This window comes from Geotrypetes seraphini, chromosome 1 (genome assembly GCF_902459505.1).
Source record: "Geotrypetes seraphini chromosome 1, aGeoSer1.1, whole genome shotgun sequence".
NCBI lineage: Eukaryota > Metazoa > Chordata > Amphibia > Gymnophiona > Dermophiidae > Geotrypetes > Geotrypetes seraphini.
The window spans coordinates 545,334,167-545,478,345 of record NC_047084.1 but is presented as its reverse complement, the minus strand read 5'-3'; positions in this window follow the sequence as shown (position 1 = coordinate 545,478,345).

Here is a 144,179-nt window from a genome sequence, read left to right as displayed (position 1 = left end):
TCGGGATCTGAATTTTCACATACTGATAGCAAGAAACAGAACCTAATGTAACATCCTCATATTCTGAGAACATGTACCACCCTAAGTGTGTTTGAAGGAATCTACCGTTCTAGGTTTTAAAAGCAAACTAGATGCACATCTCCTTACGAGAGGCAGAGAGGGATATGGGTGACTAAAATTACACCAGGTGTACACCTGGCTGGGCCTCTGCGTGTGCGGATTGCCGGACTTGATGGACCGAAGGTCTGATCCGGAGATGGCAGTTCTTATGTTCTTATGAAGGTAATGAAGGCAAACAGTGTATGCATAAAAAGAGCTCCATAATGTGGCTATCTTTGAAATTCAGCTGTGGGGCTGACAGGTTGCCCAGACTATCCCGTTGATTAGCTCTGATTGCCAGACCATTGAAGGCTTCCCAGTCTCTGAGGGCAGGATGCAGTTTTCAATTCTTTTTGTGAAGCAAGTAAGTCACAGTAAGAAGAAAAGAAAGCCGCTTTGGTTCTCAAAAGTAGTAGCTGAGAAGGTAAGGAATAAGAGGTTAGCTTTTGTAAAAGATCGCAGAAAGAGAAAGATAGGCAAAAAATCTGGAAAAGTTAAGAGAGGATGGAAAGCAAAGATACAAATGGGAAAAAAAAAAGTTGACACAGTAAAACAGGGAGACAAGACATTTTTTAGATATATCAATGCTAGGAAGAAATGCAAAAGTGGCATTGTGAGACTCAAAAGTGAAGGGGAGGAATATGTAGAAGCTGATAAAGAAAAGGCTGAATTACTCCTGCCATGATGACCCCCCATCAAAAGAAAATTGGCAGGAGGAATGTCCACTTCCTCCTGAGGTGCCAAATCCCCCCCCCCCCAAATAGAGGGTCCTTAGGTGTCTGAGCCAATCAGGGCTTGGTCTCAATCCCGTGCATTACATGATGCACCGAGAAGGGAGGGACCTGCAGTTATGATCATTGGATCTTGAAGGAGGAGGGACCATGCTTCCCTCCTCCTTGCAATGCAAAAATGGTACCGTGGGGGTTGTGGGAACATCCATTGGCAAGAGGGAGTGGGCATCCCTCCTGCCTTTTTTTGGGGGGAAGGGGGAGGACCTCCACTGGCAGGAGGGAGTGGGCTTCCCTCCTGCCAATTTTCTTTCACCAGTGAAAGGGGGGGGGGGTGATTGGCACAGCAGGAGGAAGTGGACATTCCTCCTCCATTTTCACTGCTATTGGGGGGGGGGGGTTGTGTCATTTCATAGTGGCGATTCATTGGAAGGGCTGTCATCGACAGGGAGGGGGATGCCTTTTCTTTTTTTTTAAATGGGGCAGATATTGTGCGTGTGTAAGAACACAGCATCTGTGCCCATTAAAAAAAAAAAAAAAAAAAAAAAGGGTTCCTGCCCCAGACAGTTGAGTGATAGGAGACTGTTTTTAGAGCTTCCCCTGCCTCTCAGCTGTTTGGGCTTTCCTTACCGGCTCTGCACATGTGTGAGAGTCACTCTCACAGCTCTCAGTCAGGCCGTCGGGGATTATGACGAATATCTACATGAATCATTTGCATGCAAACTTTTTAGTGCATCAATAGTTCTTTTAAAATCAGCCAAAAAAATCAGATCAGAGATTCCCACACAGTTTTTCTGATCCTCTTTAGTGCATCTATGCCAGAGAGTGACAGCAAAAAGTGTCATGCCTTAATCCCTCCAATAGTCAGTTGTACATTTATGTAACCTGGATATTACTGAAATTGGTCTAACTTAGCATGCCCTTTTTCAATTTGGACATTTCTTCATATTTGTTTATCATTGTTGGACATCCTAATTTGGGCCCTCCCTATTTCCACACAAAACACGCCCATAACATGCCCCCTTTGCTATTTAGACATACTGCTGGTTGGATGACCTTCTTCTGCTTTTGCAAAACTAGAATTTGGACATTTCAAGCACATAGAAATCTATTTGGGCATTTTGAGACATCCATATGCTTTGAAAATAAGCACCATAGCACCAATGTGTTATATATATATATAAAAAGACTAAGAACATAAGAGTTCCCATACTGGGACAGACTGAAGGTCAATACAAGCCTAGTATCCTGTTTCTAACAGTGGCCAACATAGGTCACAAGTACCTGTCAAGATCCTAAGAAGTAAAACAGATTTTATGCTGCTTATGCTAGGAATAAGCAGTGGATTTCCCCAAGTCCATCTTAATAATGAATTATGGACTTTTGTTTTAGTAAATTACCCACACCTTTTTTAAACCCTGCTAACTGCTTTCACCACATTCCCCGGCAACAAATTCTAGAATTTAATTACACACACTGAATAAAGAAATGTGTTCTCCGGTTTGTTTTAAATCTACTGTACTACTTAATAGCTTCATTGCATGCCCAATAGTCCTAGTATTTTGGGAAATTAAAAAAAAAAAAGTGATTCACATCTTCCTCTTGTACTCCACTCGGTATTTTATAGACCTGATCTGTCTCTTCTCTAGGCTGAAGAGCCCTAGCTGCTGTATCCTTTCCTCCTAGGGAATTCGTTCCATCCCTTTTAACATTTTCATCGCCCTTCTCTGTACCAGAATCACACACAGTATTTGAGATACAACCATACTATGGAGTGATTCAAAGGCATTATAAAATTCTCATTTTTTTTTCCATTCCTTTCCTGATAATTTCTAACATTCTATTTGCTTTCTTAGCCTCCGCCGCACATTGAGCTGAGGGTTTCAATGTATCCTTAATGATAACACCTAGATCCTTTTCCTGGGTACATGGTCTGTGTGTCTGTATATGGCCGTTTGGGGGAGGATGGGCTGGAGAAGGCTTCAGTGGCTGGGAGGGTGTAGATGGGCTGGAATAGGTTTTGACGGAGATTTTGGCAGTTGGAACCCAAGCACAGTACCAGGTAGAGCTTTGAATTCTTGCCCAGAAATAGCTAAGAAGAAAAAATAAAAAATAATTTAAATTGAATCAGGTTGGGCAGACTGGATGGACAATTCGGTCTTTACCTGCCATCATCTACTATGTTACTATGTTACAATGAAGCATCATGTAGCTATAGTTTTGGTTCCTCCTTTCCGCATGCATCACTTTGCAATTGCTCACATTAAACGTCATCTGCCATTTTGATGCCGTCTCCCAGTCTTGCAAGGTCATCTTGCAATTTTTCACATTACCCTAATAGTATTGGACTGGTTAGAATTTTGGGCCCAATAATAGTGTTTTGGGCCCTTATAGTGTTTCAAAATGCAAAGATAGGGAAATGACATACTTACTAGTTGACAGTATACATAACTTCCTCTGAAAACTACCCCCTCCCATCCTATTACCAAGTATACCATTGAATTATAACAACCCTGAATCCTATTATTTTGTTGATCTGAATAAGATGGAAACTCTAATGTCTCACTGGGGCTCTGTTGTCTGATTCTTCATCATCACTAGTTCAAAGTGTACAATGAATCAGAAGCTAATCTTGGAAATCAAATTTACGTCTTATGCTTAACAGCATGCAGGATTGGTATTAAGCAATTTGGGTGCACCCCCCTCCACACCCCAGATACAATTACTTTGACTTTGATACAAATCAATAATTGTTTTACAATAAATTCTTCCACTTAAGGATCATCCGTCTTTCAGTTGCTAAACATCAGTCAAAACAAATGACAGGAACTAGACAGCCCGTCCACTATTTAGTACAATACACATAAGAAGCACTTGGAGTTTTTAGCAAGCTGCAAGCAAGATCTAATTATCTATCCAATCTTAGGAAAAGTTTCCTGAGAAACTCTAATAGAATGCAATCTAATTTACAGTTTTATGTAACTAACTATGTCTATGCATCGTATTCAATATTATAGTGCAATGATGTTCTCTTAGGCTTTCATGGTTGGCGTCATGATTGTTGCTGTTTTCCGGGTCTCGTCACATCTGGATAAGTAGAACCAACATTTCAGCTATTATGCTGTGGCTTTCTTCAGGGTATGCTGTGAGATCTGCTGTTTGTCTTCATATATAATGGGTTCATTGACAGGGCTGGTTTTAGACATGCTGGGGCCCAGGGCAGAAATTAAGGAGGGGACCCTTCTCCCAATTTCCACCTCCTGCAATTACTACCATATACGTATAAAGCAATTTTAAACATAGTAACATAGTAGATGACGGCAGATAAAGACCCGAATGGTCCATCCAGTCTGCCCAACCTGATTCAATTTAAATTTTTTTTAAAAAATTTATTTTAAATGACTTCTTCACACACAGATTGACCTTCACCAAATACAGAACAATGGATCACAAATTTAAAATAGAAATATGAATACCAAAACTAAATTGGAAACCCCAAAACAAACTTAGCAAGTACTTCATTTTGTACTAAACACAATTGGTGGAATAACCATGAGAGGGGGCTGGGCCTCCCACTAAATTTAGGCCTCCCTTCAAATGAACATCTCCCTTTCTGTAGCTGGTTGGAATTGTCAAGCCTCACCAGCTGATGACCAGCTTCTCAGGTTCAGAGACCAGAACTTTTCAAGTTCTGCAGCTTGCAACAGTATTTCAGAGCTGCTGCTGTCTCCCCACCTCCTTGGCTTTCATGCATGCATGAAAGTAGTGGCAGCTTGAGGATATGGCCACTAGCTGCAAAGCTTGGCGATTTCTGGTTGCCAGACTGGAGGAGGAGATATTTAGTTGGCAGGGCTTGTAGATCTCCACCAACTCAAGTATTTCTATTTTTTATTCAGGTGGGGAGAAAATTTGATTCCTATCTACCCATTTTGGGCTCCAGCCCCTCCCCCCAAAAAAAATAAAAATTGTGTGGCTATGACACTTAATATTATACAAGTATTTCTGTGATGCACATGTCCCAAAGCCAACATATTCCAGTTAATAAATTCAAAATAAAACACTTTTTCTACCTTGTCTGGAAATTCTGTTTTTCCATCATCTTGGTCCCAGGTTCCCTTTATGTTTTTGTCTATCTTCTACTAATTCTCTTTCCGGTGTCTGTTGTCCATTTTTTTTTCCTCTCCCCTCTTGCTCCATTCCCTCACTATGCCTGTCTCCAACGGTGACGGGTCAAAAGCATGCTAGGACAAAGGCACGCCGACAACCGAGCGTGGACAACTGAGCGCAGGGCTTAATTGCGCTGAAAAAAACCCGTATTTTAAAGGGCTCTGATGGGGGGTGTGAGGGGGAACCCCCCCACTCTACTTAATAGGGATCGCGCTGCCTCACGCTGCCATGTTGGGGGGATGTAACCCCCCACATTATACTGAAAACTTAACTTTTTCCCTGTTTTTTAGGGGAAAAGTTAAGTTTCTAGTATAATGAGGGGGTTACAAACCCTCCACAATGCCAGCGCAATCACTATTAAGTAAAGTGTGTGTGTGGGGGGGTGTTTCCCCACCAATACTCCCGTCAGAGCCCTTTAAAATACGTTTTTTCTTCGGCGCGATGAAGTCCTGCGCTCAGTTGTCCACGCTCGGTTGTTGGCGCGCCTTTGTCCTCGCTACTGTCTCCAACATATTGATTTTGCCCTTTTAGCTTTCCTCCCTTTTTTCTTTACTGCCTCTGTCCACTCAAATCTCGCCTTCTTTCTCACCCTTCTTTTAAAATTTTCAGCTACTTATCTATTTTCAACCTCTTCACATTCTGTAGCTCTTCCATTTCCCATCTCACTCCTTTCCCAGCCTCCTATTTCCTTCTGTCTACTCCCAATTACCACATTTCTACCACTGTACTCAGTGTTCTCTTTCATCTTATCATCCACTTTTTGAACTCTTCCATGTTCCTAACCAATTGTCCTCCCTCTCTCATCAGGCTATATCTCCCTGTCCCTTTCTCTCCTTCCCCTAGTATCTTCCTATCCCACCTATTTTCCCTTCCTTCCTGGTTCATCTTTCATCCTCTATCCCCATGGTCCAACATCTCTCCCTCTCTTTTCTATTCTTGTCTCCCTCCTTGATGCTGAATGATAGGTGGGAGGGAGGGAGGGAGGGAATAAAGATGCTGCATTTCTTTCCTTTCCACCTCTAGACCTAACATTTCTCCATCTCTCTCTCCTAACCCTCCTTCCATCCCCAGGTCCATTTCTCTCCCTTTCTCTTTCCATCTGCCCTCCCATGCCATATATCTCCCTTTCCAACTATCCTATCCTCCTATTCTATATATCTCCCTCCCTCTACTCCACCCTCAGCTCCACCATCTCTGCCTTTCTCTTTCCAACTGTCATCCCTTCAAGTTTCCTTCACAGCACCCCATGTCTACCTACTCTCCTTTTCTCTCCCTCTAGACCATTGTCCACCATCTATCTCTCTAGTACCCTCTTTTTCTGGCTCTCTTCCTCTTCACTTCCTAACACCAGTCTGGCACGTCTTTGAACCCATCCCACTTGAAAAAAAAAAAAAACAAAACAGTTCAGGGAACTTTCTGGCTTGGCATGTCCTCCACCTTCAATTCCACTCGCATCCATTTTTGTTGCAGGGGAATGCCGGCTGTGGCAGTGATTCTGAAACACAGCCTGCAGCTTCCTTCCCCACTTTCTTTGTGCCGCGGTCCGCTCCCAATGATGCAACTTCCTTTATGAGCCTGGACGGACCACAGCACACGGAAAGCATGGAAAGAGGCCATATTTCAGAGTTGCTGGCATGCTTCTGCTTAGAAAGGGGAAGATAAGCCAGCCCACAGGGACCCCCCAGAGCCTTGGGGCCCAGGTCAGCTACCTTGTTTGCACCCCCTAACGCCGGCCCTGATCACTGGCCAGATTGATGGCTGAAACGTCAGTTCTACCTACCCAGATGCAGTGAGACCCGGAAAACAGCAACAATCATAGTACAATGATATTGTGGCCTCCAGTACAGCCCAGGATAGGGTTTGGAAGAAATCCTGAAGACCACAACAAACAGTACCCTACGTGTGACCCGGCCTGGAGTCACCCTGCAGGATTGGGTTTCCAGCAGTCCTGAAACTTATATAAAAAAAAACTCACAATAAAGTCCCAACAATTGGATATGTTAACTAAATAGTTTTCTTTACTTAAGTCTTCAAAACAGGTAAGTAATGCCTTCCACAACTTAGGCACAACAGTCAGGATTCCATACAGCATTCAAGTAACAAAAACCAAAAAACTGCCAAAAAGGCAAAGAAAATAAAGCAGTCACAATTAACTCCTAACTTTCTCTTTATGCTGCTTCCTAAGTCTCACAAATTTCTGAGACCTTAGTTCACTGCAGCGCTTACTCTGCCTGCTGCAAAGCAGATATTTCACTTGATCCAAACAAAACAGTTCAGCATTCAGTTTTACCTTAATTTTCAGTTCATTGAAGAGAAAAAAAAAGGTAAGAAAGCCTCTGGCAATCAGTGCATGGTAGCCAGGAACAAGAGAGAGTATCAGGTTTTGCAAAAATACAGGCCTTCAGGTAGGCTTCAAATTCCCTCCCGGATGGAAGCAAAACCTCTCCCCACTCTCTCAAAGCTTTCTCACAAAAAAAACAGCATTCAAAAGAAAACACAGCACACAAACAGTTCCCAAAACACACTCACTGTTTGTGGCTCACAGTCAAGTTCACCTGCATTGGTTCAGGCAAATTATCCTCAAAGCCAGCACAACTCTCCTGGAAGTCCATAGATTCCTCATCCAGGTGAGACGAATCCTCTGTCTGTTCAACCTTCGACAACTCCATAGGTTGGGGCCAGTCGCCCCTGTTTGACTCAGTAGGATCCCTAGGGAGACAAAGCTTAAGCTTTCTCCCTAACCGGCTTGCTGGTCTGAATGCCACTGCTGGCTTATCTACCTTAGGGGCGTGCCCTGTTCTAGGTGAGTCAGCAGAAGCCCAGGGACCTCTAGAGCTCCCCCGGTGGTGACTTACACACAATTCACCCATTTCATCTCCAGCTAAGTCTGGCTCCTCCTGGTGGACAGTGACATTATCCCTTAACATACCCTCTTGGGAGATCCTGGAATCTTTCTTCCGGGGTTTTATTTTTACCCTAGCTGGGACCTTGACAGGGAGACTACCTGTCTGGTCACAATATCTAAGTAGTAAATACGAGTTGAGTACTGTTTTCATGTATGTATTTCTTTAAATCAAATTATGCATTAAAGTTCTACTGAGTTTCCATGCTACTATGCAATTTCAAAGATACGTCCACTATGTAGTGCACAATACAGTTAAGTACTTACAAAATAGATTTTCTTATAATGAGATAAAGAACATTTTACTGTATATGAACAATTCAAGGCAGGTATAAAAGTCACATTACCCTGGCAATATTTACAGATTTGTAATTCTATTTAAACATGAATCATAATTGTTCTTTAGTTTTCTTAATGTCTTCTTTTTCTTCATTATTAACTCATTACATTTAGTGCAAGCCAATTGAAGATTCCGTTAGCAAGAGCTGGTGACCCTCTCTTCCCTTTGACCTTCAAGTTAATGAGAAGTCCCTGAGTATAATTGCCGGAGTGTAAGATAGAACTATGCTATGCAATTTTTATTGCTGCAAAATGACATTTAAAGTTTGTTTTATATAAGCTTGTAGAACAACATTATTTTAACAGTGAGTAATAATTATCTGCATTCTAGCTGAAAATACATGCTGGGTTTAAATTGTGTTCATCTGGTAGCCTTTGTTTGTGAGACAAGTTAATTAAAGAAGAATGTTGAGAAATATTTCTGCCCACCGTGCACTGATGTAGTAGTATTATTGCTTCAGACACCCATTATCTTGCTCAAAACAATATTGTAAATAGAAAGTTATATTGTAGCTGACCAAGTATGATCTGAATATAAAATAAATGATATAAAAACAGATTAAGCAAATGCATGAATTGAAACTAAATGTTAGCATCTGCTACTAGATTTATGAGCACCACTGAGTTGATTCACCCATTTTGATGCTGCAAAGGAAACTGGGGCATATAGGGGTCCTTTTACTAAGGCATTCTAACCAATTTAGCGCATGCTAATAGATTAGCATGCGCTAAATGCTAAGGTGCCCATAGAATATAATGGGCACCTTAGAATTTAGCATGCGCTAAATCGGTTAGGGCGCCTTAGTAAAAGGACCCCACAGTTATTTGGGCAGACCTGTGAATAAATATATTTTCTATTCAAAGATATTGGGCTCCATTTACGAAGGTGCGCTAAGCGTTTTAGTGCATGCACTGGATTAGCGCGCGCTAGCTGAAAATCTACCGCCTGCTCAAAAGGAGGCGGTAGCGGCTAGCGCACATGGCAACTTAGCGCGCGCTATTCCACGCGTTAAGGCCCTAGCGCGGCTTTGTAAAAGGAGCCCATTATGTTATATTTTTTAGTCTTCTCCAACAAAGAAACCCAAAGTAAATTATATTACATAAAATAAAATTGTGTATGACAGCATAAAACACACATAATAGCATATGATATGTTAAAACATTATGACTAGACTATTGTAATGCCCTGTACATTGAACAAATCAAGAAGAGTCTGCACAAGCTCCAACTAATTCAGAGTACTGCAGCATGACTGGTAGCAGGTTGTAAGCAGTGTGACCACATTACACCCTTTCTGCAAAAAACTACATATTACCAGTACTTAGAGGGATAAATTTAAAATGTTATGTCTGATTTTCAAGGACCTCAGACAAAATAGGCCAGTGTATTTAAAGAATAAGTTAGCTCTTTACATACCTTTGAGACTTCTATGGTCCTCTCAAGGAACATCACTAGCTGTACCATCATCAAAAAAAATTGCATGCTGCGATACCCACCAGCAAATCTTCTCAAGAGTAGCCCACACATTCTAGAACTTACTCTCAGAGGCAGTGGCTTACCTAGAGGGACGGGAACCCAGGGCGGAGCACCCACTCCTCTAGGCAGCTTGGGCGTGCTGGAGTTGTAATAGGTTTGTGGTCCACCTGCACTCATCTGTCAGCTCTACTGATCTCACCCCCCCCCCCAGAACAGGAAGTTCACATCAGAGAGGGTGGAGCTGACAGATCCAATGGCCACATATAGGCAAACTGCAGACCCATGACCTCTCCAGCACCCCTGAGTTCCCTACACCCATGGCAGACCGCCCCTGCCCCACCCTTTGTATGCCACTCCTCAGAAGGGAGTCTGTCTGGCTCAAGACTACCTCTACTTTGGAAAGTGAAAGCCTGGCTTTTCGCCCAAGCCTTTAATACATGTGGTGACTGTTAATCTATTCACTCGGCACCTGGACTATCTTGCTGCATACATATAACTTATACCAGATCCTCTTATTTACCTACATATATATGTAATTTGCTTTCAGTTTAGGCATCCCACTTGACTTGTACTAACCATCTTCTCTGCATCTATATATCTGAACTTGACCCTTAGCTTCATAATAAGATACTTCATTGTATTGTAGGAACAGTCTTATCTATGTTATTTGAATCTTATAATGTGGGCTTATCAGTGTTTGATGGTATTATGCTATCATATTACATCTATGTTTTTTGAATGTTCTTCCATACTGTCTGTTATGGTATTATTTGTATGTGGGGCTGCTGAAAAGTTCTCAGCCCAACCAGGAAGAGAATGATGTGGAGTTATGAAAGTTATAACTTATTTCATACTTTTCTGGATACTTTTTGCTTTATTTCATGACATTGAAGGCAAAAAGTATCAAGAAAAGTGTGGAATAACTTCTAAGTTTAATGGCTCCACATCATTCTCTTCTTGGTTGTGCTGAGAATGTTTCAGCGGTCCCTTGGATTTCACTGACATTTTTCATTTTTCCTTTATATGATTGTTCTTCGGTGTTATAAAAACTATATGATCCCAATACTTTCATGTTAATCCTATTCCTAGGATTCGGTTTGCTATTTCCAAGTTTACTTTATTTAGGCTTCTATCTGGTCATTTTTCCTATTATGTTTACAAATTCCTGCAAAAGCATAGAAAGATAATTATATAGCATACATTTAACTTATTTATTAAGTAATGCTATTCCTAATAACAATACATTATAATATTATCCAAAAATCACATTCACACTATCTCACACACACATACACTATACCAAAATAATTAATTTTCAAGATATATAACAAGGTTTCTCTTTGCCAATATAAGTAATCAGCAAAATTATTTCAAACATCAAAGATGGACGTTCTGAAACTGTTTTCTCAAGAATAACACTCAAAAAGATGAATTGTTAGAAGGCATTTTCTAGTGCATAGAATTTTATCTTAAAACAAGAATGTAAATATAGCACTATAATCTCCGATTGCAATAAAATTCAAAAGAGATGTCATACAGTTTTGCAATCGTATTTAGCTTAAACTCTTTAGTTAATCATTTTGCTTTTCTCAGGATCTTCAGTCGAGTGCAACAATCTTTCATGGTTTCTTAAGATTTACATGCACGTGTTAGCGTTTAGCGCACGCTAATCGGTTAGCTTACCTTAGTAAAAGAGGTGGTTAGTAAAGATATAAATATACTTTTATTTGTTATTCTTTAAATATTCTTTAAGTTTTCCTTTGAATATTGTTTTAAACACCCAGACTAAGGCACTTATCTTTTATGTTAAAGTTCTGTTGGCTCAGGACCTGCCGACGTGTTTCGCCTCCTCGGCTGAGTCAAGGCTGTCCCCTTATGAAGTTATGCTCCACCATCAAGCCCGCAATGTTTTAAGGACAAGAATTTTATATTCTCACATAAGGTCCAGACTTCTTCATCCACCATGATTTAAAAAACAAGTTTATAACATGATGGAACCCTCAGTCACCAGAGATGAAAAGTCGTATTACATATATGGTGGCATGTGGTGATAAAACCCACAGTCAACAAAGATAAACAGATGCTTTCAACTTTCGCTCAAGAATTGAAACACGTGGTTTCCTCTGTGCTAGATGCTGCTATACTCTTCACATTTATGTGCAGGTTATAGATTATAATAACAGAAAAAAAATTATTTGCAGGTTATAGATTATAATAACAGAAAAATATCAAACACCACACATACCCTTCCATTCCAATATATTTTTATAATTTTTTTTTCCATATCTTATCAATCAGCCATTTCTGAAATAACTTTCCTAGCCAGAAAATTCTGGACAGGAATATTCAGCAGACCTCATTCGCTACAACCAACTAAACAGGCAAACCATTAAATGACCCTCTAAGTAATTACATCACCAGCCATGTGGCTTATCAGCAGACTTTCAAAAATTTATTGAGATATCCATTCTACCTTCCTGTTTAATCCTCCTGGGGTCACCGTTCTCCAATTAAATATAAATCTCTGCTCTTTTCACAATCAAAGGATACACTCAAAAAAGATTCATCAACAGACTCCTATCCTACAAAACTGTCTCCAAAGACCCTGAATGGAACCAACTGGTCAAAGCATGAACCTTCTACATACACTTTAGAAAGTGCCTAAAAACACACCTCTTTTCCAAATTCAGCAATCCACCCTAGGACTTCTGGGCCAAATCTTCTGTCGCAATCGCTCCCTCAATTCTAGGTTGCAGCTCACGGACAATGATCATCCTTACCTCTTTGTAAGCCTTCCTCTTTGTAAAAATTCTGTTTTCTTCCCACATTGTGGCTCATCATTCCAAATTCTGGTACAATCCCTTATACTGAGTCAACTAGATTATTGTAACATCGCCTACTTGGCACTCCCCCAGAAATATATGCGGCGATTGCAACTACTTCAAAATGCAGCGATCAGACTACTCTATGGACTGAAAAATTTTGATCACGTGACACCTTCCTATCGACTTTTACACTGGCTGCCGATGGAGGCACGTGTGAAATTCAAGTTTGGTTGTTTCTGTTTCAAGGTACTTTACGGCCTAGCCCCTAAATACATAACAGACCTTTTCTCTTTCACAACCAACAGACACAAACGAAGCTCACATCTGAACTTTGTCTCTCCACCGGTCAGAGGTTGTAAATTTAAAAGTCATCACCAACATCTTCTTGCACATCAAGCAGCACTATGGGGTAAAGACCTTGAACAATTGGTTGTGCCCACTACCTATGTGGAATTCAGGAAACGCCTAAAAACACATCTGTTCCTGAAATACTTAGGAAACCAACCTATACAATCTCAATCCTCAACAAATGATCGCTTGAACTATCAATAATTAAGTCTGTACTTTGTTTATTCCATTTAATCTGTAACATTTCTAATCTGTAACATTTCTAATAATTGTAAACCACATAGAACTTCATGGTCCTGCGGTATATAAACTGTTATTATTATTGTGTACTCTCCAGCTATTGGTCTGCATACTTATGTTGTAGTTCGATGACTCTACTCAGCCTAGAACCGAAAGGCTTTTGCGGTATATAAATAAAGATTTATGTAATGTTATGTTAAAATCTTAGAAATGTCACTTCCTCTCTTCATTTCTACATGCTGTGAAACCACAAACTGCAATTCGCTTGCTTTATGGTCATGTGCCTTCCAGTGTTGCACTAAAGGAGCTCTTCCCCTCTGTAATCATATATTACTCAAATGTTCAGCAATGTGTTGTTTAACTGGTAATTGGGTCCTTTTACTAAGGCGCGCTAGCCGATTTAGCGTGTGTCAAAAATTAGCACAAGCTCAATGCTAACATGTGCTAAAGCAGTGTTTTTCAACCTTTTTGTACCTATGGACTGGCAGAAATGGAGGAATTGTTTTGCGGACCGGAGGTTGAGGAGTGCTGGTGTGGACTCGGGTGCCGCTACTGGACTGCCAAGGGAGACCCGGGGGGGGGGGAAGGAATGACTTTTCCTATTAGGAGGCTTCTCCTCAGCCTACCTGGGGGCTCGGGAGGTCATGTCTCGCGCCCTGTCTTGCTGCTCCGGTTCCATGCTGCGTGTTGTAGCAGCAGGACCTTCATTCCTTTTGGCTGGGTCTGGGAGTGGGGGGACCTTCCGCTCCTTCCAGGGAGGGCCGAGAGGAGAGCACAGGCCGGGGAGGCGGTGGCTTTCTGTGCATGCACAGCGGATGCCTTCGGGTAACATGGTCGGCAGACTCGCCGCATGGTGCCCACTTCGTACGCCTCTAGCTCTCCAGTGGCCTTTGACCCAAAGTTGCCCATCGGCCACTGCACCAGGTTCATGCGAGCTCCCCGTTGGTGGCCCTGGCGCTGCCTGGAGGTGTTGGAGGACAGCTGCACTTCTGGAATTTTCCTTCAATTTGAAAAAGACTCAGCTCTTGAACATTAATGCCACTAATATATTTAAATATGTATGATATCCTCTCCCCCACCCCCCTTCTTTCCTCTAGAGCACAGGTGTCAAAGTCGGTCCTCGAGGGCCAGAATCCAGTCGGGTTTTCAGGATTTCCCCAATGAATATGCATGAGATCTATGTGCATGCACTGCTTTCAATGCATATTCATTGGGGAAATCCTGAAAACCCGACTGGATTACGGCCCTCGAGGAGGGACTTTGACACCCCTGCTCTAGAGTATACATATTTAGTTCTCTAAGTCTGGCCCCATACAATTTATGTTAAAGGCCACTAACCAACTTTATAGCAGCCCTCTGGATCGACTCCATTGTATTCATATCTTTTTGAAGGTTAGGTCTCCAAAATTGCACACAGTATTCCAAATGGGGCCTCACCAAAGACTTGTACAATGGCATTATCACCTCCTTTTTCCTATTGGCCATTTTTCTCTGAATGCACCCAAGTTGCTGCAGTGACAGTCGCTAGCGCGGCTTTGTATAAGGGGGAGTAAATGAGCAATAATTAAAAATCATAAAAAAGAGGGGACTGATGATGATTTAAGCCAGGGGTGTCCAACATGCGGCCCCGTGAAGTATTTTGTGCGGCCCCGGTCGAGGGCGATGCGGTGTTTTCCTCTGCTGCTCCTGGGTGTTGACCGTCTTGCCGGCTCCCTCCTCTATCTTGCTGCAGCGTTTGCGTGTTTGTGTGGCTCTAGAAACATTTTTTTTCAGTCAATGCAGCCCAGGGAAGCCAAAAGGTTGGACACCCCTGATTTAAGCTCTCATGATAAACTGTTGTGAGATGCTAGCTTCTGATGGTTCATGTCACAGAGGATAAGTATAAGTATTGTGGTATTGAGATGAGTATGAATATGCAACTAATATTATTAACACATGGTTATTAATACAAAAAATACAAAAAAGGCCATTTTTATGGCAGCAAGATCTAGGCTCCCTTTTATTAAGCCATGTTAAGTTTTGTTTTTTTTTATCACCAGGTACTATGGTAAAAGCTCAGATACTCATAGGAATACTATGAGCGTTAGAGCTTTTACAGCAGTGGCCGGTGATTACAAAAACCCCTAACATGGCTTGATAAAAGGGGTCCTAATTATCTATCCAATTTTGAGAAAGGTTTCCTGAGAAACTATAATGGAATGTAATCTAACTTACAGTTTTATGCAACTAAGGCCTCCCTTTTAAAAGCCATGCTAGCAGTTTTAACGCAAGCGACGGATTAGCGCGCGCTAGCTGGAAATCTACCGCCTGCTCAAAAGGAGGCAGTAGCGGCTAGCTCGTGCAGCAATTTGGCGTGCATTATTCCGCGTGTTAAGGCCCTATCGCAGCTTTATAAAAGGAGCCCGCAGTAAAAATAACCTTGTTGTGCAAGAAAAGCCCTTGTAAAGGAGTGCTAAGCCCACTTTTTCATCACAGCCTAGTAAAAGTGACCAACACAACCTATCCTTGCTCTTCCCCCCTCCCCTCACTTGGCCAAATATGTTTACCTCAGACCCAAATAGCCCTGAATAGTCTTCAATAAACCTTTGTATGTGAATGAATAGTAACATTTAAATATCTGATGATAATTATGAGTGAAAGGCTATAATTTCAGGAGGTTATTGAGCCCTTTGTGTGAAAAACAAGTGTCATGTGTTTCTCTATATTTTGTTTTGTCTAGATGCAAAAATATAATTTGTAACTGATGCTCTATTATTAATCATTGCTTCTAAAGAAAAAGGATAGGCTGGAACTGTAAAAGGGTATACATCTGTTGCATTGTATTAAAGTCCTTTCTAGACATCCAGACCCAGATTCTCTTACTTTTAAGCCAAGAGCTACCAAAGCAGTGATTATTAAAAAAAAATTATCAAAGAACAAAAAATAATAATATTGAAAGAGTATTATCTTGTTCATATTTAAGTATTCTTAATTAGGCTGAGAAAGAATGTGCTATCATTATTGAATAACATCATATAGTTACCCTTTTAATCTTCTTGAATACATAGGAAAAAAAAGGTTAACAAATTAAAAACATAAGAACATAAGAAGTTGCCTCTGCTGGGTCAAACCAGAGGTCCTTTGCGCCCAGCAGTCCGCACCCACGGAGGCCCATCAGGCCTGTGACCTGTACGGTGATCTTTGTCTGAACCCTTAAATCCCCCTTGGTCTCTATCTATACTCTCTCTATATCCCATCTCTACCTCTATCTGTATCCCTCAATCCCCCTATCTTTCAGGAATTTATCCAATTTTTCTTTAAAACCCCGTAGTGTACTCTGTCCTATCACAACCTCCGGCAGCGCGTTCCAGGTGTCCACCAACCTCTGAGTGAAAAAGAATTTCCTAGCATTGGTTCTAAACCTGTCCCCTTTCAGCTTCTCCGAGTGCCCCCTTGTACTTGTGGTCCCAGATTACCAGAAGGTGAATCATTTGCAGGGGAAAGGTATAGGGTAGGGGAGTTGGTAGGTAGTCAGATATTGTCACCACCTATGATCTGGCCGAGCGGTTTGGTAGCTAGGCAGTGACACACAACTGACACTCTGGCGTGAGCCCCTTTGAAGTAGGGACACCTTTCAAGCAGGATACCCCTAGGTTACTCCCAAGAACAGTTGGTATGTGTTTCATACAGATAAGCCAGTAGTCAGAATGGCTTTCATTGAAAATTGTAAACTTTATTAGGCTACTGGCTTCAGCAACACAAAATAATCCCGGTTTCCCCGGTGGCATAAAGTTTGCACAAAACCAAGAATTCTTCAAAATCAAAACATAATCCACACTGCATCGCAGTCCAAGCATTTCTCTTCACCAGAGTTCATTCATTAAGTAGGCTAACTGCCCTCAAAGTCCAAGGTTCTTTCAGCTTAAACAGTCCTGCTAAAAATAGCTGGGAGGGGTTTTGGGGGTCTTGGGTTGGGGTGGGTGGGTGGGTTGCTTTTGGGATTGGATCTGGAGGGATCCAGGCTATCAGAACACAGGCCTGGACTCTCACTGTTTTCTAGGGTCTCTTGTTGGGTGTTTGACTTTTGTTTTGTATTGGAAAAATGTGATTCCTATGTCATGCGTGTCTTTTTCTGCTCTTGTGAATAAACAGTTTATACAAAAAAAAAAAAAATAGCTATCTGGAAATCTGTTTCCTTAAGTTTGCCCTGCAGGTAACCAGCTGACTAAACAGAGCAGTCTTTAAGTTAGCTTTCCCCAGCTTCTAAGGCACACAGGGTTAATTGTACTTCACAGTTTGCTTATGGTAATTAGCTAACAGCTACAAGCAGGCACGGAGGTTTAGAAATATGAAACCAAGGACTACAGGCTGTCGTCCTGCACAGCGTTTGACTAAGCTATGTGCAAGTTTGTATATTTCCCACATATAAGCTCTGATGCCTTATTCAGCCCTATGCCCAAGAATAACACTGGCAGTTTCTGTAATCATCTCTTCAGACATAACTTCCCTTTGTGAGCAGGGGAACAGCAGAGTAACATTAAGGAATAGAAACTTTCCCTCTTTAAACTCCCAACCCTTATGCAATCACCATGGTTTCAGCAGGAGCTAAACACGGAGCACAGCCTTCCTCAACTATCATCGGCTCAGGCATACAGTATTGTAAAGGCAAGTTTCCAACCTGTTCCTCCTTCATGTCCCAGTCCTCTTCAGCAAGAAGCTCTGGCTGCTTCCAGGTCAGTTCAGCCTCATGCTGGGATCCTGGTTCCTGCTCTGCCCCTGTCCTAAGGGCTCTGCTTGTTCCTTTCTGGTCCATCCCTGCTGTTCCCCTAAGCTCATTACAGAGCCTCTGTTTAAGCTGCGGAGAAGAAACCACTCCCTTTTAGCTGCAGGGGGGGGGGGAGTTTCCTTCCATCTGCTTGAATCATTTCTCTCCAGGCCCCCTGCTGTGCTGCTTTCTGCTTCCCAGTGCCTGGTAAAACTTTACTGCCTGGCTTCAGGACAGCATCAGGGAAGTCACAGCTTATCTATTCCACTTCCATTTCTTCACTGTCCATAGAATAGTCAGCTGATCTACACCCCCATGACCGGACTTGGTCAGCCCTTCTGCATCGGGGCTTGTAATTCTTTCCATATTCTTTTGTGACAAGACTCTGGGATGCAGGATTGTCACAATATGTTAAGCAGTATAATCCTATGGCTACTAGGGGATAATTACCATATATACTAGAATATAAGACGAACAGTAGAATTTATCATCTGTTGCGTATATGAAAGCACCTTGTGGTATATTCTCTGAGGGAATGGAAGCTAGTACATTTTTTTTTAAACTGGCGTAATATGTTCAAACCTGGAAGTATCAGTTATTAGTCTGGCTGCAGAATTCATCAGCAGTTGAAGCAACCTTAGTTTAATCTTAGGAAGCCCAAGATACAGCACATAACAATAAAAGCAAATGCATGTTGGGTTAATATCAATGCTTGCACTACAGAATGAAAATCAAATCGTTAAAGCATTAGTTTCAATCTATGCAAGATGTGTAATTGAGCATACCCTGATTGTATCACCTTGATAATCTGCTTCCCCATTGAGAGGGTAGAGTTTAGGCAGATATCCAAAACTGTCAGCTCTTTCTTAACCTCTAGGTGAGAGTCTAGCTCTCTAAATGAAACAGGTAGCATGTCATCACATTCATTGCTCACCATCATAACCTCTGTTATCCTTGTATTCAACTGCAATCCATTCTCTTCCATCCAGTTGTTAATCATAGTCATAAATACATTCAAATCTTTTTCAGATTCACTACTATCTCATTTCATGGGGAAGAAGAATTAAATACTCTCTGCATAAACCCTATACTCAACACACATTAAGCAAAACCTTTTCTCTAGTGTTACCAAGTAGATGTTTAATAGCAAAGCAGCCAAGGCAGACCCCTGAGGCATACCTCTCTTAACTGCCCTCTTATTAGAAACTGACAACTCCCCCTGAACGCAAAATGAGTGCCCAAAAGATAGAAAGTAAACCAAGACAACTTCAGTAATAGAAACTCAAGATTAATGGTGTTGAATGCACCAGAAACATCTAGTGAAATGACACAGTATGATTCTTGGTGGTCCAATCCTTCCCTTAATGTCAGTGACAGAAATCAATAGGAATTCCACATTATGTGCTTTCCTAAAACTGAATTGTTGAGGATCTAGACAACCTAAAAAAAGTGACATACTCTTCCAATTGTATCAAGACCAACTTCTCTAGCACCTTTCTGAGGAATGGTACAACAGAAATTGGATGATAACTTGTCATTAAAGCAGGATCTAATCCCTTTTTTTAAAGAATCAGATTCATAGTAGATTGTTTACAATCCTCAAGTACATAGCCCAATGAGTGTGATTTCTTAACAATACTTGTGACAAATGGAGCAATTTAATCTGCCAACAATCGTAAGATGCTCATATTACAAGGATCTAAAAACGACCTTGTAGCTTTCAAAATTACTTTTTTTTTTTTTTTACTTCATCCATGCCAATTTCTCTAAAGGTATCCCAAGAAAGACTTGACCCTGATCACTCAAACTCACAATCAGCCCAAGAAATATCTGTAACACTACCTCATTCCATTCTATGGGACAAGTAATCAACATGTTTATCAACCTTCAAATTTACCAAGACTGTCTTTCTGTCTTTGCTTATAAATAGAGATGGACAAAAATTCCTATAGCCCACATCCTAGCCCCTCCTCCTAATGCCCCTCTTTGTGAAAGGAAGTCAAGCCATCTCTTTCCCTTCCTCCCTTCCTTTGGGCAAAAGCATTTCACCATGAAAAACACATGAGGGTCAATATTTAAAGGCACTTATTCTGTTTGCAAGTGCTGTAAAACTGGACAAGTTCCAGTGAGTGGGATATTTCAGAGGCAGTAACCAAATAATGACATTGAATATTTCCTTCAATTACTTTGGCACAATCTGGACAATGCTGGTCTGTAGACAGCACTTGAATGGAGCAAGATATACTGTAATCTGGTTAGCAGATATACAGTATTTAGATCACAAACGATAACTAGCCAGATAAATTTAATATAGTGAAATTGCAGGCAGTGGTGTAGTAAGGGGGGGAGGGGTACAGGGGGCAGGCCATATCAGGCGCCATATTGGTGAGGGTACAGGCACCCATCCTCATTTCCACTCCCACTCTTACCATGCCCCCCACCCCACTGATGCTTATGCACGATGGTTCCCTTCCCCGTACCTCTGTAACTCTCCTGGTGCGAGCAGCAACCCCCAAGCTGCTGTCATGCCAGTGTTGGCTCTTCCTCTGACATCATTTCCTGGATATTCACCTATGAAGTGACATCAGAAGAAGAGCCTACACTGGTGCGACAGTAACTTGGGGGGGGTTGATGCTCACGCCAGGAACATTACAGAGATATGGGGGAAGGGAAACGGCATACACACAGCAGGAGGGGGCGGGAAAGGAGTGTGTGGAGGTGGGGAGGCAGAGAAGAGGGTGGGAGAGGGATGACACCATCCTGGATGCCTCTCACCCTTGCTACGCCACTGGTTGCAGGCATCTTTGATTTTAGATTGTCCTGAACTGCCTACATTTTATCAGGATTAAAAGCAGTAGCAGTTACATACCTCTTGTACACATTTGTGTGTGAAGTTGTTAACCGAATATCAGTTATATGTTATAGAAGCATGTCCTTGCACATATACAGTTGTACCTTCCAAAAATCAGCTGCAGTTGCTCCTAAAAGTACCCAGTAGGTTGCCCTTGAGAAAAAAAATTGGGATAAATGTTGACCTTAACAGCTGAAGAGATAGCCACTATGTGTGTAGTAATGATAACCTGGAGGGATTTATCTCTAGGACAAATATGGAAGGAATACGGGTGTAAGAGGTATGTTTATCAGTATATGTCTAGGATAATATCTGCCTGTGTTACCTTATATTCTGCACATGCTTTTCAGCAATTCCACTAAAGTATAACTAAGGAGAGGAGCACAACAGAGTAAAAAAGACCTGGGGGATGGGGCGGGGCGGGGGGGTGTGAATCTATAAAGACAACACATAGCAGAGATGGCAAAGAATGGAGGAATAATGGCAAGTTGAAAATTCAAGATATTTATTAGGTGACCTGATAGACCTGTGTTTTGGCACAATGCTGTCTGAGCAAATAACAACACTCCCACTCCAGTTAGGTGCCATTGACTCATGTTTGAGTCCTAGCAACTTGATGAATTACAGATTTATAAAGGAATTGGTTTTGTGCTAAGGTCCTCCAGCGTCATCCCCACGGTTGCTTTCAGAGTGATTCAGCCATCTGATTACTGGTTGCCCTTTTTGCCTGGTTCCTTCGATCTTCCCAAACATGTCCTTCTCCAATGATCTTTCTCTTCTGATGGTGTGACCAAAATAAGACAGTCATAACTTCATCATTTGGGCTACGAGTGGACAGTTTGATATCTTCCAGAATAGATTTGTTAGTTCTTCTGGCGGTCTACAGCACGCATAAAATCCTTCTCCAGCACCAAAGCTAAAATAAGTCAATTCTCTTTCTGGGAAGGGGTAAAACACAGACCTCAGGGATCTAAAACCACACGTCCTTAAAAATCTGAGGTCCGTGTCCATGCCGCTCGTAGTTTCTGTCTCTTACAGACCTCTATGAGATTTTAGCGCTGACGGATCCGTCTCAGCATAGGGAGAGAAAAGTATTAGGATCCGTCAGCGCTAAAATCTCATCGAGGTCTGTCAGAGCCAGAGACTAGAGCTGGAGCGGCAGAGCAGAAGCCTTCTTATGTATAGGTTTAAGTCTGCCGGATCTTATTATAGTTTAAAGTAAGGGTACACTATAGTGAATAAGGCTTCCTGGATCGCAAATTGGAGGTCTCTTTCAGGAGATCCAGAAAACCCGGCGCTTAACAGGGCTGTATAACTGTTTTGCACTCTGCTTAGCCTTTAAGCCCGACGTAGAATTTGGCTCCGACAGACCTCTATGAGATTTTAGCGCTGACAGATCCTAATACTTTTCCCTTCCTATGCTGAGACGGATCTGTCAGAGCTAAAATCTCAGAGGTCTGTAAGAGACAGAAACTACGAGTGGCACAGACACGGACCTCAGATATTTAAGGACGTGCGGTTTTTGATCCACGAGGTCCGTCAGGTCCGTGAGGACCGCGCTTTACCCCTTCCCTCTCTTTCTTCCTTGTTTCCATAGTGTTTATTGATTAGCTTTCTAATCAAATTCCAATACAACTCCCACAAGGAAACAACTATTTGACTACTCTAAGGTGCCCAATATAAACAACTGGGTATAATTCAAAAAGGAATGTTCCTAAAGGTCCTTGACAACAAAGTAACACATAAAGGAACAATGTATACTTCAAACGTCTTTTATCATACAATGGTGCTCAGATTCCACGATGGAAAGATAAAGAACTCAATAAAGGCAAAAGCCCTAAAGAGACTTAAATGGTATCGATCATTGCACCGGGTTGTAAAAGATGTTGTGAAGTGCTACTAAATTGGTTTATAAAGTTCATAAGTCCAAAAACGGTAAATCCAATTTGTAAGTGACTTTAAATAGTTAAAGCTTCAAAAAAGTAAGCAACTTAGCTGAAATATAGAGCGTGCATAGGTGTAACTGGGTCCTGACGCGTTTCGCCTCACCGGCTTCTTCAGAGAACCCGCTCGCAAACTGTATATTCACTGCTAGTAAATTGTATATAAGTCCTGCAACATCAAAGAAACAAAGTGCATGGAAGTATCAGAATTCAGTAATAAGTATCAAAGCCTTAGCCAAAAAACTTTACCAAACTCTCGACGCTGACGGCGGGACACCTACTGTTGATTCTGTAATCTTTCAGTTTCCTGTGACGTAAGTGCTCAGCTGAGCACCCGGCATTTATACATAGAAGAAGATGTCAATCATCTAGTGGAGGAACGCTCAGCTGAGCACTTACGTCACAGGAAACTGAAAGATTACAGAATCAACAGTAGGTGTCCCGCCGTCAGCGTCGAGAGTTTGGTAAAGTTTTTTGGCTAAGGCTTTGATACTTATTACTGAATTCTGATACTTCCATGCACTTTGTTTCTTTGATGTTGCAGGACTTATATACAATTTACTAGCAGTGAATATACAGTTTGCGAGCGGGTTCTCTGAAGAAGCCGGTGAGGCGAAACGCGTCAGGACCCAGTTACACCTATGCACGCTCTATATTTCAGCTAAGTTGCTTACTTTTTTGAAGCTTTAACTATTTAAAGTCACTTACAAATTGGATTTACCGTTTTTGGACTTATGAACTTTATAAACCAATTTAGTAGCACTTCACAACATCTTTTACAACCCGGTGCAATGATCGATACCATTTAAGTCTCTTTAGGGCTTTTGCCTTTATTGAGTTCTTTATCTTTCCATCGTGGAATCTGAGCACCATTGTATGATAAAAGACGTTTGAAGTATACATTGTTCCTTTATGTGTTACTTTGTTGTACTCTAAGGTGCCAACAGAACTGCTTTCAGAAATAAAGTGAAAGTAAACTCATTTTCAGAAAGGCTTATGTAGGATGATGGTTAGTGGAGTCTACTTCCCTTTGGAACTCTCCCTTTGCACTTAGCTCTATGTTACTTACATATTCTATTAAAACCTTGATTGAAAGCTGATAGGGTCTTGCCTCTGCACCCAGAAGTAGTGAGATCAAATCCTAGTGCTGCCCTTTGTGACCCTGGGCAAGTCCTTAATCCTCCAGTGGCCACTGTTTTGAATGTCAGCTTTGAAATGCCAAAGCCACAAAAAGGTGATATACATGTTCCCTATTCCCAATATTTTACATGGAAAAAAAACACACAGTATAACATGGATAAATAGATTTCAAAATACTTATTTTTAAAAAGTGGAGGATGGGGTGAAAAAGTGAAGTACAAGTAAATATATGAAGGACAAGCTCAATAAGAAGAGATTTGGGGGGTTATTTTAGAAGCCTTATTCAGAGTTTGTGCACAGAATTCTGACATGTACACATGGAGAAGGTTCCTCATGTAAATGGTGATTTTAGAAAGATCTCACTATGCATGTGATGTCCATAATACATAGAAATTGCAAGAGAGTGTGCTGAGGCAGGGCTTAGGCATGGGTCATATATCTATGCATGTATTCCTCAGCTCATAAAGGGATGCACATATAGGTTCTAATACATCAATAATATCAGATGTGAAGACACTATATACAATAGTAAACCAGTAACAGATTGTGTCCACAATGACTATACCGGATTATATACAAATTTACGAAATGGGCCTCAAAATCCAAAAAGGTTATAAACTCTTAAGAAGGAAGTGCTCTCTCCCTCCGGAGTTATAGCTGTTCTCATTGGCCCATAACTGCAAAAAGAAGAAAACTTAAAAAAAACCCTCCAGAAATGGGAGAAAAAGTTTTCAGGCCAAAAAATCCAGTATTTTATAACATAACTAGTCTTTAAGCCAGTTACATTAACAGGTGCTAGAATAGATGTGTCTGTCTGTCTTTCTTTCTGTCTCTCTGTCTCCTTAGCCGCTGTCTGTTTGTCTTTCTTTCTTTCTTTCTCGCTCTTTGGCTGCTGTCTGTCTCTCTGGCCCCTTGTCTGTCTGTCTTTCTTTCTGTCTGTCTCTCTGTCTCTCTCCCTGGTCCCATGCCTATCTCTCTCTGGCTCCCCAAGCAAACCAAGATTGCTGCCTGCCCCCCAGCACACCCCTCCCCCCAAAGCAGCCCCTTTTCCCTCTCCCCCTCCACTTCCCTGTGCAGCAGTAGCAGCTGGACACCTCGCAGCACCTCGAAGGACACCTTCCTGCCGTTGCTCTCACCGCCATACGCGCCGCAAGTGCCGCAAGCCGATGCATGCCACACGCGCTGTAAGCCGACACATGCTGCACGCACCACAAGCTGCCGCACACGCCGCAAATAGAACAAGGCACGGAAGCATAAATCACGGCGGCAGGAATCAAGCTGTTTCAACTGCGCATGCGCGGGTAAGGGTTATAATATAGAAGACAGGAGTCATTGAGCACAAATTATATATTTATCCTACAAAAATAAATAGATTCCTACTTAACTTAGTAGCAGTATCTTTCCATAGCATTCCTTTCATTCTTCCTTACAAATCAATCGATGATTGTAATCCATACAGTTTGCATTTCTTATGTTTAATTATTCACATATTCCTCAAAAATCTCTTTCACACAGAGCTGCCCCCCCTAAAGCACTTCTCTTCTTCACAGGGACAGTTGTCTCCACCAACTGATTTTGGAACACACACTTTAGCAGACTGAGCTGACCAATCAGGAGAGGGCTTTTATCCAGATTCAAATATATAGCAATTCCAACTTCTATTTTATTTAAAATCAACATTTAAAACTTCAAATTTTTGGCTTTAAACATATCAGTTTTCATCTTCTTCATGTGCTAACTTAAATTCACCAAGCACTAAGCTTAATCTTTTCTATGAACAAATATAACCATAAAATACCCAGCTACTTAAAAACACACTGGCTTCCAATGAGAGGCCAAATCTTATTCAAATTCTGTTGTCTGTTATTTAAAGCACTACAGGGCTATGCCCCAGTTTACCTGAATAACAGACTTGCATTTAAAGAAACAAAAAGACCTCGGAGAAACATGAATCTCTTTACTTACTTCTCAATAAAAAATAAATAAAATTACAAAAAGGCTAAAATTGTTGTTCCAAGCAACAAAACTAGATAAAGATGTCATTGGAATCTTAGGATCTCTTCTATTAAACTGTGCTAGCAGTTTGTAGTGGAGAGAGCCGCGCTGAATGTCCCACGCTGCTCCCGACGCTCATAGGAACACAGCTCTCGAGGACCGGAGTTTCTTACCCCTGCTATAGGTCTTCAATATCTCTCCTCATTTATCTCTCCTTCAACATTTATCTCCCTCTATGCTCCCCCCCATGAATTCTGTTCATCAGGTAAGCCCCTCTTATCTGTATCCTTCTGAGAACTTTTCATCACCCTTTCTATAGAATAGCACTCAGAGCACATTTTTGTTAACACCCAAATTTGGGTGCTATTTATTACATCTTATGTAAATGAGATATGTAGTAAAATATCACATGTTAACAGTAAAATAGCATAACTACACTCCTCAGTATAACTTCAGAAACTGGGCAGATCATTTTTTAAAAACAGCAATAATTTATTACATCTACCTTTATCCTCCTTTACAAAGTCAGCTGCCACAGTAACAGCTCCGACACTCAGAATTCCTATGAGCATCCGAGCAGTTACCGCCACGGTCAGCGTTAAAACCGCTAGCTCGGCTTTGTAAAGGAGGGGGGGGGGGGTGTTTAAAGATGATTGTTAGTTGCTAAAGATGCAGAAATGCAGAGCACTGACAAAAATACTTGCATAGGTTCCCAAAATACATATGAGAAATATTTGCCATTGCAGTTTGACTAAAATATTGTGAAAAATAATATCCAAATTTCACCGAGCACAAAAGTATCAAACAACTTAGCAGGACGGGATTTAGAATCATTGCACACCATAATTTCAAAGAGATGCTCAAGGGATAAGCTGCTATGATGAGTTGCAAACATTGTTGCAATTACTACTAGATATCATGAAAAACAGTCAAAACAAATCAAGGTAGGAGCTGAAAACATACAAGAAGTTCAGGAAAAAAAACTTTGAGTCAATTGAGGTCTCTGACACGCAATTGCATGTCTAGATAGAGATCCAGAATCAAATAAAGCAGATGCAGAAGGATGGATAATAAAAACTTAGCTATCTATCCAGGAACTAATTGACCAGATGTATTCCTGAATAAGACAATCTTATGGCTGCATCAAGGAAGCAGATGAAGCTGTTAAACCAATTTGTTTCAAATAAAATGGTAATGCAAAAGCTGCTTTACCAAAAAAAACAAAAAGAAAACCCAAAATAAAAACCCTGATAAAATTTAGGGCTTGTTCAATCAAACTGCGCTAGCAGTTTTTAGCATAGAGAGCCACGCTGAATGGCCCACGCTGCTCCCCACGCTCATAGGAACTCTATCCCTCTCATCTATTAAACTGTGCTAGCAGTTTTTAGCGCAGAGCTGTGCTGAATGGCCTGGGCTGCTCCCTACGTTCATAGGAACTCTATGAGCGTCGGAAGCAGCGCAGGCCATTCAGCGCGGTTCACCGTGCTACAAACTGCTTGCGCAGTTTAATAGAAGAGGCCCTTACCCCCTCTTTTAAAAAGGTGCGCTAAGCTTTTTAGTGTGCACTAAATATTAGCGCGCACTAAACATGCGCTAAACGCTAATACGTGCATGTTATTGATTTAGTGTGCACTAAAACGCTTAGCGCGCCTTTGTAAGAGGGCCTTAGTGTTTGACAAAGACAAGAAATATCTAGAATTTAAAAAAAAACCTTTTAAAATGGTAGTTCTTCAGTTAAAGAAGGTATCCTTCAACAATGGCAGAAAGGAGGTGTCCTTTGTTAATGCTTGAAAAAAGACAAGTAGAACTCTGCACAGAAAAGATATAACCTAATGTCACAAGATTCTGTATTATAATAGCTTAATATATATGCTATTATTTGTATCTTATTAATTTATTTAAAACATTTGTATTCCCGCTTTTAACCAAAGCAGCTCACAGTTAACATACACAATCTTTGAGTACACAAAAAAAATCTTTAAATTCACATCAGACAAGAGCAAAAGGAGACAAAGGTCTAAATGTAAACATTATATCATCCTCATTCTACTAAATGATTAGATATTCCATATAAAATTAGGTTCAGCTTGCAGAAAATAAATGCTTGTGCAAAAAAATAAAAAATAAAAAAAAGTTTTCAACAATTTTCTAAAATGTAGCAGATTCCCACAAAATTGCAACGTGCCTTTCAAAGCATTCCAAAGAGCGGGTTCAGCAGTGGAAAAACAAGATGTCTTTGTCTGCACATAACGGACTGTGTTTAGTTTGCCCCATATCAAGTAACAAGTGTTTCTCAGACTTTAGTGCTCTGGATGGTTTGTATCATTGTTATAAGACATAGGAAAAATAACAACACTGGGCATAAAGAATGGAAAACACTAGAAATGGGCTTGGGTGAATTTACCAGGGCAGCATCGCTACCATGGCTTTGTAAAAGGGAGAGCTGCTATACTCACATTATCCCTTTCCTAAAGTCAGTTCATTGGCTTCCCATCTGTTTCCAAATACAATTCAAACTCCTTTTAGTGACCTCACTTAGCTGCCCCTCACTATCTCTCTTCGCTTATCTGACCCTGTGTCATCACCCCCCCTCCTCCCCCGTGAGCTCCACTCAGCTGCCAAATCCCTTCTATCTGTGCCTTTCTCTTCAACTGCCAACTCCAGACTCTGCCCCTTCTTCTTTGCTGCACCATATGCTTGGAACAAGCTGCCCAAATCCCTACAACGGGCTCCGTCTCTGGCAGTGTTCAAAGCCAAGTTAAAAGCCCACCTCTTCAGGAGTGCTTTCGACTCCTAACTCCTCACACCTTGGGTTCTGCATCCCCAACCCTGTATGTCATGTCTTTCTGTCCAAGTTAGATTGCAAGCTCTTCTGAGCAGGGACCGTCTATAAATGTCAAAATGCACAGCGCTGCGTAAGCCTTTCAGTGCTATATAAGTGATGTTAGTAGTAGTAGACACTGAAGTCATGGTGATTAGAACCTGTGTCATATTGTGCTGGGCTTTTTTTATGATGAGAAATTCTGAACATATGGAACTAATTTACCACCAAGGTTGTTATATGAGTACTTGTACTTCTGAGCAAGGGCTAATGCTTTTTGAGCTGAAACTGTGTCAGTGCTGCCGCTATTTGCAGAGTTCAACAATGTTTCATTAAATGTTAATGAAGTGAAAATATAGATTGTAGGAAAACATAGGGGCTCTTCTTATCACACTGCGCTAGCAGTTTGTAGCACGGTGAGCTGCGCTGCTCCCGACACTCATAGAGCTCCTATGAGCATCGGGAGCAGCGCAGGCCATTCAGTGTGGCTCTCAGCAATAAAAACAGCTAGCGCAGTTTGATAGAAGAAGCCTCACGGTGCTTAAGAAAGAGATTCTGCCCTGTGCTCAGCCGCCTAATCTCATTTTTTTGGCGTTATGGGTTAGCAGAAGGCAAATTGTCAGAGATCAAAACCCCCTTCCTAGTTAGAACTTTTGGTTATATAAGAGACTCACACTCAGCATCTGAAGCATTTCCTGTCTCCCAATGGAGGCTATGGAGACAAAAAATGTATTTGAATTAAAGAAAGCTTGGAATAAGTAAGAACATAAGAATTGTCTTACTGGGTCAGACCAACGGTCTATCAATTCCAGTAGTCCATTCTCACGGTGGCCAATCCAGATCACTAGTACCTGGCAAAAACCCAAAGAATTGCAACATTCCATGCTACCGATCCAGGGCAAGCCCATTTCTCTATGTGAAAAGAAGTAGATGGCATGGATACTATAGGCAAACTAAATAGGCCATATGGTCTTCATCTGCCTTCATTTTCTATGTTTCTATACCAGGTGACATTTTCATATATTGTTAGCTTAGTTCATAGTATAGGACTTCTCAATTTCGGTCCTCAAGGTTCACAGGCAGTCCACGTTTTCAGGATAGCCACAATGAATATACATGAGAGGGATTTGTATACCAAGGAGGCAGTACAAGCAAATCTCTCTCTCATATGCATATTCATTGTGAATATCCTGAAGCCCTGGCCTGACTCTGGACCTCAAGGAATGTGATTGAGTAGCCCTGTCATAGTACAATGTCAGTCTCCTATGCAAAAATATTAACAATTGACAATTCAAAAATTCCTCAATAGTATAAGATGCATTAGATCAGGGGTCTCAAAGTCCCTCATTGAGGGCCGCAATCCAGTTGAGTTTTCAGGATTTCCCCAATGAATATGCATGAGATCTATGTGCATGCACTGCTTTCAGTGTATATTCACTGGGGAAATCCTGAAAACCTGACTGGATTGTGGCCCTCAAGGAGGGACTTTGAGATCCCTGCATTAGATATATGTAATAAATATAAATCGCATGATCAGTTTTGTTATATTTTGTTAGTTAACACACGGAGCAGATAATGCTTTAATAGGATAATTGATCAATACTGTAGTTCCTTATGAATATGCTTAGTATGGTGCAGAAATAATCAGTTTGAAGAAATAAACTGGGAGGATTTATTATCTATTATCAATAAAGCTCTCCGCCTATAATTATTACCTTCATGCTAACAATATCATTATACATTGACTAAGGTAAACATGGTTCATATTTCATTTGATAAGCATTTCTAAAAATCATTGCTCTTTAATCAGCCAATCAGCTGCTGTGTCTAAATAATTGATTTATGTAATATGATTACTGAACCTTGCATTATGTTCCCAAAGTTTAATATATTACTCAGCACTTAGCTGTTTTTCAGACATAAATCATAACAGACCTTTATATTTGTGTAGACTGAGTATGCTTCTGCTTGGAACAAAGTCATTTTCCTATATAAAAATGTTGAAGCCGAGGTTATTTTGCCAGTTGAACAAAGACATCCATAAGGACTTTTATGATTCTTATAAATTGCTACAAACACTAGATGATATGTAGGTATCACAAATATTAAAATACTAGTCTTATAGCCCTTTACATTAACGGGTGCTAGAATATGTGTGTGTGTGTCTGTTTTTATTTTTTTCTCTCTCTCTCCTTAGCCGCTTTCTGTATTTCTGTTTTTCTTTTTCCTTGGCTGTCCACCACCACCCCTTGCCTGCTCCCCCTGTCCATTCTCCCTTCCTTTTACCTCCCCTGTGTCTGCCACCACCCCTTCACTGCTCCCCTTATCCAGCAGCAGCCCTTCTCCCTTTGTTTTACCTCCCCCCCCTGTCCATCATTACCTCTTACCTGCTCCCACTGTCTTTCTGTCTTTCTCCCTGCCCCTGTCTCTTTCTTCTTTTCTTTCTTTCTTTCTTTCTGTCTCCCTCCCTCCCACTATCTGTCTTTCTTTCTATCAGTCTCTCTCCCTGCCCCCTATGCAGCACATTTCTCTCCCCCCTCCACTTCCCTGTGCAATAGCCACATCAGCATCCCCTTCCTCTCCCTCTCGGTACACCATAGCCCTTTGGATACCTGGTGATGCTCCGGCCAACCCCCGGTGAGCACCGTAGTAGCCCGGTTTGGAGGAAGTACTGCAGCGGCATGGAAAGGAAAAACACCGGCACCACCACCAATCACAGCCCGATCCTTCCTTTTCTATCTGAAAACACGATCGCCGGCCGACAGCCGCACTGTGGGAGAGCCGGGGGAGGAAGACTGCCGCAGCCTCGTGCCTTCCCCCCAGCTCTGTAAATATATCTTAAGCGTGAGAGAGGGGGCTTGAAAGCTGGGAAGTAGAAAAGAAACGGAGGTGTGGCCGAAAGTAAAAGATACTCTTCCTCTACAGATGTGAAAATGGGGGCTGGAAAGCTGTAGCTTTCCTGATGTCCTATTTGCCGGCTCCAGATGACAAAGTTCATTTTTAGTTCAAAGCCGACGCCGCGGCTCCTCTCTCGATCCCCGCCTGGTGTGGTTCGAGAGAGGAGCCGCGGTGTCGGCTTGAGCTAAAAAATGAACTTTGTCAGGTAACTGCAAGTGTTCAAGCCCGCTGCCAGAGAGAGAGAGAGATGCTGGTAAGCGCGCATGCGCACTCTTGTGGCCACATCCCGACATATCAGATCTCAGGGAACACGCGGAAAGAGTGCGCATGCGCGCTTAGCATTTTATTATTATAGATACAGGGTTCAAGGTTGATTTTTAAGAATACAAAGAAATGTTAACTATATGAAACAGTTCAATCTAACTGCCTATTATTCTCCAGGAAAAGGTCAAGGGTGACAAAGTTTCCTTGCAAAGAAAACAAAACTGCAGGGGTCCCTGGAAGCTTGTGGAGGACCACCGACAGGCAGCAGCACGACCCTGGCGTGGCTCCCAATGAGGAAGACCTTACTGATGTCCCAATACTTTGGGTTTCGCTACAATAAAAACACCAGCAAAAGCCAATTCAAATAAAAAAAATGTCAAGGGTTTAATTTGTTATCAAAATGACAAAATAGAAAACCAAAAATAATACCAGGAAGCATTAACATTATCTTCCTTTCGCTCCAAAGAAAAAAGGTTTCTATCCTCTCAAAACAGTTCAATGGAAGAACAGATGTTTTTGTATCAGTAAGTTCATAGGAGTCCACAATAAGGTTCTAGCAGCTTCACCCAGCTCTGAACCATACATTCAACAAGAGAAAAACAAAAACTAGTCCCAAAAAGGAACAGTCCTCAAAACTATCCTTGAGTCCTGGACTTTCAATCATACAGTCTTGATTCTTCACCAGGCATTTATATACTGCATTGCAAAACAAACTTCAAACATGAAAAGAAAGAAAATGCAGTATTGCAGTCTTTTGTTATTTCCAGCAATGACACCTCTGCAGTCCTTTCCACTGTTGGGTAACAGAATTGCTGGTTCCCTTTTCTTAAATGGCTTTAACAAGCTTCCGCAGAATCCCAACCCTTAGCTCTTCGGGGATCCTACCCCAATTCTGTAAGTCCCTTAAAGTTAACAGGGAAACTGCTCCACAAGCCCAAAAGAAAAACTTCCTTCAGTTTCTCCTGGCTTTTGCACAGCTGGAGTGCAGCAACGTAATCAAGGTTGAATGCTGCTGCAGCACTGCTCTCAGCTTGGGTTTTTTAGTAGAACCAAAACTTTTCCACACAAAAACAAAATAGTTTTCCAGCAGTCTTCACAGCTATATCCTTATAGACCCCAGTACCTTCGGTCCTTAGTGAAAGACTGCCAAGCTCACATCCATGCCTTCCACGTTTGCAGCTTCAGGCATATTCCATTCGGCCGTGTCCATGTTTTCTGGAACACCCAACTGCTCTGCTGACTCTTGAGCTATGGAATCCTCCCACTCCATAGGCTCCTGTGCGAGGCCTGGCCCGGAGAACCTTCTCTGCCAGGTCCTCATGTGCAGCTTGCCTTACTGACTTTGAGAGCTGTTTAAAAGTGTTTGTGCCACTCCCTGTTCTAGTGTTCGTGCTCTCTGGCTCCACCCCAGGTTGCTGGGCAGAATGCAACTGGGAACCTGAGGGAGCTGAGTCTTTTACTAGGATGTAGAGCTAATCTGTATTCTAACTCCTGCTCAGGCTCAGATGGCTCAGGATAGGCAGCTCTGCTTTCAGGATCTCCTGCCTGATCACCCTCAGTCAGTCTCTGGTCTCGGTCAAAGGATTTACTATCGGATTTCACTCTGATATGATCATCTCTGGGAGCGGAAATGTCACAACAGGGTACAGGAATTTTAATCAGGCAAATGGTAATTAAACAAAATAAATACATACAAATATCCAAATTGCTGGTCCAAATATTTGTGTGGACTGGACCCGACACGATCCGTGTTTCGAATAAACACTCCTTCCTCAGGGGTCCCAGTTGTTGGTACGCAGAATATAAGAAAAACCAGATTGGATAAAACCATAATCTTAAAAGAACAGGTGTGAAATTATCCTGTGTCAAGCGCTAAACTGCAAAACATGAAATGCGAGATGACAGAGTTTGCTTAACATAATTATGATCATGAGGTAAAAGGATATAAAAAAACAACTGATTGAACCCAATTACATCAAAATGACATTGGACAGGTGCGGGGACATACTTGGTGCCAGCTTGGCTTATTTGCCTGATACCTCTAGGCTTCCTAGATCTGTAAGGGAAATGGACGTTAAAAGTGTTGTAAGTGTTCACTTTTCTTTCCTTGGTCAGTTTTCTCCCCTGTGTTTTCAAAAAGTATTGATGCATTTTTAGAAAGAGAATTGAAATCCACTTTATCTCCTGATATATTCACGAGTCATGTTTTCTACATTTTTTGTATATGAGGGTGGTTTGAAAAGCTTAGTAAAAAAGCTAGTTAAAAATGTGGTCTCCATTGAGAGCTATACAATTAGGGGGAAATTCTACCAAATGGCGCCTAAACTTAGGCCCCCTGAAATGGGAAACAGAATGTAGCCTAATGCCAAAAGAATCAATTGCAAGTATTATAACTATAATGGACATCAGGGAATAAATTCTATAAACAGCATCTCAATTGAAGGCAGCGGTAGGCGTCATACCGTTGTCTAACCAGCCAATCAGGATGCATATTGTTTTTTTTAACACCCCAAGAATCGCCTACATTGTAAGCATTTTTGCGAGCCTAGGGAGGTCAGTAGGGCCGCCTATGTTCACCCACGGCTAGGCATGGGTGTGGTTTCACTTGGAAGTGGCGTTAGCCAAGCTTAAGCAGCCCTAGATGTCCCTCTAGGGCAGGGGGTCTCAAAGTCCATCCTTGAGGGCCACAATCCAGTCGGGTTTTCAGGATTCCCCCAATGAATATGCATAAGATCTATGTGCATGCACTGCTTTCAATGCATATTCATTGGGGAAATCCTGAAAACCCGAATGGATTGCAGCCCTCAAGGAGGGACTTTGAGAACCCTGCTCTAGGGTCATGATCGGCACTTGACATGTAGGCCAGCAAAATGGTGGTCTACATTTCAAATAGACATGGTCACTGAGCCAATCACGGCAAGGGAATTTTCCTACCGTGATTAGTTTAGTGGCCATAGCAGGGAACTCATCCTCCCTGCAAAGATCACTGGCCAGAGAGATGCACAGTCCCTCCTGCCGGAGCCCCAGAATCTGCCCTCCCACACTGAATGTCTGCAGGAAGAGGAATGACTGATTCCTCCTGCTGCTACCTCCCCCAAGACACCCTCCAGCAAGAGGGATGCCCACTCCCTCCTCCAAGAACCCCCCTTGCAGGCATGTCCCCACCCGAACCCCCCAGGTGGTTAGAAAATCGGGATAGTTAGATGAGGTTAGGCATCTGTCCCTCAGGACAGATGCAATTCTATATAGGACACCCATATGCAATTCTTCTGAGACCGGGCATCCTATACAGAATCCTGGCCCTGGTGTCCATTATAGGCCTAAACGTAGGTACCAGTAGGCACCCTACCAGCACCTGAGTTATTTAAGAAACACCATTTAAAATGGCAAAAAACACTGCAGTTAAAGTACCTACCAGCACCTACTACTACGAGGAAAAAAATAGCCAAGGAGGAAAAAATCTTCAAGCCATTCTTTTGATATATTAAAGGGAAACGACCCGCGAAGCAAGCGGTGGGGCCGTTTGATGACTATGGAATAAAGGGAATGCTAAAGGAGGACAAAGCCATCGCCGACAAACTGAACACATTTTTTGCGTCTGTATTTACTGAAGAGGATATACACAACATACTGGAAGCCGACAGGCTATACACAGGAAACGAAGACGGGAACTAACAGGGTTGATGGTCAATCTAGAAGAGGTATGCAGGCAAACTAATAGGCTTAAAAACGATAAATCCCCAGGACAGGATGGCATCCATCCGAGGGTAATCAAGGAACTAAAAGGGGCTATAGCTGAACTGCTTCAACTAATAGCCAATCTGTCGATCAAATCAGGAAGGATTCCGGAATTCTGGAAAGTAGAGAATGTTACGCCGATCTTCAAGAAAGGTTCGAGGGGAGATCCGGGAAACTACAGACCGCTGACTCTGACCTCAGTACTGGGAAACATGGTAGAGGCACTGATAAAGGACCGCATCATTGATCACCTTCATGGACACAATCTAATGAGGACCAGCCAGCACGACTTCAGCAAGGAAAGATCTTGCTTGACGAACTTGCTGCACTTCTTCGAGGGAGTAAACAAGCAGATAGACAAGGGTCAACATTGTATATCTGGATTTTCAGAAGGCGTTCAACAAAGTCCCACATGAACGACTACTTTGGAAAATTGTGAGCCATGGAATCGAGGGTGAAATACATACATGGATTAAAAACTGGTTGGCAGATAGGAAACAGAGAGTGGGGTAAATGGACAATACTCAGACTGGAAAAGAGTCACGAGTGGAGTGCTGTAGGGTTTGGTGCTTGGGCCCGTGATCTTCAACATATTTATAAACGACCTGGAAATTGGTAAGACGAGCAAGGTGATTAAATTTGCGGACGATATGAAGCTATTCAGAGTAGTGAAGACGCAGAAGGATTGCGAAGACCTGCAACGTGACATAAACATGCTCGAGAAATGGGCCGCGACATGGCAAATGAGGTTTAACGTGGATAAGTGTAAGGTGATGCATGTCGGTAACAAAAATCGTATACACGAATATAGGATGTCTGGTACGGTACTCGGAGTGAGCTCCCAGGAAAGAGATTTGGGAGTACTGGTCGACAAGTTGATGAAGCCGTCCACGCAATGCGCTGCGGCTGCGAAAAAGGCGAACAGAATGCTAGGAATGATTAAGAAGGGGATCATGAACAGATCAGAGAAGGTTATCATGCCGCTGTACCGGGCCAAGGTACGCCCCCATCTGGAATACTGTGTCCAGCACTGGTCGCCGTCCATGAAGAAGGACACGGTACTACTTGAAAGGGTCCAGAGAAGAGTGACTAAAATGGTTAAGAGGCTGGAGGAGTTGCCGTACAGTGAAAGGTTAGAGAAAATAGGCTTCTTCTTCCTTGAAAAGAGAGGACATGATCGAAACATTCAAGATAATGAAGGGAATAGACTTAGTAGATAGAGACAGGTTGTTCATTCTCTCCAAGGTAGAGAGAACGAGAGGGCACTCTCTAAAGTTAAAATGGAATAGATTCGGTACAAACGTAAGGAAGTTCTTCTTTATACAGAGAGTGGTGGAAAACTTGAACGCTCTTCTGGAGGCTGTTATAGGGGAAAACACCCTCCAGGGATTTAAAACAAAGTTAGACAAGTTCCTGCTGAACCAGAATGTACGCATGTAAGGCTAGTCTGTTAGGGCACTGGTCTTTGACCTAAGGGCCGCTGCGGGAGTGGACTGCTGGGCAAGATGGACCACTGGTCTGACCCAGCAGTGGCAATTCTTATGTACTACTACTACTATTTATTATTTCTATAGCGCTGAAAGGCATATGCAGCACTGTACATTTTAACATACAAATAGACAGTCCCTGCTCAGAAGAGCTTAAAATCTAATTTAGACAGGACATTTCAGGGTTGGGGTGATTATGGTAGAGGAAATAATACAGTGGGTATAGGTATAATAATAATTTTATTTCTTGTATACCTTTATACCGTGAGGTTCAAAGCGGTTTACAGTATAGATACCATAAATATGCAATAAAAATTGAAATAAATGAAAAAAGGTACTTAGAAATTCTCTAACTGTCCCGAAGGCTCACAATCTATCTAAAGTACCCAAGAAAAATAATTATTAGATAAAGCAGATAGAATAGATAAAGTATCTGGGAGTGGGAGTTAAGAGTTGAAAGCAGTTTCAAAAAAGTGGGCTTTTAGCTTGGATTTGAATACTGCTAGGTAAGGAGCACAACGTATTGATTCAGGCAGCCTGTTCCAGGCAAATGGCACTGCAAGAAAGAAGGGACGGAGTCTGTAGTTGGCAGTGGAAGAGAAAGGTACACATAAGAGGGGCTTGACCGATGAATGGAGATCACGGGGGTGGGGGAGCATAGGGGGAGATAAGTGAAGAGAGATATCAGAGGGCTTCAGAGCGAATGCACTTGTAAGTCAGCAAGAGGAGTTTATGTTAAAAAAAGAGAATTTGGTTCATTTACTGTTTTCCAAATAATATTTTATTTCCAGAGAAGGTTCTTTCATTCTTAAATTAGAAACTATACTCCCATCTTGTCTTTAGTGAAGTTTGCATGCTAATCATTGTTTAATTAAAGTTTATTGATCCATGTGCTGTAACATTATGAATCTATCAGTCATATACCTAAAATTAATTGAAGAAGATTCTTGAACTTCACAGACTCACTGCTATTACAAAGTCTTTACATTTCAAAAGACAAGCAATAAAATTAAATTGTAAGACTAGATGCAAACAAGAAACACAGCACATTAAAAATATTAAACAATACTAACAACAGAGAGACAGAAGTTTTGTATTATGCTCATGTTAATATATGGCGGAAGTTAAAAAATAAACATCACAGTGACTAGAGATGGCTAGGTGCTTATCCGGGGGTGTCTTAACTGGTTGAACTGGCCTATAAACCTCACTCACCCTTTTTAATTTTTTATGGTGATAGGTGAAAAGTGTGAGGAAATGGAAGCCCAGCAACAGTGGTGGGCTCAGGGGTAACCCTATAATGAGGCCAACAGGGTTACTCTCTCTGTTTCATCAGCATTCCTCCAAGAGAGTCCCCTTTCACATTTCAACAGATGTTCCTTCTTCTTCAGGAAATCGAAGCTCCACTTCAACTCAGTGCTATAAAATCAGTTCCCCTTATCCAGAACCCCCCCCCCCAAACAAACCAGGGGTTCTACTCAAGGTATTTTCTAATTCAAAAGGTATTCATCCAATTCACGACCTCTGGGCTCTCCACAAATATTTAGTCAAAGAGAAGCTGTGTATCTTATCCCTAGGGACTCTATACTCACTGCTAGACAGATCTGAATGCCTATACTCTCTAGAACTCAAATACATCCCCATGCATACATAACATAACATAACATAAATCTTTATTTATAAACCAAAAAAACTTTTCGGTTTGAGGCGGTTTATAGAAAAGGTAGCTGGGTAGAGTCAGTGAGCTACAACAAAGATGAAGAACTGAAAAAAAAAAAACCCACCCTGGGAATATTGCAGTGAGGGAATTAAGTAGGAGATTTACAAAGAGGGAGGCAATAAATAGGTAAGGATGAGCATAGTCTGTGAGCCGCAACATGGAATAGAAGCTCACTGGTCGAAACATAGAATATAAGATCAATTGTGGTGGAAGGCTTTTTCTGGGTGTTTTGAGGTGGATCGCCAATTTGGAAAAGAGGTGCATTTTTAGGAACTTTATGAAGTGTATGTAGGAGGTGTATCCAACCCATAGAAAATACCTTTGCTTTTGTGTGGACCATCATCATTTTCAATACAAGGTGCTACCCTTCTGCCTAGCTTCTTCAAGAGTGTTCACAAAATGCTTGGTGGTGATAGCAGCAGCTCTTCATACTCAGATAGGGAAACACTCTTTCAGATAGGGAAACACTCTTTCAGGTGTTTCCCTATCTGGATGATTAGTTAATCAAAGTGGCATCACCTCAAGCAGTCCAGTCAGCTACACAGGCAACCATAACTCTTTTAGAACTTCTAGGATTCAAAGTAAATTATGAAAACTCTCTTCTCCAGTCGACTCAAATATCGGAGTTTATAGGATCTGTACTCAACACCAATCTTTTATGAGTTTACTTGCCCCAGAAGAGAGAAGACACCTTGCTTCAACTTTGCAATCATGTGTCTATTCAGAACATTTTGGCAAGACAAATGATGTGTCTCCTGTGTCACATGGCATCCACAGTTCATGTGACCTCCTTTGCTGGCTCCATCTCAGCAAAGATCAATGGAATCTAGCCTCTCAGTGATCTCAAGCCACAGATCCACTATTTCAGTGGATCAGTCTCCTCACCTCTTCATCAGTCTCTCCAATGGTGGTTGCAACCGGTAAATCTCTCCAGAGGTTTGTTGTTTACATCCCTCCACATCACGACAGATGTGTCCATTTATGCATAGGGAGCTCATCTACATGGTCTGCAGACTCATGGAATGTGGTATACTTTGGAGAGATCATTTCACATCAACTTGTTAGAGCTTCAGTTAATTCACAATATGCTCAGAACATTTCAGGATTGTCTTCTTAACCAGGTCTTCCTTATCCAAACAGACAATCAAGTAGCAATGTACTATATCAGCAAACAAGAGAGAACGGGCTCTTTTCTCTTCTCTCAAAATATCTATCTTAAGGTGATATATGTGCAAGGGAAGCAAAATGCTCTAGCTGACAAGCTCAGCAGATATCTTCAGCCACATGAGTGGACTCTCAATTTCAAGGTCTTGAGCCTCATCTTCTCACTATGGGGAACTCCTCAGACAGGCCTGTTTGCATCCCCCCAACAATCACAAGTTACCTGAATTTTGCTCCAGACAGTTCTCCCCACATCACTTGGAAGCAAATGCATTTCTTCTGAATTGGTCACACAAGTTCCTATATGCATTTCTGCCAATCCCTCTTCTTCTAAAGACATTTAAACTCAAAAGGGAACCAGCCACCATGATTCTCATAGCTCCTCAGTGGCCCAGACAACCTTGGTTCTCCCTTCTATTTCAACTGAGTGTTAAGGATCCAATTCCATTACAGATCTTTCCATTTTTGCTCACTCAGAGTCAAGGTTCGCTCTTACATCCCAACCTGCAGTCTCTATATCTAACAGCTTTGTAATTCTCAACTTGAGCTAAGAAGATTTTAATCTCTCTGCCTCAGTTCAAGCCTTAATAGCTGCTTCCAGAAAACCTTCTACTCAGCAATGCTATCAATTCAAGTAGACACATGCTAACACATGGTGTAATCTACATCACTTGGATTCTACAACATCCTCCATTCCTTCAGTGTTAGACTACCTTTCGCATCTTTCTAATTCTGGGCTTAAAAAACACTTCAGTCAGAGTTTACCTTAGTGCTATTAGTGCATATCATGCCTTTTTTTATTAATAAACCTCTAGCTACTCTCCACTAATTTCCCAGTCTATTAAGGTCTTTTGAACTCAAAACTTCCACTCAAACCGCCTCCAGTTGTTTGGGATCTAAATGTAGTTCTCACCATTTTGATGAAGCCTCCATTTGAAACTCTTGCAACTACTAATCTTAAGTACTTTATCTCACTTGGAAAGTAGTCTTCTTGATTTGTGTCATCTCAGCTCGTTGAGTGAGTGAACTTCAAGCGCTGGTTTGTGATCCACCTTATACAGTATTTTATCACAAGGTGGTCTTCAGAACTCATCCTAAATTCTTTCTGAAAGTATTCATGGAATTTTACCTTAATCAATCCATTGTGCTACCTGTTTTCTTTCCAAAGCATCATTCTCATCCTGGGGAAATGGTTCTTCACACCTTGGACTGCCTTGGCTTACTATTTACATAGGACTAAGCCACACAGGTCTTCACCTCAACTGTTCATCTCTTTCAATCCTAACAGATTAGGAGTGTCTGTAACCAAACAAACTATTTCCATGTGGTTAGCGGCCAGCATTTCCTTTTGCTATACTCAGGCTGGGATGCCGCTTGAGGGAAGTGTTACAGCATAAAAAGTCCGAGCTATGGCAGCATCAATGGCTTTTTTGTGTTGTACTCCCATTGAGGATATTTGCAAAGCAGCTACTTGGTCTTCAAGCTACACCTTTATAACTTACTACTGTCTGGAAACCTATTCCAGACGAGATGGTTGATTCGGCCAAGAAGTGCTACAGAATTTAGTTTCTTCTTAAAGGCCAACTCTCTCTTCCATCCCTTTCAGTTAAGCTAGAAAGTACCACATGTGAGAATATGCTGTCTGCATGTCCTAGGATAAAGCACAGTTACTTACCGTAACATGTGTTATCCGGAGACAGCAGGTAGATATTCTCACATCCCTCCCTACTTCCCTGGTTGGATTATTAGCTTGCTTGAGGAACTGAGAAGCCACGAGCTGATGTTGGGCGGGAAGGCAGTCACGCGTGCACAGTGTGGGCAGTCTTGAAGCTTTACTAAAATTTAAAGTGACAGTACACTTTAGTACTGTCCATATCAGGCTCCGTGGATGACATCACCCACATGTGAGAATATCTGCCTACTGTCCCTGGATAACACCTGCTATGATAAGTAACTGTGCTTAACAGGGCCAATAATTAGGAATAAAACAATTAATTATTGGTATTAAATGGCAATTTGGATTAATTCATGCAATTTGTTGTATGCCATTCAATAAAGATGCACACACACATTTTTTAACATGCAGTTGAATAGGGGGCATTAGTATGTGAAGATCAGGGGCAATCACTAACGATGCACGCAGTGTTATAGAATTGGGTGGACCCGCGTCTAACTTATACACAGGGTTTTAGTTGGTATATGAGTAAATCCTCACCTCTAAAAGTTGGGCATGGATCTTGGCACTACATGCTATTCTATGGATGGCACCCAACTCAAAGTGTTGTTTATAGAATAGTGCTTAGAATGCTTTTTTATGTCAAAATTTGGGTGCTATGTACTGAATTTTTGTCCTATATATACAGCATAGGCCTGTTGGAGGGATGATACTTAGCTAATTTTGTTATGAAAGTTATATTTTGTAATTTAATAAAACTGCAGTAGATTTTATTGCCACATAATTTGCTTGTCTTGACTGTGTTTATGAGATGTGGAAGGGGGAACATGAAGGTGGAAAAGTGCTTATGTTAGAATGAATAATTGTTGAACCGTTATTTCTTTTTTCCCCCCCTTTTTTTTTTTTGTATTCCCAATTTAATAATGCTGGTTATTAAAAAAAACAATGGCAATATTAGAACTATAAAACACTGAACAATTCTGAATATTTGATGAATGTCAAGGCCTATGTAATCATTCTTGTTTATTTTACTTTCTAAAGAGTCTTTGTGAGTTTTCCAGATTAAATTGTATCTATTTATACAGGAGCTGGTAAAATAAAGTTCCCAGGAAATTGTGAAAGCCTAATATACAATTGCAGCATGATTTAGCTTAAAAACAAAATCTTTAACAATAGATTTTAGTACACTAACACTGGAGGAAAGAGTCAAAGCACAATTTTTATTTTTTGCTATTCCTTTGTCGTAGGATTTACATAGAGCAAACAAATTATATAAACAGCCCCAGCACGAACTATGTAGGTTCTAGTCAATTAAATGTCCACAGAGCCCTGAGAAATTGGCTAGATGTTTAGAAGCAGCCTAATATGGTTAGATTCATTGTGTACAAAGGGGGAGCTACGCATATTTTGAATAAATTAAAGACTTAAGGAGGAAGTTATCTAGATATTACAAAGGCGGGCTTTTACTGCACATTAGTGTAATGTAGTTTAGGATTAGTGTAATGTAATGTAGTGTAGGGATTTAGTGTAGTTGCTGACTCTCATGGTACATGAATAATGCTGCATGTGAATCACTTCACTAGCAGTGTTAATCCATTTGTCCAGGATCATTGAACCTTAAAACCATGGCTCAATATTGCATGGTTGCATCTTAATGGGGCTATTGAAGCAGTTCTCCACCTCCCCCATAAGAACATAACCTCACCACAAGATTACCTGGTATCCTTCTTAGAAAGTCAGGGCCCTCTGAGCCCCCACCAATGGTCCCCCAAACACCTCCAATCCAACCCTGTAACCCTACTCAAAAACTCCAATACCACCATATAGGAACCTTTTCCACATTACCTTCCTTCCTCCTACCTGCCAAACCACCTCCCATGAGCTACCTAAGGGTCTGCAGGATAATAAGTTCATCCAGTAAGCTGTGGTCTCTCTCCTCTGAGTTTGAACCTTCTCCAAAATGGTGCCTAACCCCCTAGCATTTGTCTCACGGTGTTACTGTAGTACCTCGAAACAACTGCTAAAGGATCAGGTGCCATTTTGTATGGGGCACTGACTTGAGCAGCAGCAACGAGGACCCATTTCTACCCTGAATGAACTGATTAACCTGTGGACTCCTGAGTAGGGCACAGGGGAAGGATGTAGGGAAGGGGGCAGATTCTTTGTGGCAAACAGTATGGTTTGTGAGAAGCAGGATGCAGGACTGGATTGGAGGGGTTTGGAAGACTGTCGTGTGGGCTCAGAGGGCTGCAAATTTATAAGGAGGGGTCAGGGTAATTGAATGGGTAGTCTGGCTATTAGCTATTGGGTCAAAATTTGGAGGGCAAACAGAGAGGGATCAAAAAGTGGTTACTGAGTTTGGAGCACCACCATATTCCATGTTGCAGATATGCTATTAGACTGCCATTAGTTGAGCTATAAATCCAGCTGCACTATTGGCAGTTATCTTGTAACAGCTAGAGCATGGCAAAGACCCATGTGCTAGCTTTCATAACCAGCCACACATCTACCCGCCATGTCCTAACCTGGCTGACTGGTTTTTTTAGGCAGCTAATGCTAGGTTTTTAATGCAAAAGTTCCTGTTTTAGTGCAGTAGACAGTGGCACAGAACTGGTGAAAACTCCTTAAATGAATTGTAGGTCCCAATGGGAGATTTGTTTAATGCAAAAGGAACTTGTCTATTTAAACATGAAATGCTAGTCTATTTAAAAACAAAAAAACAAACCTAGGGTAGACATGACCTGGAATAATTTTATTACCCCTACCTGGCAACAATTCTGCAAATTTTATTCAAAATATGCCGATTCCTACTGCAAATTAGATTGTTGCCCACCAAATATTATGGAAGTTGCTCCAGTCACCTCCAAAGCCAAATTACATAATTGACTTACTTCTCTTCTACTGTCAGGTACTTTCCCCGAGACCTTAGGCCAGATTCTAATCACTCCGATCGTAAAAAATCTCAAGGAATCTATCAAGCTGACATCGAACTACAGACCCATCGCAAGGATTCCCTTTTTTATAAAGCTGATGGAAGGTTTGGTTAACCAGGACTTAGTAACCTATCTGGATAAATTCAGCATACTACATGATAGCTAGTCAGGTTTTCGTTCTGGGTTTAGCACTGAAACAGTTATTGCCTCACTGCTAGATTCCCTCCATAGCTTATTTAGTCAGGGTACAAGTGCAATAGTCCTGCAATTTGATTTAAGTAATGCCTTCGACTTAGTCGATCACTTCATCCCAATTGTCTGGAGTCAATTGTACTTTCGGGTAATGTGTTAAAATGGTTTCAGGGTTTGAGTGAACGATCATACCAAGTTTACAGTGAAAACAAATAATCCTTCAGCTGGGTTAACTCATGTGGAGTCCCGCAGGGTTCCTCCCTATCCCCTACACTGTTTAACATTTACCTAGCCTCATTGGGTAATCTACTGCAAAGCTTAAAAGTCAAATTTTACATCTATGCTGACAACAACACTATAGTTTTTCCCCTAACAAACCTGACTTCTGAGACTAAGAACCATCTGGCATCTATTTTAAAGAAAATTGACCAATGGATGGCCAAATTCAAATTGAAACTCAACCCAGAAAAAAACAAATTCTTCCTGGTGAGTCCGAATGACAAATTCAAAGATTCTTCAAGTTCTTTGAATGACAAGGCTTTCCTATTGTCGATTCCTTAAAATTTCTGGGAGTGACTCTGGACTGTTACCTTACTCTAGATGCACACACAGAGTTATTGGTTAAAAAAGGCTTCTCGACATTATGGAAACTAAGAACCATCAGAAAGTACATTGATGCAACTTCATTCCGTTTACTGGTGCAATCCTCCATTCTAAGCATGCTTGACTACTGCAACATCATTTATTTGGGGTCTTTCAAGAAAACCATTCAAAGACTCCGAATTTTTCAAAACTCGGTAGTATGATTGATTTTTGGTATAAAAAAATGGGATCATATTACCCCCTATTATCAAAAACTTCATTGGCTGCCCCTGGAGGCAAGAGTTCTGTTCAAATTTGCCTGTCTTTGTTTCAAATTTATTCTTGGTTCGGCCCCTATGTACTTACTCTCTCATTTCAACTTGGATTGTTCCATTAGGCCTACACGCAGAGTCCACATGTTTATCCATCCAACAATAAAGGCCTGCCAATAAAAGATACTTGGACAGAACACTTGCTTTCCAAGCAGGTCATCTGAAAAATTGGCTGGGTAACATTATTACGCATTCCTCATCCTATCTAAGTTTTAGAAAACTAGTAAAAACAAACTTGTACAACAAATTTGTAACCTAAGAACTCTTAAAGCCCTATCTCTTTATACTCTAACCGATTTGTAACCAAGAAATCTCAAGCCTTCTCAGTACTCTGCTTACATGGTTTCGATGACTTTACATTGTGCCTATCATTACTGATTGTCCAGCTCTTCTTATTGTAAACCGCCTTGAACTATTATGGCTTTGGCAGTATATAAGAATAAAATTATTATTATTATTATTATCTTTTTAATGCTTCCTTAGAGACTAATGTGGTCCCAGAAGACTAGAGAAGGGCGGATGTGGCCCCTCTGCAAAAGAGTGGAAGTAAGGAGGAGGTTGGGAATTACAGGCCAGTTAGTCTGACCTCAGTAGTGAGTAAATTAATGGAAACAATTCTTAAGCGGAGGATAATGAGATATCAAGAATGGAAACATGGTTTTACGAGAAGCAGGTCTTGCCAGATGAATCTGATTGATTTCTTTGCCTGGGTGACAAAACAGTTGGATATGGGAGGGGCAATAGATGTAGTGTACTTGGACTTTAGCAAAGCTTTCAACATAAAAACATGATGGCAGATAAAAGGCAAAATGGCCCATCCATTGTGCTCATGCACAGTAACCATTATGTCTTCCTCTCTCTAACAGATCCCACATGCCTATCCCACACTTTCTTGAATTCAGGGTTTGTGACCACTGTGGGAGTGTGTGTGTGTGTGGGGGGGAGGGGATACTCAATCTCTACAGTGTTCATCTGCTCAGTTTGGGTACCTTTTTGGCACTTAGATGCTTTTATAACAGGTCTAGCTCAGAACAGCTAAGCTCCGTCCAGGATATCGTGGGAAAAGTTTGATTATTACTGCATGACATCCAAGTTTAAGTGAGACCAAAGCTCACCCAGAACACGCCTCCAACATGTATTCCTTTGGTTTAGGACACACAACGGCTAGGATGCCTTGCAAGACATCCAGAAAAATGGTTTTGAAAATTGGCACGTGGACGTTTTGTTGAGAAAGATGTCCAAGTGCCAATGTATGCCATTTTTTGGGGATGTCTTAGGGCTTCTTTTACTAAGGTGCGCTAGCGGTTTAAGCGCTAGTGCTTCTATAGAGCTTGCATTAGTATTTTTTGTTTAGCGCACTGTTAGCACACCTTAGTAAAAGGAGCCCTAAGACATCCCAAAAATGCCCCTAATTGTTACAAAGTAGATCTCTTAGATATTAAATCTTGTATTTTTATTTAATAATAAAAACAAATCACTACAGGCATCAACTTTCTATAAAATTATGCCTAAATGAGATGGCTCATAGTTTGAAGGTGGAAGTATATGCAGGTAAGATGCACAGTGACATGTATGCATTATAATATACATTACATTACATTACAGATTTCTATTCCGCCATTACCTTTCAGTTCAAAGCAGATTACAAAAAGAGTTGTGGAGGGAGGATTACAAAGTAAGATCAGAGGTCGTTTCCAAGAGAGGGTTTGGTAGGATCTGGGGTTAGGGAGAGGGTGGTAAGAGGGAGATATTCGTGTTCTTAAGCTTTATTCAGGGATTTCTTGAAGAGTATAGTTTTTATTTCCTTTCTGAACATCTTGTAATCTGGGGTTGATATCAATAGGAGATTTGGTTATCTAGTTTTGCTGCTTGAGTGGCTAGTAGGCCGTCGTATAGTTTTTCTGTTTTACTTCCTTGATTGGGGGGTATGTGAATGGGGTGTGTGTTTTTCTATGCCTGGTAGAGGTAGTTTGGATAAGGTGGTTGTTTAGGTAGATTGGGCTGTCCCTATTTATAGTTTTAAATAGTATACAGTAGAATTTAAATTGTATTCTTTCCTGGATTGGAAGCCAGTGTGAATCGATGTATGCCTCAGTGATGTGGTCATATTTCTTCAATGAGTAGACGAGTCTCAGAGCTGTATTTTGAATTGTTTGTAGTTGTTTAATCATTATTGCCGGGTAGGGGAGGTAGAGGATGTTGCAGTAGTCTAGGATACTTAGGATTAGTGATTGTACTATACAATATTCTAAAAGAAGCCTTCAAGCATCCACATATCGCTGAGCCACACTGACAGCACAGTGAGTTTTGTTCTTAGTTGCCATCAACTCATGCTCGAGTCCTAGTGACTTGATGAATTGCAGATGTAGGAATTCTATGAGTGTCAAAGCATTTTACCTTGCCAGCCCATGCTATAACCCTCTAGTGATGTTTAATAAAATAGTTAGGGCTCCTTTTATTAAACATTGCTAGAGGGTTTTAGTGTGGGCTGGCAAGGTAAATGCTCTGACACTCATAGAATTCCTACGAGCATCGGAGCATTTACCTCGCCAGCCTGCCCTAAAAACCTCTTGTGCCATTTAGTAAAATCCAGTGTTAGTTTGATTTATCCTAAATGTATTCACACTTATTTTTGTGAGTAAGCTTTTAGGGTAGGGTGTGGGGATGTGAAAGGAAAACTATAGGTGGTTGGAAGGAGGGAGGTGTTAGAAGGGTTCATAGTCATTTGCATGCGAGATTTCAGCGCGCCGACATTGCAGCGCAGACAATTTGGCACAAGACCCTAGTGCGCCACCTAAAAAGTTACTTTTAAAGAGCTCCGACGTGGGGTGTGAGTGGGAAACCCCCCAAGTTTACTTCATACTCTTCGAGCTGCCGTTGGGGGGGGGTTGGAACCCTCCATTATAGAGTAAACTTAACTTTTTCCCGATTTTTTAAGAAAAATTTAAGTTTTTTCTATAGTCTAGGGGGTTGCACCCCACACCCCCCGCAACGGCAGCATGAAGAGTATGAAGTACCCCCCATACATCCCCGTCAGAGCTCTTTAAAAGTACCTTTTATGGAAGTGCGCTGGGGTCTTGCGCCAAATTGTCGGCGCTGAAATGTTGGCGTGCTGAAATCTGGCGCGCTTTTGTCCCATCGCCATTAGAAGGAAGAGCTGTGGGCTGTGTGTGAATAGAAGTGGGAGCAGATGATTGTTGACCAATTTTTTTCTTGTATTAATGGAAAAATGCTAAATTTGCCATTAGTGTGTGACCATTAATAAAGATTAGACGATAAGGGCTCATGCATTAATCACATGCTAATTTGTTAGCACATGGCAATGTAGCTGCAGTAATATTACACCAGACACACTCTCTCTCTGTCTCTAGACACACCACTTCCATAGTAAAAGTACAAGTTTATGTTTTCATATGCCTCAGTGGAAATGTGTTATCACTGCAAAAACAAGAAATGCTCGTTTGTTGTTTTCACTGCGATTAAAACTTGAAGACAGCGGTTATTGCATTTCTCTAAATGTGTTGTTCCCAAGTTGTTTATTTCTAAGATATTGTTAGATACCTGATGCAGGCTGTAGGGCCGAAACACAATTGTGTTGTGTCCTGATTGTACAATTTAATAAACATGTAACACCTGAGGTCATTTCCACTAGTTTTCCATTTCATAGAAATAGATTTCTTTTTATGTCCAGATACCCTGTTATGAAATCACCCCTTTCTGGATAACTACTTTTATTTATGACAACCACATGCATTCCCACTAATGGAACTAGGGTTTGGACTTACATGGTTTAAAAAAAAAATCTTAGGAAGTTTTTATAAATATACAGCAGAAAACAACAACACCCAACAAAAGTGAAACTGCCTTCAGAACTGGGACAAAAAATACTTTATTTCAAAATATGAGACCTCACACGGCCAGAATTGGATGTGTGTGGGTATTTTCAATGGGTGGAAAGTAAGCATGTTTCTCTTTGAAATCTGATGTAAAAGGCATGTTGAAAATGATCCTCTTGCTGTTCACCCCAATATACTGTAATAAATAAGTAAACAACATTTTTTTTCTCTCTGCATGAGTGTTGAGGTTTCCCTCAACAAGTCCTATGGAACTTGAGTGTAGAAGTGATTCAAAGGAACATGAACATGAGCAGTCATGGTATGTATCCTTCTCTTAAAGTATGTCGACATCATGGCAGAAGCAAATGCAATGTAATTGGGTTGTCTTTTGTCTCTCTAGAGCAGTTTTGTGTATTAAAAAAAAAAGAAGATGAGGATCAGGCAAAGGAAAATCAAAGAGATAGATGCATTCTAAGACTTAACCCCCCTCCTTTACTAACGCGTAGCTTGGGTTTAGCGTCGGCAGCAGCAGTAACTGCTCCGACACTCATAGGAATTCTACTGCCGCTGCTGGCACTAAAACCCACGCTAGTAAAGGAGGGGGTTAGAACAGTACTGTACTCTTTCTAGCCCTCTGTGACCTTTACCCTACCACACATACTTAGATTCCTGTGCTTTATATTTGAATAATGATTATTTTTATTTAGAGGACTGACCGATCAGTTATTTGCCCCTTCTTCCTATCCAGCCTGAAATATATCTGGTGAATCAAAACCTATGTCAATATTTCTTCAGCCTTTGCTCTAAAGATCAATCATATTTTGGGTAAATTGAACTCTATATTATTGGCTTTAAGTAGAAATTTATGGGGATCATTTGACAAAGTACACAGTACTAGCAGTAAATACAAAAAAGTTTGGTACATGAGTGCTGACCTCTAAATACATAAAAAAGGGACTCATCTTGTGTTATGATTGATAATGCCGTCTGAGCTGGGTTCCACCATTAAGAGTTCTTAAGCTGGAATTAAAATAAGATGAAGGACATACTCCAGTATGAAGGCAGGAAAAAAAATGCAGTTCTTCCTGACAGATAAATCTAATCATACTACAAGGAAATGTTTTACCAATAATGTTTCAGTTTCGTAATTCCTGAGGAAAATGAAAAGCAATGTAAAAAATTGGACAAGATGAAACTAGCTGTTTCATTCCAGGTATTGACTGCAACAGTCACTCTCAATAAATCTGCAGCTTATTGTACCTTAGGCAGCAGTTTGTTCACATTATGAAAGCTGTACAGGATGTTCTGTTTGGCTAGATGGTCTTATTGCATCAAGAGCCGAAATGAAACACAAAATAAATTCTTGTGCACCATGCCACGGTAGACACTCTTAAATGATACAGCATGAATTACAAGGAGAACATGCTTCAGTAATAAACAGACATTGTAATCAGAAAGAGTAATGCAATTGTGAATACTGAAAATGTTGAGTAGAAAATTCTTCAGCTGCAAAAGGTAAACTCTAGAGCACAGGTGTCAAAGTCGGTCCTCGAGGGCCGGAATCCAGTCGGGTTTTCAGGATTTCCCCAATGAATATGCATGAGATCTATGTGCATGCACTGCTTTCAATGCATATTCATTAGGGAAATCCTGAAAACCCGACTGGATTACGGCCCTCGAGGAGGGACTTTGACACCCCTGCTCTAGAGGATGGCAACTACTGTGAGTTATAAATTGTTAAGTGTTTTGTTTTTGTAGCACAATTGGTTACTTTATCATTAGATATCTCACTAAGCATGCTTTACCAGCAAAGACCAAAAGTTCTGACAAACTACTATTTTACATGCATTAAAGAAAACAGAGATGTATTTGCTAATAAGAATCAGCAGTGGTAGGGTATTACAGTCATTGGTTTGGGAAATATTGTTTCTAACTTTTCAAGCAGATGAGATTCTTGGGCAATAAAGAAAACTCACATTCTGCACACTTCAAAAATTCTACTATAAGCAGCATAATGCATGGCCAGAGGGATAAGGAAGGCTGACTACCCTAAGGAGATATCAGATTATTTTGAAAGCTGGCTGTGAATAACATACAGGCTCAGTGTTCAAGAGAAGACCCATACTTAATGTGACCATTTATTTTTTTCCTCAAAACGGGACATCTACTAATTTTCTGTCCCCCCCCCACCCTCCAGGGCAATGGGACAGACTGCCTAAAAACGGGATAGTCCCATTCAAAACGAGACGTATGGTCATACTGGAGGTAATTCTAGAACAGTGTGCCTTTAGGTACCCAGATGAAACTTAATGGGCACATATTATATCAAAGAAAGTAGGTGCCTACTTTGCTTTGCAGAATACTAGTGTAACAACTCCCTATATACTTGCATATGTGCTTAGTCATGCACACTTATACCAGCTATTATTGTGGAAGAAGTAAGCACTCTTCACAGCTGCTGAGATGTACTTAACTTACAATATTCCATGAGTACCGGTAATGGGCTGGATTCAGTAAATGGCACACAAACATCACAGGAGATAGTGGATGCTGAGGATGAGCAGACTGGATGGGCCATTTGGCCTTTATTTGCCATCACGTATCTGTGCCATCTGTGTATCAAAAATTGGCACTCAAGGTTAGGGCTCTTCAGCTTGGGAAGGAGACGGCTGAGGGGAAGATATGTATACTTTGGAGGAAAGGCGGGAAAGGGGAGATTCTTTTTGTTGGCCGTGCTGTGGATCATTTACCACTGCATTTACTGCTTTTTCTTTTCATCAATTTTATTATGGATCATCCGCCACTGCATTGATGCCGACGTGGGCAGCGTTTTGCAGAAAGTCTCTCAATCCTGCTGCATCAGGGCAAATATCCCCAATAAAATTAATGAAAAGAAAAAGCAGTAAATGCAGCTGTAAATGATCTACAGCATGGCCAACAAAAAAGAATAGAGATGACATCAAAGTACCCGACAGGGAGAACCTAAGATAAGTCCTTTTTTTATTTGGTAAAAGGACAAATGCTAATACAATGCAGCCAGCAGGTTTAAATGGAACTATTGAATAGCAAACATTTTAGTAAGAAATACATCTGCAAAAAGGCTCTTTTGAATTTCAGTAGAGGAATAGTGCTTTATTTCTTAAAATGTTATACGATCATGAAGGGCATAGAGAAAGTGGAGAGGGACAGATTCTTCATACTTTTGAAAACTACAAGAACAAAAAGGCATTCGGAAAAGCTGAAAGAGGACAGATTCAAAACCAATGCTAGGACGTTTTTCTTCACCCAGCGGGTGGTGGACACCTGGAATGAGCTTCCAGAGGGTGTGATAGGAAAGAGTACGGTATTAGGGTTCAAGAAGGGATTGGGACTTGACCCGGGGGCTTCAGGGTGAAGTAACACTGTTTGCCGACGACGCCAAACTGTGTAATATAGTAAGTGAAAGCAATCTCAAGGATAGTATGACGCAGGATCTGATCACGTTGGAAAAATGGTCCTCGACATGGCAGCTGGGCTTCAACGCTAAGAAGTGTAAGGTCATGCATCTCGGCAGCAGAAATCCCTGCAGAACATACACCTTGAATGGAGAAGCACTAGCTAGGACTTCAGAAGAACGGGACTTGGGAGTAATCATCAGTGCAGACATGAAGGCTACCAAACAAGTAGAGAAGGCCTCATCCAAGGCAAGGCAAATGATGGGATGTATCAAGAGAAGCTTCGTCAGCCGCAAACCTGAAGTCATAATGCCACTTTACAGAACCATGGTGAGACCTCATCTGGAATACTGTGTGTAATTCTGGAGGCCACATTACCGTAAAGATGTGCTTCGAGCCGAGTCGGTCCAGCGGATGGCCACTAGAATGGTCTCCGGACTCAAGGGTCTCTCATACGAAGAAAGACTGGGCAAATTGCAGCTCTATACTCTAGAGGAGCGCAGGGAAAGGGGTGACACGATTGAGACATTTAAATACATCACAGGTCGTGTCGAGGTGGAAAACGACATATTCGTTCCTAGGGGACCCTCGGTCACAAGGGGGCACCCGCTTAAACTCAGAGGAGGGAAATTTAGTGTTGACACCAGGAAGTACTTCTTCACAGAAAGGGTGGTGGATCACTGGAACAAACTTCCAGTGCAGGTGATCAAGGCCACCAGCGTGCTCGACTTTAAGAATAAATGGGACATCCACGTGGGATCCCTATGAGGGACGAGCTAAGGAACTAAGTCATCAGCACTCAGACTTAATGGGGTGGGTCAGTAGAGTGGGCAGACTTGATGGGCTGTAGCCCTTTTCTGCCGTCATCTTTCTATGTTCTATGGACAATTTTCTGAAGGAAAAGGGGATAGAGGGGTATAGATAGAGGACTACAACACAGGTCCTGGACCTATTGGGCTGCTGCGCGAATGAACTGCTGGGCACGATGGACCTCTGGTCTGACCCAGCAGAGGCACTTCTTATGTTAATAACTTCCTTAATTCCTTTACTTTCAGTGGTAGAAATGGTGCTGTATTTCCTTAAAAAAATTTTTGACATCTCTAATTGGTGCTTTTGAATTGGCGGTTTCTGTTTTAAAAACCAGCGTCTTGGTCAAGAGCTGGTTCTCTGTTTTGGATCTCCTGAACCAGCGGGGTTTCCCATTAAACAAGTGACTCTTTTCAAGACTGTATGAAAGACTGTCTGATTGGAGATGGTATGGTTATAGCAACAGAAAGATTTTTTGAAGCAGGTTGAGAGAAAGTTCAACTGAGAGCCAAGATTGAAATGCTGCAGTCTGGAAAGATTTCAATGTGACTTTTTTTTTTTTGTCTAAGTTCTGGTCATGGAGAGTCAGAAATAAAAGACTCCCTATATGAACTAAAGATAAGTCACCTGCTTTGTCTATTTTCTTTCTTTCTTTTTTTGAAAAACTTCATGAGAAGCTGTAAAATTGGAGACTATAATTGAAAGTAAGTCCAGATGAGAGTGAAGTATGGAAGGATTTTAGCACACTAAAATCTTGCTTCAATACTTGGTAGGAAGAGACTTTCTGAAGCAGGAAGAAGGATTGCAATGTGGAACATTTTGTTTCAGTGCTCGGCACATGTCCTAATTTGGAAGTTGCCACAGAATACCTGGGCATGTTCCTGTTATCTAGCTTAATCCATCTATGTACATCTTTGCCTACCAAGCCTTTTGGACTCCCATAAAAATAAGAAAGACTGGGCTAAGGGATAGGGACACCAGTTGCATTCTTCTATTGCTTAAATGGATTTAATTAATATGATCTATGAGTATCTCCTCCTTAAATCCTTCTGGGAAGAGGTTTGGAAATATGTTAAAGGTATATTTTATTTTCAAACAGAACTCACTTTACCTGTTATTTTAATTTTAGATATGTAATGCAAAAGGGAAATCACAATGCTTTCAACAACATTATAAATGATCTTAAACTGAAAAAAGCTGACAACCTTTTGATGGAATACTGCCTGCATTATCTATAGATACAAATTTATGACTATTGAGAAAACACATGGCTATGCCACTACTCTTCATAAATGGGAGGTTCTTGTGAAATACCTTGCAGCACAACCTGATAGATGATTTTCCACTTTCTTTGGAATATAATCCCCTCTCCCCCCCCCCCCTCCGCCAAATATTCAGACAGTGGTGGTGAGTATTTTGCTGCTTGTTGCCAGCAATATTTCCAGATATTCAATGCTGGGCCCTGTCCAAGCTTTGACATTAAGGGCTCCTTTTACAAAACTGCGATAGCGTTTTTAGCGCACGCAGAATTTTAGCACACGCTACGCGGCAGAATTAACGCCATCTCAATGCTGGTATTAGCGTCTAGCGCGCACTAAAACCGCTAGCGCATCTTTGTAAAAGGAGCCCTAAATATTGTTATATCTTTTGAGCCAGCTAATGCATACCATTTAAGTCAATATTCAGCCATTGTTTTTTGTTTGTTTATTTATCCCCCGTCCGTTTCCAGGGCGAGTTACACAATTACATACAAAATAAGGCATCACATTTAACGTACAAGTCACATCAACATGAACACACTATAAAACAAATTGCACAATTACATACCAAATATAGAATTATATAAAACATGTAAGTCGCTTCGATGATGAACATCATTATAATCAAGAAAACTGGCCATCTCTAAAATACATCAGAATATAAAATTACATGTAACATACAAGTCGCCTCAGCGACGAACATCATTATTGCCAATAAAACAGACCAGACCATGGAATACATTCGTGACCAGCACTCTGCACTCAACAGTCACCACTCCACCATTGACCACATAAGTCAAACCACTTAAAAGATAAGACTGCTATTTATGCGGCCAATTTAAATTGTTTACTTATACATTGAGTTTCATCACTTTACTCAAAGGAAATATAGATTAAATAATACTGCAGAAAGAGCAGAACCTTGTGGAACACCAGTATTATTATCTCTACATCTACTATAGAGAGGCTTTCCCCCACACTTACTTCCTGCATCCTATCTTTCAAGAATGATTCAAACCACAGTAACACTATTCCTCAAATCCCACATTCAAAAAGTCTACTTAACAAAATATCATGGCTTATTGTATCAAACGCTGCAGCAATATCAAGAAAAATCATCAAATATTTACAGCCTTGATCAAATCCAATACAGAGTTCATCTACCATATAATGTGCAGGAGGTAATGGTGAGATGTGTGCCTACCTCCCTTAATGTGAAGTTCACAGCAGTACCCCTAGGGTGCCCCTACTGCTTTGCTGGCATGTCTGTGTGGCCAGACCATTAAAAATTCTGGTCCCTCCTACATACAAAAGGCTTGAGTAAGACAATTTAATTTGGACCTTTTTATATATAATGGCAAAAAAAAATTGATGTCTACCTGGATAAAATATTTTTTAAAACTTTTTTTTTAACTTTACTTAGTATTTAATGCCCAAAAAAGTGCAATACAATTTATATACAAATAATGGGCCATTTTTGGGAAAAAAAAAAAAAAAAAAGAAAAGATAGACGTCCTATTGAAAAAACCTCTCTAAATCTATTTTTTTTTTACTGGTACTTAGGGCTCCTTTTACTAAGCTGTGTTAGGGCTTTAATGCGCGGAAAGCACGCGCTACAATGCCACGCACGCTAGACACTAACACCAGCATTAATTCTAGCCATGTAACGCGGGGTTAGCGTGCGCTAATCTGCTGCGTGCGCTGAAAATACTAGCGCACCTTAGTAAAAGGAGCCCTTAAAGATCCCCTAGATTTCCTCTAGCAATGTTTGGCATCTGAGATTTGTTGTTGATGGTTGGTTTTTTTTTTTTTAATGTAGATCATTAAACACTAGGATCTTACTGATGAGAAAGTATAGATTACCCACCATAACCAACCTAGAGATAAACTGAGTTACTTATCTACTGATGCTTTCTCTAAAGTTAAGTGGTGATTGATAGACGCTGTACTTTTCAATTACAGATCATCAAAGCGGTTCAGAAATCCTTCATTGTTCTCCGACACTTGCAAACTATTTGGACATTTTTTGATAGGGCGCAATTTTGTCTTACATAGTAACATAGTAGATGACGGCAGATAAAGACCCGAATGGTCCATCGAGTCTGCCCAACCTGATTCAATTTACATTTTTTTACATTTTTTCTTCTTAGCTATTTCTGGGCAAGAATCCAAAGCTCTACCCGGTACTGTGCTTGGGTTCCAATTGCCAAAATCTCCGTTAAATCCTACTCTAGCCCATCTACACCCTCCCAGCCATTGAAGCCCTCCCCAGCCCATCATCCACCAAAAGGCCATATACAGACACAGACCATGCAAGTCTGCCCTGTACTGGCCTTAGTTCAATTTTTAATATTATTTTCTGATTCTAAATCCTCTGTGTTCATCCCACGCTTCTTTGAACTCAGTCACAGTTTTACTCTCCAACACCTCTCTCACCGCATTCCAGGCATCCACCTTCTGGTTCAGTACCTGGTTCTGGGACTGTTGGATTACTGCATCATCTTTTGCTGACCTTGTCCCACTACAATGATAAAGTAGCTACAGACCATATATAACACAGCACTTAGACTGATCTTCTCTCTCAGTAAATATGACCACATATCTTCCGCCTGCTTAGAGACACACTGGCTTTCAATACAGGCTCAAATTGTGTTTAAATTCTACTGCCTACTATGCATTCACTCTGTAGCCCCTCGATACCACTCCTCACTTATCTCCCCCTATGCTCTCCCCCTGCAAACTCCATTTGTCAGGTAAGTTCCTCTTATCCGTACCCTTTTCCTCAACTGCCAATTCCTGACTCTGCCTTTCTTTCTTACCACACTGTATGCCTGGAACAGGCTGCCAGAGTCAATATGTTGTGCTCCGTCTCTAGCAGTATTCAAATCTAAGCTAAAAGCCCACTTCTTTGAAGCTGCTTTCAACTATTAACACCCCACTCACTGTCAGATACCTATACCCACTGTATCATTTCTTCTATCAGAATCTCCCCAACCCCGAGATGTCCTGCCTGTCTTAACAAATTAGATTGTAAGCTCTATTGATTGTTAAATGTATAGCATTGCGTACATTTCAGTGCTACAAAAATAGTAATAGTACTGTAAAGTTTTGAACAGCTTTGCTCCAACTTACTGAAATGAGTGCTATGTCCTGAAAAACATGTCCAGATCAAGGAGAGTCCAGAACTCATTCACTTACTCTGAAATTAAGGTTATAAAACAAAAGGGACTGCTTGGGGGTCTTCTGTCATTTCAGTCAACAAAATTGGACCTCAATATTAGTGGGATTCTCTTTGCAGTATCAGATTTCAGAAAGGATATTAAAAAAAAAACAACACATGTTATTCAGGAAATATGTCAGGATAAGTTAATAGAATTCCCAAAAATTGACAGTAAGTATAGAAAAGGTGAAACTCTCACTATACATGCCAAAATGGGGAGAGTGCAAAAAAATAATGATACAACAAAACTTATAAATCAATCAACAATGAGCAAAGAGAGAGACCTCAGTATTGGGGAACTGCAATGAATCAAATCCTTAGCAGTATCTCCCTGGGTAGACAACTCATATTTGACTTAAAGGCTATAACCTAAATGAGTTTGCCCGCACATTATAATGTCTCCTCTATAGTGAAAAAATAATACTAAATAAGTGAGAAATAATAATGTGAAAACTTTAATAATGCACTCTCCTCATATGACAAATGGTATCTTCAATTTTCTTTCGCTGCTCAAATCAATAACAAAAAAACAGTGTGATTAAAACTTATCTGAATCCAAAGGAAATCAGTCACTGCCACCCTATAAGATGTACTTAATTGTGACTTCACTTGAAATGACCGGTGTTGTTCTCTTTAAAATTCATTATTCAATTTTTCAAAATTTTAAACAAGCACATTAATATTTGAGTACAGATTTGCAATAAGAATCTAAGAAAATTAATAAACCTAATACTACTCGCAACAGTAATGTAAGGAAAAGAAAGAAATAATACATTATTTAGTCCACAAAATTAAGAAATAGGGATCCAAGTATCCAGAGTCCCTCAACTGGGAAGCGAGTCTTCCATCTAGCGTCATCTGCACGAGAGTCTTAGAGGTCCTAGTTTCCAGAGGAGTTGGCCGGGTTGCACCCTTCCTTTTCCCCATTCGGGTCACGTTCTGCGCCTGGTCCCACAGAGCTGTTCGGGGCCCATGAGAGAAAGAAAAACAAATTCAAAACCGGCAGAAAAAAAACAAACCAAATGCCGGCGATATCCAAGCACCGCGTGGTGTCACCTTCCCAGCCTCTGTTGGATAGCGCAAGGGCGGGCAAGAGTGACTAGGCCAATTTCTGAGTGCCACTACAAAGGAAGAATGGCCATTCAGGGTGAGCAGGTTAAAACTGCCCAAGTTAGTTTCAACTCAAAATTTCCAAACCGTAAAAGAAAACACTTCTCAAACAGGAGAGCTTTGCAAGGTAAGTTTATCCAATAGGTCTTTTAATTCTGCCCAAAAGAGCCAACAACAAAGAAAAGAAAAAAAACCCTCAAAACTCTGGCTTCAAGTAGCTAGGCAAGTCTTTAGCAAGTCCTAAACAGTTCAGTTCAGTCTGGGCTACTTTCACAGTCCCAAACCGGCCCAGGAACAAAAGTTATCAATAAAGCAAGCTAATGTACCAAAAGAAACAAAAACAAAATTCAAACACTAAGTTTGCTTAGGGCTGGCAAAAAGACCACAGCCCAGCAAAGTGCCTGGACTTCAGTAGTCCAAACAAAGTCCTTTTCGCCAGGCCCTTGCATTCAATTATTAACTCCAACCAATTCTCAAAGAAGGAAACAGTTCATGTTCTCCCAGCCTGCCTATTACCAGCTTTGGCAGGTGTGTAGCTCCTCAGAGCTGATTGTGGTGGTTAAGGCTGCTGTGTAGCTTTAATCACTTTTTCAAATAATATCAGAGAAAAAGAGTCCCTCAAAAAATATTATCCCACCCGGACGGCAAAGCATAAACATCCCACTACAACCTTATGCACTCCCCAGCAACTCCAAACACTACAAGACATTTGGACAAGAAAAAAAACATGCCAAAAATTGCTACTTGCCCACAGTGCACAGGTTAATTTCCATGGCCTCTGCTTGGTTAGGAACTGTTTCTGATTCCACAAAGTCCATGCTTTCCACTCCCGGGTCTGGCTCTGGTGTCTGGGAAGCTTCAGGATCCTGCCAGTCCATGGGGTCTTCTGCCTGGAGCCGCTGTTTTGGCTGGAGAGGTTTTCTCAGCCACTGTTCCTGATCAGCCCTAGCTAGCTTCTGCAAACTAGGCTTAAGTTTGTTGGAGCCATACCCAGGCCTAGCTGGAGTGGCAGCTGACTTAAGCTCTCTCTGGCTCCCCCAGTGGTCATTGGGGAGATTTTTTCCCCCTCACTAAAAAGGCGCTGCCTTGGCTGAAATGGGGGATAGACAGCTCTGGGTGGTTTATACTGTCCTTTCCTATAAATCTGCTTCTCTCTGTGGCCTGGAAGCACAGTTTCTCTCCTTTCTTGTGTGTCAGGACTGACTATAGGGTCTGAACTGTCACAGCGGGCAAGCCGCGTTCAAGGGAAGAGAGAAGAGGTATCTCCCATTTATGAGGCAGCGCTAGTGAGGAGCTCATCACCCAGTGTCTGCTCTGAACGCCATCTTGGATCGTCGACCGGTGTCTCTCTTATTGTAATCTGTTTAGAACTGCAAGGTTAAGGTGGAATAGAAGTCAATAAATGTAATGTAATGTAAATGTAAACAAAGATCATTAACTGACAAGAATCATGCTCCGTGTAAATTAGAAATGACTTGAAACCTTTATTTTATTAAATTTAATCTGATAGCAATTTTGATCTCCAGTGTATCTTTAGCTTGATTAAGAAAATGGAGAGAGACTTTATTAATATTAGCCCCTTTTACAAAACAGTGCTGCAAATGCTCTGACGCCCATTCAGTTCCTATGGGCATCGGCGCATTTACTGTGCCGGCCCACACTGCTGGCTTTTGTAAACGAGTGGAATTGTTATTATTTAATATACCTTACTCTAACTGAGATGTTTTAAGAAGATAAGTTGTTAATTGTGAATGATCATTCAAAGTGATTTTTAAGATATAGAACCTTCCAATGACAGATAAAAGATTTTCTGAAGCAAAAGACAAACAGTTCAATATGTGCTATAGTTGGAAAACAATCTCTCAGATTAATGTTGACTGCCAAATGAAAACAAAACCTGGAGACAGTTTTTCTAGATATCATCCATCCAGATCAGGTTTGTTTTGTGAAAAGAAAACTTGCAAAGGTTACTACAATGCACTTTTTTTTGTCTATTTAGTATATCAATCCATGAAACTAAAAGCCCCAGCTGTGATCCTTTTCACTAGATGCCAAAAAGTCATTCATCAGTATCAAATACCACTATCTGTTCTGCACAATGGAAAGCTTTGGCCCGAATCCTAACTTTGGATTAGATGAAGACTTTGCATGCACCCCATGAGCTTCACTGTTGATTAATTGCTTCACAGTTAGTCTTTTAAAAACAAGAATTTAGACAAAAAGGGGGTTTGTGAAATGAGATTGAGAAAATCGACACAAATTTGCCATTTTTTTTCTTTAAATAGACTATTTTTAACAAGCCAGAAGTAAAATTAGTTGAAAAATGAACTTTAAAAAAGTGGAAGGTATGTTTACATTTATTCGGGCTTGATATATCACTTTTCAAAATGTTAATCAAAATGGTTTAAAGAGATAAAAAGAAATGTGAAAAGGGAAAAAAAAACAATCCTACAATTTCCTGATAGAAATATTAAAAGGAAATGGAGAGAAGGAAGAACAGGATGATGGGAAAGGGTAGAGGAAGGTAGAGGAAAAGCTACACCACTGAATACCAATTGTTTAACTCATGAAACTGCCAAATGTCAAGGACAAAAAATGTGATTTTTTTTTTTAAGGAAGTCTTGAATCTAAGGTATGATGCTTTGGCTTTCACTTCAGGCAGGAGAGAGTTCAAGAGAATAAAAACAATAAAGAACAAAAGTGGAGTTAAATGTAGTCTCAAGTATGAAAGAAGTGATCAATGGGATGGATAGATAGATGGATACTAGTAGAAGAGCTCAGAGTTCACAGTGGCATAAATAATATTACAGTAGTCTAGTTTGGTTGATACAAGGGCATAAAGGAGTGTGGCACAAGCTAGAATGCTTGGTATAATTTGGTGAATATTTAAAAAGTGGGGGGATGAACTACATAAGTGATTTTTGTTATATGGAAAAGTTATTGGTTCAAAAAGAGTTTAGTATATTCCAGGAGGCACAACTGAGATTTAAAACCATACTTATAAGTGGTAAATTCCATTTCTAAGCCTATATGTTAGCCAAAGTGGACAGCACAAATAAAAAGTAAAATAATGAACCACAGCAGATGCAGAGGACAGCCACAGCAGACGCAGAGGAAAGCCAAAGCAGTCACAGAGGAAAGCCACAGCAGACGCAGAGGAAAGCCACCGCAGACGCAGAGGAAAGCCACAGCAGATGCAGAGGAAAGCCACAGCAATCACAGAGGAAAGCCACAGCAGACGCAGAGAAAAGCCACAGCAGACACAGAGGACAGCCACAGCAGACACAGAGGACAGCCACAGCAGACGCAGAGGACAGCACAGCAGACGCAGAGGACAGCCACAGCAGATGCAGAGGACAGCCACAGCAGACGCAGAGGACAGCCACAGCAGACCGGCAAGTGTGCAGCAATGGAAGCAGTATACAGAAGCAGGAAGCTGAGCTACCCAGTTTTCTGCACCGTCTGCCATATGTATGACTACCTCCCCTCTGGGAGGCAGTCTTATGTATGCACTCGATGTGGCGAACTGGAGAGCCTGAAGAAACAAGTCAGACTCCTGGAGGGCAGAATACTGGAACTGGAAGCACTTAGAGCAGTGGAGGAGGAGGACAGGGATGCAGAGAACGTCAAGACAGAGGAAACCATCGAGGAAGAAGTCTGGGAGTTGGAGAAGTTCATCAAGGAGGCATACAGGGAGGACACCAGCAACAGTGGAACTGCCGAGATATTCCTACAGAGAGTGAGGACCATCTGGAGGACAACCACAAGGAAGAAATGGGTGACACAGTAGTGAGATCTGGACACAGCAGAGAGAACCCAAAAGAAGACAAATCCAGTGCCAGGATGTGGGAAGATGGAAGTGCACAGAGGACACAGACCTACGGCTGGAGAGATGGTCATACACCAGGGACACGGATCTGCGGCTAAAGAGGCAAGAGAAGATAGAGAGGACAGCAATAGTCATGGGGGGCTCCATCATCAGACATGTCGACAGCCACATAACGGGAGGAAGACAGAATCAGCTGTTGACCTGACTACCGGGAGCCAAGGTAGAAGACATAGTGAGCCGCATCGACAGGATCGTCAACAGCGGGGAAGAGGAAGATACCATGGTGGTGATCCATGTAGGGACAAACAACGTGAGCAACAGGAACTACAATAGGGAAGTACTGAAGGACCAGTTCCGGATGCTAGGAAGGAAGCTGAAGACCAGAATGCAGAGGGTAACGTTCTCGGAGATCCTACCGGCACCCAGGGCCAACGAGAAGAGGCAGACGGAGCTGCGAGTGGATGTGGTTCTGGTGTGAGGAAGAAGGATTCCACTTCGTGCACAACTGGACTACATTCTGGGGGAAGAGCAAGCTATTCAGGAAGGATGGACTCCACCTCTGCGAGACGGAACGAGGCTACTTGCAAGCAATATCAAGAGAGCACTGCTTGATTTAGTTTTCAGTGGGAGATGTCCCTGAGTTTGCCCCTGAATAAGGAAATGAAACGGGCTCTGTAGAGTGATCAGTCGGCACTCCTGGACAACAGACCCTCTTATTAGAAGGATATTGGTGGCTTCTCAGATAAGTCCTTGCAGACGGCAGTTTAAATTTATTGGACAAATGTGATTTCTTGCTTTCTCAAGGCTCATCAATTAGTGATTTTGCACTTAGGGTGCTTTTTTAAAATTCAGGAATGATGTGACTTTGCACCTGACACTTTGGGCACTTTATTATTATTATCTTCAATCTTTGCACATTTTAATTTATATTTATTAGAATTTTTAACACATTAATAGTTTTTTTTTAAGCTAGTGGGTGGTTTTAAATGATGTTTATGGGTAACCTTGCATGCACTCTTGGGTGCTTTATGCCTGATATGCCCTGGTGAACTTTTGACTTTCTGCCAATAAGTTCCCATGAACTGATAGCCATCCCCAGCTATTTATTAAATCTCTAGAGATTCCTGGTGTATCTAACCAATATTAATCAAGTAGTGCAAACCTTGTCAGCCCGCAGGTTTAAGATAGTTCCCAGAATGTGAAGAAAATCAATAAAAACAAGAGAAAAAGGAAGCCGATATGGTTCTCCAACCTAGTGGCTGAGAAAATAAAGGCGAAAGAGTTGGCATTCATGAAATATAAAAAAACCCAAGAAGAGGAGAGCAGAAAGGACTACAGGGTGAAACTGAAAGAAGCCAAGAGAGAGATACATTTGGCGAAGGCACAGGCGGAAGAACAAATGGCTAAAAATGTAAAAAAGGGAGATAAAAATTTTTTCAGATATATTAGTGAAAGGAGGAAGATAAAAAATGGAATTGCTAGGCTGAAAGATGCTGGGAACAAATATGTGGAGAGTGATGAGGAGAAAGCAAATGTGCTAAACAAATACTTCTGTTCTGTGTTCACAGAAGAAAATCCTGGAGAAGGACCGAGATTGTCTGGCAAAGTTACACGAGAAAATGGAGTAGATTCTGCGCCGTTCACGGAGGAGGGTGTTTATGAGCAACTTGAAAAACTGAAGGTGGACAAAGCGATGGGACCAGACGGGATCCATCCCAGGATACTAAGGGAGCTCAGAGAGGTTCTGGCGAGTCCTATTAAAGACTTGTTCAACAAATCTCTGGAGACGGGAGTGATTCCTGGGGATTGGAGGAGAGCGGATGTGGTCCCTATTCATAAAAGTGGTCACAGGGATGAAGCAGGAAACTACAGGCCGGTGAGCCTCACTTCAGTTGTTGGAAAAATAATGGAAGAGTTGCTGAAAGAAAGGATAGTGTATTTCCTTGAATCTAATGGGTTACAGGATCCGAGGCAACATGGCTTTACAAAAGGTAAATCGTGCCAAACGAACCTGATTGAATTTTTTGATTGGGTGACCAGAGAGCTGGATCGAGGACATATGCTAGATGTAATTTACTTGGATTTCAGCAAAGCCTTTGATACAGTTCCTCATAAGAGGCTGTTGAACAAACTTGAAGGGCTGAAGTTAGGACCCAAAGTGGTGAACTGGGTCAGAAACTGGCTGTCGGACAGACACCAGAGGGTGGTGGTTAATGGAAGTCGCTCGAAGGAAAGAAAGGTGACTAGTGGAGTCCCTCAGGGTTCGGTGCTGGGGCCAATCCTGTTCAATATGTATGTAAGTGACATTGCTGAAGGGTTAGAAGGAAAAGTGTGCCTTTTTGCAGATGATACCAAGATTTGTAACAGAGTAGACACCGAAGAGGGAGTGGAAAATATGAAAAAGGATCTGCAAAAGTTAGAGGAATGGTCTAATGCCTGGCAACTAAAATTCAATGCAAAGAAATGCAGAGTAATGCATTTGGGGATTAATAATAGGAAGGAACCGTATATGCTGGGAGGAGAGAAGCTGATATGCACGGACGGGGAGAGGGACCTTGGGGTGATAGTGTCCGAAGATCTAAAGGCGAAAAAACAGTGTGACAAGGCAGTGGCTGCTGCCAGAAGGATTCTGGGCTGTATAAAGAGAGGCGTAGTCAGTAGAAGGAAGAAGGTGTTGATGCCCCTGTACAGGTCATTGGTGAGGCCCCACCTGGAGTATTGTGTTCAGTTTTGGAGACCGTATCTGGCGAAAGACGTAAGAAGACTTGAGGCGGTCCAGAGGAGGGCGACGAAAATGATAGGAGGCTTGCACCAGAAGACGTATGAGGAGAGACTGGAAGCCCTGAATATGTATACCCTAGAGGAAAGGAGAGACAGGGGAGATATGATTCAGACGTTCAAATACTTAAAGGGTATTAACGTAGAACAAAATCTTTTTCAGAGAAAGGAAAATGGTAAAACCAGAGGACATAATTTGAGGTTGAGGGGTGGTAGATTCAGGGGCAATGTTAGGAAATTCTACTTTACGGAGAGGGTGGTGGATGCCTGGAATGCGCTCCCGAGAGAGGTGGTGGAGAGTAAAACTGTGACTGAGTTCAAAGAAGCGTGGGATGAACACAGAAGATTTAGAATCAGAAAATAATATTAAAGATTGAACTAGGCCAGTTACTGGGCAAACTTGTACGGTCTGTGTCTGTGCATGGCCGTTTGGAGGAGGATGGGCAGGGGAGGGCTTCAATGGCTGGGAGGGTGTAGATGGGCTGGAGTAAGTCTTAACAGAGATTTCGGCAGTTGGAACCCAAGCACAGTATCGGGTAAAGCTTTGGATTCTCGCCCAGAAATAGCTAAGAAGAAAAAAAAAATAATAATAATAATTTAAATTGAATCAGATTGGGCAGACTGGATGGACCATTCGGGTCTTTATCTGCCGTCATCTACTATGTTACTATGTAATTGAGAGCAGGTCTTTTCCTTCCAGTTTACAAGTTGTGACCCCTCTCGTGTAGTGTAGGCTTTTTCTTATTTTTGCCTAACTTTGAATGACACATGGTAGGTGCCATTTCCATAGGTACCTACCAATATAGGTACCATTTATAGAACTGGGCACTAAGGTCTGATTCTCTAAAGTCTGTCTAAACTTAGGCATCAATATCAATTCCATGTCTATAAAACTTAAGCACTTATAGAATAATTCTTAGCAACACTCAGCATCCTAACATTTAGGTGTACCATATTTATGCCTGGATTTTCTTTGCTTACAGCTAGACACTAATATTAGAGTTTAACTGCACCTAAGTCATAAAGAGGTGCCTAACTCGAAAACACACCTATAGAGTTCCTATGAGCATCGGGAGCAGCGCAGGCCATTCAACGTGGTTTTCTGCGCTAAAAACTGCTAGCGCAGTTTGATAGAAGAGGACCTTAGTGTAGGCACTTTGGGCTGCATGCCTACTTTTTATAGACTTGTGGTTTTCGAGTTAGGCGCCTAACTTTAAATTAAGTCCAATTAAAGCCAATTGTGTGGTACTGAGTGCCATTATTGGCACCATAAGAACATAAAAACATAAGAGTTGCCGCTGCTGGGTCAGACCAATGGTCCATCATGCCCAGCAGTCCGCTCACGTGGCGGCCCTCCGGTCAAAGACCAGCATCCTAACTCAGACTAGCCCTACCAGCGTACGCCCTTATTTAGCAGGAACTTGTCTAACTTGCCTTGCCTTGCCTTGCCTTGAATCCCTGGAGGGTGTTTTCCTCTATGACAGACTCCGGAAGAGCGTTCCAGTCTTCTACCACTCTCTGGGTGAAGAAGAACTTTCTTACATTTGTATGGAATCTATCCCCTTTCAACTTTAGAGAGTGCCCTCTCATTCTCTTAACATTGGAGAGGGTGAACAACCTGTCCTTATCTACTAAGTCTATCCCCTTTAGTACCTTGAATGTTTCGATCAAGTTCCCTCTCAATCTCCTCTGTTCGAGGGAGAAGAGGCCCAGTTTCTCTAATCTTTCACTGTATGGCAGCTCTTCCAACCCCTTAACCATCTTCGCTCTTCTCTGGACTCTTTCGAGTAGTACCTTGTCCTTCCTCATGTACGGTGACCAGTGCTGTACGCAGTACTCCAGGTGAGGGCACACCATGGCCTGGAACAGTGGCATGATAACCTTCTCCTATCTGTTCGTGATCCCCTTCTTTATCATTCCTAGCATTCTGTTTGCCTTTTCACCATCGCCGCACATTGCGTGGATGGCTTCATCGACTTGTCGATCAGAACTCCCAAGTCTCTTTCCTTAGAGGTTTCTCCAAGTACCGCCCAGGACATCCTGTATTCATACATGAGATTTTTGTTACCGACATGCATCACTTTACACTTGTCCATGTTGAACCTCATCTGCCATGTCGATGACCATTCCTCAAGCCTGATCTTCGCAATCCCCCTGCGTCTTCACTATTCTGAATAACTTCGTATCGTCCGCAAATTTAGTCACCTTGCTCGTCATACCTATGTCCAGATCGTTTATAAAGATGTTGAAGAGCACGGGTCCAAGCACTGAGCCCTGCGGCACCCCACTGGTGACACTCTTCCAATTAAGTCCATTGATCAATTAAGTTAGGTGCCAATATTGGTACCTAACTTTAGGCGGACTTTACAGAATCAGGGCCTAAGTATTTTAATAAAATGGTAATACAATTCACTATCATTGTGCTTACATTTAGGTGCACCCACTTATGCTAGGCCTAAATGCAGTACTTAAACATGTAACTTATGGTAATCTTTAAGTTAAGTGTGGAATCTATCTAGGTTTACCTCTAACATGCATCAAAGCATTACAAATGATACAGAACTTGTTGATGGGCGTATCTCACTATGAACACATTTCTCACATCTTAAAGAAATTACATTGACTGCCAATAATATTTTGTATTCAATTTAAGATCTTAAAACTTGGCCAGAAAGGTGTTTATGAAACCTTGCCAAATTATTTGGCCAAATGTCTGACATTGTACAGCCCACCGAGAGCACTGAGATCTGAAAATCGTTAGTTACTTGACACAAGAAAAGCAAACAGTGTTCGATATGTGCAAAGTAAGAAATCTTGTTTCTCAACCGCTGGGCCAGTTTTATGGAATGCCAGGACTGGCACCTTGAGGTGTTGTAGAAATTTGTTGCAATTTCAGTCCTTCCATGGTTAGCACTTTGCCTCTCTAAAAGTGATGCCTCTCTGGAAATGATGTTTACCTCTGTTAAGACAATTATAATGTATTATTAGTCATTCGGATCCCAAAATTTTGGCTGCTTCCATGTGGTTCTTTTAAAATGTATGTGCCTAAGATTATGTATGTTAAGCTGTGAGCTGTTTTGGAGAAAAGCGGATTATAAATAAATAATAAATAAATTGAGATTGAGATCAAACCATAAAAAAAAGTCTATATAACATACCAAAAAAAAAGGAAGATCCCCAAAAACACACTTGCAAGCAGTCTGCAAATTCCAAAAGGAGTAAAGATGAAATGGTGATAAAAAAACCCCCAAAACAAAACATGGAGACTATTAACAAATTCAAGGGCTAAAAGAAATGCCTAACACACCTGTGTATCACCCAGAAAGGGCTGTTTCAGGGACTAAAATGTACTGTTAAACAAAATCAATATATGAATAAGATCAGACCAAACGTAAAATCATACTAACAGAATTGAAAATAAAAAAATAATACCAAAATTAAGCATAAAAAGACATCCTAGTGAATAACAATAAAAAATAATTTATCTATTTATGGCATAAAAACACAAGGCTCCTTTTACGAAGGTGCGCTAGTGGTTTTAGCGCAGGCTACATTGCTGCGCGCGCTACACGCTAACGCCTCCGTAGAGCTTGTGTCAGTATTTTTCATGTAGCACGGGGTTAGCGTGTGCTAATCTTCAGCATGCCCTAAAAATGCTAGCGCACCTTCGTAAAAGGAGCCCACAGTCTTTACAGAATGTGTAAATTTACAAAACACACTGATAAACACTAACCCCTCTCTTTTACTAAGGTGCGCTATGCTTTTTATTGCACGGTAAATATTAGCGTGCACTAAATGCGCTAAATGCTAATTTGTAAATATTATCCTATGGACGCATTAGCGGCTAGCACACGTGTTGATTAGTGTGCGCTAAACTTGCGCTGAAACACTTAGCGCACCTTAGTAAAAGAGGGTCTAAAATATGTATACTGTAAGCAATTTACATCATCATAGGCGATGCTGCACAAAACGAATACAAACAGTAGTTAATACACAATCTCATCCATAAAATAGATACATAAGCATGCATTAACCAGTTTTTTGGTTTTTTTTTTAAAATAAAAAAGCTTAAGGAATTCTAAAAAACACCTTTATAGAACCCCCAGGGACCCCTGAAGAAGACTTTTTGTCGAAACGCGGACCGTGTTGGGTCCTGTATCCCTAGCGGACTAGGTCTTTTAAGGCTCTTATGTGGATGATATATTTTTATGTGGATGGAATTATTTTATGTGGATGATTTCAGTGTACCTTTGTAACTTTGACACTTTCAAATAAAGTCCATTTAGGAACATCGTCACTCCACAGAGTTTTTTTTTTTTTGGGGGGGGGGGAGTTTTTGGTTTTCTTTTGTTCTAAAGAACACCACCAGAACCTCCAACCTCTAGGGAAGGTCACTGTACAGACTCTAGTTAGTGTGACTGCAACTTCCCTTAAAAGAATGGTGGGGCTGTATTGAGGCACCAGGGAAAAAAAAAATCTTTTTAGTAGAAGCTCTAAATATATTTATAATAACAGCTTAAAACTGTCCCTGAGTGAATAAGAGCAATACATAATTTCCAAAATATTAAAAATAAGATAAAAAAAGCCCTGCTATAAAGTTCATATGATTTCTAGGCTGGTTGAGTAAAGGCTTAGAATATGTGTTTCAAACAACAGATGACAATGGTGTTGTACACCCCTTTGAATCTGTTACCGCCATGGCCGGCACTAAAAACGCTAGCATGGCTTTGCAATTGAGGCATTATTTATCATCACTGACACTGAGAGATATTGATGAAACTATATGTGAGGCTATGTTGGAAACATTCAGCTTTGCAGCCCAACAGATTATCAAGTTTCCCTGTCTGTCCCGGTGGGCTCACAATCTATCTAACGTATGCCGTTAAGATTCCACCATATTGCACTAAAGGAGCTGCTCCCTGCGGTGAACTTAGTAGCCCTGGTAGAGTCTTGAGCCGAGGTCATGTAAGTACAAATTGTTTGAGAGCCAGATTCACAGAACCTTGCAGTCAACCTCGCATCTCTATGCGAGCGCTCTCCACTGGGAAATGCAGGATAAATTCCATGTGAGGCTCTGTTTTTTGCTCACCAGAGCATAGCATATGACATTGGTTACTAAACATGCATGCCCTAAATGATCTCAATGTCATGCATCCTTAGGTCACATGATTTGGCACTGTCCCATGATTTTGCTTGTTTGGACTGCAATGAACACTTTTGTAAACAATATATAGGGGGGGGGAGAGTGTGGCGCAGTGGTTAAAGCTGCAGCCTCAACACCCTGAGGTTGTGGGTTCAAACCCAAGCTGCTCCTTGTGACTCTGGGCAAGTTACTTAATCCCCCATTGACCCAGATACATTAGACAGACAGGGAAAATGCTTGAGTACCTGAACAAACTTATGTAAAACCATTCTGAGCTATCCTGGAAGAACAGTATAGAAAATTGAATGAATAAATAAATATAGAGCTGTCGATTGATACCTCAAATGCAGGTTCTGTTTGGCTCTTTGGATATATCATCCCTTAAACTAAAGGGCATGTCGGCTTTTGTGGCTTGGGTGCGCCTGTTGGGCAAGAAGGCTATACTGCAAGCCTGTCTTTTCCCTGATCCCCCACATTTGTCACACTTGAAAGTTCTAATGATTGTCCAGGTGTCTTTGGAACGTCACAGCTTTGTAGACATGAGCACATTATCTGGCAGAAAGTTTCAGCAAATTTGGGAACCATTCTGGCCTCATCTGACTCCTTATGCCTTTAGTTGGCTACTAAACACCTAACTGTTCTTCATTAAGAGTGCCACACTTCTTTGTCCACATGCATCATGGTGGGTGGGCTTGGGAATGGAATTGGGGAATGGAGAATAATTTTGGAAGAGGAGCTAGATCGACACCGAGTAGCTCCAGAATTTTGTAACTAAGGGCTCCTTTTACAAAGGTGCGTTAGGGCCTTAACGCTCAGAATAACGCGTGCTAAAATGCCACATGCGCTAGCCGCTACCGCCTCCTCTTAAGCAGGCGGTAGTTTTTTGGCTAGCGTGCACTAAAAACGCTAGCACACTTTCATTAAAGGAGCCCTAAACTACACTGTATTGGAAATTATTGATGAGTTGATTTTATAAATATTTGTTGTTAATAACAATAAAGCTGCAGCCCATTTTTTACCACTACAGTATATGTGAGTTGGTGTCTTTTATTTGGACAATATGAGCAATGTGCGAATTCCAGTTGGCGGTATACAAATAAAAATTGGATTGTATTGTAGATGTTCTGCAGTCTCATTTTACCTGTCCCATTGTACATGAAGATAGAAATAACACTTTCAAACTCTAAACAAGAACAAATTTAATTACCTATAAGAAGTGATATGTACACTGAGAATAGCTTACATAGGTCACTACAAATGAAACTGCAACAAAAGAATGTTCAGGGGAACTGGAAAAAAATAATTACATTATTAGTGAGAAGTAAGTAAATCCTCTGTTAGGGCAGATTAGAAAAAATTGTCACTGCAAGCTCTAGCTGAATCATCTTAGATTCTTTGCTGTTTGACACTTTAATTTGTCCTGTCTGTTTTCTTTTTATTTATTTATTTATGTGGAGGGGAATTTTCAATATGACATCCAAATCCTAGTTTGGACGTGTTACAGAACATATACAAAAATCTAGTAGCAGACATGACCATTTTTGAAACAGAAAACATAAGAACATAAGAATTGCTGCTGCTGGGTCAGACCAGTGGTCCATCGTGCCCAGCAGTCCGCTCCCGCGGCGGCCCTTAGGTCAAATACCAATGCCCTAACTGAGACTAGCCTTACCTGCATACGTTCTGGTTCAGCAGGAACTTGTCTAACTTTGTCTTGAATCCCTGAAGGGTGTTTTCCCCTATAACAGCCTCCAGAAGAGCGTTCCATTTTTCTACCACTCTCTGGGTGAAGAAGAACTTCCTTACAGTTCTACAGAATCTATCCCCTTTTAACTTTAGAGTGTGCCCTCTCTTTCTCTCTACCTTGGAGAGGGTGAACAACCTGTCTTTATCTACTAAGTCTATTTCCTTCATTATCTTGAATGTTTCGATCATGTCCCCTCTCAGTCTCCTCTTTTCAAGGAAGAAAAGGCCCAGTTTCTCTAATCTCCCACTGTACGGTAACTCCTCCAGCTCCTTAACCATTTTAGTTGCTCTTCTCTGGACCCTTTTGAGTAGTACTGTGTCATTCTTCATGTACGGCGACCAGTGCTGGACACAGTATTCCAGGTGGGGTGAAGGAGTGTACCATGGCTCGGTACAGCGGCATAATAACCTTCTACGATCTTTTTGTGATCCCCTTCTTAATCATTCCTAGCATTCTGTTTGCCCTTTTCGCAGCCGTCACACATTGCGAGGATGGCTTAATTGACTTGTCGACCAGTACTCTCAAGTCTCTTTCCTGGGGGGTCTCTCCAAGTACCACACCAGACATCCTTTATTCGTGTATAAGATTTTTGTTACCGACATGCATCACCTTACACTTATCCACGTTAAACCTCATTTGCCATGTCGCGGCCCATTTCTCGAGTGTGTTTATGTCATGTTGCAGGTCTTCGCAATCCTTCTGTGTCTTCACTACTCGGGATAACTTCGTATCGTCTGCAAATTTAATCATCTCACTTGTCGTACCAATTTCCAAGTCGTTTATAAATATGTTGAAGAGCACGGGTCCAAGCACCGAACCCTGCGGCACTCCACTCGTGACGCTTTTCCAATCCGAGTATTGTCCATTTACCCCCACCCTCTGTTTTCTATCCACCAACCAGTTTTTAATCCACATGAGTATTTCACCCTCGATTCCATGGCTCGCAATTTTTTGAAGTTGTCGTTCATGCGGGACCCTGTCGAACGCCTTCTGAAAATCCAGATATACAATGTTGACCGGGTCGCCCTTGTCTATCTGCCTGTTTACTCCTGCACCTATCTTTTTCTTTTGAAAATAGTTATTTCTGAGATGTGGAGTGCATTTATCTTTCTTGAATAGTTTATAGCCTAGTATAACTATATCACAATTATGGCTGTCCATAAACCACATCTCCATGATCGCCACAAAATCCACCTCAGACTCTTCCATCTCAGCCTTTAGATCTAGAACCTTGTTTCCCATACTTCAAGTATTAGTATATACTGCTTTCCAGACATTACCCCTTTTTTCTCATTTGTGTAAAGGTATTTAGTGAGTCACTTACCTAGGGGCTTTAGCTTTCAGAGAGAGAAATGGCTTAATATCAGGCACTCAAACGCAATTCACATTTTGCATTAACTTGGTGAACAGATGAGCCTAATAGTGACCATAGGTGTTTATTTGGCCCACATTTTCAGGTAGATAGTGGACTGTGAGAGGAGATTCATCCCACACACTTGGGGTCACAGTGGATGGACCTTCCTGAAATTGAAGGGTCATGACAGCAGTTCACAGAAATGTGCATGCAATCTTTTAGCTTGCACATGTGTGTGTGAATTGAACAAAATTTCACATATACAGCAAGCACTTATCTAATATCTCAATGGAGACCTCTTTCACAAGTTCAGGGGATCCAAGTGCTTCATCATGAACAGGGAATCAAAGAAATATGCACTCCCTTTGTGATGCTCCTCAATTCACATATTGTTTTCAATGTTTAGAAAGTTCATTTCACATTGAAATTGACAATGATGAAGGGTTGTTTTTTTTTTTTTGCCTAAGAAAGAGATTTAGGCCAATTTAGAGGTGACAAGACGTATTACTTTTTGGCATAGTACACCTATAGACTTCTGAGGCTTTTTTCATCCATTCATTACATAGTAGTCAGAAATTTTATTGGTATTGCTATGCATTTGTGAGATCTCTTTTATTTAGACATTTATTTGAAATTACATAGAGAATGTCAATAAAATGACCCATGTTATTTCTTGTCATTAGCAAATGAGAATGACAATAAGAAAACCAAACAGTGAACACTGTTCTGGAAGAGTGCATACTCTTTTACAGAATTGATATAATATTGCTCCTATGATGACAGAAAGAAAACAAAACAACAAAAAAAGAGCATCCTTGGAAATGACTCAAAATGAAAATATTCTTGCTACACACCCATATTATTTATGATTCTGACAAACACGTTCCCAGAACACATCTAAATGCAACGTAAAGCATATGTACTTTAAGAAACGTGTAGTTTTAGCTATATATAAAGGGAAATTTTCATATTGTCAGCATCAGACCAAAGTTCACTTTGTACTATCAAATCTTGCACCGACTTTTAAAGAGTAAGTCCATCAAAATTTTCACTTTGAAACCTGCAACAGATAAAAAGTACCTATGGACAGTTATTTGCATTTTGTGTGAAAAATATGGACAGGTATTTGCGTTTTGTGTGAAAAATAATTCATGCAGCATTGAATATGCAATCTACAGCATACATTTCTGATTTCCAATCCCATTCAAAATTCTCCTTGAAGAACAGCTTTCCCAATGCACACTTTGAGTTATATTAAGGGAGGACCAGTTTCAAACAGCCAATTTATGTATATAATTTTCTCTGTACCCATGTAAATGTTTTAGAAAATTGATGGAGATCAATTTTCAGAAGGCAATTTGCATGCATAAATTGCTGTTTACCTACACAAATGGCCTTGAAATTACTGTCAGAATGTGGAGTTTTTTTAGATTTTAGATTTAATTATTTGCCTTGTACATATCTGAGCTCATGGCAAGTTGCTTATTCAGATACAGTTTGTATGTCTCTCTCCAGGATGGCTTAAAACCTAAGAGGTACATGAGGTAATGGAGAGTGAACCAGAATGCTTTTCAACCAAACCATAATGGCGGAAATATTAAGACGGAGATCTAATGCTGGAAACGCTGTCAATATATCAGACCATAGTTTAAGCAATTCAGCAAGAAATGTCCTTGAGAAACGTTTGTACCCACTCCAAAGTACAATGCTTTTAAAACCAGAATTGAGTTCTTTAGGATCTCAAAAATGTGCGATCTGATGGCAGGCGGCAGTAGGTGTCCTACCACCATTAGGCAGCCAATTGGGATGCATGTTTTTAAAAAAACCTTACTAAGGCAGGACACTCACATTGTAGGCCTCCAGAGCACATCTACAGAGACGCGTAACGATGCTTAAGCGCACCCAAGGTGGGATATGGGCAGGCTTAAGCATCACTACTGTGACATTTCTAGCCCTAATGGTAGACCTGTCACTTTTAAAGCCTCAGCAAAAGTGCTTTCCAAAAACAGAAAAGCATTTGCACACAGAGATTCAGAGGCTGCTGAAGCCAGGGCTGCCTATTATGAGGAGAGTGATTCAGAATATGAGCCTTGGACACCCTTAGTAAGACAGCAGGACACTGATCACACTCTTGAACAAGAAACTTGTATTTACACAGCTTTACCTAGAAAGCACAGAGTGAAAGGCAATATACCAGTTGAACAAAGAGGGAGCCAGAGAGTTCTCAAGCCTGTACCTCTGCCAAACAGGCTTGGATGTTGTCCTACCAAACTTCTGCAGAGCCCACACATTCAGAGGGGAACAGCACAGGAAGAGTTACTTTGGAAAGCTCTTAGAGTCAAGCAAGGTCAGGAAGCAGAGCCCATAGAAAGGCAGGAACTGAAGCAGCTGAGCCCAGCAGAGCCTTGTGATCCAGAGGAAATCATAGAGGTTTCTGAAGCCATTGTGCATGAGTCTAGAGCAACAGAGCCCATAGATGTGAGTGTTGCACTGGCTTGCCAGATACTTTTCTTTTTCCTTATTGTTTTTTTGTTTTCCTGCTTATGAATGATCTGCTGAGATTGGGACTGTGAAGAAGCTGCTAGGATATTGGCTAAATTTTAAAGCAGCCTTGAAAGTGTTCAGGCTGAAAGTGAAGGACATTGGGCTAGATTCCTAAGCAAACTAATCGTGTACTGATTGGTTTGCGACTCCTTTGCGACCTAATTTTACTCCTGCCCGATTCACTTACCTCTCTGTCGATCTGATTCCAATCCGCACATGCAAATGAGGGGAAAGGCATGCAAAGTAGGCAGGGACGCAATTTACAACACAAATTTCACGATCCGACTGGACTGGCCAATCAACCCACGAAGCGACTGCTGGGGACCAGTCGCAAACATCCTTTCCAACTCTCCAGCCCCATTGCCGCCCTGCTCTCTGCCCTGCTCTCTGCTGCCCCAAATCTCTCCTGCCTCCTGCCTTGCTCTCCCTCGAATCACCGCCCGAATCTCTCCTGTCTGCGCCCTGCTCTCCCCCGAATCTCTCCTGCTCTTCCTCGCACAGCAAGCCCATGGTTTTAACCCGTGGGTTTAAAGTGGGTTAATACCACAGGCTCGCTGGGATTAAAAAGTAAAGTAAAAAAAAAAAAAGTTGTGGCTCGGACTGGTCTTAGACACATGAACAGACCATCTACAGATGGTCTGCGCAAGCGTCGGGATCGCACACTAGCGATCCATGCCGGCAGATGGGGGGCGTTCCTCTAATTGCCCCATTTGAATATTACTGGTTGAAGAATCCATCGGCCCTGCCCGGATCGGATACAGATTGGTTACGATCGGGCAGGTTAGTGAATGTAGCCCATTGTTTTGAAGTTTTTTCTTTTGTTTCCTACTTTGTACACAGTGTGAGAAAGAGAAAGCACAGAACCTGTGTGCAGTGGCGTACCTAGCATATGTGACACCCGGAGCCCATCATTTTTTGACACCCCCCTCCATCTATATGAAAAATATGATTTTTAGTAACAATCCACATATCACACAACAAGAGTGTACCTAGGAAAAGGCAGCATCTTAAACACTGCAGTGAGCACTAGAACACCAACACATACATTGTAAAACTAAACAAACCAGATCCTGCACAGTCAATTGATCCTGTACAGTCGATGCTATCAGAAAGCCATGCCCCTTTCATACACAAAGACAGATACACCCTCGCCCAATATGGAATAATCACAAACTAAAAATAGAAATATGTAGACAAAAGTTAAACTGAACCGCCAAGAAACCAGACTCTGCATACAATGCAACACCACAACACCACAAAAACAGTAACACATGTCCTCTAATACTGTGCAAAATATAAAGACAGTAGATGCAAATTTGAAAAAACTGATACATAACAATCACCACTTTACAAATTAACAAATAAAAATAAAACAAATGAGAAATAAAAAAATACCATTTTATTAGACTAATCCCCATAAGCTCCATCCATACAAGCCTTGAATTGTTTTATATTGAACTTATTATATTAAAGTATAAAAAGAAACAATATTCTGTACATTTGTCAATTTATAAATCAGTGTCTTCTCCCCACTCTCTCTTCTCCATTTCCCTTCAGCGTCCTCAGCCCATTCTCTCTCCACTTTCCTTCAGCGCACACACATAAAAACAAGCAAGTAATTTTATATCATTTTCATTCTATTCATTCATAGAAATTAAAGTCTAAATAATGCCAGTCACATAACAAAACATGATTTTACAAAAATAATTCCCTGCACAGTCAAGCCTGCAAGGATTACTAGATGTCTTTCAGCAGCTCCCCTCCCTCCCTCCCCCTTACCTTTGTGGCCAAGTCAAAATGATCTACCAACAATAAAATTTTAAAAACACAAAGCATACTGTATGCAGAGAAAATGTTAATTATCATTTATATTCCATGGGTTTCAAAGAGGTCAAGGCAGATGACTTTATGCAATATCACCTCAGTAACAACTATACAAAAATAGACAAATATACCCCATCCCTTTTTACTAAATCACGATAGTGGTTTTTAGTGCAGGGAGCTGCGCTGAATGCCCCACACTGCTCTCAACGCTCATGGAGGGGCATAATCAAAAAAAGCGTCAAGTCCCCGTTTGGCCTAAGTCCCTAAACGTTCAACCCAGAAGCAGGGAAAGTGTCCATAACCAAAACAAATGTCTATGTTTTGATTATAGCCTTCCTCTGCCTAAACGTCCAATCTCCACTATGTCTAAAGTACACCCACACCACGTCTACACTTTTTAGCCATAATGAAACAAAAAAACGCCTAAGCCCCAGACGTCCAACAGAAGGGCTTTTAGGCGAAGGAGGAGCCAGTCCTTCACTTATAAGTTGGATTCTATAACCGGTGTCTGTCAAAAACAACACCGGTTACAGAATTCCCCCCACAACGATCCAGGCAGGAGGGTGCCCAAGCCCTCCTGCCATGTCAAACCACCAACTCCCCCCCCCCCCCCGACAACATCAGGGCAAGAGGGAGCCCAAGCCCTCTTGCCCAGCGGCAGCCGTGACCCCCCCGACTCGATCGGTGCAAGAGGTAGCCTAAGTCCTCTTGCCCTGCGGCAGCTGCGACCCCCCCCGACTCGATCGGGGCAAGAGGGGGCCAAGCCCTCTTGCCCTGTGGCAGTCGCGACCCCCCCCCAACTCGATCGAGCCAGGAGGGAGCCCAAGCCATCCTGGCTCAGGCGACTCTTTACCCCCCCGACTCGATCGGGCCAGGAGGGAGCCCAAGCCCTCCTGGCCCAGGCGACTCTCTACCCCCTCCCGACTTGATCGGGCCAAATAAAATAGTATCATATGATAGGGCCACCGGATTCTCCAATAAACTATTTATTTGGCCCCATATTGATTTCCAGAAATCCAAAATAAATGGACAATAGAATAATAGAACAATAGAATAATAGATGATCTAGAGTCCCAGCTTTGAGATTGCAGTGCCAACATCTATCAGACTTAGAGCTATCTAATTTATGTAAACAAAAAAGGGGTCCAAAATGCTCAATGTAACAGAAAAAAACAAGTTTGTCTCACAGATGCAGACACTGTACAATTTTTCGTGACCATTTGGATGGCTATACCAGTCATAATTCCTAACAGTCTATTTTTATGTCTATCTATTGGTGGCTTAAAGGATAATAATGTCCCACAGATTACTGTTTCATAAGATAACGGAATCACAGTCTCTAAAATCAAATTAATATGTCCCCAAATAGATCTCCAAAAGGTAAGTATTAAAGGACAATAAAATAATAGATGATCCAGTGTCCCTATGTCCAGATGACAGTGCCAGCATCTATTTGACTTAAAACTATCTAATTTCAGCAACCGAACATGAGTCCAAAAATTTCTATGTAACAAGAAAAACCAGGTTTGTCTCACAGATGCTGACACTGTACTTTTTAAATAATCAAATTGCTCTATGTGTGCTCCTGTCCCTTCTTTAATAGTTTGGTTGGTGAATTTGTCATTAGTTTTACTAGATATTTGTATTGAGATGATACTTATGTAAATTACACTCTTTAAATGCTGCTACTGTTTTACATGGTTGTATTAGGTAATAGGCCTATATGAAGTTGGAAATACTATTTAAATAAAGTACAAAACTCACAATTAAAAGTCTAATGTACCCTGGAGGGAGGGTGGGGGCAATGTAAGAAAGGATGGTAGCTGTCATTGTAGTCAACTTGCACAGGGCAGAATTATAGCTTGCTATGGCCCCATCTTTATGTGCAAAAAATTATCACAGTTTAGTAAAAGGCCCCTAAGTTTAAATTGGAATAAAACTGCTGATGATATAAAAGCAGTATTTAATGATATTGTGCAGACAAACATTTGAATGAGGAGAGTGCAGTATTCAAAGTATAGCAAAAACATTATTGATGACAGTGAAATAGGAACAAACATGGAACTGAATAGAAAAATCATTCTTCATAGTATATGTCTGCTGATGTATTAATAGAGTCAAATTATATCTATATTATTTTAGGCATTGAAGAAAAGAATCATACTTAGAAAGCACCCATAAATGGAAAAGATATTGATTGAAGCATTGTCCTCTTCTTACTGCTAGAATTTTCCATTTTCATACTGAATAGAATTTAATATTGTGCATCAAGATCATTTAGTAAGCTGTAAAATCTCCAAAATATATTAATAGCTCTGCTGCTTAAAAAAATATTCTTAACAACTCACAGCCACACCCTAAATATATTTTTAAACATTAGAACATCAATAATTAATAGAATTTTTGAGGATGAAACAGATTTTAACAGGCAAAAATACGGGCCTCAATTATTGCCTGCCACCAAATTTACCTGAACTACTCCACAATATGGCTCCTTGTGTGCATTGTTATGAGGACTTCCATTGGGTTGAAGGCGGGTAGAGGTGAAAGATAGTAAAAGTACGGTATATGGTTTCATATAATTTACCCCACCCCCCTTTTATAAAACTGTAGCACGGTTTTTAGCGCCAGCCGTGGCGGTAACAGCTCCAATGCTAATAGGAATTCTATGAGTGTCTGAGTTGTTACCGCCGTGGCTGGCACTGAAAAAACACGCTACGTTTTTGTAAAAGTGGGGGTTATTTATTTAGCGGTTCTTTTGCTAAGACGTGCAGCTTCCAAATTTGGCTGTTTAACTTAGTAATCACACTTATGTATACAGCTATCACCATAAGATACCATAACATACGCTGTCAAGTGCTGTAAAATATAGTTGCTATGAAGGACCTGTTGTTATTTGTATAATATGTGTTGTATACTTTATTTTATATGATTGTGTTTTGTAAAACTGCCTAGTTATAGGCAGTTAAGAAATCTTTGAAATAAAATAAATAAATAAATCCTGATTTATCGCTTTACGTGTTTTATTCAACTATTTGTGGATCATCGGATAGTGATGCAGCAATCCTTCATATCTTTCTAAGGAAAAACTGTTTAAATCGTCATTAATACATTTCTTACTATTTTAATTATTATTTTTTTGTATTTTTTATCCTTACTCTTAACTAAGGGCTCCTTTTTCAAAGGTGCATTATTGCCTTAATGCGCGGAATAGCGTGCGCTAAAATGCCGCACGCGCTAGCCGCTACCGCCTCCTCTTGAGCAGGCGGTAGTTTTTCGGGTAGCGCACGCTATAGCATGTGCTAATCCGGTGTGTGCGCTAAAAACGCTAACGCACCTTTGTAAAAGAAGCCCTAAGGCACTTATCTTTTAAGTTGCAGTTCTTAGTTGTAGCAGCTATATATCATTAAAGTCTTTAATTACTTAGGGCTCCTTTTACAAAGGGGCGTTAGGGCCTTAACGTGTGGAATAGCGTGCACTAAATTGCCACGCGCGCTAGCCGCTACCGCCTCCTTTTAAGCAGGTGGTAATTTTTCGGCTACCGAGTTTTATAGCACGCGCTAATCTTGTCCGTGCGCTAAAAATGCTAGCGCACCTTAGCAAAAGGAGCCCTTAGTTACTACTTTGTTGCTTACCATTTAGTACCGCACGCTGTCATCTAGTCACTTCAATTCAGCCCTTTACTAATTCTTTTATCTTATGAATCGTGGCTCATTCGTAGCATAACTTTCATAACAGGGTTGTCCATTCAATTTGTAAGTTTAAGCCATTAGGTGTTACTGTGGCCTCCTTTTACAAAACTGCGATAGCAGTTTCTAGCGCGGGGAGATGCGCTGAATGGCCCACGCTGCTCCCAACGCTCATTGAGTTCCTATGAGCGTCGGAAGCAGCGCGGGCCATTCAGCACAGTTCCCCGTGCTAGAAACTGCTATCACAGTTTCATAAAAGAGGGGGTGTGTCTAGCATGGCAGTCCATCTTTACTCCCAATAATTCAGTATACACTCATAGGGACAAAAGCAGACTAGAAATAATAAATTTAAGTTTAAATTTAAAAGTCATCCTATAGGTTAATAATTTTATCGGGATGTGAGCTATTCAGGGCCAATGATTTCAGTCAGACCCCAATGTTCAAACTTACTGTTAAAATCCTGTGGGTCATTGCAGTGCCGGTAAATCTTCGCATGCAAAAGAGCTCCTTGGAAGTCCATGGAAATTCCATCCCATTTATTAGTGCTTGGAATCAGATGGAATGAAAATAATGTTAGTATTTTCCTGACGCAGCCAAAACCAGGAAATAACTAGGTGAAACAACTAAAGAAGTAAGGGGTAACCGTCGACAGTGGACGTTTAAAGTGAAGTTAAAGGATGCTGAAGCTGGAGAGAAAAGAAGTCGTCGAAAAGCTGTCACCGTTTAAATTAAGTGGATTGACTTTATATTCATATTTCGATCCTGTGCACAGTGGTGGGCTCCACTCCTATTTGAAATAAACCCTCTCTTTTACCAAGGTGCGCTAACCGATTAGTGCATGCTATCTGCTAATGCGTGCATGTTAATCTAGAAACGCGTTAGAGTTTAGCGCACGCTAATTTGATTATTGTGCACTAATCGGCTAGCGCACCTTAGTAAAAGAGGGGGTAAGTATTGATAGTGGAGGTGGGTTTTTGGGGGGTTTTTTTTGCTTATGATGTTAATAGAACAGCTTGAAACCTATGAGGATTGCAGTTTCTGTGTGATATTTGAGGCTTTTTCTCCACTAGATTGAAGTTCTCTAAAGGTAGAACGCACTACTGACTAGATTTGCACTGTTACTAACAGAGTAGTGCTTTTGTATCATTATGAGTCATATAATTTTTTAAAAATATTTTATTATATGTATTTTATTCATATTCATGCTTATAATTGTTATTTAATAATTTCATTTTTAAAGCCCAGCTCCACCACATGAAAGTCTCCTTGCATTTATGAGCTTTATATGTACACTAGTCTTTAAGCCCGTTACATTAACGGGCTTAGAATAGATGTGTGTCTGTCTTTCTTTCTCTCTCTCTCTCCTTGGCCGATTTCTGTCTTTCTTTCTTTCTGTCTCTCTCTTTCCTTGGCTGTCTACCACCACCCCTTGCCTGTTCCCCTATCCAGAAGCAGCCTTTATCCCATTGTTTTACCTCCCCCCGTCTAGCAGCACCCTTTCTCCCTTTATTTTATCTCCCCCTATCCAGCAGCACCTCTTCCCTGCTCCCCCTGTCCAGCAGCAGCCCTTCTCCCTTCGTTTTACCTCCTCCCTATCCAGCAGCACCTCTTCCTTGCTCCCCCTGTCCAGCAGTAGGCCTTCTCCCTTCCTTTTACATCCCCCCTGTCTAGCAGCACCTCTTCGCTGATCCTCCTGTCCAGCAGCACCCCTTCTGGCCCACCGACACGAACCTCATGTCCATCTCTCCCTCTCTTACTTCCTCTGTCCCTCCCCCTTCTGTCCCCTCCTTGAATCTCTCTCCCTCTCCCCATCTTGCTTCCTCCACATCCATTTCTCCCTTCACCCCGCTTCCCTCACTCTGTAACGCACTCCTGCCTGCATCTACTCCTCCCCCTCCTTCCCCTCCTCCCTCCCGCCTGATCATCCGCCCACCGTGTTTAACTTCAAAGAAAAGCGCTGCGTCACGCTGTTGCTGGCTTTGGCGTCTTCTGTCCACTGCGGCTAGCCCCAGCAGAAACAGGAAGTTGTCAGGGGCGGGCCACAGTGGAGAGAAGACGGCGAGGTCAATAGTAACACGGCACAAAGCTTTTCTAAGAAGCTAAACGCAGTGGGCGGGTGAGCAGGCGAGAGGGAGGAGGGTGAGAAGTAGATGCCGGCAGGGGCATCTGTGCCCACCCCGTTCCGACACCTATGGAGTCAGCGTCGGCAGCGGTTTCTCTGGCGGTGAGTGAAGGGGGAGGGGGGAGTCGCCGGCATGTTCCTTGCCTCCGTGTTCGAAAATGGAATTCGGCATGGACTCAGACACCACGGTCGCAGGGAACACGCCATCCTACGTGCGCATGCACGCTTAGAGTTTTATTATAGAGGATGTGGCCTCACTGCTAACGTGTTTTGTTGCCACATAGCTGCATAAGTTTGCACTTACCTGCAAAACTGACAATATTCTGTATGCTTACACTGAGGCCCTCTTTTACAAAGGTGCGCTAAGCATTTTAGCACTGATTTAGCGTGAGCTAAATCAACTAGTGCGCTAACCGCTAATGTGTCCATAGGATAACATGCACGTGTTAGCGTTTAGCGCATGCTAAAAGGCTTAGAGTACCTTAGTAAAAGAGGGGGTGAGCTTGCATATATATATATGCAGATGTCGTGTTATAAAATTGTCAAATTGCTTCGCCCTCTCCCCGTCCAATAGTATGCTTGAATGGCTCCAGGTCCTCTCTTCAAAAAGATAGCTGGAAATATGCTGCCTCTGGGGGTGCCAACACAGCACTACCCATTGCTCACGAAAGGGTCTTCTCTCACCTCAGGATGAAGAATACCACTTCCATTGCATATCCAGGATGAAGCCATTTCCCCTGCACAACATTAAGTATAGTGACAAAAAGTCTAGCCATCCAGATGTAGAGATGCTATTTGTCTAAATCAGGATGCCTGTTTAGTGTCTAGTTTTAAAACATAAGAACATAAGAACATAAAAAGTTGCCTCCGCTGAGTCAGACCAGAGGTCCATCCTGCCCAGCGGTCCGCTCCCGCGGCGGCCCATCAGGCCTAATTGCCTGAACAGTGTCCCTGACTAATTTTGTAACTGCCTCTAATCCTCTAATCCTATCCCTATTACCTACCCCTACTCCTATCTGTACCCCTCAATCCCTTTGTCCTCCAGGTACCTGTCCAGACCCTCTTTGAAGCTCTGTAGCGTGCTCCTGCTTATCACATCCTCCGGTAGCGCGTTCCATGTATCCACCACCCTCTGAGTGAAAAAGAAATTCCTGGCGTTGTTCTAAACCTTTCTGCTAAAACATCATTTTCTTCTCTGCCCACATTTTGGACACAACAATGAAAGCAACTTCTAAAATTAGGCCTCTACATTTTAGTTCTGATTTTTTTTTTATTTTTTAAATGGGACCATTTGGCTTCATTAACTCCGAAGGTAGGAGGTCAAATTCTTTCAAGAAATGATCCTGTAAACATTTGTACATAAAACAAAATGGAACTTTGGAGCTAGGGAAGGGAGCAGACAGGCAAGAGAAAGAGGAGAAGAGAAGATGAATTGGGGACCAGAGTGACTGCTTTCTGCTATGCTACAGGCTCACACCTCCATCTTCCTCCTTGCATGTTGCCTGGAAAGGAGGGGCTGAAGCAGAACACCTCTGATGTTCTGGAGGTTATGAAGTGGTGGTGGCTATGTGTTTTAGGCTGTTCTTCTAGAACCTGAGCCCTGTCAGTATATATGCCGAAAAATCCCATTGTTACACAGTACTCTAAGATAGAAAGACAAATCCCAGTAGATCAGAGCTGCCTCTTTCACATCTTCTTCCCTTTTTCTCTCCTTATTGGATGGCATACATAATTGCTAAGGATGCTTTACAACTAAGAAATCTACAATGAAAAGTCATGGCCAAGTACATTAACATGTAAATTGATTTACAGAAAGATATGGACCTTCATAAATTTTAGCAGTACAGTATAGGTAATTGAGTCAAATAATACATATTTAATTCTTATATAAGTATACAGATTGAGAAAGCTTTTATTTCAACTATCTTTTCCATTTCTTTGAGCTATATGTTTATCATGCAATGTATTATTTTACTAAGAATATTTATGTTATCCAGCAATAAGATGAACAGAATAGAACTGTAATACCAGTAAATAAAAGTAAGTCTTAAAAGCTAATAATAGATTAAAGCAAGGAAGTAGGATTGAAATGTTTTCCAGTTCTTTTTGATAGCACAAACTTATTGATACTAGTTTTCTATCATCCACAGCATTAAAATCTAATGTCAGCTTCCAAAATAGCCTTCATATCTGCATAGGCAAATACAGATAAAACCTCAATGGACCATAAGAATCCTCCAACTCCTCAGGCCATAGACTATGATAGCCCCCCAAACCAGTTCCAACTCCCAATCTGCCTTTCAGACAAAAAGGTTGTCCTACTGCAGTGGTCTCAAACTGTTTGCAGGGCCACATTTTGAATGTGTAGGTACTTGGAGGGCCTCAGAAAAAATAGTTAATATTTTATTAAAGAGATGACAATTTTGCATGAGGCAAAACTCTTTATAGTTTATAAATCTTTCCTTTTGGCTGTCTTAATAATAATATAGCTAAAGAGACATATGATCAAGAAACTTTTATTTTACTTTTGTGATTATGATAAATATACCAAGGGCCTCAAAATAGTACCTGGCAGGCCACATGTGGCTCCCGGGCCACGAGTTTGAGACCACTGGCCTAGAGGGATAGCCTAATTTCAGATCTTTACAGAAATAGGGCAAGTGCAATGAAATAAGAACATAAGAATAGCCATACTGGGTCAGACCAATTGTCCATCTAGCCCAGTTGTCCGTCCTCACAGTGGTCAATCCAGGTTACTAGTACCTGGAAAAAATCCAAAGAGTAGCAACATTCCATGCTACCGATCCAGGGCAAGCAGTAGCTTCCCCCATGTCTGCCTCAATAACAGAATATGGACTTTTCCTCCAGGAAATTGTCCAAACCTTTTTTTAAAAATCATCTACATTAACCACTCTTACTACATCCTCTGGCAATGTGTTCCGGAGCTTAATTATTCTCTAAGTGAAAGATATTTCCTCCTGTTGGTTTTGGTTTTAAATGTATTACTCTGCAACTTAATGAAAGAACGGCTACCTTACCAGATCCCATGGAGGGGAGGAAGGCAGGGGGGTCAGGTCACTGGGAGCGAGGGGGGTGGGAGGTGACCATTAGATGAATGCTGGACTATGGGGATGGAGAGGGAAAAAAGAAAGATGTCAAACCTCTGGGACAGGGAAAGGAAAGGAAAGGGGAGTGCAGAAATGCCAGACCTTGGTAGGGAATAGGAGGAGGAAGAGATAAGAGAAGGTGAGAAGAGGAGATACCAGACCACAAGGAATGAGAAAGGGAAGGAGAGAGATGTCAGACCACTGGAGGAGGAGGGAAGGAGAAAGAGATGCCATACCAGAGAAGGAAAGGAGGAGAGATAGAGAGAGGGATTCCAGACTAGGATAGGGAGGAAGAAGGAAGGGAAGGAGAGGAAAGGAGAGAAATACCAGATCACAAGAAGAGGGAAAGGGAAGGAGAGAGGACTAATGGAGGGGGAAATAAGGAGAGAGATATGCCAGACCACAATGGGGGATGAGGGAAGGAAGGGTGATGCCAAACTGTTGTAAGGAGAGGAAAAAATATCATACCACTAAGGGGGGGGGGGGAGAGAGGAGATATGTTGTACAGGGATGGAGAGGAAAGGGAGAGAGAGGGGGGGAAGAGATGGTGCACTAGAATGGGAGGAGTAGGGAAGGGAAGAAAGATGGAAAAATGGCATTTAAGAAAAGATGGGGATAGAGGAGAAGAAAGAAAGAAAGGAAGATGGTATAAATGGATGGAGGGGAAGGGTGAAGAGATGGAGGAGATGGCGCATGTGCATAGATGGGAAGGGAAAATATGTAACAGTAGATAGAACTGAGAAGGAAGAAGAAAAATTGAAGAAAACTGAATATTAAAACTTAATACTAAAGATGGATGTAGGGCAGAAAGTGAAGCAGAGAAAAACAGCAAACCGATAAGGCCATGGAAACATTTGCTGTCTATATTTTGTTTATGTTTCAATGGTGTTGTACTGCATGCAGAGTCTAGCATTAGGGTTTTGTTTTTGTTTATTAGGACTTTTAGTTTGTGGTCTTGTACTTGCATAGGGTTTATCTGTGTTCTGCATGTGTGATTAAGGCTAGGTGTTCTGGTAGGAATGAAAGGTGAGAAGCATTATTGGTGTCATGGCCCAAAGTAGGGACATATTTGTCAGCTCTCCACACCTTTTGGACCCATAATGGCCCTCACTTTATGCAAGGGGGATGAGAGAAGAGGCGGATACTTTATGGAAGTGGGAAGGAGAGGCAGGATGATATTTTGCAAAGTAAAAGTGGGGGGACACACATTTTTATTCCTCTTTTTCTGATGTCAAAACCACTCTGTGCAGTATATTTTCTTTTTAGTTCAATAGAAATAATTTAACTTCTAAATTTTTTAATATAATTTGATATAATTTTCATAAATTGCTTGCCTTTGCACACCCCCACCCCCTGCTCACCATGTGCTAGCCCAGTCCAAACCAACCGCTGCTCAGAACACATCATGACTTGCATAGCAACTTCACTGGCTTAGAGAGAACATTGTAGGTGGGAGATATGGATGGCAGGGGAGGAGATACAAGGATGAATGGCAGGCAGAACAGGAAGGGATGGAGGGAGGAATGATGGATGGATGGCACAGGAAGGGGGCAGGGATATAACAATGGGCGGGCCCACATGCCCACTCCATGCACATTGGCGTCGAGGAACAGGTTGGGTCCTGCGGTCCATTGGGTCAATCAGTAGCATTGACTTCTACAAGCTGCCTACCTCTAACCCAGAAGCCTCTCCTCTGCTGCTGTTTACAACTTCTTATTTCTGTTAGGCAGGATGTGGCAGAGAAGAAGCTTCTGGGTTAGCGTCAGGCAGCCTATAGTGACTGATGCTGCTGACTCTGACCTGTTGAAGCCAGAGAGTGAAGAGAAAGAGGTGCAGTGCAGGAGGCAGCAAGAAAGACAGAGTTAGCTATAAGTGTGGTGGGGGAGGAATACGAAGGAAAGATGTTGCATGCAGGTTGAGAGGATAAGAGAAGGAGGATTAGGACTTGGGGAGGAGGGCAGGAAGGGAGAGGTACTGCAAAGGGATGGAGAGGGACAAGAAATGGAAAATGTCACATATGTGGTAGAGGGGAGGTAAATAGACTGCAAGGAGAGGGGCAAAAGAGGGAAAATGTTGGGGAATATGAGTGCATGGGGAGAGAAGGAGTACCGTATTTTCACATAGATAATGCGCACCCGTGTAAAACGCGCACACGGGTATAGCACGCAAAAAACACAAATTTATGTACAGAAATTTTTATATACCGCGCACACCCGTATACCGCGCATGCTGCCCGACTCTCCCGTCGCCGCCTGACTCTCCTTTCGCCCGCCCCGACTCTCCTCTGGCCACCCCGACTCTCCTTTCGCCCGCCCGACTCTCCTCTCCCCCTTGAAGTCCTGTCCCCACCCTGAAAGCCTGATGCCCCCCCCCCGATGTCCGATTCACCCCCCCCAGGACCGCTCGTACCCCCACCCCGAAGGACCGCTCGCAGGCACCCGCACCCCCACCCCGAAGGACCGCTCGCACCCCCACAGCCTCCCGACCCCCCCATCATGTAGAAGCTCCTACCGGTGTCCTGCTGCTTCCTCTTAGCAGTCCCGACTCCCCGACACGATCGGGGCAAGAGGGAGCTCAAGCCCTCTTGCCCCAGCCAACCGCGGCACCCCTGACACAATCGGGGCAAGAGGGAGCTCAAGTCCTCTTGCCCCAGCCAACCGTGGCACCCCCGACACGATCGGGGCAAGAGGGAGCTCAAGCCCTCTTGCCCCCCCGACTCCCCGACACGATCGGGGCAAAAGGGAGCCCAAGCCCTCTTGCCCCGCCGACTCCCCAACTCCCCGACAATATCGGGCCAGGAGGGAGCCCAAGTCCTCCTGGCTCTTGCGAACCCCCCCCCCGCTAGTTGTTCGGGCCAGGAGGGAGCCCAAACCCTCCTGGCCATGGCGACCCCCTACCCCCACCCCGCACTACATTACGGGCAGGAGGGATCCCAGGCCCTCCTGCCCTCGACGCAAACCCCCCTCCCCCCAACGACCGCCCCCCCCAAGAACCTCCGACCGCCCCCCCAGCCGACCCGCGACCCCCCTGGCCGACCCCCATGACACCCCCACCCCCCTTCCCCGTACCTTTGTATAGTTGGCCGGACAGACGGGAGCCAAACCCGCCTGTCCGGCAGGCAGCCAACGACGGAATGAGGCCGGATTGGCCCATCCGTCCCAAAGCTCCGCCTACTGGTGGGGCCTAAGGCGCCTGGGCCAATCAGAATAGGCCCGGGAGCCTTAGGTCCCTCCTGGGGGCGGGGCCTTAGGCACATGGTCGGGTTGAGCCCATGTGCCTCAGGCCCCGCCCCCAGGTGGGACCTAAGGCTCCCGGGCCTATTCTGATTGGCCCAGGCGCCTTAGGCCCCACCAGTAGGTGGAGCTTTGGGATGGATGGGCCAATCCGCCCTCATTCCGTCGTTGGCTGCCTGCCGGACAGGCGGGTTTGGCTCCCGTCTGTCCGGCCAACTATACAAAGGTACGGGGAAGGGGGGTGGGGATGTCATGGGGGTCGGCCAGGGGGGTCGCGGGTCGGCTGGGGGGGGCGGTCGGAGGTTCTTGGGGGGGGCGGTCGTTGGGGGGAGGGGGGTTTGCGTCGAGGGCAGGAGGGCCTGGGATCCCTCCTGCCCGTAATGTAGTGCGGGGTGGGGGTAGGGGGTCACCGTGGCCAGGAAGGTTTGGGCTCCCTCCTGGCCCGAACAAGTAGCGGGGGGGGGGGTCGCCAGGGCCAGGAGGACTTGGGCTCCCTCCTGGCCCGATATTGTCGGGGAGTTGGGGAGTCGGCGGGGAAAGAGGGCTTGGGCTCCCTTTTGCCCCGATCGTGTCGGGGAGTCAGGGGGGCAAGAGGGCTTGAGCTCCCTCTTGCTCCGATCGTGTCGGGGGTGCCGCGGTTGGCTGGGGCAAGAAGGCTTGAGCTCCCTCTTGCCCTGATCGTGTCGGGACCGCCAAGAGGAAGCAGCAGGACACCGGTAGGAGCTTCTACATGATGGGGGGGGTCGGGAGGCTGTGGGGGTGCGAGCGGTCCTTCAGGGTGGGGGTGTGGATGCGGGTGGGAGTGCGTGCGAGCGGTCCTTCGGGGTGGGGGTGCGGGTGCATGCGAGCGGTCCTTCGGGGTGGGGGTGCGAGCGGTCCTGCGGGGGGGGTGTGAATCAGACGTGGGGGGAACTATGTAAAAAAAATTTTGTACAACGCGCTCACGCGTATAACGCGCAAGGGTGTGCGCGGTACGTAAAAACCACGTATAACGCGCGCGTTTATGCGAGAAAATACGGTAATGTTAAAAATTATAGTGTAAGGGAAGAAGGGAGAGATGTTTGACAAAAGAGGGGGTGAGAGATGATGGTTAGTAGGAGAGAGGAAGAGATATTGGACATGGCAGAGAAAGGGAGAGAATGCTGCATGGGGGAAGGGAAAGAGAGAGATGTTGAACATGGGGGTATATGAGAAGGAGAGAGAGAATGATACAACAGATGTTAACTTTTAATGTAGTATTGTAATATGTCAAATTTTGAAAATTATATCTACTCTTTATATTTTGAACAGTACAGGGGGATACCACTTTTTCTCTGGTGTTGCATTGTGGCTGCTTGCAGATTCAATTTAATATTCTTCTATGTGTTTCTATTTTTAATTTGTAGTTACTTATTCTATACTGATTGAAGGTCTGTCTATGTTTTCTGCATATGAAAGAAACATGGTTTTCTGTTAGCTTTAACTGTGCAGGATGGATCTGTACTAATCTGGCTTCTTTAGTTTTCCAATAGGTTTATTGATGTTCTAGTACACATTGTAGTGTTTGGTGCTGTGTTTTCCTAAGTACCGTATTTTCACGCAAATAATACGCACCCGTATAAAACGCGCACACGTGTATAGCGCGCAGAAATCACGATGATAAGCACAAAAACTTTGGTATAACGCGCTCACGATTATACCGCGCATGCTGCCCGACTCTCCGTTCACCCCCCCTGACTTCCGTGCACTGCCCCGCCTCTCCGTGCGCTGTCCCGACTCTCCGTTCACCCCCCCTGACTTCCGTGCACTGCCCCGACTTTCCGTGCGCTGTCCCGACTCTCCGTTCACCCCCCCCTGACTTCCGTGCACTGCCCTGACTTTCCGTGCGCTGTCCCGACTCTCCGTTCACCCCCCCTGACTTCCGTGCACTGTCCCCCCTTGAAGGTCTGTCCCCATCCTGAAAGCCTGATGCCCCCCCCCGACGTCCGATACATCCCTCCCCCCGAAGGACCGCCGACTCCCCAACAATATCGGGCCAGGAGGGAGCCCAAATCCTCCTGGCCACGGCGACCCCCTAACCCCACCCCGCACTACATTACGGGCAGGAGGGATCCCAGGCCCTCCTGCCCTCGACGCAAACCCCCCTCCCCCCCAACGACCGCCCCCCCCCAAGAACCTCCGACCGCCCCCCCAGCCGACCCCCGACCCCCCTGGCGACCCCCACGACCCCCCCACCCCCCTTCCCCGTACCTTTGGTAGTTGGGCCAGAAGGGAGCCCAAACCCTCCTGGCCACGGCGACCCCCTAACCCCACCCCGCACTACATTACGGGCAGGAGGGATCCCAGGCCCTCCTGCCCTCGACGCAAACCCCCCTCCCCCCCAACGACCGCCCCCCCCAAGAACCTCCGACCGCCCCCCCAGCCGACCCGCGACCCCCCTGGCGACCCCCACGACCCCCCCACCCCCCTTCCCCGTACCTTTGGTAGTTGGCCGGACAGACGGGAGCCAAACCCGCCTGTCCGGCAGGCAGCCAACGAAGGAATGAGGCCGGATTGGCCCATCCATCCTAAAGCTCCGCCTACTGGTGGGACCTAAGGCGCGTGGGCCAATCAGAATAGGCCCTGGAGCCTTAGGTCCCACCTGGGGGCGCGGCCTGAGGCACATGGTCGGGTTGGGCCCATGTGCCTCAGGCCGCGCCCCCAGGTGGGACCTAAGGCTCCAGGGCCTATTCTGATTGGCCCACGCGCCTTAGGTCCCACCAGTAGGCGGAGCTTTAGGATGGATGGGCCAATCCGGCCTCATTCCTTCGTTGGCTGCCTGCCGGACAGGCGGGTTTGGCTCCCGTCTGTCCGGCCAACTACCAAAGGTACGGGGAAGGGGGGTGGGGGGGTCATGGGGGTCGCCAGGGGGATCGCGGGTCGGCTGGGGGGCGGTCGGAGGTTCTTGGGGGGGGGCGGTCGTTGGGGGGGGGGGGGGTTTGCGTCGAGGGCAGGAGGGCCTGGGATCCCTCCTGCCCGTAATGTAGTGCGGGGTGGGGTTAGGGGGTCGCCGTGGCCAGGAGGGTTTGGGCTCCCTTCTGGCCCAACTACCAAAGGTACGGGGAAGGGGGGTGGGGGGTCGTGGGGGTCGCCAGGGGGGTCGCGGGTCGGCTGGGGGGGGCGGTCGGAGGTTCTTGGGGGGGGCGATCGTTGGAGGGAGGGGGGTTTGCGTCGAGGGCAGGAGGGCCTGGGATCCCTCCTGCCCGTAATGTAGTGCGGGGTGGGGTTAGGGGGTCGCCGTGGCCAGGAGGGTTTGGGCTCCCTTCTGGCCCGATATTGTCGGGAAGTCGGCGGTCCTTCGGGGTGGGGGTGCGAGTGATCCTGCCGGGGGGGGGGGATGTATCGTACGTCGGGGAGTCGTCCGGGCAAGAGGGCTTGGGCTCCCTCTTGCTCCGATCGTGGATGCGGGTGCGGGTGGGAGTGCGTGCGAGCGGTCGTTCGGGATGGGGGTGCGAGCGGTCCTGCTGGGGGGGTGAATCGGGCGTCGGGCGGGGGTGGGAACTATGTTTTAAAACTTTTGTATACCGCGCTCACGCATATAACGCGCGAGGGGTATGCGCGGTAGGTAAAAACGCGTATAACGCGCGCGTTATATGCGTGAAAATACGGTAGGTCCTTGTTACGTGACTCGTGGATGTTACTGCTATTATGATATGGTAGAATTGCTCTGGGTGACATTTGTAGTGTTCTGTTTCACTTCACAGTATGCCTGTTATCTGGGGGGGCTTCTTAGCATGAGGATTTGGTTCCTTGTATTTTTTTTTTTTGGAAGAATTATATCATTCAAGAGCAACTATTTTTAAATGCATTGTGATAGCTTTGAGTATTGCTAATTTGATCTTAAGAAACATAGGGCTCCTTTTACTAAGCTGCACTAGTGGTCTTAGTGCACGCTAGATGCTAATGCCTCCATTGAGCTGGTGTTAGTTTATGGCACGTAGAGCGGGGTTAGCGCACGCGGCAATGTAGCATGTGCTAAAAACGCTAGCGCACCTTAGTAAAAGGAGCCCATAAGCAATGTTAAACCTTACGTGCTATCTGTTCAGAACTTAAATATTTTTACTAGCTCTACTATTTGATATTATTAGTGATTCATCAAATTCCATAGAAAAGTATATTCCATATATTATGTGGTATGCAGAAAACACATGGCTGAATTAGCCTGTGATTGAAAGCAGTTATTAGCAGTGACTAGTCCTCCGTAAGTCTCAAGCACCAAGCCCTTAGGTTTTATGTTTAGGAAACATGACATGATAGTATTTTGGCAGAACAAGCTATCTTCCTCATTCTCCATCCAGCATGCATATCCATTGTACAGAGCTAAGAAATATTCACACAATCCAATTTTGTTTCAACACTGTACAGTGTGTGATCTATTGTGCAGCAAAAATGCAATCTGAAGAAAAAAAAAAAACATTGCTAGTTTGATTTATAAGCTGAGAAATTGTCAAAAGCTGACACAAGATGAAAGTTTTGGTCTTTAATCTCCAATTTTTCAAACCTTAAAAACAACTGTGCACTTTGAGTTGAGGGGGAAAAAAGCAGTCCAACATTATCGAGTTTTCATAACGATAACAAAGTAATGCTTTATTGCTGCAGAAATCACATTTAGAGATGTTGATCATGTTTCTTTCTGGAGCCTTGTATAGAGGTTTAAAACTTGGACGTCAAAATCTTTATACAACTTAGTTCATTGTCATCTGTGTAGTGAATATGTATGTTTCTGTGCAAGTTATCAAGTTCTATTGCCCATGTATTTGCATATTTAACCATACCCAATTAAAAAATTAAGTATACATTTAGTTTACACAGAGGAGGATTCAAATAAATAAGAGATACAAGCAATCATAAGATTATGTAATACATTTTATACATTCTATATATGGCACCCAAAAATTCAATATGGGGAAAAAACCCTGCTTAGCGCTATTCTATATACCATATCTAAAATTAGGCATGATTTATAGAATAATGCTTAGCACCTGGACCTGTAACAAAGGGCTCCTTTTACGAAGCTACGTTAATGGTTTAACGCGCTTAATAGCGTGCGCTAATTTGCCTACCGCGTTAGCCGCTACCACCTCCTCTTGAGCAGGCGGTAGTTTTTCGGCTAGCATGGGGATTAGTGCGCGCTAAAAATGTACATGCGATAAAGCTGCTAATGCGGCTTCATAAGTTTAAGTTTCAAGTTCAAGTTTCAAGTTTTATTGTGTTTAATATACCAACCATCAACATGTATCTGGCCGGTTTACAATGCTAAAAAAAAAAATAAAATAAAAAGTAAAATAGTAAATGTATATATATGAGGGAGTAGTGAACATTAAAGAAGATGATAAACAAGAACTTACATGAATTTGAGGGTAATAAGGGAAAGGAAGGAACAATAAGTACATTATTAAAACAAAATTTAAAAGAAAGGGAAGAGGGGGGATATGACATCAGGGAGAGGAGGTATTTAGAGGTTATGATATGCATCTTGAAATAGAAATGTTTTTAGTTTGGTCTTGAATTTAACGAGAAGATTTTCATGACGAAGTTGAGGTGGCATGGTGTTCTATAAGGTTGGAGCAACTACAGAGAAGTTAATTTTCCTAGTGTAGTAGAATTCTTTGATGGAAGGAACAGCCAGTAAGTTTTGATCTACTGATCTTAGGGTCCGAGAAGGACAGAGAGGGATGATAAGTTTGTCGAGAAAAGATGGAAGACGTAAGAGTTTGATTTTGAAAACCAACATTAAGGTTTTATAAGTGATATGGTGGGTGATGGGTAGCCAATGAGCTTCTTTCAGAAGAGGAGTAACATGATCTTATTTTCCTACTTTATGTATAAGTTTGATTGCTGTATTTTGTATAAGCTGCAAACGACATAGTTATTTTTGTGGGAGTCCATTATATAGGGAGTTACAGTAGTCTAGATGGGAGATAACCAGTGAGTGCACGAGGGCTATGATTGCATTAGTTTCAAGGATTGAAGTTAAACAGCGGATGAGCCTAAGTTTGTAAAAACAAGTTTTTACTACAGAGCTTATCTGGTCGTGAAAGGTTAAGTCTTTGTCTATGGTTACTCTGAGAAGTTTTATTTTTGGTTCAATTTTTACTGAGCAGGATTTAATAAAGATTTTTCCGGTTATTGTTTCGTTGTTCCTGATTGGGAAGAGTATACTACAGGATTTATTGATGTTAAGGGAAAGTTTGTTTATTTGGAACCAATCACTGATTTTGTCAAGTTTATTATTAATTTCTTATATTTCATTTATTTTTGTAGAATCGACAGGGCGGAGTAATTGAATGTCATCTGCTTATGCAAAAATTGTAAAGCCGATGGATTGAGCTAGGATGAGAAGAGGAGAAATAAAGATATTAAATAGTAGTGGAGAGAGAATAGAACCTTGGGGAACACCGTAAGTTTGGAAAATAGGTGGTGAGGTTTTCTCTTTTGAGTGAACTTTAATGTTTTGCTCATTAAAGTAAGAGATAAACCATGGTATCACAGGTATGGCTGAACCTGTGATACCGCAGTTCCTAAGACGATCGATAAGAAGATAGTGATCAATAGTGTCGAAGGCAGCGGATAAGTCAAGAGAAACAAGAAGAACAGATTTTCGGTGATTGAGAAAGTAGTGTATAGTAGTGATAAGACCGAGTAAGGATAATTCAGTGGAATAATTGGAATGGAAACCTGTTTGGTGGGGGTGAAGCGCTTTGGATTTATCAATAAATTCTATGAGCTGATTATGTACTTTTTTTTCCGTAAGGTTGGAAATGAGAGGAAGGTTGGTAATAGGACGAAAGTTAGCCGGTGATATATTATCTAGATTTTAGTTTTTCAATTTTGGAAATACTAGAGTAGATTTCCAAGCTTTTGGGACGAAGTTGGAGGTTAAACTTTTAGTTACCATTTCCAGTATAAATGGGCCAAAAATAGAAAATATTTTTTTAAGGATTATGGGAGGGATGCTTTCTGTTGGGTTATTAGGGGCATTTATAGATTGGAAAACTTTAAGAAGGTCAGCTAAAGATGGAAGTTTAAAGTTAGAGAATGAGCTGAAGGATAAAAGATTAGTCTGATCAGAAGATTCTGGAAATTGTGTAGGTGTAGATTGTCCTAGGTTTGATCTGATATCTTTGATTTTCTTGTCAATGTAGTTTGCAAGTTCTGATGCTGGTGGTTGTTTAAGTAGGGGAGGGGGGTTTCTTATTTGAATAAGGGGATAGTGATCGGACTATACTGAAGAGTGCTGAGGAGTTGTGAGCTGTGGTTATGTATTTTGAATAGTACTCTTTTTTAGCTTGTTGTATGGTGGTTTTGAATTGAGTAGCCATTTTATTGTATTGAAGGAGGGAGTTGCTAGACCCTGTTTGTCGCCATTTATGTTTGGTGGTGCGGAGTTGTCGGCAGAGGAGAATGAGATTTTCATTATACCATGGTTTCTTTTTGGGTTGTGATTTGGGTGTTTTTTCCTGGGGTGGAGCTACAAGGTCCATAAGGGATTGTGTTGTAGTTTTCCAGAGAGAAGATTGTTCTTCTATGGTAAGATTTGAGAAATCTTGTAGGTTTAAGTTAAAAGACTTTTGGATGGCGGGGGCTGTAATCTTGTTGATATCTCTGGAAATATAAGTGCTCTGTGAAGTGGTGGTTGGTTGAGTAATAGAATTTAGTTAGAGGTTAATAAGAACATGATCTGACTAAGGAAGGGAGTAAGTTTGGAGTTTTTGGAAAATATTACTGATTGCTATTGGGCTAAGTATCATATCGATGGTATGTCTGGCAGAGTGAGTAGGGGATGAGAGCAGTAGTGTCAGGGAGAGATCTGAAATTAAAGTTAGGCGCTCTGATGTGTTGGGGTGATTAGGCAGGTTAAAATGTATGTTAAAGTCTCCAAGAATTATAGGATTAGGGTGGGCAATACTGAAATCCATGATTGCAGACATGAGGGCAGTTAAAGAAGGTTTTGTGATTGGAGGAGGGAGATAGATAAGAAAGAAGTTAAGAGGTTGAGGATTTTTAATAGAAAACTGGAGAGTTTCGACTGGGGAATTATTATTTGGAGAGGATAGATCAGATTGTAGAGGAACGGAAGAATGGTAAAAGGAGCCCAAAATTTAGGCATGAAAAATATACCAATATATAAATATGTCCCCACGCTATTTATTATATATCAGGATCATCAGAGGTTTCCAAAGTGAGTGTCATGCAAAGTTTTAATGAGAATCAGTTCACCAGCACATACATCTTCATTTGATCCAATGTTTTACACTTTTTGTATTTTATATTTTGTTCCATAATCATTTTTATCACTTTAATCATATTAAACACTGTTTAATGCAGTTAACTAAAAAACATCTCCCTTATTAGAGGGGGGTCTTCATTGTCATGAATTCACATTTTACAAAAAGCTGTTTAAAGGTAATATACCTGGGGTGGAAGATTAACTGCCTCTTCTATCAAACTGCACCAGGGATGAGCCACGCTGAATGGCCCGTACTGCTCCCGACTCCCATAGAGTTCCTATGAGCATTGGGAGCAGCGCGGGCCATTCAGCACAGCTCTCTGTGCTAAAAACTGCTAGAGGTCCTAAGTGACTTGCTCAGCGTCACAAGGACCAGAGTAGGATTTGAACCTTCAACCTCAGGGTGCTGAGGCTGTAGCTCTAACCATTGCACCACACTCTCTACTTTGCTTTGCTTAAGGTTTTGCCTATGGTTCTGAGGTCGCTGCCTCTCCACCTATCTTTTGTCTAATATTTTTAGATGTGAGGAATTTTTTATTTTTTTTCATACCAGCTCAGGCAGATTTTGAGAGGTAAGTTCTAGCCTAGGGGTTATGTTGTGGGGGTCCATTGACTCTTCGGCACTACTATCGGGGAGATACGTGAGTCTCCATCTACAGCTTAATAATGGTGTTATTTACCAAAGCAACTTTGTGCCACCATAGATAGTGGCAGCTAGGTAATAAGATTGTACCTACTGTGGCTAAAACATTACCATCTAACCCAACTGGACTTATCCCAGTGCGATATGAAATTCTTTGATTCAGCCGGCAAAGGCAGTACAGTTCTATTGTTGATAATTCTGCCTGTTTTATGTACAATTATTTTCTTAATATTGTTAAGTTTAATATAGCTATGGACCTGTTTTTGATACCCCTATGTTGTTTTGGCTATTGTTTGGTAAAGAGAGGGGTGCATGTCCAAAATATGTCCTCAGAAATGCAAATATTTTTCTTCAAAGTTTCAGTTATAATGAAGTTGCATAGCTCTTCCTAAATTAATGTTTGATCCGTCCTGAAACAGCTTGACTTAACTAAACTTCTTAAGGTCACTATTTCCAGCTCTCAGCTGCTACATTCGCCCTGCTGTCCATACAATTCATTACCTAGTTTGTTCAATGACCTCATGCACAGATTTATCAGAGGCAACAGTCCAGATACGTTGGCTTGCTTTTACATGAACAGACTGTTCCTGTGGCGATGTCCACACGGTTGCCAGCAGTAAAGCCCAGTCATTTTGGGTAATACTATATGATGTCCTAAATTTTAAGGTCAAAATATTAATAAAGGTTATAGACAGTATTAAAGACTGTCATAACAAAAACATATCTTCATCGATCCAAAACAATGAAGATGAGGGAAGGGAGAACAGCTGTAGGATAGAAAAGTTACTGGGAAGTAGGATTAGAGAGGACAGAGAAAAGGAAAGATGAGGAAAGAGAAAATACAACAGAGCAAAATTTAGATGACAGGAAAAGGTAAACCTTTGGGATGAGATAGAAGCAATACTAAGAGAAGGTGAGTTATGGAATAAAAAGAGAAGCAGAAATAAGATATGAGAATGAGAAAAGCATAGAGAAGATCTTATGAAAAGAGAAGGGGAATACTGCTTTGAAAAAAAATATATATATATATATATATATATATATATATATATTTTTTTTTTTTTTTTTTAAATGTTGATTTAAAAGCAGAATAAAAAAAGTTTTTGTGGCATATTAATTCTGCATCCATATCTAAATTTAACAAAATGTGCCAGAACTATTTCAAAATCCTGAATATGATGCTGCAGCATTGTAAAAACTTTTCTACAGAATCTACCCTTGTGGAACATCAGTAAACAGGTCCTATATTATAAAGTTCGTTAGGGGTCATTTTACTAAAGTGGGGTGGGCAATTAGCACAAGACCGCAGTAACAGCTATCATAATAGAATGACACTGTGAGTTAATTCTCATGCTAACTGCATACCATGATAAGGAAACAGCTCTTTAAAGGAACTAACAGGTTAAGAGACTGACCCCCAAAGAAACACTTGTGTCTTTTGAAATACCTGTTTGGCTTCCTGAAGAAACAATGAAACGTGGCATGTCGAGGCCAAGAAACATTATCTAACAGATAAATGATATTTATTTTTTGATGCCTTGCACAGTATTAACTTAGAGGAGCATAATAAAAAAACCCCATCTAGGTCCCCTTTGGCCTAAGGCCCTAAACGTTGAAAGTAGAAGCAGGGACTTTAGATCATTTATTATTCTACTAGTCTTTAAGCCCGTTACATTAACGGGTGCTAGAATATATGTGTGTCTTTTTATTTTTTTTTTCTGTCTCTCTCCCCCTCCATTTCCCTGTGTAGCACTGTCTGCTTTCTTCCTCACTTTGCACTCTCCAGCTGTAACATTACTGCCTTGCTTTTTCTCCTGCAAGCATGTCTGGTCTCTTTCTCATCCCCAGTCTCTTTGCTCTTTTTCTCTTCTTGCAGGGGTCTCTGCTCTACTTTCTCTATGTGTTCCTTATTCCTGCAAACCTCTATGCTGTATTTTTTTCTCTGTATGCTCCTGATCTTGTGTTTCCCTGTAGGTATTTATTGCTATTTTTTTTCCTTCTTCAGTCTCAGCTCTTCTTTCTCTGAACATTTCCTACCTGAGTCTCTCCAATTTTCTTTCCTTCTTCAGTCTCAGCTCTTCTTTCTCTGAACATTTCCTTCCTCAGTCTGTCCAATTGCAGCTCTCTTGCTCTTTGGGGAGTGGGGGGTTAAAGAGTGATCCATAGTTGTTCCTACTTCATAGACTGTCACCTTCAAAGTAGCATTTCTTGATCCCTAGCAGTAGCCCTTTGGTACTGCTACTTGGGATCAAGCTGAGCTGGTGGGAAATGGGGCAAAGGGAAATCTGATTTAGAGTACGGGGTCTCCTGCTCCCCTTTCCCGACAAACCTGCGACTCAAGCAGCGTGTGCAGCACTCTACACACACTGCTTCGGGGCCTTCTACTGCCCTGATTTAGTCTGGCACGTCCCTGATGACATCATCAGAGACGCGGCAGAGCAAATCAGGGCAGTAGAAGGCCCCGAAGCAGCGTGTGTAGAGTGCTGCACACGCTGCTTGAATCGGTGTTTGGAGTCGGGACCGCGAAGAAAGTAGCGACTGGAGTCTTTTTTCGGTGCTTCCCTTCCCGCCTCTTGAGGTGTCACTGCGCTCCTGTCGAACCCCACCAGCGTCGGAAGCCTTTTCCGACGCTGGTGCGGCTCGTGAGAGGAGCCGACAGGAGAGCAGGATGTCCAGCGCTGGGGTCCAGTCCTTCCGGCGAGTGTAGGTAAGTGCTGGGGATTCGCACATGCGCACTCCTGCAGCCACAGACCTACTGATCATGGAAGCACGCCGATAGGCGTGCGCATGCGCGGCTAGCATTTTATTATATAGGATTGTTCATTTATTATGAATTTCTGGAAATCAATTTGGGACCAAATTAATTGTTTATTAGATAACCCAGTGGCATTATCATATGATACTGTGCTATTTGGTATGGCAATGAGAGCAAAAAGTCAGATTTCCACAAATAATAACAAATTATTACTTATAATGACTGAGGTTGCCATTCAACAAATTACGTATAATTGGAAAAATTGGAGTAAATTAAATTATAATTTCTGGTGGAATTCCTTATGTCATGTTTATAAAATGGAGAGATATATTGCAATACAGCAGGGTTTTTTCAGGAAATTTCAAGATGTGTGGGAGCCATTTACAAAGTATTGTACTGATTAGATGACATTTTATTTTATTTTTTTCCCCTTAAATTTACAAGTTGAATTATGAGGGGGGAGGAGAGGGTAAATTCATTGTTACATATTGTATAAGGTATTGATTATATGATAAGAGAGGGTGGGAGATAAGAATATTATCATTTGTATCATTGATGATTATTAAGTGTTATATTTATTGTTAATTTGTTTGGATATATTGTTACACTTATTTTAAATTTGAAAATGAATAAAGAATTTTAAAAAAAAGAAAGTAGAAGCAGGGAAAATGTCCATTATCAAAAAATGTCCAATAGGAATTTTTTTTTTTTTTTATAATGGCCTGCCTCTACATTCAGCTGTTTAAACACCCAGACCACCACTATGTCTAAACTTACACCATATCATCAACCTAAAAAAAAAGCCCAAAACAAGGGCTTTTAGTTGAAGGAGGAGCCAGTCTTTCACCTAAAATCTGAATTCTGTAACCAGTGTCTGTCAAAAACAACACCTGTTACAGATTCCACCCCTCCCCCCAACAACATTGGGGCAGGAAGGAGCCCAAGCCCTCCTTCCCCGGCAAGCCACGACCCCCCACAATGATTGGGGCAAGAGGAAGCCCAAGCCCTCCTGCTCCAGTGAGCTGCGACCCTCCCTCCTGGCCAGCGAACCCCCTACCCCCACCCCCACTAAGATATGGGTAGGAGGAATCCCAGGCCCTCCTGCCCTCGATGTACCCCCTCCCACGATCACCCCTCTGAACCACCGATCGGCCCGCCCGATGACCAGTGAGACCCCCCTGCCAACCCCTCGACCCCCCAACCCACTCCCCGTACCTGTAGAAGTTGGCGGGTCACAGCAGTTTGGATAGAAGGGTGATCGCATCGCGGCAGGGGAAATGAGCCGTCTCTCCTGCCACGATGGTTGCAGTAGGGGGGTGGGTAGGTTGCCTGCCCGCTGAGCTGATCATGCCAGCTGCCATCAGCTCCGCTGGCCCTTTATAGGCAATTATACCTGTTTTGACTTGGTCTGTCAAAACGTATAAGTGCCTACTGGGAAACCTTTCAAAAGGTTTGGTTATACCTGCTGTACGCCTAGGTGTAGGTCGGCCCACCTCCCGCCCACCTCCTGCCCTTTCCCCTCCTCTAAAACACCTCTTTTCGCTCTGCGTTTAGAGGCAGGGGAAAGGCCTAAGCTGTTTTTAGATACGTCTAAAACCAGCTTTGGTTATGGGTACTTGGACGATCGGGCTTTTTGATCGTCCAAGTACCCATTTAGGCCACTTTTTAGACTTTTTTTTTTTTTTTTTTATTATGAGCCCCTTATTGTTTATTTGAAGGTACAGCAATGATTGGGTGGTGAGGTTTTTTTGGGGGAACTTGTTCCCCTTTTTCCTCCATGTCTCTGAGCATAATATTCTTACTTGACAAATTATATTAACATAAGTTTGATTTAAAAAAAATTTGAATTCAATATATATTTTTATGAAAGCATGTTGCATATTATATTTTGTATGATTTTTTTCACGTTTTCCTTTTTGAATAGCATTTCCTCCATGTTTTGTTTTTCTACCATGAATTAGAGCCAGAAATGGACAGATTGCAGGTGGAAAATAGGCATAAACTGTGACTTGCAGTTAGTGCATAATACCTTATCACGCACTGTCACTGATACAGATAATACAGATGCATTTGATGCCTCCTAAATAGGAGGCAGTGAGTGCATCTGTGCTGTCACTGCACTTGCTATAGGGTAAAAATGTTTTCTGTGTGTTAAGCAGGGCTCAATTTCTGGAGGAACTGCCTGGAATGCAGTCCCATCACTTCTTTTCAAACTCCAGAGCCAAAGGAGCATGACAGTTGTGCTCCTTGCCACTTGCCCTGATTTAGCCCTTTTCCTGTTTTCACGGTTCAGTGGTAACCTAAAATTGAATTTTGGTGGGAACGTCCATTGGACACAATTTTAAATTCTGGTAGGGAAGACTGGTCACATTTAAAAAATTGTGTCAGAAAAAAAACAGGAGGGGGGGGGGGGGTTGGAAACTTTTAGATGGATTGAGAAGGCATTTATCCCCAGTCCCAGCGCTTTTTGTGCTGAATTTCTTTTGAATGAGCAGAAATTATTTCCCTGTAGTAAACTTTAATCATCTTATTCTGGACCCAGATATTCATACCTCGGGGTCCCCATCTGATAGATTCTGGTGTGTTTTTGAGTTTGTAACCGAATCCCAAGTTGCACAATAATGTGACAAATTAAGGAAATGTAAATGTACTTTGGATCCTTTTCCATCAAACTTATTCTAAAATATTCTTCCTCAGGCTATTAAATGGATAACTGCTTTAGTAAATCATGTGTTAGAAAATAGATTTTTTTTTTTCCACTGATATGGGGCAAATCGTCCTTACACCTCTCTTGAAAAAAGTTTATTTGGATCCCACTATTTCTTCAAATTATAGGCCAATTGTCAACATACCGTTATTAACAAAATTGATCAAATACATTGTTGCTAGCCAACTTTCATTTTACTTAGATAATTTTTCCATCTATCCATTTCAATATGGTTTTCGCTCCAATTTCAGTACCTAAACTCTTTGATCTCTCTACTGTCAAGGGTTCAGCAGCTGCAATTGTGCAACAAGTATGCTCTATTGCTGCAGTTTGATCTCTCCACAGCCTTTAATGTAGTACACCACGATATCTTGATCCACCTACTTTCAGATATAGATCTTGATATGGTAGTTTTGGATCGGTTTAATAAATTTTTGGTACTACGTTCTTATACAGTAAGCATGGTTGGCATAATGTCAACATCATGGAGATCTACTTGGGTCCCACAGGGATCCGCTTTGTTGACAATCCTTTTTAATATCTGCATGAGTACTTTGAAGAACTTTAAGCCATCAGCTCTGGAGATTCTTTTTACATAGCCTGATGACATTTTCATTTTGCTTAAAGTAGTCCCGAATCTCTCAAACCTTGCCTTCAATGTAAACCATTGTATTTCCAAGCTTCAGAATTGGGCACTGTCGGTACAAATGAAATTGAATGAAGCAAAAACGAAACTTCTGTGGATAGGGCCAAGTCTCGATTACCTCCCTCTTATGATAACACTAGCCTCAGGAATTAAATTACAAATTGAATCTTCTTCAAAAGTTTTGGGAATTCTCTTAGACTCTTCACTTATGTTTAAAGATCAAATAAATTCTCTGGTCAAGAAATGTTTTTTTAGTTTGTGTAAGCTAAAGAGCAGTGGCGTACCTAGCATATGTGACACCCGGGGCCCATCATTTTTTGGCACCCCCCCCTCCCCATCTGTACGAAAAACATGATTTTTAGTGACAAGCCACATGTCACACATGAGTACCTAGGAAAAGGCAGTATCTTACATATGCAGTGAGCAGTACAACATCAATACACCCATTGGAAAACTAAACAAGCCAGACCAGTACAGATCAATCCTACACTGTCAATCCTAACAGAAAACCATGTCTTTCGAACACACAGAACACAGAAAATACCTTTGCCTAGTATGGAATATGTCATCCAGTGGCGTACCAAGGGGGGGGGGGGGGCGGGGGTGCCAGCCCTGAGAGGGTGTTCCCGGCCTTGCCGCTCAGTCCCCCCCACGCCCAAAGGACCGCTCGCCCCACTGACCTTCCAGCACACCTATGAAGCAGCCCGCAGCAGGATCGCGACGTCAGCAATCCCTGAGCTGCTTGGGCGCTGCTTCCCGCGCTGCGATCCCATCCCTCCTCTGATGTCAGAGGAGGGGGCGGGACCGCAGCGCAGGAAGCAGCTCCTAAGCAGCGCAGGGATAGCTGACATCGCGATCCTGCTGCGGCTGCTTCATAGGTAGTGCGGGGAGGCCAGGAGGACGAACGGTCCTTCGGGGTGGGTCGGGGCATCAGGCCTTCAGGGTGGGGCGGGCGGACAGGCAGGCAGGCAGGCTTTCAAGGGGGAGGGTGGTGACAGGTAGGCAGGCATTCAAGGGGGGGTGCAGGCCTTCGGGGGGGGTGCAGACCTTCAAGGGGGTGCAGGCCTTCAAGGGGGGGACAGGCAGGCAGGCCTTCAAGGGGGGGACAGGCCTAAAAGGGGGTGGACAAGCCTACAAGGGAGTGGGACAGGCCTTCAAGGGGGGGACAGGCCTTCAGGGGGGGTGCAGGCCTTCGGGGGGGTGCCGACCTTCAAAGGGGTGCAGGCCTTCAAGGGGGTGCAGGCCTTCAAGGGGGGGACAGGCCTTCAAGGGGGGGGACAGGCAGGCAGGCCTTCAAGTGGGGGGACAGGCCTTCGGGGGGGTGCAGGCCTTCGGGGGGTGCAGGCCTTCAAGGGAGGGGACAGGCCTTCAAGGGGGGACAGGCCTACAAGGGGGTGGGACAGGCCTTCAAGGGGGGACAGGCCTTCAGGGGGGTGCAGGCCTTTGGGGGGGGTGCCAACCTTCAAGGGGGTGCAGGCCTTCAAGGGGGGGACAGGCCTTCAAGGGGGGACAGGCAGGCAGGCCAAGGGGGGGTCAGGCCTTCAAGGGGGGACAGGCCTTCGGGGAGTGCAGGCCTTCGGGGGGTGCAGACCTTCAAGGGGGGGACAGGCCTTCAAGGGGGGACAGGCCTACAAGGGGGTGGGACAGGCCTTCAAGAGGGGTGCAGGCCTTCAAGGGGGGACAGGCAGACTTTTAAGGGGGGACAGGCCTTTGGGGGGGGACCCTGGTTTAGAAGTACACAGAGGGAAGGGGGTGTTCAAAGAGATGTGCATATGCCAAACTTTGGGGGGGAAGAAATAATGGGTCTGAAAATAGAGGAGAGGGAGAGAGATGATGGACCATGGGATTTAGGGAGGGAAGAAACAGAAAGGGAGAGAAATTGGACACAAGGGATGGTGTGGAGGAGGGATAGAGATACTGGATAGAAGGGTAATTGGGAAAAGAAAGGGAGAGATGGTGGACTCTGGGGTGGTGGGGTAAGAAAAGGTGGATCTGTGGAGGGAGATGAAAAAAAGAAAAGATACCAGACTTCCTGGGGAGGGAAGGGAAATGGAAAGGGAGGACAGAGTTGGCAGATGGATGGTTAGCATGCAGAAAGAAGAAAGAAGGAGACCCTGGCAAGCAAGTTATCGAAAGAAAACCAGAGCCTTGGACCAACAAGATTTGAAATATAACCAGACAACAAAAGGTAGAAAAATTAATTTTATTTTCTGTTTTGTGATTATAATATGTCAGATTTGAAATGTGTATCCTGCCAGAGCTGGTGTTGGACTGCAAACGTGAGCTAGGATTTAACAGAGAGAGGAAAAGTCCTTTTTGTTTCTTTATTTTATTTACACCATAGCGCCAGTGTGGTTAGGAGAAGCCAAAGGGGGTGAAAAAGCTATAAAACCCACCACGAGTTTTGAAAAAAATCACCCAACTGGGCAGGAAAATCGAATTGAAAAACCAATTCAATAGGCTGAATCGAATCAAAAATTTTTTTTCCTGAATCTGGCAGTATTAGTTTGCACTACTGTCTTAGACTTTAGGACCTGGGATTGGGGAGAGATGGCATCCTCAGTACTTTATAATGCAAGTGAAACGAGGATTTTGTCAGACTTTTGAAGGGTCTGCAGAAAAAAAATATTGTATAGGCCGGGGACATGAGACAGCAGGAAATGGGAACTTTTCTTCCTTCTATTTTTGTGAATGGAAAGGCTGAGGATGTCAGAGAGTTCAGTTAAAATATGTGCTTTATAAGAAAATATAATAATGTGTTTTATAAAGTTTATAGCATAGCTGGCCTACCCAGTGAGGTGTTCCTAGTGGTGGTGGTGGCAGCATGTCAATGTGTTGAGAGGAAGAGGTGGTCTGGGAAATTCTGCTGAGCAAACTCCGGGCCCATTTCCACCCCCCAGTTAGTCCACTCCACTCAACTGGTTCACACACTGAGTGGGTCTTTGAGTGTTGTTTTGGAATCTCTTCCAGTGGTTTATCAGTATCTCCTTCTGGTCCAAGAAGGAAACTTTGTTATCCTTAGCATTGACCTATAGAATATGTTTGTACAGCACTGCTTGTGTGGCATTAGGCTATGTAGTGATCGAAAGAAATAAACAGATCTTTGCACATTTTTGCACTATATGGTGGGTGTATGAGGAGATTCACATTTCCTGCACAGCTAAGTCCATGTGAAGTTACCTTGTGCTGTATTTGACATCTAGCAAGGTCTCTGTTTGAAAGGAAAGATCTAAACTTAAAAATGAAGTGGCAAGAAGTTATGGTAAAAGCAGATAGTGTAGCTGGTTTTAAGAAAGATTTGGACAAATTTCTGGAGGAAAAGTCCATAATCTGTTATTAAGACATGGGGGAAGTGTCTGCTTGCCCTGGATCGGTAGCATGGAATGTTGCTACTCTTTGGGTTTTGACCAGGTATTAGTGTCCTGGATTGGCTACCATGAGAATGGGCTACTGGGCATGATGGACCATTGGTCTGACCCAGTTAGGCTATTCTTATGTTATGTTCTCATCTGTAGGGGCCTTTGTTTTCACTTTTTATTTTAATGTATTTTTTTTCTGGGAACTTATCAATGTTTTTTTATAATGAAAGAGAATTAATGTGTGTGGGATGAGGGGGTAACTAATTTCTTCAGCTAAATAATTCAATTCACCTCAAACAGACATAGGAGAACTCACGCACCATTCACACACCCTCCAACCAAAAACGTCGAAAGAAAAAAACTGTTCGACAACCTCCTAGCCATTCGAGCTGCAACACTCGACCCCAACTCTACAACCAATTGACATCGACCATAGACTGCAAAACCTTCAAAAAAAAAATAAAAACCTTTCTATTCAAAAAACACATAAAATTGAACTAACACAATCAGAACTGTCCCAAACATCACCTGTAACTACTCCATATGTACTTCTGATGTCATGACAATTCAGACATAATTTATGTTATGTTATGTTTGGAATATAAGAAAATTTTCACTGCCTGTTCTATTCTGACCATTTATTACATTTCATGGTTATTACAAAAAATATTTTTTTCCATGGGGGGGGGGGGTGTCAAAAAATGATGGGCCCCGGGTGCCACATACCCTAGGTACGCCACTGATGTCATCCCTCTTTTACAAAACTGTAGTGTGGATTTTAGCCACGGTGGTAACAGCTTTGATGTTCATAGAATTCTGAGCATCAGAGCACCACGGCTGGTGCTAAAAAACGCTCCACAGTTTTGTAAAAGAGGGGATAAAATAGAAATACATAGACAAAGGTTAAATTGAACCAGCAAGAAGCTGGACTCTGCATACAATGCAACACCACAGAAACAGTGACATATGTCTCCTAAAGCAACAAATAAATAGAAAATTTTTGTTCTACCTTTGTCTTCTCTGGTTTCTGCTTTCCTCATTTTCTTGTTATTCTCTTCTTTCCATCCACTGTCTGCCATCTCTCTGCCCCTATATGGCATCTTATCTCCTTCTATGCTCCTTCCAGAAACTGTATGCCTCCCCCTTCCATCTCTCCTTTCACCCCCATTGGTCTGGTATCTCTCTCCTCTCCTTCCCTCTCCCACACCTCTCTTCTGCAATCCCTTTCTTCCCTCATTTTCCTTTTCAATTTATTTTCTGCATCCATCTAGATTACGTTCTTACTACCCTCTCATCAATTTCCTTTTTTATTGTCTACCTACAGCTCGCCACCTCTTTCCCTCACCCCCTCCAGTATTTCCCTAACTCAATCATTTTCCCCTATCATGTGCCCTCTTTTTATTTATCCCCTCCTTCCATCCTCTGCCCTCTACTCTCTCTCCCTTCTCTCCACTTCCATCATCTACCCCTTCTCTCTTTCCCCCACTTCCATCATCTGCCCTCTTCTCTCTCCCCACTTCCATCATCTGCCCCTTCTCTCTCTTTCCCCCCACTTCCATCATCTGCCCTCTTCTCTCTCTTTCCCCCCTCCTTCCATAATCTGTCCTCTTCTCTCTCCCCATTTCCATCGTCTGCCCCTTCTCCCCACTTCCATCATCTGCCCCTTCTCTCTCTTTCCCCCACTTCCATCATCTGCCCTCTTCTCTCTGCCCCCTTCTCTCCACTTCAATCATCTGCCCCTTCTCTCAATCTCTCTATCCACCACAGGCCCATCTTTCTCCCTCACCTTTCCGATTTTGGCAACAAGATCGGCAAGGCCCCCCTTCCCTGCAATGGCACTCAGCGGTATCGGCGCCTCCCCTGCCCCAAGACAGCACTCAAGTTCAACCTCCTTCTCCCGGCATCAGAAGAACTTCAGATCGGCAACAGGTGCTCAGTCAAAAGCTTCCCCTGACTGAACTGCCCGGGCGGAAACAGGAAGCTGAGTCAGGGGAAGCTTTTGACTGAGCACCTGTTGCCGATCTGAAGTTCTGCTGATGCTGGGAGAAGGAGGCCGAACTTGAGTGCCATTGCGGAGGGGGGACGCCAATGCCGCTCAGTGCTGTCGCAGGGAGAGGGGGAAGGCACCAATGCTGCTGAGTGCCGTCGCAGCCCAGGAATTTTCCGGACCTGTCCGGCTGTGCACCCCCCCCTAAGGCTGCACCCGGGGTGGACTGCCCTCCCTCCCCCTTGGTATGCCACTGCTGAAGAGGGTTAAGGCATTCTTTCATCATCAACACTTTACAGTTTTGGTACAATCTGTTATACTAGCGAGGTTGGTTTATTGCAACGCTATCTACTTAGGATTAACTAAAGGCAACTTGCAAAAATTGCAATTGATACAAAACACTGTGGCCATGCTGATTTATGGGAAATGGAAATTTTACCACGTATCCCCTTTGCTGGAAAGACTACACTGGCTTCCTGTCTGCTTCAGGATTCAATTTAAATGTGCTTGTATCGTTTAAAAACTCCTGTTTTGTATTTTTACTCCTTTGATTACGTTAATCTGGAACGCTCAAAGATCTTGTTTCTCATGAAATACACAAAGATTAAAACTCTCCTTCCCTTCTTTTAAGGGAATTAGATTTAAAGGAAAACTGATGAATTCTTACATGTTTAAATTAATGGAGGGTTGGAATTCAATCCCATCTATGATAAGAGGCTTGAACTCCCTTCAATTATTTTGCAAAGCACTAAAACCCTTTTTATTTTCTAAGCATTTAGCAACTTGTTCTGTTTAAATTTATTTTTATCATTACTTGTATATTTAGGGTTATCTGATTTTTTTTCATTTAATTTTTATTTTTTTACTATTACTGGTTCACCTTATGATTGTTTTTTAAGATGACCCGGTCTATAAATTTAAGGTTTAGTTTAGTCTAGTTGCCATACTTTGTTTATGGAAAGCAACAATCATGACACTAGCCACAGAAGCCTGAGAGAACAAACATTTTAATATTTTGGGCAGCTAGGTCATCACCAACTAGCCGAAGAGTAGTGAGAAATAGTTTAAAGTAAGATTGGGGAGAGTATTTTTTTGTTACCTTTATTAAATGTATACCTTGTCTAATTTACTGAATAAAGCTGAAGCCAATGGTTTTTTTTGCCAGGAAATTAAATTGTGGTTAATTATTTATTAGTTATGAATTTGACTGTGCATAACAATTAGATTCAGAATGTGGTTGCACAAAATTTTTCTGGTTAAACTAAACATAATTATTAGTTTGTCTGTAATTTCCATTCCATATGCACATACACCATCTGGCCCTGAAAAATTTGGTCTAGTTACCACTGTGTAAACAGCGCTGAATGGATGGATAACCTAGTGTGAGAGGAGGGCCACATTTTTGTTTGTCTTCAATTCTAACTCCTCAGAATCTTTAAAACCAACATGGCTCCATATTGTCCCATTTACTTTTCAATATTTTCATGACACCACTCTTTTTTTTTTTTTTGTAATTGTTTATTTATAACAAAGAATCGCACAACATCTGACACCACTCTTAATGCTAGGGCAATCCATAGGTTTCACGATGTTCATTTATGCGGACGATGAGCAATTAATATATCCAATCGATCTTAATAATTCAGCAGAAATAAAAATCATAAACCAGAAGTTGGCAAAAGTAAAATCTTTGCTAGATGTAAATATGCTGGCTCAAAATATCAAAAAATCTAAACTTATGATATTCCCCAGCAAATATGGCCTATCTATACAGGCCCCGCTCAAATTGAAGTCTCTGCCTATCTAAATCATTAGCTCTCTAAAATTGTTAGGTGTCACTTTTGACAGCAAATCTATGTACCATCAACATATCAGCACAGTAGTTCAATGCTGTTTCCATCGGTTAAGAATGATTAGAACCCTCACAAAATTACTGGAACCCTCTTCTTTAAATACTCTAATTAATTCTTTAGTAATATCCTGCTAGATTATTGTAACACTCTTTTCAGATGCATAACAAAAAAATAAATGACACCTCCAAATCGTGCAGAACACCGCAATAAAACTTATTTTCAATGCTAAAAAATATGATCATGTCTCCCCCCTTCTTTGTAAAGCACACTGGCTACCACTTGAATATAGAATTACTTATAAAATCCTTTTACTAACATTCAAAACCCATTTAAGTAATCATGCCGAATTTATCAATACCCTACTGTCCATCAAAAGCTCTCCGTTCAGTAACCCAAAATCTCCTAACGATCCCCTCTACCTAATGCATATCAACACAATAATAATTTTGCAGTGATCTCTCCCTCTACCTGGAATTCTATCCCTAATCATATTACGCCAAGAAGCATCTCTATCCCATTTTAAGACAAAGTTAAAAACTTTTCTATTTCAAGATGCTTTTGACATTTAACTGCCCTTTTCAGGGCTAAACTCCTTACAGTTAATTCCTCCACATACTCCCTTCCTATTGTTTGTCCCTTTTTTGTTCCTTTACTTTGAATATTGTAGTTCTTTCCTTTTTTTCCCTCCTGTTCCTGTTAGTCTTTGTGTCCTTCTCGATTTACTAATATCCCCTGTTGTCAACATTTGTCAGTTTTAACCAGTTGTCTTATTTTCGGTTGTAAACAATTTTAATTTTACACCGCTTAGAAGTTTGATTGAGCGGTATAAGAAATTTTTAATAAAACTTGATATGCCACTTCAGTGACATTGAGCCTGTTTTTTTTTTTTTTTCTGGAAGTCCCCTGAAAAATGTCATCCCAGTTGCCACTCTTTTCTTTACAGCAGTCTTTGCATCAGTGAATCACATTCTTCAAATCACATTCCTCACCCCTTTATTATATTTCCTCAAATCATCCAACCACCTACAATGGCAACCCCATATCAGAAAGGACTCTTCCACGCTGTGTGGATCTTCTCTCATACCCTGCCTTCTAGACTTTTAGGCTGGTTGAAGAGGGGTAGGATGGACCAATAAGTGCTAAAACATGTTACCTCTTAGTTACCTGGAGTTTTGTGTTTAACGGTTGTATTCATTGTAGCTCATTGCAAGCTAATTGGAGGTTTCTAATCTCCTTCTGCAAACAAATAGGAAATAAGATAATTTCTTCTTGCTGACTGGTCCAAATAGGCATCTGAAGATTAGGGAAAATATAGGTCTTTGGCAGAGCATCAGATGGAATCCTTGAAATCTATGCATCAGGATATGGTTATCAGAAATTCGGAACTGGCCTAAAATCTCCCTCATGCACAGGGTAACTCTGTAAATGCTTCTTGAGTGTCATCAAATTTTTCAGTAAAAGGCTCAGAATGTTCTTGAAAAGTTGCTAGATGTTTCCAGGCACAGGGTCCAATTGATTATTTTGCTTTCCTACAATACGGTTTCACAGAATTTCTGAAATGAATCCCCAGTTGGACAACAAGATTCTGGAGAAGGCTTGGACAATGCCTCTGATAGTATAATAATACATGGAAGTTTGACACAGGTATTCTGAATTGTAAGTCCTAGGATTCAACAAAGAAAGGAATTTATCAAAGTTTCCAGAACTTACAATTATCACGGTTTTCCTGACAGTTCTGGTTACATTTCCTATGTTGTTTCAGATGAAAACACATCACTTTTGAAAGTATCCATTTCCTTGCACTTAACACAAAAGGAGTAGATTATCACTTCTGTAAGCACCCAAATACCTAATATATAACTAAAACAAAAACTTTCACTTATGTTATCGGCTGTTTACTTTGCATACAGTATTTTATTATCTAAGTATCAACTTTATTGAGATAAATAGCACAGGATAAGAACATAAGAATAGCATAACATATCAAGATAAAAATAGCTAATGCCAGTGAATTTCATTTGGAAGAGCCTCTCACTCTGTTCCCTTCCCCATCTCTAGGAATCATTCTCTCCATTCCATCTCCCACCATTCTAGTATTCACACTTTCAACCCCCCTTCCCCTGACCCACAGCTACAATGTCCCCCTATCACAGCAGATATTCCCTCTATCATTCCTCCCCTCCTGGCTCTAGAAGTCATTCTCACTTTCTCAACCTCTTCAATATGCTAGACTTCCTCCTTCACAGTGGTCTGTCCAACACCACCTAACACCTCCCCACCACTCCGAGCCTTGGCCTGTGTACACATATGGCTACATGTGTACAACAGTCTCTGGAAACAGATTCCTCCCCCCTCCCCAGAAACAGACTCCAATTGTTCTTATTACATATTTAGATAGATATTGAATTGTTGTGGTGCTAGTTCTACAGAAACAAGGCAGTTGAGACTTTTACAAATGCAAATTAAAATGTGTGTTATCTATCAAAATCATTCAGCTAGTATTTTCAACATTTTTATTTGCTCATCTCCTGTCACTAGCATCATTAAACAGGTCAACCTGAAAATTCCCTAAGGCAGGACAAAATAGACAGGGATATTAGCAAAGCTTTAAGACAATTCTCTCAGAAACCTTGTATATGTGTAGAATATAACTCCTGAAAATTAATTATATTTGAATGATATAAAAAGGTATTAAATCTTCCATTTTACTAAGTGGTCTTTGTTGCAAAAAGCTCACTTGACCCACATAAATCATAAACTTTAGGGGTGTGGGGGGGTGGGGGGGGAACAAACAGAACAGAGCATATTCCATTCGCCAGAACATCTGAAGTCTTTAAAGTCCGCAGCACCTTTCAGCCTGCCATTATGTTTCTATCTTATAATAACTTGTTCCAAGTCGAATTACCATGGTTGACTGCACTCTATCACACCTCTGGATTAGGAAAGTGCAGCTTAGAAGCATTTGTGAACTGTTGCTTGATTATTCAGAAAGCAACTCCTGATTGAAGTAGACTGCAGCAAAAACAGCAAGTTCACCTCTGTGTGCAGAAGAGTCTTTGAATTCTGCTTCAGTAAATTGACCTTCAGAGAGCATTATGACCTTCAAACTGTTGCTACATCACTGAAGTGAGGTCTTGTGGAATTTGATGATAAGCCTGTGGATTACTGCCTGATACTGTGTCAACACCTTTGATAAGCAATTGCCAAAAGACTGATATCTGAAGAAATTATTTCAAAGGCTAGACCCTTTAGAAACATCCATGTGGTTTAGAGAAGCTTCTTCTGCCACACATGGTAGCATCCCTGGCAGTATACTGTATTTTCCCATTTCATACAGAAATATTTATAGAATAAAACTAGTTAAAAGAAATCACCGTTTGGATTAATTTTTGCCAATTTAGAGGCACCAAGAAAGTTGCCTCAGGTGTTTGTAAAACATTTACTAACTAGTCTTTAAGCCCACTACATTAACTAGATGTGTCTGACTGTCTTTCTTTCTGTCTCTCTCTCTCCTTGGCCACTGTCTGTCTTTCTTTATCTCCCTCTCTCTCTTTGGCCACTGTCTTTCTGTCTTTCTGTCTCCCTCTGTCGCTCTGTGTGTGTGTCTGTCTTTCTGTCTCCCTCTCTCTCTCTTCTTGGTTGCTGTCTGTCTGTCTTTCTGTCTCTCCCTCTCTCCTTGGCCGCTGTCTGTTTGTCTTTCTGTCTGTCTCTCTCTCTCACTCTCTGTGTCTGTCTGTCTTTCTGTCTCTCTCTCTCTCCTTGGCCGCTGTCTGTGTGTCTGTCTGTCTTTCTGTCTCTCTCCTTGGCCGCTGTCTGTATGTTGATATTTTTTGTTTGATACTGTAGTTAAGGCTTGGAGTTTTTTTAAATCTGCAACATTAGTGTATGGTCATTAATGAAATAAACAGAAAAACAGGGTTTTTACAATCATGGTAAAAATAGGTTTAACACATGGGAAGGACCTGCATTAGGGCAAACAATGGCCACCAATTTCACAGGTTCAGGTTCCTGACATTTAGTGGCTTAGTAAGTGGCTTAGAATGTGGCCGCAGTAGCCAATAATCTCCGGAATCCCAAAGTACCTGCTCGCCCATTTGAAGGCTTTCAGGGCATGGAGCTGAGGTCCTTAAGGGCATTTTCTTTGACAGCTCTTGGACCCAATGAGCTCCACCCTCTTTGACAGCTGTCTGGCCAATCGAAAGGCGTGGAAGATTGTCTCGCTCTCCCCTCTCCCCATTCTGTTTTGCCCCAGCAGTGCCGGGTGGGCAAAGAGCTGCAACGGTGTTCTGACCCAGAGGAGAGAGTGGAGGAAGAGGAGAAGGCCATAGAGGCAGAGGGAGCGACAGTGGTTGTGGCCTTCCCTCCCCTCGCTCCGTAGCTCAGTCGCCGCTGCCTCCTTCTCTCCCCGATGTCAGCTCCGAACGTGCGCAAGTGCCGCACGTGCTCCGAACGTGTGCACGTGCCGCATGCACTCCGGATGTGTGCACGCTCTGCATGAGCTGCACCCTTTAACATTCCGCCAGCCACGGAGCTACGGATCACGGAACACGCTTACAGTTTTATTATTAGTGATAAAATATTAATTAATGAACCCCCTTCCTTTACAAAGCTGTGCTAGCATTTTTAGTGCCGGCGGTGGCACTAAGAACTCCGATGCTCATATAATTCCTCTGCGCATCAGAGTTCTTACCGCCATGGCTGGTGTTATAAACACTAACGCAGCTTTGTAAAGGAGGGGGAAAATCATTCATTTCCCTTCTTGGGAGTATTTCCTGTTGTTTTCAAAAGCCATTATTTTACAAATATGTCTGAAAGCTGCTGTACAGTATAATATGCATATAACTAAAAGGTGAATGCATAGTTAGCTTGGACATATTTTAAAATTTGATCAAATACTTTTTAAAATATAAAATTGGTTTGTTCTTGTTCAGATTTCTGTATAAATACACTGCATTGAGCTGCATATGTGGCTGTACAATTAAGTATTGAAAAAAACGCTAAACAAAACTACCAAAATATAATATAACAGAACAAAAAAGGATTGGCAGTACCCTATATCTAGCTCAAAGAACATTCACTGAACACAAGGCAAGAATAATGCTAATAATGGTAATAATAAATAAATAAACATGAGACACCTCAGTACGGGCCTACATGGAGAGCAAAAGACTTTTTTGGCCCTGGACAGATACTCATAGATGACCAGCACCAGGTTTTAGAAAAACCTAAGTAAGTTCTGCCCCGTACATCATTGGTCTCAGTCATCATGATTATTTATTTATTATTATCATTATTATCATTATTCTTACCTTGTGTTCAGTGAATGTTCTTTGAGCTAGATATTGGACTCCTTATACGAAGGTGTGTTAGGGCCTTAACGTGCAGAATAGCACACGTTAAAATGACACGCGCTAGCCGCTACTGCCTCTACCGCTAGCCGCTACTGTGCACCTTCGTAAAAGGAGCCCATGGGGTACTGCCAATCCTTTTTTGTTCTGTATAATTAAGCAACATATGGATTTTCAGCATGGAGATGAAAAGTTGGAGATCAGTGGAATAAGATAAGTTATGATCCTAACATTAACTTTGATAAGAGCCTAACATGTATGACGTATAGATGACTAATATAAGAATATTATCTAAAACTCTCAAAAGAGATCTCACAATATTTAATATCATCATATTGCTGAAAACAAAGGCTAACCCTAAATATGTGGAAACAAATGCCATGACTTTCACATGTGCAGGAGTCAAGCCATGGAATGGCCTTGTTAGCCAGATTTGAAAATGTGGAGAGAGGAATCCATTTATGAAAATGTTAAAGACTCAACTATGTAGACGCAATTCTTTCAGCAATTGATTTTATGTAAGACTGAATTTGTCTGTTTTTATTTTTATCTTGTATAGACTCTTAAAATTTTATGTATGTAACTCCTTGTAAACCATTTTGAAAAAACGGTATAGAAATTTTAAAAATAAATAAAATAAAATCATATGATTTACAAGATATTTTAGAAGAATTGTTACACAATCCATATTTATTTTGGTGCATTGAGAAGATCTGTGAAAGATAAACAAGTGATTTGTCTATAAAGATTTTTTTAATATGGATCTTGTTTTTTTTTTAATAAAGAGTGAATCGGAGTGCCTCTCATATTTGAATAGTTACTTGACATACTTAACAATAAATTTTGTTAATTATTTAGGCTGAGAATGCTTTTTTTTTTTTTCCTTTTGTGGATGAGTACCTATCCAATGTAAGAGAATAATATTTTTGGTTCAAGCACTAATGCTGACATTAATAATGTAGGCATTAACAAAAAAAAAAATTACCACATGAACACATGTCACCACCCATTTTGAATAAAGTTGATCAGGTCAAATAATTTTTATTTCTGATGGGAGCAATTGTTTCTAAACCATGTATGTGTAATCTTTAGCGCGTGCTAAATTGGTTAGCACACTTTAAATAAAGGACCCCTTAGTGCATAATGCCGTTTAGTAAAAGTGCACCACAATTTGCACCACCATAGAGGTAACAATTTGCAAAATATTAAGCTGTTTTTCTTAATGTTGCCAGTCATCAATTTTAAAAAATAATCCCCATCCTTTACAAAGCTGTGCTAGCGGTTTTAGCGCCAGCTGCGGCGGTAACAGCTCCGATGCTCATAGAATTCCTATGAGGGTCTGCGCTGTTACCGCCGTGGCTGGCACTAAAAACGCTAGCATGGCTTTGTAAAGGAGGGGGGAGGGGGAATTTGGTGTAAAAAAATTATAAGACAGCTGCAATTGTAGTTTCTTCCTGTTGATGCAACATTCTTTCACAGCCTGCTTTTGCATCAGCATGGGCCTCAATCACACAATGACATAAAAATTCAACAAGGTCCCAGTCATACTAAGCTGTAAAAAAAAAAATAGTGCAAGACAGCATTTGCAAATCAATCATTTTATTTTAAAATCTGAAAATAAGGAAACATGCAAAATTTTCAAATGAATAATTTCAACCACATTAGAGAGCCTCCCCTGGAGGATTCTGTATTTCATGCTTTCTCTTTAATGAGCTGGACAGGTAGGAAATATAATACTAAGAAGCATTAAACCACACTGACTTGTTGCTAGGGTTGTAAAACATAGATAAATGTTTTCATCTATATGCTTTTGAGCTGATTAATGTGGCTTTTTTCCACAGCTTGTCTGAAACTAGTGTTTACTGCCTTTCGGATTTTCTGGCTCAAACATTTTACCCTTTATGTACAGTTCAGACACTGATTTCTAGCTGTTCATTGCATGCTTTACCAGCAAAAATAAGAAATTAAAATATAATCATTGATTGATAGAAACAAAGAAACATGATGGCAGATAAAGGCCAAATGGCCCATTTAGTCTGCCCATCCACAGCATCCACTATCTCCTCTTCTCCCAAAGATCACACACCTGTCCCATATTTTCTTGAATTCAGACACAGTCTTTGTCTCCACCACCTCTACTGGGAGACTATTTCATGCATCTACCTCCATTTCTGTAAAAATGTACTTCTCTTAGATTACTCCTAAGTCTTAACTTCATCCTGAGCCCTCTCACTCTGGAGCTTCCTTTCAATTGAAAGAGACTCACCTCATGTGTATTTATGCCACATAGGTATTTACACATCTCTATCATATCTCCCCCACCTTTTCTCCAAAGTATACATATTGAGATCTTTTAAGTTTGTCCCTCTATGCTAGGGGTGTCAAAGTCCTTCCTCGAGGGCCACAATCCAGTCGGGTTTTAAGGATTTCCACAATGAATATGCATGAGGTCTATTTACATGCACTGCTTTCATCGTATCCTAATAGATCTCATGCATATTCATTGGGGAAAACCTAAGAACCCAACTGGATTGCGGTCCTTGACACCCCTGCTCTATGCTGTAGACCACTGACTACTTTAGTGGCCTTCCTCCGGACTGACTCCATCCTGTTTATATCTTTTTGAAGGTATGGTCTCCAGAATTGTATGATGGATGGATCATGCCACTAAGTCATGGCAACTCACACAGTGAGGAATCCACCCTGTGATGTTTCACAGCAAAGTACAGGAGTGGTTTGCCATTTCCTTCTCTTGCACAGTGTGCAGCTCCACTATGTTGCTGCTACCCAACATAGGGCCTCTCTGTCTACAGCACCTGGTATTCCTAGATGGTCTCCCATCTAGATACTAGCCAGGCTCAACCCAGCTTAGCTTCCAATAGTAAGAGCAGGCCTACTCAGAGTGGCCTAGCTGTAGGATTCAGAATTGCATACAATATTCTAAATGAGGTCTCACCAGAGTCTTATACAGGGGCATCAGAACCTCCATTTTCCTACTGGCCATTCCTCTCCCTATGCACCCAAGCATCCTTCTAGCTTCTCTCATCGCCTTTTCAATCTGTTTAACTACCTTAAGAACTTCATATAGTATCACACACAAATCCCATCCCTCTTTCATGAATAAAATTTCTTTACCACCTAGACTCTACCATTCCCTTGGGTTTTTGCAACCCAAATGCATGACCTTGCATTCTTAGCATTAAATCTTAATTGCCAAATTTCAGACCATTCCTCAAGCTTTACCAGTTCCTTCCGCATGTTATCCACACCATCAGGGGCATCTGCTCTATTGCAGATTTTGTATCATCTGCAAAGAACAAGTTTATCCAGCAATAAAGATTTTAATTAAGAAGGGTCCTTAAAAATGCATCTATTGTTCCTATAATTGACCAGGCACTTACAGGAAAATCTAAGGAAAAACATTGCCCCCACAGCCAAGACTTTAGCCTTAAGTTGTAGGAACTGCTTCCTATGAAGCTGAGTGTGCCTGGTCACTTCTGGAAACATATTTATTGTTTGTCCACAAAACAGAGTCTGCTTTTTAGGAAAGTATAATATTAAAATCAAAATTTTCTATGCTTCTGAAGCAAAAGTTACTAATAAAGTAGCACGCTTGGTAATTACATCTTGAGAAGACTCAAGAAACTGAGACAAACCCAAGCTATCAGGTATGATTTGATCCATTCCCCCACCCCCACCCCCTCTGCTTGGCGATGGGTCAAAACCAAGTAAGATAAAGCTGCGCGGACAATGGAGCACCAATAATCGCGCGCAGGACATCTGTGTGCTAGATTTAAACAGTATTTTAAAGTGCTCTGAGGGGGTGGTGTTGTGGGGACCCCCACACACACACTTTACTTAGAACTGTTGGTGCTCCTGTTGGGGGGGAACCCCCCATTACAGAGGAAACTGCACTTTTTCCCTAAAAACAAGGGAAAAGGCTGTTTCCTCTATAATGGGGTGTTCCCCCAAACATCCCCACAACGGGAGCACCAACAGATCTAAGTAAAGGGGGGGTTCCCCATCCAAACTCTCCCTTGGAGCGCTTTAAAATACTGTTTAAATCCAGCGTGCAGACGTTCTGTGCATGATTGTCAGCGCTCTATTATCCGCACAGCATTGTCTCACGCAGTTTTATCTATGTACCCTTTTCTTTGGGGGAGAATGGATCAATGCTTCTCTATGCTGTAATGTATACCTGTGTTATAATGTATTCTTAAGATTCCTTTTACCGCTCCTTTTTGTTCTCCATTTTGCATTTTGTAAGTCACCTTGAACCTATGTAGGCATGGTGCAATCCATAAATCCATGATTAGATTTGATTAGATTAATATGTGGAGGGGCATTTTCAATAGGACGTCTAAGTCTGAGTTTGGATGTTTTGAGAAAGATGTCCAGAAATCCAGTAGAGAAAATGTTCATTTTCAAAACTGCAAGTCATCTATCTTTCTTTTCTTTTGTTTTTATGATTTATATATAACTGGATAAGACTTCTCAGTATACAAATAAGCAAAATATATATCTGGCTTATAAAGTAAGTAAAGTGTTCACATACACTCAGAATTGTGAAATTTGACCAAGAGCTGTGGTATGACTTATTTTGAAAAAGAGCTTAAAATGAACATACTGTTCAAATGCTCAACTAATTTTCAATGGCAAAAGAGAGAAAAAGTAGTGTGATACGGGCAAAACACCTTGTAATCATATACATTACAAGGTGTTTTGCCCGTATCACACTACTCTTATTTCCTTGGCATTTTGAGCAGTTTACATCACCCTCTGGGTCCCTTGAGAAAGAATTTCAAAACAGGGACCTGCTGACACAGTTGAAAGCTAAGTGAGAACTTCTTTCTCTTGCCATTGAAAATTAGTTGTGCATTTGAACAGTATGTTCATTTCAAGCTCTTTTTCAAAATAAGTCATACACAGTAATGGGGCAGTGGGTTTGGCTATAGGATCTAACGCTCTTGGTCAAATTTCACAATTCTGAGTGTATGTGAACACTTTACTTACTTTATAAGCCAGATATATATTTTGCTTATTTGTATACTGAGAAGTCTTATCCAGTTATACAGTATTACTTTGACTTCTTTGCCCTTTAAGCTACGACAATACACACCGTCTACTATATTCAGTGTGACTTTAAGATTTTTGTAGACGTTTTGGCCTTTAGTATGTCCATCTTTTTTGGCCATTCTCAAATATAAAGATGTCCACATGAAAAATACACAAAAGCAAGCTTTTTGGATGTTCAAATGGCCAGCATTCATAGCAAACTGTTTACAGACAGCTAAGCATGTCAGAGGGGCACTCTAAGAGGTATTGTAGTGAAAGTCAAATAAAAAGTCCAAGGTACACGTCACTATAACCTGCTTATATTGTATGGTGAGCCCTCCAAAACTCATCCAAAACTTACTGCATCCACCTGTACACCATAACAATAGATGGCATCATTTGTAGATACAATAGGTATTGTAGGGCTCACCATACAATATCAGCAAGTTATAGTGACATATGTCCTGTGACTTTTAATTGATATTCACTGAAGTAATCCTTAGATTGCCTTTCTGCTCTGCTGTGGAGATGTATATGAGCCATGCGAATCTGAAAGACAGGCTGGAAAGTACTGTTTTGTTTTCACATATTTGGGTGTTGGTAGGGGGTTGTTTACCACTGAGGAAGGGACATCGACGCCTTTGTGAAAGCTTCAGGTTTGAAAATAATAATACATGCAAAATGACACCAGCGCAAGATTTTAAAAATTATAACCAAGAATTATTGAATTATTGTTTCTATTTTTCCATTATGAGATCAAAAGCATCAGCATAATTGCTAACGGTTGTGCTAATGGGAGATCATTATAGATGCCAAATGCTGGCCTTCTCATAACGGTCTCGTCTTCATATCTCATTTCATTCTATTATATAACTTCTGGCTTAGTGACATCATCAAGTTTGACAACCAATAACATTTCACCAAAGAGGTGGTCTTAAAAGTTTAGACAAAGAAAAATAAATCCCTCCATGTTTCCATGTTTAAAAGTTTAGAACAGTACATTTGATTTCTGAATTAACATTATAACGTATTCAAGAGAATCTACAATTATTAACATGGTGCTGAGAAATTCTCAGCCCTAAAGGAAAAACTCTCTTCCTAAGCTGACAGATTCTTAGCCTTAAAGGAAAAAACTCTCGGGCTGCCTGAGCTGATAGTCTCACACACAAAGAGCAGGAGTCTCTGAGCTAATTACTCCCAGATGTTGCCTCAGGATTTTCCTTAGTGTTTCTTCAGGTTTAAAATATATAAAATATTAGAAATTAAGTACACACTATTCTTTCATATATCTCTCATATATCAATCATTCCTTCGTTCGTTCGGGGCCCCTTGCACACATTCATACTTAATGCATTTTATCTCTTAGTTTAGGACACGTGATCTTCCTAGCCAGTCTACAGCAAGCACATGTGGTATTAATTAATACCACGCTGCTGGGAGCAGGAAAACTCAGAGAGGACAAAGAAGACAGAAACTAGTCACTGGTAAACACAGAGAACCCAAAATGGATTCCATGTAATCATGATTTCCACCATGATTTGGCTCAACAGCAAAGTACATAAACAGATATTATTATGCTTTCCCTTATATTAATCCTTAGTGTATTTTTCTCTGGCCTTAGCTACATATTATTCAGACTTTTATTCACCCGTTTTTCGTACGTTTCTATTTGGGCGCGGTCCTTAACTAACACAGAATTATCTAACTAGAATTACCCAGAATCATACGAAAAACTGGCGCTTTTGTAGAAAAAACTCCACAAAAAATACTGCACTATCATGGTCTGACATCCATTCCCATTCCCATCCCATAAACAGCACCCCCTGCTGGCCACGAGCCACTACTCCTCACCACTGGGGGAATAAGGGGGGGTCATGCCTTAATCCCTGGTTATCTGGTCAGTTTTGGACACTTTTTTTATCCTTATTTGTTTTTAAAACGGGTCTAGCTCTAAACGTCTAAATGGTGCCCCAGACGTTTTGTTAAAAGCTTGTTTATTCCTGAGGAACATCCAAGTCTTAAGCCCGCCCAAAACATGCCTGCAACATGCCCCCATAAGATTTAGATGCACTGAGAGAAAGTGACCAGAAATACATCTAGAAAGTCTGTTTTGAGAATGCCTACTTGGACGTTTTGACTAGTAAGATGTCCAAGTTCTAGTTCAGTGGTCTCAAACACGCGGCCCGGGGGCCACATGCGGCCCACCAGGTACTATTTTGAGGCCCTCAGTATGTCTGTCATAATCACAAAAGTAAAATAAAACAGTTTCTTGATCATATGTCTCTTTAGCTATAAATAACAATATTATTAAGACTTAGCCAAAAGGAAAGATTTATAAACTATAAACAGTTTTACCTCATGCAAAATTGTCAATTCTTTAATAACACATGAACTATTTTTTCAGAGGCCCTCCAAGTACCTACAAATCTAAAATGTTTGAGTTTGAGACCACTGTTCTAGTTTATGTTGTCTTTTGGATGTCTACATTTTTTGAAAATAAGCCCTATAATATACATTATATTCTCAATTGACAATGTCACTGGGAAGTTCTTTAACAAAGGAAGCAGCAGCAGCTTGTAATGTCTCTATAGATTTCCCCATCTTCCCTATATTCACATTAATGTCACCTAAACTTTTTTCAATCTTGGAGAACTGAATAGTTCCCTCCTGGGAAAACTAACACAGTGAAGCAACAGTTCCTTGCATGGAACATTCAATTTGCTTTACAACTTGCCACACATCAAGGTTTCAAGGTTTTATTAAAATTTGATTTAATCGCTTATCAAATTTGTAAGCGAGTTTACAATATATAAAAAAAGAGAGCATGAACATAATAAAAATGCCATTAACAATACCATTAATACTTACACAAAGAAAACATTTACAAAGAAACATCAACTAATAATTGGCATATTAAAAAGGGATAAATGAAACAGACAGACGGGAGACAAAAGGAAATAGGGTTAGAAATACAATTTGGATAGCAACGAAAAACAAATTAGGGAAAAAACCAAACATCTTTTAAAGTAACTGGCTTTTCTTGAGGCTCAATTTCTTCAGCAGTAATAACAGTGACCATCTGAATTGGCTTGGGAAGGGGAGACCTCAAAAGAGGGTTTCCCTTACCCTTACCCTCACTATCAGTTAAGTTTCCCATTTGAGATAAAATTAAAGGAGGAGAAATATAGTTACCTCATGGGAAAGCAGCTATCTCATCCGATAATATATTTCTAGGTTGAGGTGGTGGAATCTTCTCAAAGGATGATAGAGAAGCAACAGTTGGGAAAGTCTCAGCTTCTGTTACTATTGGAGTAGGTCTTAAATGAAACTCCATAGGTCCTTGCACTGAACTAGTAATTAATGATGGTCCTATTAGAAATTTATTTTTCCTCTTCCTTCCCATGGAAAAAGAGATCAGTAGTCTCCTGCTCCCTGCTCCTTTCAGCTCCAAAAATGCGTGTACCTTTGGCCATTCCCCTTCAGACATGCAGCCATAAGCACGTGACCATGGGCCTTACACCAAGGAAAGGGCTCACTCAAAAAGGCTCACAATTAGAGGTCTGCACGGGAACGGGGATTGTGGGAATCCCGCAAGTCCTGCGGGGATCCTGCTGGAATCCTCCCTAACCCACGGAACTCCCACGGGGACCCCCCTCTGGCCCACGGGACTCCCACGGAGATGGAAGGCTTTGGAAGCAGGGTTCGTCCATATAATATAATGGACACGTCAGCCTTAGTAAAAGAGGGGGTTTATAAGTTAATTACCTGAACAGAAAACAAAAAAAGGGTTCCACCAAAGAGATTCCACAAGGAAAACAGCAGCGTAAACAAAAAAGAAACTGTGGAATTAATGATCCTGTCAGAAGTAATTGTAGATTTTTATGGGGACGGGCGGGGATGGAGGTAATTCCTTGTGGGGACGGGTGGGGACGGAGAGGATCCTGACGGGGATGGGTGGGGATGGAGAGGATCCTGGCGGGGACGGGTGGGGACGGAGAGGATCCTGGCGGGGATGGGTAGGATTTCTGTCCCGTGCAACTCTCTACTCACAATCCCTGAGGATAATGTTGGCAGGGAGCCCACAGCTTGCCTGCAGCAGTGGCATTAGAAAAATGATGAATCCAAACACTCGTGGTCGAGGCTCACTCAAAAAGGCTCCCAAGCCCGGAGGTTGATGTCAGCAGGGTACCCACAATTTGCCTTCAGCAGAAACACTAGAGAAATGGTGAATCCCTTGATTTCAATTATTTTAATAAAATATATATAACCTTAGGCAAATTCATGCCAATATATATAAATCTGTTTGCAGAATTCTCATTGACTCCTGCCACAGAATCTATCTCAGGGTCCTTCTACTAGGCTGTCTTAGGCCCTGACATGCACCTATTGTAATGCAACAAAAAATGGACTACCACTATTCAGGTGTATCCCTGGGTGGCAGAAAGAAAATGGTATAAAGGTTGCAGTTTAAAATTATCAGTGTGTCTGTGTGTGTGGGAGGGGGGAGCAACAAGAAAGTTCCAAAAATTGATGGGAAAAAAAAACCCCTGTAAACACATCTGACAGGAGCACCATATAATTAAACCACATTCAAGTTGCCAAGCAAGAAAATGATAATCTGCAACTTGTCGAGTTTTCAGAATTTGAGTAATATTATTACAAAGCCTGTGTTATTTTAGAAAAAAAAGAATGCTTGTAGTGCATGGCACCTCTGGTTTTGCTGATGAGGGTTTCTTATTCAGGTTGCCCAGATGGTGTGTATTCAGCAGATGCATGCATCACATTAAACCTAGTAGAAAAGCTAAATAAAGCAAATTAACAGAAAAGAAAACATGTTTTCCAATATTACTGTTTAAATAAGCAGACAGGAATAATAATTTTTTAAAAAAGCAAAACAGGTAGGTGATATGGCTTTAAATAAACCTATCCTCTTCTCAACCATGAGTGATCATTTATGATGTAAATACAGAAAATGGAAGAAAATATATGTAATACAACTAAGTTTGGTTTGGGTCACATTTTCTTTTCATGGGAATTGCTGTTCTACTTGCAAAGATAGAGTTTGTCAGGACTATGCACATCTTTCCCTCTGCTGGCTTCCAATATGCAGGTACCTGAGATAATGGTTTTCAACTTTTTTTCTGTTATGACACTCCTGACTGATGATGATAAAGTGCTTAATAGAAACAATGGTCAAGCTTCAAACAAGCTACTAATTTTTTGTTTTTAGGAAAATAAAAACAAACAAACAAACAAATCTTATAATATGGGGCTGTTATGTTTTATACAGGTTTGAGATATGGAGTTGAATAGATAGACAAACATATGCACATCATTGTGAAAATCAAGGGTGAGGTCTATAACTAGCAAAGCTAGTATATTTCCCTTTACAAGAAAATAAAATATGATTTCACATTGTGGTATTATAATATGTTTGTTAGGCAAAGTGATATTTGGATAAAATAATTTCCAAATGAGCATCGCTTCCATCTCCAGCTCTCTTCTGTTCCCATTTCCAACTCATCCTAGACATTCTCTCATAAATAGTGTTTTGCATCAATAAATGAGTAACTTGTAATCACATTAAGGAGCCCTTTTTGTACAGGGTGTTAAGCACTTACCCCAGATTCTGTAAAGGTTGCCCAAAATTTGGAAGAGATCCTGAGATCTACATGTAAACGAATTAGTTATTGAGCCACTAACAATCAATTATTGGTATATTGACACTAATTTGGACTTAATACACATCTGCCTATACAGTAGGCTATTCTATAATTCTGTGCACAAAAAGTTTCACGTATGCAACCCAAAAGAAAGCATGGTCATGAGAGTGGCTTAAGCTGGTCGGAGGCCTTCCAAACATTTATGAATAGTGTTATAGAATTCTTGGGTTGTGCATCATGATTTAGACCAGAGTTTCAGCAGATGTAAATCCCTCGCATCCAAAGTTGGGCTTAGGAATTGGTACTAGGCACTATTCTACAAGGGGTGCTGAAATGTTCTCAGCCCAACCAACCAACTTCCTAAATTCTGAGCATTATTTTGCCACTGTAGCTGAAAAAGTGTTATCTTATTTAATTAAGTGGCTATTGCAGAAACAAAATTCTATGTCTTCTATGTCTTCATGTTTCAGATCATTGATTGAACCATGTCCATGTCATTCTCTTCTTGGATGTGCTGAGAACTTTTCAGTACTACCTCCTATAAAGTTGTTTGGTGCAGAGTGCCCTTAATAGAATATAAATTTAAGTCATTTACTAAATCTAGTCCTTAACAACCAGTTAATGCACTAAACAGGCTACTACACGCCTGTGTTAAAGGGTTTAGTGAGAGTTTGCCTGTTCACATGCATTCAATCACACAGCACAGAATTGTTCTGTCAGGGGGTGTGGCATTGATGGAGAAACGACACAGAAGGAGAGGTGTTTAATAATTTATCTACCTGAGTATGAAAGAATATAGCAAGCATTTTGAAACAAGTCTGTGCATGTTGTGACGTGTCAAGGTTACTCATGCACAATTGCAGCTCAGTATGAGTCTAACATTTCAAGAGACAGGATGTCAGGAGAGTCCTCGTGCAACTGCTAGATTTGGAGCACCGTTCAGTGATAAAATTTATCACAAAAGAAGGGAAAAAGCCAAAGGAGATCCATGAATGCATGACTGCAGTTTATGATAAGTCTGCCACAATATCCTACAAAGTAAAATTATGGAGCAAGCAGTTTAAGTGGGGTTGAGAGTCCATTGAAGATGACCCTCACACTGGACGGCCTGTGAAAACAACTTCCACAGAAATGTTGAAGAAAGTTGAGGATTTAATTTTGTCAGACAGACAAATTAAGGTTTTCCATTTAGCTGAATAAATGGGCATCTTGACAGGTACAGTTTGGAAAATAAACATGAAAAGTTGGTCATGTCCAAGGTTAACGCAAGATGGGTTCCAAGAATGTTGATGCCACAAGTGAAGTTAGGAGAACTTGGAGATGCTCTGTGAAGATCAAGTGAATTGTTTTCATTGTTTGGTGACTGGAGATGAGACTTGGATCTATCACAGAGATTCTGAGTCCAAAATGGAGTCAATACAGTGGAAGCACAAGTCATCCCCTAACACAAAAAAAGTTCAAGACAGAAAAATCTGCAGGCAAAGTCATGGCAACTGACTTCTGGGATGATGAAGGACTTTTGCTTCTGGAGTGCATGCCACACAAGTCAAACATAACCAGGGAGACTTATGCCAATACACAGATTGCTTTGCGGGAGTCAATCAAGGTGTGCTGCTTCTTCATGACAATGCACTAGGCACATGTCATGACAATCACAGGCTGCAATCCAAGAATGTAGGTTTTAGCAGCTGAACCATTCACCCTACAGTCCTGACATGGCTCCCTTGGACCATTTCCTGTTCTGAGGTTTGAAGAAATCTTCATGGACAGCAGTTTTCAAGTGATAAAAACGTCAAGGAAACTGACATCCTAGTATGAAGATCAAATAGAAGAATTATTTTCAAAGGGGTTGATGTCATTGCAGGAAAAGTGAATGAAGTGTATAGCGCTATCAGGGGACTATATTTTAAAAAAATAAAACAAAATGTTTTAAACTCTTTTCTTTCCTATTGAGGTAGATTAATTATTGAACGCCGCTTGTACTTACTGCACATCAAGGCCCCAATTTTATATATGGCACCTAGAAAATTGATTCTGACATTGTGGAATTAAGGGTAATTCTATAAAAGTTAGGAATACTGTAGAGAATCATGCTTAGGTATTATAATGTTTAGGCACACCCTATTTATGCCAGGATTTTCTTGGCCCTAATGCCTATGCCTAAGTTATCAATCTCAACACTGGCTCTGATGTATATAACTATGGTTCAACAATTTTCACATTCATCTGTGACTACAATTCATTATACACTGAATCACTCCTTCCGTAAACAGAAGCCTAACTCAAAATGTGTCCATGATCTGTCCCTAACCATGTCCATTTTTATCTACTGTATATGCTTGCACTAGGCGCCTAACTTTTATGGAATCACTCCTAGCAAGATGTTCACTTAGTGCTAGATTCGCAAAGCAAACCGATCGTGTACCCATCAGTTTGTGACCCCTTTGCGACCTGATTTTCCTCCGGCCTGATTCATTTACCTCTCTGCTGACCATCCTCTGATCTGCACATGCAAATGAAGGCAACGGCATGCAGGGACGCCTACTAACCAAAACCCTGCAAACAAGTGACTGCTGAAGACCAGTCTCTCAAGCCCTTTCCAACTGCCCTGCCTTCTGCCACCCTGCTCTCTGCCCTGTCAGCCCCGATCTCCTGCAGCCCCGACTCTCCCGCTGCCCTTATCTCCTGCCTGCCCCGAACAACTCCTGCAGCCCCGACTCTCCCGCTGCCTTGATCTCCTGCCTGCCCCAAACACCTCTTGCAGCCCCGACTCTCTAGTTGCCCTGACTTTCCCATTGCCCCAGATCTCCTGCCTGCCCCGATTGCCTGCATCCCCTGGCTAAGGAGCTGTCTTTTCTCCTGCAGCCCCGACTCTCCTGCTGCTTGACTCTCCTGCCTACCCTGAACACCTGCCTGCCCAGATCTCCTGCCTGCACCGACTCTCCCACCCTTCCCCATGGTGTAAACCCATGGTTTTACCCTGCAGGCTTAAGCGGGTTAAAACCATGGGCTCCAAAAAAGTTTAAAAAGAAAAAAAAACAATTCTGCTGGGCCCAGAGGTCTAACGCATGCGCAGACCATCTACAGATGGTCTGCGCATGCACTGGGATTGCCATAGAGCGATCCAGGCAGGCAGATGGAGGCATTCCTCCGATCGCCCCCATCTGCATATTCAACTTTGAAGTATTCATTGGACTTGCCTAGATCAGGCCCGGATTGGTCCCGATTGGGCAGATTCATGAATCTAGCCTTTAGGTTTTATTTAACTCCAATTAACATCAATTGTGAGGTGTTAAGTGTCAATTAAAGCTCCAATTAAACCTATTACTCAATTAAGGCCCCCTTTTACTAAGGCAATTAGCACGGGCTGGGTGGTAATTACATCAAAGCCCCTTAAACTCCTATGGTCTTTGGTGTGGTTACAGCGCAGCACTCACTAACGTCGCTTAGTAATAGGGGGCCTAAATTAGGTGCCTACATTGGCTAGGTGTGACAAATAAGGCATCTAACTTTTGGCAGACTCTATAGAATCCAAGTCTAACTAATGCAGAATTAACATGGGACCAGATACTGCTTCTTAAATAGCAGTAACCACCGGATTCTGTAACCGGCACCAATATCGGCGGTCGCCTTAAAAGCAGCTACTGATCGCATGTCAATCATGACTTGCCACCGATTTCAGAATCGCGCCTACATGAAAGATAGGCACCAAAAATGTAAGCCTACATTTCTGGCACCTAACTTTGTGTGAATCGTGCCATTGTAGACACTTTAGGCCACTTAATATCACCTCCAGCATTGGCCACACCTACGTTGGTGTTCAGCAGCCTAAAGCATCTACGTCGGCAGAATTCTAGTGCCTCTTATTTAGGCGCTGGTCGGCACTTCTACCTCACTAGTTTTCATAATTTCTAACGGCATTCTTCAATTAACTTAGGTGCAGGTAGGGCACCTACTCTTGCCTAAGTTTAGGCACTGGTTTTAGAATGTCCTTGTAAATGCTTTTTCATCTAATGCAAATTTTGCAATCTAATGCAAATTTTAGATTATAAGTAATTTAGGATCCTCTTCTACAAAAAAAAACAAGATCGAAACCAATACTGCATCAAGAAGGAGTATTCCCACTATTTTAAAATTGCAGATCCTGCAATAACATTCACATTAAACGTACAAGAGCAGTATTTTGCGTTTAATCTGAATGTTATTGTAGGATCTGCAATTTAAAAATAGTGGTGCAGTATTAGTTTCGATCTTGCTTTTTTTTGTAGAAGAGGATCCTAAATTACTTATAATCTAAAATTTGTATTAATGATTGTGAGTTACAAAATACTTCAAATAATTTTAATGGACTTTAAACTAATGACATCCTCATTCACTATCAGACTTTAAGGAGAGAAGTTAACGAGTTGAATTAGGCCTCTAAGCTGCATCATTTGTTCTTAAATGCAATATTAAAAGACACAAATGCAACATAAATTACCATAACGGAGTGTTTATAATTAAGGTGCTACAGGCTATATAGTAATGAGATGCAAAACATGCAAACAAAGACAATATGTGATTCAAAGCTGAAATCAATTCATCAGTCCTCCTAGGAGGAAATGTTCCCCAGGAATTTTAAAAAATGTATTTTAATGTATACTGGTTTCTTCATTGTTAATGTTCTTATGTATTAATTCTTCATTAAAATGTTTGAACCAAAAAAAAGAATACCAGCATACGTATACATGTGCAAGTGAGGACATATTACTTACTGGAATTTGTTAACTGCCTTTGAAGCCCTTTTTTAACAATCTATTGTTAAAAAAAAAAAATGGCCTCATTGCATCTTTAGCGAGTCATTCTGCACGTTAAGGACATTTTTTTCTGCAGGGGTAAAATGTCCAATTTCTCTATTTTCCCGTTAGTGCATGGCTATTAATGCATGCCACCCATTATGTAGGCGGTAAGGGCTCACGTGATAACAATATACTAATTGGTTAGCATGCAGTAATGTAGTTGCGCTAACCAATTAGCACAGAAAACACCCACTGTTTTTGTAGAGCTTAGGTTGCGCACACCCATCCAAATATCGCCACAGGATGCCTCAGCGTGCCCCTCAGTAAGCCATTTTTTTTACTGCAATAAGCACACGAGCCCTAATTCTATAAATGATGCCTAAAGTTAGGTGCCTAGATCAGCACGCCTAGTCAATTTAGGCATGTAGCTTATACCCCCTTTTATCAAGCCATTTTCTGAGCGGCGCAAACTAAATGCTGAGTCACCCATTCTAATCCTGTGGGTGGCTCAGCATTTAGCTTGCACTGCTTGAAAGTGTGGCTTGATAAAGGGGAGGGGATAATTCAATTAAAGGCTTATTCTATGCCCATAATTAAGTAGATACCACATCATTCCTAGAAGATAGTGTATTTTACCGACTTTCAAAATTAAAGGTGGAAGAAGCATTGGGGCCAGGTGAGATACATCTCAGAATACCGAGAAAGCTCTGAGAAGTTATGATGGGTCTTCTAAAGGATGTGTTTAATACATGCTTTTGAAATATTTAATAGTGTTTAAAAAATAAAAGTGTGGAATCTTCTCGAAGATCCCTTATATATGGGTATCTCCATGAAATGAGTTAATCTGTTTATCTGTAAGAATGTGAAGATAGAATGTCAGTGAGTGGGGAATTCATGTGAACGTGTATACGTGTGTGTCTTTGCATGTCATAGAACTTTGTGTGTTTGGTAGTGATGTCAGGGGCTGTAAATATACTGTATATGTTTGTATGTGTGAGAATGTGACCATGCGTGGTGGTAGCATGTTTCAATAGCAGTGTGCGTTTGGGTCACTGGGGTATCAGATTGTGTATGTGTGTATTCTGAGAATGTACGAGTATATGTGTTGTCAGTGTGTGTTGAGTGCTTGGGTGTGTATAGAGGGCTTTATGCTTCTCTTTCCCATGCCCTTTTCCCTGTCCCCTTGCATACATTCCATCACCCTCCAATTATCTTGCACATTTCCCCCTCCCTATATTTGGATTTGTTATTTATAACTTTGCATTATTTCTCTTTTCTGCTTCCATCCCACTTACCTATGTACTTTCCCTCCTCTCCTTTCCCATTGCTAAGTCTTAACCTCTGTCTCTTTTCCCTGATATCTCCTTATTTCCTCCCTCCCCCAACTCCCTTTTTGCACTCTCTACCTATCATACTCCTTGCCTTATCTCAAGTCCCCTTTTCTACCTCCATTCCTCCCTTTGTCTTCTTTCTAACCACACCTCTCCCATCATGCTCCACCCTCACTCTTCCCCTCTTTTTCCTTTTTCCTCCAATGCCTCATATTCCCCTCTCTTCTTCATTCCTCCTAACTTCAGTCCTCCTTTTTGCTCCGCTTTCTCACTCTGCCACTTCCTTTCTCAGATGCTCTGTGCCTGTGAGATGTGGGGAATTCAGACAGCTCCACCATATTTTATTTATTTATTTTAAACATTTCTAATCCGCCTTTACCCAAGGTGGCTCACAAAATCACATCCACAATTCAAATTTAAACATCTTTTAAAAAATTACATATATCAATAAAAATTATATAATTATACCATCTTGACATATAGATTACATATCAGCCATTCCATCTACTAGCGTTACTCTGCAATAGAGCAAAACAGTCATCAATAGTCATTACATCAGGTTTATCTCCTACAAACTAAAGATAAAAGAAAAAAAAAAAAGATCTGGTAACCCACAGAGAAATATGACATTCAGAAAGGTAGGGTATTAGCTTAAGAAAGAAGAGGAGGGACAACAAATGGGTCTTAAGCAACTTTCTAAATTGCTATAGATTTCTACAGTTCCAGTCAATGCATTCCACATGAATGGCCCAGCTATAGAGAAACATGAGTGTTTGGTCTGTACATGTTTTGTGCTGGCTGGACCTAGGCACTCCTACTGGCTCTTCTGCACTACACTGCCTACTCCATGCTGGTTAGACTTGAGAACTCCTGCTCGCTCTTCATTCTCTCTGTTATGTGCCAGCAGGATCTGGAGGACTTCTACCAGATCTTCAGATTTGCTCTGGCCTCTCCATGCTGGCAGGATCTAGTAGCATTCCTATTTGATGCTGCTTTGTTCTTTTATTAAAGAAGCCTACACATCCACAAATTTGAATGTGAGTCCCTTGACGTGATATACTTGGACTTCAGCAAAGCTTTTGATAGCGTTCCACACCGCAGGCTGTTGAACAAACTAAAATCGATGGGATTAGGGGATACATTCACAACATGGGTAAGGGATTGGCTAGATGGTAGGCTTCAAAGGGTGATGGTAAACGGTATCCCCTCCAAAACGTCAGCAGTGATGAGTGGAGTACCTCAGGGCTCCGTCTTAGGGCCAATTCTATTCAATTTATTCATAGGAGATTTGACCCAAGGACTTAGAGGAAAAGTATCACTGTTTGCCGACGATGCCAAACTATGCAACATAGTTGGCAAAAGCAGTGTGCCTGACTTTATGACGCAGGACCTAAGACAGCTTGAACAGTGGTCATCAACTTGGCAGCTGGGCTTCAATGCTAAAAAATGTAAGGTAATGCACCTAGGCAAAAAAAATCCACACAGAACTTACACACTAAATGGTGAAACCTTGTCCAGGACCACGGTGGAACGTGATTTAGGAGTGATCATTAGCGACGATATGAAAGCTGCCAATCAAGTAGAGAAGGCATCGTCCAAGGCAAGACAAATGATGGGCTGTATCCGTAGGGGTTTTGTCAGCAGAAAACCTGAAGTCATAATGCCGCTGTACAGATCCATGGTGAGACCTCATCTCGAGTATTGTGTTCAATTCTGGAGACCACACTACCGAAAAGATGTGTTGAGAATTGAGTCGGTTCAGCGAATGGCTACCAGAATGGTTTTGGGGCTCAGGGAACTCACGTACGAAGAAAGGTTAAAAAAACTGCGGATGTACTCACTGGAGGAGCGAAGAGAGAGAGGGGACATGATTGAGACCTTTAAGTATATTACTGGGCGTATAGAGGTGAAAGATGATATCTTCAATCTTATAGGGCCCTCAGTAACCAGAGGTCACTCGCTGAAAATCAGGGGAGGGAAATTTAAGGGTGATGCGAGGAAGTACTTCTTCACTGAAAGGGTGGTAGATCATTGGAACGAGCTGCCTCAGAGGGTGATTGAGGCCAGCAGCGTGTTAGATTTCAAGAGAAAATGGGATATTCATGTGGGATCTCTGGGAGAGTAGGAGTCAGGGGGTGGGTCATTGGTATGGGCAGACTCGATGGGCTGTAGCCCTTTTCTGCCGTCAATTTCTATGTTTCTATGTTTCTATGTTTCTACTTACAGATTGATAGATCCAGACAGACAAACAGGCAGATGGATGAATCCTTCCAAACTGGCACTATCACTTAAACAAAATGCACATTTATTATTTTACTGCCAATTTTAAATGCCACAAAGACACTAACCTGGAGGTCCTTAGTCAGAGTTTCTCTGTTTTGAGGACACAGGTCAAACTCCCCCTAGCATGGAAGTAGTTTTTCATCTGCTTCCAGGTCTGGGATCCCTGTTACCATGTACCAGAACTGGAAAATGTGGACCAGTACCCCATGCTAGAGGAATGTTTTTAGACAGTCTAAAGTTTGTGCCATGGTTACAGGATTTTTTGGTCAAGGTTTTCATTTTAAAATTCTGAAGCTTGAGAAACCTGTATCAAGGATACCCAAGCCATAGATTCTTGGAACCAATACATCCTGCCTTTTATACTAGGACATCTAGTCAAGAGAACTGTTGTGAGACATGAGTGTCCTGATTACAAGGTTTCTAGTCCTGATAGCTTCAGTCCAGACATCCCAATCCATGGGAACCTTAAACAAAGACACCAGGAAAAGTGATGGCTCCAAACTTCCAAAGGAACTAAAACTAGAAAAGGATACCGGAAAGTTCAAGAAAGGGATAAAGACAATCCTCTTCATAGACTACTTTAGCCAATAAGACAACATAGAGGAAATAGTTGGCTAGCCACCACTCCCCCCCCCCCAAAAAAAAAAAAAAAAAAAATCAGGACACGATAGGCTGAACACAATAGGGATTATAAATAGGGAATTTTCAGCAGAGGCCCTTCCTACCTGCGTATGGTGACTGGAGATCACTGCGGATAGATAGTTGCTAGAGGCGGGACTAGTGGAGGCATGGTCGATCACTGCCTAGGATGGGGCGGCATATGCTCTATCATTGGGGAGGAGCTGGTGATGTTTTTACGTTAATAATTACTGCCCATGTTCTTTACACAATTAAAATATTACAAATACTTCCCAACGTTCAGTAGAATATGTTCTAATACTTATTATTATTCTCTACCAATAATATATATCCCTCTCTGGCTTAGAGATATATATATTACTAGTCTTTAAGCCCGTTACATTAACGGGTGCTAGAACAGATGTGTCTGTCTGTCTGTGTTTCTTTATCTCTCTCTCTTTGGATGCTGTCTGTGTCCTTCTGTCTCCCCCCTCCGAGCAAAGCTGTCTGCCCCCAGCACACACCTCCCCCCAAAGCAGCCCCCTTTCTCTCTCCCTAACTGTCTCTCCATTGCCCTCTTCTGTCTTCCCCCCCAGAGCAAAGCTGTTTGCCCTAAGCACACCCCTCCCCCCAAAGCAGCCCCCTTTCCCTCTCCCTATCTCTCCAGGGCCCCTTCAGTCTCCCCCCAGCATACCCCTCCCCCAAAACAGCCCCCTTTCCCTCTCCCTGTCTCTCCATGGCCCCTTCTGTCTTCCCCCAGAGCAAAACTGTCTGTCCCCAGCACACCTCCCCCCCAAAGCAGCCCCCTTTCCCTCTCCCTATCTCTCCATGGCCCCTTCTGTCTCCCCTCAGCACACCCCTCCCACCAAAGCAGCCCCCTTTCCCTCTCCCTCTGGCCCCCTGTATTGATCTACCTGCTTACCCTCCCTCCATCCCGGCGTCTTCTGGCCTGCTCCCTCTTCAAAGCAGGCCACGAACCCGCAAGCTTTAAAGTGGGTTAAAACCACGGGCTTTAAAAAAAATTTTAAAAAAGAAAAACAAAAAAATTGCCAGCCCAAAGGCCAGCGCATGTGCAGATCATCTAAAGATGGTCTGCGCATGTGCGGGGATTGCTATAGAATGATCCGTGCCGGCAGATGGGAGCGTTCCTCCGATCACCCTCATCTACATGTTGCAGTTTTGTAAATTCATCGGACCTGCTGAGGAGTAGTGGCTCGTGGCCAGCAGGGGGTGCTGTTTATGGGACAATAATGGAATGGATGTCGGAGCATGATAGTGCAGTATTTTTGTGAAGTTTTTCTACAAAAGCGCCAGTTTTTTCATATGATTCTGGGTAATTCTAGTTAGAGACAATTCTGTGTCAGTTAAGGACCACGCCCAAATAGAAGCGTACGGAAAAACAGGTGAATAAAAATTTAAATATAATGTAGCTAAGGCCAGAGAAAAATATACTAAGGATTAATATAAGGGAAAGCATAATAATATCTGTTTATGTACTTTGCTGTTGAGCCAAATCATGGTGGAAATCATGATTACATGATTACATGGAATCCAGTTTGGGTTCTCTGTTTTGACACCATCTTGTGCCAGTGAATAGTTTTCTGTCTTCTTTGTCCTCTCTGAGTTTTCCCGCTCCCAGCATCGTGGTGTTAATTAACACCAGCTGTGCTTGCTTTAGACTGGTAAAGAAGGATAACGTGTTCTAAACTAAGATATAAAATGCATTAAGTATGAATGGCTGAGTTATGAATGGAATGAATGGGGCCCCTGGAGTGATTTGTGGGACTGGAATGATGGCTGTGACTGTGTTGAACAAAAGGAATAAGTTTTGAAAAACATATTTTATATATTTTAAACCTAAAGAAACACTAAGGAAAAATCTTGAGCACAACATCTGGAAATAATTAGAGTCAGTCTCCAGCATAGGAAGGGGGGGCATTGGAAGCCCATGCTTATCACTGTGTGTAACATGAAGCTGTCAGCTTTCCTCTTCCAGACTAAAGTTACTGTCAATTTAGGGAGAGGTTGAGAATTTCTCAGCACCCTGTTAATAATTGTAGAATTCTTTTGCATAATGTTATAATGTTAATTCAGAAATCAAAAGTAATTTTCTGAAACTTTGTCTAACTTGGAAACATGGAGGAATGTTTCCTTTGTCCAACTTTTAAGACCACCTCTTTGGTGAATTGTTATTCGTTGGTATACTGATGATGTCACTGAGCCAAAAGTTATAAAATAGAATGAAATGAGATATGAGACCGAGACCGTTAGGAGAAGGCCAGCATTTTGGCCATGATAACGATCTCCCATTAGTGCAATCGGTAAGCAATGATGCTGGATTCTTTTGATCTAATAATGGAAAAATAGAAACAATAATTCAATAAATCTTGGTTATAATTTTTAAAACCTTGCGCTGGTGTCATTTTGCATGTATAATTATTTTCAAACCTGAAGCTTTCACAAATGGCGTCAATGACCCTTGCTCACTGCCCAGATCGTGCCCAGATTAGGCCCGATCGGGCAGGTTAGTGAATCTAGCCCTTTTTCCAGGCCTTGCTTTTGTAATAGGTGCATTTAACACAAAAATTAGCTTCTATTGTTCAGACTGGGATAGTTCATCTGAAGGCAGTTGGATTTTGTGTTCTATTAAATGGGGCATGTAACACCTTTCCAACAGATGGCTGTGCTCAGAAATTCCTTTAAAAAAAAAAATCCAAATTAATAATTATAAAACCATCTTAACTCCAAGCAGAATTATAAAACCATATCATTTTTACTTTAAATAAATGATCTATTGGGTCAGGCAATAATTCAAATTCAAAATTCATAACCCCAGCAACATTAACTATAAAATATAAGATAATTTCTTTCTACAGTGTCTCTGGATCCGTGGAGTGGGGCCATGCCATGGATTCCTCCTCCCAGTTATCCGCCAATGGATGCAGAGTGCTGTATTCTTCGGGAGCTGCCCATGAGCACCTGCTGCCCGAGAGCAGTGTGGCCTGGCGCTGGATTATTCTATCTCTGTGCATCTTCTGCCTGGAAGCGATGAGTCAGGGCAGCAGCAGCTGGAAAGCCCGAGCTGATATCTGTCCCGTCTGGACTTTTGTTGTTGGGATTATTTAAAATATGCTGAGGCAACAGAGCTGCTTCAGGAAATTGGACTTCTGTCAGACTTATTTGATTTTTTTTTCCAGTTTATGAATTATTTTAAATTTTATTCCAATGTTTTTACGCCTATTGTTTTTATTTTATTAATTGAATTTCCCTGAATTCTATTGTTTAATGGTTCCTCCCTTCTATTCCTTTTTACATATTACTTTAATTCATTTAGATATCACTTACATAGATGGTTCTCCTATCTGTAAAGTTAGGAATTTCTATGAAATATTCTACATACTTCTCTCCTCTCCACTCCTTCCTGCCCTCCATAGTCCTCCCTACCTTCTACCCCTTCCTCTGAAATGTCACCTTGTATAGGTACGTGCGAAGCACAAATGGAATAAATAAATAAATAATAAAAATAAAGCCTAGAAAACTAAACTCTGAGGAAGATAATATTTCAAAGATAAACATAAAACATGATACAGATATATGTATATTGTGGCAGGGAGCCCGGGCAGGGTGATAGAGATCCTGTGCCAAGTACCCAGCAAGTCCCTATTCCTTCCACCTAGGTTTAAACCAGAAACATTGCCGTACAGAAAACTACACATCTCAAGAGCCTCTAGTTTTCCCTGTGCCAGGAAGAAAGAGCAGGGAGGAACTCTTGTTAGAGGGGGATGGTGTCTTTAAGTTTTCCCCTGTGTTCTGTTCTCAAGCCTAGAGCAGTGCAGCTGGGGGAAAGTTAAACAGACTTGTGCTGCACCTTTTAAACCTGTCCTTTTAAGAAGAGACAGAAAATTACCTTGGCTTCAAGCTAGAAAGCCTCTGCTATGCTCACTGTTAGTAATTAGGGGGAGGGCATAACACATGTGAGCCCTTATCCTCCAGCAAAGCTAGAACAGTGAGAGAAGGAGGGCCGAGGAGGAACAGCTGAAAGAAAATCCAAGCCGACGAGGCAGGGAGGAAAATAGTCCTCATGCTTTCCAATCCCAGCTGGGAGACTGGGAAATGGAAGAGGCTAGCTCAGAAGCAGGGAGCCCTGAGGAAGAAACTCCTATAGAGGATTCCATGCAGTGGGATAGCAGTTCACCTTCAGAGTTGGCAGCTGAGGATCCCATGGAAATGTAGCTTGTACTACAGGTGGGAGAGTTCTGGCATTCAAGGTTATATTTTGCCTTTTGTTTCTTTCTATGTTTCCTCTGCAGGGAAAGTGTGTGACCTAAAAAGGGGTTACAAACCCGGACTGGACTTTTTAAACTAAGAGCCCCGTGGAAAAGGAGAACCCTGGGGAGGGCTCTGTGGAAAGAAAAAAACCTTTTTCTTTTGCTGTTTGTTTTCTAAGGTTGAGAACTGTTTACCTCAATATTGCCTAGCTTGCTGAATTGTTTAGAAAAGACTGTAGCCCTGAGACCTCCAGGATTGGAGGGAAAGTTTCTTTACCCAGCCTAATGTTTTCTTCTGGGAGAAACAGCTTGGCCAGTTGGACTAGGGCAGGGCTGCTCTTCCAGCACAGCTTTGAGGACAAACAAAGTTTTGAAGTTGAAAGTTATTTTTGTTCTTGTTCTAATTTGGTGAAGTTATAAGAGGTGCTGCAGCTTTAAATATTGGGTTTTTGTTTAAGGACTAGATTTAACCCGGAGGCATCAACTGTTTTGTACAATCACTCAATTATGCCATCTGACATGACTATGAATACAATTATCATTATCAATTAAATCCAGCACTGGCGGTGTTTTGGGAAAACTCAGTGTGGCTTATTTCTTTCTGGTGCTAAGTGGAAAAGCTTAGTTGGAGTACACCAGTGGGCCTGGGAGCCACTGGCAGGATCCGGGTCACAAACAATCTTTATTCCCTGTAGTACAGGGCCCTGGGTAGGTCACACCGGCCTAGCCCAAGTGCCTCTGCCACAATATAGATTATATTTAGTTGAATTGGCCAACCTCCTTAGGCTGTGTATAACTATTGTATACTTAGCTACAATACTAAACTAGTATTATATGTGAATGTACATAGGATGATTGATTTGGTATAAACATATGCAAATAAGTAGGATGATCGATGTGCCAGTAACATAAGTAGGATGATTGCTTATGGCATAATTATGCCAGTATTAATAACTCTGTATTGTAACACTGCTATAGAATCCCCTGCAACTCTGTTTAGAGCTCTTGTAGTTCTAACCCTTCCTTCTCTTTTATTCCCATTTGTCAATGTCAATGTCTTTAAAAATTGTTATTACTCCTTGTTTTAGTGTTTTTGTACACTGCCTAGAAGGCTTGATTGGGCGGTATAAGAAATTGTAAATAAACTTGAAACTTGATAGAGCCCATGGGCTCCTTTTACTAAGGTGCACTAGCATTTTTAGCGCACGCAGCAGATTAGCGCGCTCTAACCCCACGCTATGAGGCTAGAACTAATGCCAGCTCAATGCTGGCATTAGCATCTAGCATGTGCGGCATGTAGCCCGCGCTATTCCGCATGTTAAAGCCCTAATGCAGCTTAGTAAAAGGAGCCCCATGTATTGTAACACCTTGCAGAAGCTCTTTGTAACTGTATTGTAACATCTCTACAGAAGCTCATGCAAACCACTCTGAATTGACTCCCCAGTCATTAGTAGCGGTATAGAAGCTCACAATAAATAATATTCAGGATTCCTGAATTGATACACCCACACGTATGTAGTTGGTTCAGTGGCTTTTAGACCTAGGTGTCTTGGTTATAGAATTCCCAATCCTAAGGGAGATTGTGCTATAGGGCTCCTTTTACTAAGCTGTGCTAGTGGTTGTAGTGCGCACTTAGCGTGTGCTAAATTACCGCACTAGACACTAATGCCACCATTGAACTGGCATTAGTTTTTGGCACATAGCGTGGGGTTAGCGCATGCTAAAAACGCTAGCGCAGCTTAGTAAAAGGAGCACATAGTTTCCAGGTTTGAAACTTTGTTACCAGGACATCCATGCTTGTGGGCACTAGGTTTGGGAGTCCTTAATTCAAGTCTCTGGAACCCAGAGGTCCCTGAGTTGGCATCTTTAGAATTGGCATCTTTAACTAGGGGACCTGGAAACTAAGCGGCATAGATTTGGAGGTCCTTAAATTGGGAGATATCAGGTCTGTGGGTGGGAGATTTTTAACTTCAGTTACTTGTTACACAGTACTAGTAAACA